This window comes from Dicentrarchus labrax, unplaced genomic scaffold (genome assembly GCF_905237075.1).
Source record: "Dicentrarchus labrax unplaced genomic scaffold, dlabrax2021, whole genome shotgun sequence".
In the NCBI taxonomy this organism is placed as follows: Eukaryota; Metazoa; Chordata; class Actinopteri; family Moronidae; genus Dicentrarchus; species Dicentrarchus labrax.
Window position 1 is genome coordinate 15,102,138 of NW_026136721.1, and position 144,179 is coordinate 15,246,316.

Genomic DNA, 144,179 nt, shown 5'->3' on the forward strand with positions numbered 1-144,179 from the left:
CTGTACACTGACTACTTCACATTGTATCAAAGTGTCATTTCTTCAGTGTTGTCCCATGAAAAGATATAATGAAATTATGCAGAAATGTGAGGGGTGTATTCACTTTTGTAAGATACTGTACTATATGTGCATATATATACAGCTTACATATCACAATCAAAAATACTTTGTTGATCCCTGAGGAGGAACTTTGTTTGTTACGGTTGTTCTACTCACACGTTTAATAGTAGTTGTTATGGTTATTAATTTAATTATTAATCAAAATTTAAAATAGGCTATTTTATGAGACCAAATCAAAAAAGAACGTGTTTTTAAAAAAAAATAGTTTCAATGTCGCAATGTAATGTGTTTTTTTTTTTTTATTCCTTTTTGCTTTGATACAAAGGCGAACATTCTGTCTGAAAATATAGATATAGGATCCCAATCAACCTGGTTCAATTCACATTCTTCAGGACACTTTCACAAGGACACAAACACGTTAAGCACAGATTCTTCAAGACTTCGGATCCAAGGATACTAATACTAAGACTAAGACATACTAAGACAACATGGATCAAGCTGCAACGGAGAGTCTTCGCGTACTTATCCAACAGAGCCTGAAAAAGCTGACAACCATACAGTTGTCGAAGCAGCAAGGCGGGTCTCTAGACAGCACCCCAGAGGATGTAATTACTGTATTGTGTGTGGATATTGTAAATACAAATTCATTAGGTGTTTAAACTGAGCGAACTCAAGGGGAGATCACTCTCTAAAAGCTCTTCTGGGTCTGCCAGATCACAGAAGAGCAGCATATCTGAAGCTGACATCCACAGATTTCTGGGAGACGCAATTTCACAGGCCTTCACGGAAGCAACCGGGGACAGAGTCAGTTTCCAAAGCGTGGAGAAGGTGACCGACGCTGTGGTTAAAGTCTCACCTTCATTCAAGCACAGACTAAAGACCATGGTTCGACATGTGGCGAGAATGTTGAAAAACTGCACAGGTGAGGAGGGCACCACGCCAATTGCAACCAGGGAGTCATCACAGACCCCCGTAGTTCCCTTTTTGGATGAGACGGACATTCTGCCAATTACGAGCTTCATCATTGAAACAAGAGAAGCTGTGAAAAATATCCTGCAAGAACAGGCAAAAAGCATTACCCCGATTAGTTATAACGCCAATATTTCCGATGAAGAATGCCAAGTGCCAAGTCCGGCTCCTCCCAGGACACAAACGAGATGGCTTTTTTGATAGTCAAACAACTAATTGAAGGCCTTAAAATCGAATCAGATGGTTCACTGCGGGAATCAGTGGCTGAATCTGTAAAGTTATCCTATTGGAAAGCAGTGGGAGATAAACTTAAGGCCTTTTTTGCAGTAAAATTTGCCATGGGTCGCTACTCGGCCTTGTGACAAAACTGAGGCGTAAGTATAATTGCGTCTCAGAAGTAAAGAGTTCTCTGAGCCACCTAATGGAGGAGGCTGATCTGGTGGTGAAGACCATCATCTCATTAAATGCGGAGGACATAAATAAGAGCACGGACGATGAGTGCCCATACGAGAGAATCTCAGAGGTAATATCAAGCGGACAACAAAACATGGCAGTCATTGAACTCGGTGATATTGTCTCACAGCATCTTAAGCAGGACCCCTCTCTGGAGTTCAGGTTTGAGGTACAGGGAGAAGTTGACACCTTTATGAGGCAGATACGCAACTGGCTCAACCGGCAGCTAAAGCTCCACAAGAAGAAGGGGGACCACGCAAGTCTGGTTGTGAAGGAAATCAGGGGAGTAGTCAGCCAGCGATCACTCACAGAGGTCCCCTCAGTCATAGAAAGTGGCTGTGTGACACCTGGGTCAGGATCAGCTTCTATTGCTCTGGAGGTCACTGTAAGTGTTGAGGCTGGTGACACGTTGGTGGTTGAATCAGAACCACCTTCCACCCCCATTCAGTCCGTCAAGTCACTAAGCCGAGATGAGTCTGGTGACACTTTGGTTTATGTAGTAAAATCACCTTCCATCCCTGTTCAGTCTGTCGTGTCAGCTATCAGAGATGAGGCTGGTGAAGCTGTAGGTGAGACCGCAGCACCAGCAGCCCATCAGTGGAACGAAATGAGCTGCAAGGTTATGGCGATTGCACTGTTTAAAAAAATCATGGACAGTCAGATACATTTGGACGTTAGTCTAACTTGCATAGACATTGAAACCATCAGCGGGACACTGGGGAAGTTGCTTTGGGAACAGATGGCAGGATCTAACGTTGCTGTCAAGCCAAGCGGCCATCAAATCAAAAGGGTGGCCAAGGTGGTGCGCAAGGAGTTGTGCAAGAAGACAGGTGACGCAGAGATCTTGCAGATGTGCCTGCTGTCCCGGGATGTATCTATTTACAGATACATTACTGAGACACTGAAAAAGCATCTGGTGATGCCAGAGAAGAAGACTACAGTGAACACATTCTTCTCACGTCTATTAAAGACCGTGGCCAAGCCATTCACCACCTGCTTTGGACGCAAAGAGTAATCTTTGGCGGGTTCGAGGTGGTGGTTAGGACACGCGTAGTAACTGAAATGACATAGGGTTTACTCCGAGAGGCTTCGGTTCGCCCACATTTAAACCTTAATGAAAAAAAACCTAAGTACGCTTTGGACGCAAAAAGTAATCTTTGGCGGTTTCAAGGCGTTGGAACAAACACACCCAAAAATACACGCAGATGTCGTCTGGTTGCACAGAGGAACCAGAGTTTTTGTGCTTTCTTGTCTGGTTATCATGGATCCTGGTTGACCCCCACACTGCCTGCTTTGGACGCAAAGAGTAATCTGACCCCATTTGCTGTGAGGAGTACAGAGTGCTCACTGTGTTGCTGTGGGTTTTCTTCGAGAAGCTTCGGTTTCCCACGTAATCCAACCAAATCCGACCTCTCTCTCTCTCTCTCTCTCTTCAGCTATAATTATCCATTAAAGGCAAAAAAAAATATTAATAAACAAAATAAAAATACTAGAAGAATAAACAGTTGGTCTGATGAGAATCCATTCCTGAACACAATGACAAGCCTTATATGGCAATAATCAAGTAATTTTGTGATGTGCTGGAGCACGACATGGCCGCAGCACGCCCTGACAGATCTGAAACACAAAGGAGAGACCTATGGTGATACCTAGCAGGGAGTTAATGCAGTGAACGCTTGAGATACAAGTCATTATGGTATAATTTACTATAATATTAAAATTTAAATCATCAGTTTAAAGTAGAATGTGTTTTGTTGTGTGACTGAAAAGTAATTGTCTTATCTAAAAATTTGAAAATGAATTAGGAAGGTCATATCGCTGTAGCTGTTAAGGATAAAAGTGTTACATATTAAAATAAATGAGAAATATCATCATCTCAAAGGGTTTCTTAAACAGCCATCTTCTTCTAGACTTGATTCTATTCATAATAATGGAAACATTACTTCATTACTCCTTTCAAAAGGAATATTATTACTTTACTTATTACTCCCTGCCTACGAATTTGTTAAAATTACACTAATGGACACAGACATTAGCAGCATGCAGAATGTATCCATTCAAACTTAAACAGATTCTGTTTTCCATCATCAGAACAGGTCTACACCTTTCTCGGTACAAATTCAAATCACAGCACATGTACAATTCAATGGGTTTATTAGGTTTTATTTTTGGGTAATTATCATCATGTCAATTGGCTTGCTAGCTAATGTTAGCTGCCATGTGCTCAGACACTGCCCGTATTTCTGTGAGTGATGTGCACACCCTTCATGGGTCAAGAAAGCATATATGGTAACTTCCACAGACTACAAGAATGGCGCCCCCACATCTCCAGACAATCAGCGAAGGTCAGGCTATGTCACAGGTAGCATTGCTATGGCCTCTGACAAAGTGCGTTTGACTCATCTGCAAGTCTACCATTCCGAAGAAAGGAAATGTGGAGCGGCATTTTCGGACTGTTCATAAAAGCTACGACACTGACTTCCCTCCAAAAAGCGAACTGAGAAGGAGAAAGGTGAAAGAACTAAAATCCCAGTTGTCCGCACAGCAGGGCTTTTTCTCACAGTTTACCACAAAAGTAAAGACCGCCACCAAAGCATCGTTGCGGGTGAGTCACGTCATTGTTAAACACAAGAAATCCTTCCAAGACGGAGAGATGTATGGCGTGTGGGGGATTTGTTATTTTGAACAGCTTGAGATCTATTTTACTCTTTTGATATGTGTATTGAGTTCTTTCTACTGTTGACCTATTTTTTGTTATTTTCATGACACCTATGATTAATGCAGTATTTTTTTCCCTAAAAATATCCTCAGATAACTTAAAAGAAGATTTGTATTGTTGAGGAATTTTGCTGTGAATTGTAAATTTTTTGTAATATTCATTCATGATTATTGCTTTCATCCTTCTCACTTTCTTCAACCCCTCCTGCAAAGTTTTACATCTACTCTTGAGTGATATAACTTGGCCGAAATGTTGCTAATAAATGTTTTGCAAGTTAGACAGTGTGCAGGAATTTATCATTTCTACTTTTTGATTCTCATCCCACTCCTGTGCACCTGCCTCACGAAGTAGATGTGCAGAATTTATGTGTTTATTTTATACAGTAATAATTGCAGTATAAGTAATTATAGGTACAACCGTATAATTACACTCCAACTAATGACAGCTTATTATCTACTGTAAATTAACACATCCTCTTACTCGCTGTACTTGGTCAACCATAAACCAGTAACTTGCCTGTAGCTGACGTTGACATGGTCTGTCTCTCAGTTTAACGTTAGCCAGCGGGTGGCCGTGGAAGGTGGATGATCACAACCAGACCACTTTTATAGTCATGGCTCCCTTAGCTACAAAGCTAGCAGCAAGCTAATATTAGAGCACCTATCCGGGTGCATTTTCAGGTCCCTAAGGCTGTCATGTTGAACAACCATGTTTCTACAGTAGCCCGAAAGGGACAAACCAAACATTAGCTCTAGAGTTGGTCAGTGCTTGGAATGGTAGAGTGAGGTGAGGGGGCTGTAATCTGTAACTACATCACTGCATTTCATTAAATCCTACACACTGGTCTTTTAAAATGTTGAATGGTTTGTGGTAAGTGCTGAATTTGAAGTAAATCCATACGCCAGCACGCAATTAAGAAAAGTCTACCATGAATTAGTTGAGTTTAACCAAATTATGTCTTCTAAAGTTTTCGAAAATCTGAGGCATAAAAAGGCAGACACATCAGATACAGATAGAAGATACAGTTAAAGCAAAAGTTAAAAGTTAGAAAGTAAAATAAGACTGCCTGAGAGATAAGGTTACAGCGACACTTGAGGAAGAAAATAGTTGATTTGTGCATTGATGAGAAAATGAAGCAGTAAAAAAAAAAAAGAAAGGTCTTTTGTTTCATCTTTCTACATTTCTGTCTCCTTGCTTCATTGATTAAATCATCTTTTTTTTCACTAAAGCAAATGAAATGACCAGATAGACCAAAAAATACTATAATAAAGAAATAATTACTGTTCCTGTGCAGACTGTCCTTCCTTTCATTAACCAGCACACATCTGAAGTGGACCAAAGTCGAGTGCGAAATGATTTGAACATGATGACATTCACTGACTTTCATCAATCTCCTCACTTACCAATTTTTCCTCCCACTTTCTGTCTCATCAATTCCACAAGTCTTTCTCTCAATAGCCCATAAAAGGCTGATAATGTTAATGCTTGAGTTAGTAGAGCATATAAAATGTAGAGTGAGTTGAAGACAGGATGACAAAGCAAAAGGTGAACTTAAAGCCTGGTGTTCTGTTACATATGAATGAAGTAAAGTTGGCGCCGCGGACGGTCACCTCGATACTGCGCTCTCTGACACAGGAACAGTTTCTACCCACCGGCCATCACTCTGGCCAACAGTTAACTGCCCTGTACAATAACCCTAGGACTCTAATATCCACTGAACCTGGAAACCATTTATTACTTATTTTCCCATTTTTGAAAATTCAGTTTTTTTTAAAAACATAAAACATAAATACGATTCTTATACATCTACCTATGCTGTGTATAATGTGTATCTTGAGTCATATCCACCTACCCCATGTACATAAAGATACCTGCATGTAAAATATTTATTTTTGCGTCCTTTGCACTCTGCACCATTGCACTATTGTCTACTGTCTACAAATGTTTGTTTTTTGTTTTTTTTTAACTTGTTCTGTTTATTTATACTGTTAGTCTGTGTTTAAACATTGAGAGCAATGTATAACCAGAGTCAAATTCCTTGTATGTGTGCACATACCTGGCCAATAAAAGTGATTCTGATTTTGACTCTGAACATAAGACGGTCTGCTGTTAACTAGATTAAGTGTACACCTTGAATAAAATTTGAAAAGCAGACATTGAACTTGTTGTGCATACAGTTGCACTTCAGATGTCTATACTATGGCCGACAAGGGCAAACGCGCCGCAAACGACAAAACGCTGCAAACACGGGAATGATGCAAAACACACAAACACATTAAACAAATGCAACAGAAAAACGCAGCAAAAAAAATGCTGCAATCACAGAAACGAAGCAGAAGCAAAAACTTTCAAACCCACAAAACAAATACCAAAGAAAAATGCTGCAAATACCAAAAACACACAAAACCCAAAAACAACTGCGAGAGAGAAACAGTGCAAATTCACTCCACAAAACGGAAGTGCGCCAGGCCACTAGAGGGGCCCGACCTGTGGGACCAGACCTGAAAGACATCAAGAAGAAGAAGAAGAAGAAAGTTAGCTAAGTTTTGGAGAGGAGAGTAAAAAGGTACGTTTTCCTTAATGCCTTTTTTAAACACTTGGCAATATAATTATAATATTATAGAAGTTTACGAATTTGCACTGTTTCTCTCTCTCAGTTGTTTTGGGGTTTTGTGTGTTTTTGGCATTTGCAGCATTTTTCTTTGGCATTTGTTTTGTGGGTTTGTAAGTTGTTGCTTCTGCTTCGTTTCTGTGATTGCCGCATCTTTCTGTTGCTGCGTTCAGAGCTGCTCTAACTGGCTGTGCAGTTTCAACCGTAACAGGAAACAATGGCAGCTCACCTGGTCACACACAATCTCGTATTACATCTCAACAGTACGCTAAGATATGTTTCTGAAACTATTTTAAGTGAGAAATAGTTTGACCAGAGTTGTGTGCAGTGCGAATGACTTGTCAATCACAAGGTAGACACGTCCAGGAACATCCGCTGCTTTATCGTTTATTTACTAAATAAACATTATGCTGTATGGATATTAAATAAAGTGAAAGTGCCAAGTCGGGTCATTACTCCATAAGAGTGCATGCTATCATTGTGTTATTGTAGCCAATGGAGCTGCCCCCTGCTGGCCATAATGTAGAATGCAGGTTTAAGACACTTCCACATTGGATTCACTTCACAGACTCAGAAGTTCTGTCTGTCATACAAACTGTCAAAAACACACTATTAACTGTGTATGGTAAACCTCACAGTGTTGCTCACATGTTCGGGCACATAATTCCTTTAAAAACTACATGTGAGCTTTAGTGGTGCTTATAGGCTGTTTTCTTTGGATAGAACCACGCTAGCTGTTAACCCCTGCTAAGCTAAACACAGGCAGTAGCAATGTGACCCAGGTGGTTCAAGTTCTTTCCTTTTTAGTGCTTTAGCTGTGCTGGGAGAAGTAAAGAGCCACAAATAAATAACCCCTGTTTAAAGGCATGAAAAAACTGCTATTGATTTATTATTTGGTCAACATTCAGCTTATTGCAATATACTCACAAGCATGTTGAGTGTTGTTTTCCTTTTATGGTTACCCTTTTATTTTATTCATATTTCCTCTCCATCCATCCATTCCTCTGTCTGTTCATCTGTCCATAATGGAAAGCTCAATATCTGCTGGAGAGATTGAGGGTACCATGGGGATCCAGTGGTTTGATTAAAACAGGCAAAACAAATAAGAGTGGAGGGGGGGGTAGTTGACAGGAGAAGTGAGAAAAAAATAGAAGGAAAGAGACCAGGCCTTTTCTGTTCTTTAAAGAAAACTTTGAACTCGAAACAGGAGAAAAGAGTTAAAAGTCAACTTGCCGAATAAAGAACTCATTGAGTTCTTGTGGAGCAGCTATTCAACGGCAAAGTTCAAATATTGCCCAGTAACCAAGAACAGATCGAAATTATTTACCAAACACAAATTTTTTAAATGAAACTCTTCACATGATCTTTTTTAAAACCACCACCTTTTTTAAAACGACCCTCATTATTTTGAAGGCTGTGAGCTTTTTGTGAGTCACCAGGTTTAAAGCTGCAGGCTATTGATCACCCACTGAATTATTAAACTGTTGTGTGAATAAATAATAGAGAAATGTCATTTCAAAGTCTGAGCTTTGGAAATCTGAAATCTGTTGGTGCTTGTGTGCATGTGTGTGTGTGTGGCTAAATGGGTTTCCTGCCATTATCTGTGCACACACCACACATTTTCACACCCCTTCACAGTGACTGAAGTTACACATTTTTCTCAGTGATAAGCCCTGAGATGATTTGAAAGCTGTCATTTGTAATCTTTGTGAAAGAAGTGGAAGGAAGGAAGCAGAGACGTCTTCTATATAACTATATAAACGTGACTGATCCCTTAAGACATATTTCATGATATAATTACTTCCATTTAGTTGCTTTGGGCTTGTTTATTTGGATGTTAATTGTTTGTTGATATTAACTTTCTAATGGCGGCAATTATGATAATGGGCTAATATAAGTGATTTTGGCAGTGTGTTATGAATGTGCGTGACTCTATATGGGTGTGTGTCTGTGGGCCATTCCTTAATATGCATACGAGTTATTACAACATATGACTCAATAAAGTCTTTTCTTTTTTTCTCATTTCTTTCCGAGTGAAGCTCTGCTCAAAGCAATTCTCTATAGCTCCAGGAAATAAAAGCTTTGTGTCTTAAAGCAGAGAAACGCCACAGATTGTTTCACGTGTCACTTGTGTGCGCACGTCTATGTAAGGCTACAGCGAGAGAGATGTGGGCATTGTGAGATGACTCAGAGTAGCAGTCAGTGAGGAAGAAAGATAATGAGTTTAATGATATCAGTAAACAACAAATTATATCAGTAAACATACCATGACATTAAACCAAGCAAATTACAAAAGGATTTTTGCACTAATTACTAGTGGCTTCCATGGCTCAAATAATTTCCAGAATATAAAAACAGGTGGGGAATAGATAAAGCAAACCAATTGAGGTAATAAAGGCAGCACAGGGGCTGAGTGATTTGTTTATTGGCCTGTAAGCTGTGGGGTGGATTCTATAACTGGGTTTCTCTGAGATGCTCCATTTTCCTCCCATAATCTAAAGACACAGGGATTTTAAATTGTCTTAAGAAAGGAACAAGCATGAAGGAATCACAGCAACAGGAACTGAAACCCTGTGTTCCACTCACAAATTTCTTCTCACTTAACAACTCGACCCTCCATGTCTGACAGAGTCCTGCTTTTAGGTCTACGAGCCAAACAGATGAAGATCACGTGGTGGTGATGATGTTGGAATTTGTTGTGTTTAACCGTGTTGGAGTTTCATATATACAGTGGATTTGTGTCATTTTTCGCTGGTTTGGATTTAAACTGACAGCTGCTGGATGAAAAAATCACTGGTAAATTGTTTGATTATTTGTGATGACAGGCAGTCCACACATTACTTGCAGACTTGTAGCCCAATTTGTTGTCATGTGTGGGATGATTATGTGGCTGTATTGTGTAGGCTATATGGCTGTATACACATGCTGAATGCTTGTGTCACAAAGCCACCAGGAAAGACCTTTTTTTCCCCTTCATTTTTTAAAAAAATGTTTCAGGGTTACCTGGGATCCTGTATCCAGGAGGCAAGGGATAGTCTCTCCTCCACCTGTTACCTCCACAGTTAGACATTCTCCGACAAAAAAGGGCTTGGACGGCGTCTCATTCTTTTGCTCTCCGTCCACTCGCCCTACAGTGGCCGGACTTGAGGGTTTAAAGGCAGCTGGGTCTGCTGGCGCTGAGGGCCGTCCCGGCGGAGGTGCCCTGGTTGTCCACAATGCAAGCAAATGAGGCGCCCTTGTTCATCCCAACGAGGGCGTGCCATTGGGCGCCGAGGGCGTGCCTGTTCAAAGACTCTTCCTGGTTGAACAGGAGCTTGCTTACTGCTCCTCAGTTCCTCCTTCAAACTATTTCCCAGCTCTGTGACCAGCTTTACCAGTTCTGCTCTGGTCTTTCCACTGAGTGAAGGCATCAGCCTGGGGCACTGTGGTGACTTGGTTGGACTGGCGCCTATGGGCTGATTTTGTGTCAGTAGAAACTGAATTTGAATCATTCAGAACTGAATCTGAATTGCTGCAGGGGTAGGTCCTTCAGCCACACAGGAGAGAGAGACACTTCAAAACAGTAATTCACACACACACACACACACACACACACACACACACACACACACACACAATTGAGAATAAATTAATACAATGCAAAACACAAAAAAAGTCTTTCCTGGTGACTTTGTGACACTTGCTGGTTAAATCTGTCTTTTTTTTTTTTTAAATCCCTTATCTGAACATGGCTCTGAAGTAGCCTATTAGAAGTTGTAATTCTTAAATATCAGCAGGTTGCTGTTTAATGATAAATCCATGGCATTGTCTGGTGAAATAGTACACCTCATTGTAATCCATGTTTCTCTCCATTCCGCCCTCCCAGCCTACAGGTTGTCTATACAGCTTTTCCATTAACACGTTTAAGGGCCAACTACAGGTGCTCGCTGACCCCCCTGCAGCACCAACGTGTCTGTAGACGATGCAGTAAGCACCTGGACTCCTCAGCAACAGCTCAGCTCACAGTTCAGCTCTTCCTCCAATACCATCATGCCGGCTCTGCTACAGGACTCCACCTGCAGGTGGAGCACAGACTTCCTAGGTGACAGGAGGCAGCACCTGTTGCTGGGGAAACATGCCAACCTCCTGAAGTTTGCTGACACCCCTCATTGTTCATCTGTTCATCCTCATCTGTGGATATTGACCAGCTGGGGACCCGGTGCAGCCAGAACGACCTGAAGCTCGACACAACCCAGTGGAGTTTGCTGTGGACTTCAGAAAGAACCCACCCACACCAGCCCCCATCACCCTGTGGGAGTCCCCAGACGATGCTGTGGAGTCCTGGGCACCATCATCACCCAGGACCTCAAGTGGGAGCTGTACATCAGCTTCCTCACTGTAAAAGCCCCACAGAATATGTACTTCCTGCTGCAGCTGAAGAAGTTCAACCTGCCAAACATAACAATGGTGCACTTCTACACTACCATCCCTGAGTCCATCCTCACCACTGAATATGTAGACATCCATATGCCACATGCAGATGCAAACACACTGCACACCACAAGGTATCCCTCTTTCTCCCCAATCCCTCAGTACACCGTTGTCTTTGCCTGGATTGCCATATTGATTAGCAATTATGGCAAACAGCCAAAATTACTTCCTCCATTCTTATCTAATGCTTCACAGTCATATAGATAAACAAGCAATTCACTGTTTCTGCAGACTTCTACCCCCTGTAATTCATGCATCACTTAACTTTTATTCACCTTGAACAGCAGCACTGATTTACTGGGTGTGAATATGTAGCTAAGCTAAACACACAATAAAACAGATTTGCACAAAGTTTTGATCTTTGTAATACTGTGTGAGTAACATAGCATTAAAAAGAGGATCAAGTTGCCCTTTAGTTTTGTCCTTCTCGGATCCCCTTTTTACTGGAAAAGTGTTTTTCCCTATTTTTTTCCTCAGTGTGTGTGCATGCACTTTCACTTGTGTGTGTGTCCTTTTAAAGTGCTGATATATCTTCTTCAGTGATCTAGGTGTTTCCGACAGGCAAGGTGGTTTTATTACTCTCATTAATGAGAGGGAATGTATCTGCCAGCTCTTGCATAAAATGACAAACCGCTGGTCAAATGTTCACCGCAGTAGAGCATATTTAAATAACCATGAGATTTATGAGCAGTGAGAAGGCTAAAGTGTGTGTGTGTGTGTGTGTGTGTGTGTGTGTGTGTGTGTGTGTGTGTTTTACAACTGTGGCATTTAACTAAGCATACTGGGAGGAAATGGTAGGTTGGACAGATATGGGGCAGGAGATGCAGTGATGATGGTCGCAGCGGCGAGGTGGCAGGCTGATCCTGAGAGATTAAGATGACGTGACACTATAGGGGAATGTGACCTGATGCGTTATCCATTTGATGGTGCGTTTTGACTATATATATATATATATATAACATCATTTCAGAACATTGTGTCTTTCTTTAGGAACATTGTTTTTTTGAAAAATATAATGCTCTGCACATTTCATATCCTCCTGAGGAAAGGAAGAGGCGATCTCAGCAACAGAAGTGTGCGTATTTGTGTGTGTCTTAGTCTTTTATTGCTCCACTATCCTCTTCAGGCATTCAAAAACTGTAGACATTAATGTGTTTCTGAAAAAAATTTAATATTGATAAATTAATGTATATATTAATGTAAAATGAGAGAACAGGTGAGAGTGAGTTCACCAGAGGCTACAGTTGATTAGTAAATCAGCCTAAGAGTTTTTTTTCCCTCAAGTGATCCGGATTATTTCTCCTAATTGAGAGTAATCCCCAGGGCAAGCTGAAAGAATGCTCCAAAAAACGAGCTCAGCTGTTTTATGTTCAGGGGCATTTCATCAGCTAGATTTAAAAAAAATATTTTATCAAAATTACTAGTTACTATTTTATGAATTTGTGGTTTTAAAAAGTAGTGCACTCAGGTTTAGGATTATACTTTACTCGGCTGTGTGACTACTGGTACTTGTCATCAACATTTTTTTTTAAAAAGGCAGGAGAGACAGTAAAGAGACAGAAAAAAAGTGTGTGATGAGCACAACAACAGATCTCTAATGCCTCTGTGTGGATGTCAGGTGTTACTACAGCAAAGATGACTGGATTAAGCCTACTACTGACCACTGCCCAACAAACACACACAAGGTACTCTTTGTTCATTTTGTATCATGTCGCCTTCAAATACCCACAAAGTGCAGCATGCACAGCAAACTACACGATGTATTTTGATTCTATTTTTCATGAAGACCAAGAAACAAACTACTTCCTTGCTACTGCTGTGCATCCATTTGTGGCAGTAACAAATTAAAAAACAACCTTTTAAGGAATAATGGCAGATAAGCATTAGCAATACTTCACTACAGTCATTCAAATATAAAGCAATATTTTTGCCCAATATTTTTCCCTGGGGCCAGGCTGACAGAGAAACCTGTTTTTTCATATCTCATACCTCTATGTTCCATGCAAACACATCATATCCAAACTATGATCAAAACCAGGACTGGATCCATAACCAGGATACAGTGTGTGGATGTAAACACAGCAGCACATGAAACAGTGCAAGAGCAAACAGATAAATAACTATTTAAAATGAATAAATACAACAAAATAAGACATGCCATCTAAAAGTTGTATAATATAAATATCATATATATAATCACACCCGGGCACACCTCCACACACACATAAACCACACATCACTGCTCAATAGCAACATTCTGCTATACATACAAAGCAAAATGCTAAACTGTGAGTCTATCCATGTGAATTACTGAACAACTTGGATATTTGGGAGGTGATTTGGTGGTCTGGAATAAGCCTACTTGGTTAACCACCCATCATTTTTGTGTAAGTTACCATAACCTGATAATAATAGGGTCTTCGGGGTACCTGTATCTGAGACTTTGGGGCATTTACCTGATTTAGCAAGTTGGTAAGCCTGTCCTTGAATCCACTGAATGTTCTTGTAAACTCAAAAATAACCAATAACTCATTAAAAAGATCTCAATAACTATAATTACTACTCTTCACCTTTGAGCAGAGCTGAAAACAGGAAATAAGAAAAGGGGGTTGGCAAAAGAAGAATATATTACTTTCAGGTTTACAAAACAAATTTTAATTCTACGTTAAATATAATAGTAATCAATATTTTCATATTAACAATGGATCAAGTTTGTAAAAGGGTGCACGTGAATGCAAAGATAATTCCCCTCAGCTCTGTTTGAGTGACTTATAGCTCATTGGTTTGGTTTTTACGGCATGCAACTATACCGTTATACTAAACTATAACTTAGTTAAGCCTCGCTGCTCTCACCGACCTTGTTTCCAGCAACAGCAGGTAGCTCTGACTGTGAACTACCTGCCTGAGCAGCACCAAATGGCAGACATGGCAAAGTTAGCAACTAACTGGTGAACAAGCATTTAGCAACTAAAGAGACAACTTTTTCAGAAGTAGGTGCAGCAAAAAACAGAGCTAAAAAGACTTGAATGATAGTGTTACTCCGTAACTGCTGGACGTGTAAATACTGTTTTCAAACTCATTAGCTTTAACAACTATTTTGTTTAGACTAAAGCCCCCAAGTGGCTAAAAAATCAATCCTAGATATGTTGCTCAAAGAAGAAGGCACTTAAACGCCTCAGCTGCTGGTCAACATATTGCGTCAAGTAGCTATAATGCACTGTGTTACCTCTGTGGGGCTTTAAAACTGTACTTTATTATTCATGAAGGCAAATCATCAACAACCCTTTAGTAGAATAAATGGTGAGTTATAAGAATGAAAAACAGATCAGGCTTGTTAAAACCCTTCCAAACTATTGCCTCAGACTGATGTTATTTGTGAGTGTTGGCTGTGTTTCAATGTATTTCAGGGTCTGGCTGCAATACTGAGTGGTTACTGTGCAGTTAATGACGAGTGGGTGTCATGGATGTAGCTGAGGTCCATCTGAGGCAAGGAAAAGACAATTTTAATGAAAAACAAATCTAACCATGACGTGTCAAGAGCATGATCTACAAAACTGATACTGTACCCAGATTGTGTCCGGATACAGTTGATATAGGACTGCTGCTCAGTAAGTGATCACTTGAAATCAGTTTTTACATCCTTATTCAGCTTTGTATGGCGGCCTAGAGGTAGCATCAAATTGCACAAATGCAAAAAGTCACAACACAACAGAAGTGAGCAACAAGGGATGTTGACAATGAAAAAAGGACAAACTATTATTACCGACTGACTTATTGCTAACACATGTGGAGGAAGCAGTTATTGCCCTCAAATGGGCTAGAACTGCTTCCAAGTGATGCTGTGTAACATGCGACACCGTTCTTTTGATATTTCCTTTGGAAAGCTTCGACGCCTGCAAGAAAAGGTTGGGGGAATGCCATCACATTTGCTGACAATCAACATTCTTCTTCCTTCCTCGCTCTCTTCCAGTCTCTGTTTTCATACTTCCTGTCTCTACGGCCAACAGCACAAACACAATAACAAGCTGCTTCCTAATGATGGACAACATCTAATTGGGTGGTACTGTACATGCAAACTTCATTTGAAGAATACTGGATGTGTGCAATTCACAGAGGACAGCAGGAGGGGATGGACATGGGCTCTGCAGCCTGATGTAGCTATGACAGAGGTAGCCTATGTTTATATGTTCTATGCAAACCCACCATATCCCAAATATGATCAAAACCAGGACTGGACTCATAAACCAGAACACAATGTGTGCAATCAAACATCGGATACATATAAGATAAGATGAGACTTCATTGATCCTTAGTGGACATCTGCATGTGTCATCATCAAACACTCTAAAGAGGTAGGAAATACAATTTACATTAAATATATACAGTAAAATAAGAAATGCTGACGCTGACACTGATGCAGATGTTTTGAGAGTTAGGCAAATAAACCAGGTTCACATGAGGCTGCAAGTCCCTGCTTGTCACAAGGGCATCCATCTCTTGGCAGAATGACTAAACTACACCCAGACACAAGCATAAACCACACACTCATATCATTGCCCGTTTATTAAGGATTCAACCTCCATCCATACATGTAGCCATGACACTGAGCTGACATGTGTAGGCCTATTCTTTCATTCATTCATTCATTCACACAACATGCTGAGGCCAGCAGACAGTTATAGCTTTGAAAGACGTGAATCAAGCTTTAAGAAGAAAGCTAATCTCGGTCTTTTAATCTCTCCAGAGTTATCTCACAGGCATGTCAATCCCACAACAACCAACAAGCCAGCCCAGGCAGGCAGGGAGGCAGGCAGGCATGCAGGCCAATTTTCCGGCCGTGCCCGGTTCCCGTTTCCATGGTGATGACGTCATGCTGCAGCACCGAGATGAACGGCGCAGCCGCGGACTGAGGGAAGGGCGAGACAGAGGAGAGCTTACAACGCAGCCACAGCTCCTCCGCCATTCAGACAGACTGTCAACTGAACCGGGAGGGCCAGGACCGAACAGCCGCAGAACCGGAGCCCGTCCTCGTCATCATCTTCCACTGTCTCTCCAGCAGCTCTCTGTGACACCCCTCCTCACACACACCGCAACGACAACATGCGTGAGATAGTGCACCTGCAGGCCGGACAGTGCGGGAACCAGATTGGAGCAAAGGTATGAAAACACACACACACACACACACACACACACACACACACACACACAGAGACCCGTTACCTACGCAGTCAGTTAAATGTGACCGAATTTAGGTTTAATCGTGTGCGTGCCCGCTGTCTGCTTTAAGAGGACATGCTGTCCGCAGGAAACACTAAATAGGTCAACGTTGTGGAGTGGAAAGTGTTGTGGTTAAACGCTGTGTACAATAGCATCGTTTAGGATGGGCGGTGGCAAGCCGAGACATCCCCGCTATTGTCGCTGATGCCCTTTAATGAACACAAATGTGTGTGTGTGTGAGTGGGCATAGGGAGAGAGAGGGGTGTGGCTCAGACACCGAATGCACTGGAACGCCGGCAGGCACGCATGTAATATTCAACATAATAATAATAATAATAATCAACATAATAATAATAATAATAATCAAATAATAATAATAATAATAATAATAATAATGCTTAATAGGCTGGTATTTATTGCAATCTGTGCTTCAAATAATGAGTGGATTTAGATCAAGCCATGTTTTGAAGGTATCTGTGAAGCAGAGATGTATTTGAGGTTTATGAAGTCAAATATTTAAACGTTTTCTAGGGCTGCAACTAACAAGTGTTTTTATTATTGATTAATCTAACAAGTTTTCTTTTAATACAACTAACAGTGATTTGGTCTGTGAAACACGCAGTCTTCGCATTGCTTGTTTCGTCCTGTCTGAACAGTCCAAAATCCAAACATGGAGCAGAGAAAAGTGGCGAATCCTCACAAACTGCAAAGAGCAAATTAGCATAGTTAGCATTCTTGCTTTGAAGGTGACTTAAATAATGTTTCGATCATCAAATTGGTTGTCAATCAACTAATTGATTAATCAATTGTTCCAGCACAGTAATAGTCATGCCAAATAGTAGGAGCGGGGTTGTAAAGTGCAATATGAAAGCAGGCATATTACATTACTCTGGGTTGTAAAATGTCTAACTGGTTTTTGTCTAATCTAACCCATGGACCTGTCTGTAGTTCTGGGAGGTGATCAGCGATGAGCACGGCATAGACCCAACTGGAACCTACCATGGAGACAGCGATCTGCAGCTGGACAGAATCAATGTCTACTATAATGAGGCTTCAGGTCAGGACTGTTCAACACAACCACGCACACACATATTACTGCAAGCTTGGTGTTCTTATGGTCTGTCCTCTCTTTGCTAATAAAAAAATGCGTGCTCCAGGTGGAAAGTACGTGCCTAGGGCCATCTTGGTGGATCTGGAGCCAGGCACTATGGACTCTGTCCGCTCCGGCCCCTTCGGACAGATCTTCAGACCTGACAACTTTGTCTTTGGTATGTGATCAGCCACACGCACATATGTTGTCATTACATAGAGAAAGGAAAGGTCCTGTTAATGATCAGTTTATTAGAGATAATAGTTGCATTTCACATAGATAAGTTAAAACAATTTTCCAGTTGAAATGGTAATCTAAGACCTTTTGGAAAGATAAATGAGGCTGAATGTTCAAAGAGCAAATTAAAAATAACCCTCTACTTCCAGGCCAGAGCGGAGCCGGTAACAACTGGGCAAAGGGCCACTATACAGAGGGAGCCGAGCTGGTGGACTCGGTCCTGGATGTGGTGAGGAAGGAGGCTGAGAGCTGCGACTGCCTCCAGGGATTCCAGCTTACACACTCCCTGGGCGGTGGTACCGGCTCTGGTATGGGGACTCTGCTCATCAGCAAGATCCGTGAGGAGTACCCCGATCGTATCATGAACACCTTCAGTGTGGTGCCATCTCCTAAGGTACATCGATTAATTGTAACTGTGCTGTTTATTGGTGTTTTTTTCCTTTTCTGGCTTTTTATTCCCCTGACGTTTGCCCGTTGTGCCTCCAGGTGTCAGACACTGTGGTGGAGCCCTACAATGCTACCCTGTCTGTCCACCAGCTGGTTGAGAACACAGACGAGACTTACTGCATCGACAACGAGGCCCTGTATGACATCTGCTTCCGCACCCTCAAACTCACCACACCCACATATGGAGACCTCAACCACCTGGTCTCTGCCACCATGAGTGGGGTGACAACTTGCCTGCGTTTTCCCGGCCAGCTCAACGCTGACCTCCGCAAACTGGCCGTCAACATGGTGCCATTCCCTCGTCTGCACTTCTTCATGCCCGGCTTCGCCCCGCTCACCAGCAGGGGCAGCCAGCAGTACAGAGCCCTCTCTGTGCCTGAACTTACTCAGCAGATGTTCGATGCCAAGAACATGATGGCCGCCTGTGACCCGCGCCATGGCCGCTACCTGACCGTGGCCGCCGTGTTCCGCGGCCGCATGTCCATGAAGGAGGTGGACGAGCAGATGCTGAACGTGCAGAACAAGAACAGCAGCTACTTCGTGGAGTGGATCCCCAACAACGTCAAGACGGCCGTGTGCGACATCCCTCCCCGCGGGCTCAAAATGGCCGCCACCTTCATCGGCAACAGCACAGCCATCCAGGAGCTCTTCAAGCGCATCTCTGAGCAGTTCACCGCCATGTTCCGCCGTAAGGCCTTCCTCCACTGGTACACTGGCGAGGGCATGGATGAGATGGAGTTCACTGAGGCGGAGAGCAACATGAACGACTTGGTGTCCGAGTACCAGCAGTACCAGGATGCCACTGCTGAGGAGGGAGAGTTTGAGGAGGAAGGAGAAGAGGAGGTGGCCTAAGGCTAAAAAGCACTCCTCATTTCTCACCTGCTCTCGTCATAATTACATCCATCCACCCACTTCTTTCATTCCTACCCTGCTCTTTTTCTCTTTCTCTTTCTTTTCTTGTCATGGTACTCTCCGTTGTCTGCTCTCTTATCCTTGTATTCCCTCAGCCTCTCCCCCTCCCTCCAGCCAGAGTAGGATTTACAACAATATCTCCCATCTCAGTGCTCATGTAGAGGTAGCTAACACAGGTGTGCTCGTGGTCTTTTGTCCGTAGCTTTCTGTTTATGTTCATTTATCATCATCAGTCAAACAGTACCTGGGCAAAGTATTCAATGAAACTGTTCAACCCACGCAATTTTGATCACTTGTCTAATTTGGCATCGGTTGAAATAAATCTGTTCGAAAAATATAATTTTGTGGGTTTCTTGTGTGCGTGATACATTATCAGTATGAATACATTTTAAAATGATCTTGTCTAGTTATGTGTGTGAAAGAATGTATTTTATTTTATTTTAAAAAAGGACCATGTACAGTATTAAACATACATGTTTAAACCATTTGATGTATTCTACCAGAGTTATGTCCAAGCTAATTTTTATCTGCAGTCCCTTGACAGGCCTTGATGAAAACACCGACACACAGTGATAGAACAGCGCTAGACAAGCAAGACAAGATACGTAACAGGAAGTTGACATACCTTTCTAAAAATATACTTGCCTTAAACATATCAGAGTATCATTTTTTGCACAATTCAGCTTCCAGTCTTACTCTTGATGTCAGAGTATGAAGGCAAACCAAAATGGAGACCTGTGTTGTTGACAGATTAGGTAGTTTTGCTTGAACACCACAGGGGGGCAGTATTTCTGAGCAGGATGTGGACACCTGGTTGCCATTACTTCACTCTGAAACCAGTAACACCAAATGACGTGTCACAAATACTTCTTCATAAGAAAAGAAGAGGGTTTTGAAGACCATCCCAGCTATATGACATACAGACATAAGGCATGTCTTCTTCGATATAAATCAACAGATCCTCAACATCAGCTCTACTGTTCTTCATACAGTTCCTCTTTATATAGTGCATGATCAGGCAGTATTAGTATTAGTTATTCTAAATATAGATATGTAAAACTGAAAACAAAGGTGAAGGAAAGAAATGGGATTTTTTTTTTATGCAAATCTCATTGAGGTCACTGAACAGAAATGCTATTTCTATATATCTATAACTATTTCTATAGCAGCTGCTCATGCAGATACGTCAGATTTTGTTAAGTAATTAAAGGCTTCCTCTTGACCTTTATTGTTTTAAAAATGAATGAGAAGTCTTCAACAACGAAGGAGGGGAAAACATAAAAAGACAAGTAATGCAAATTCAAGAGAAGTGAATGTGAATGCTAAGACTTTGGAGAGGTGGTCTCATAACAGACGTCATACGTATATATATATACACAGACACACACATACTGACATAGATCAGGAAGTGTTCTGTCACTCTGGCGGTGATTGTGCAGACTGCCTCTAGTGCTGCTGTCCGCTTTCATTTACGCCGCGGCTACATCAGCAGTATGACTACTATCTAACACACCTGCTGAGGATCTCTGCCCTCCTGGACAAAACACATGGACACAGACACATTAAGACAGCATGGGCTCCAGACTGAAGTAAGTTAATCATGTCCTTTTTGCTCAACTTTCATCATTATCACTCTGCCCGTCACTCTGTTCTTGTGGTTTTTATTACTTCCTCTCACAACTGCACAGGAAGTTTCCTGCAGCAAGTCTGTTGCCCTCACTGTGTTGCCATACACTTCATGGTAGATCTGTTCTTACTGAAAGCAGAGCAAAACGTTAATCTGGATTTGTTGCGAATGACCAGCTTTTAAATATTTTAATGTAATCACACTCTGTTGAACTATCTACCTGTCTCTAATAGATATATCACAGTTTACTGTTGTCCTTAAGACACCTGTTTCATAATTACCTGAGAGCAAAATCTTCTAGGTTTTGTGAAATTAGGATTTGTGTGATATGATAAATGCTGGCCAGATTCCCTGGAAGGTTTCAGCAGTAATGTGGACGTGTTCTGGTGGTTATTACACAGTGTATAATCTCACATCAGTGCTGTAAATTTTCTCTTTCCTGTTAGACAAAACCCTGAGCGAACCTTCTACTGGTTCTTTGAAGCAACTTGCCCCGTAGCCAGAGACAAAGGTGAGTCCTCTGCCTTCTCTCACAGTAGCATACCTGGGTCAGATAGTATTAACTGTGAATCCCAGCTTGTGTTTCAACCTCTATGGAGTACTAGACGTGTGCTGCCTGCTATAGAACTATTCAGATATGCAGAGCGTTTTTTCAGCAACAGAGAAGTTAATTAAAATTGTTCCTCAAATTCTTCCTGTGACTCTATTCACCTTCTTGTCATTTTCCTACTCAACACACTATGCCAGTACCTGAAACTGGCTTCAAACAAAAAACAACACTAGTTAATGCATGTGTTATAAAATGATAAGACATAAGACCTGGTATATATGAAGGTGTTACTGCTAAGCTGAGAGTTGCTCATATTTCCTGTCATGTGATCATAAAAACCACACAGCTTGTCTAGTCACACTTGAACCAGATGGGAACAAATTGTGGCAAAAAAACAGAGTGAGCAGCTGAGTGTGAGATGAGTAAAAGATAAATACTTTTGACTTTCATTGACTTGCCACATATATGGTATCTTATTTCTGTTTCACTCATTGTTGTCTTGTTAAATATTTAAAAGAACTTTCTTTAAGTACTTTGAAAAATGAATTTGCTTAGTATTAGCAATGATGTTCATTCATTCATTTATTCATTCTTTTTAATGTTATAGATCCTGGTGTACAGATTCAGTTTCCAGAAGACTTCAGTGATGAGGTAGCCACTCATATTGTCACGTTAAAATTAGAGTAACTTGTTTTATCCATGCTAGCAGCGTGGCTCTAGGGATTGTAATGTTGGTCAGTCGGTTGGTCAATCCATCATTTGGTGCAGACTGAAATATCTCTACAACCATTGGATGGAATGTCTCAATTTTTTTCCTGCAAAGATTCTTGGTCCTCAGATGGTGGCTCCTTCTGACTTTAGTGATCCCCGGACATTTTTCCTCTTGCCACCATACAGTTCAGAGATGATGGTTTATATATGGTGGTTTTATGTGAAATGTCTCAACAACTACTGGATGGATTGGAAATTTTGTGCAAATATCCAGGTCCCCCTAATGATGAATTGTGATCACTTTGGTAATCCCCTGACTTTTCATCTTGCATACATTTTCCCAGCAAGTTTCAACTTGTCCAATACTTTGGTTTATGACCAAATACCTGTTGAACTCCTCACCTTCCCATCAGCAGCAGCTGTAAATTGTGTTTCATGTTGTAATTTTGAATATGTTATAAAGTACAGCCTTACAGAGACACTATTTTGATGTTATTTTTCACTCTTCATTTTAAACACACAATTCTGTCCCACTCTAGGAGACTTGTCAAACATTACCCAGGTTCTGCTTCCCGTATGACATACAAAGGTGAGTATAAACTGGATTGCCATGACTGTCTTTACTCTGGGTTACCTTTCTAGCCTGCCTGTTCTTCTGTATGTCCACCTCTCACTGCATTTATCTGCACAGAGTGAGGGATGGAGTGGCCGTGCAGCACTTTACTTTTGTTTTGACTGACCTTGAGGGATGCCAGCGGTTTGGCTTCTGTCGTCTCACCAACAGCACACATACTTGCCTTTGCATACTCAGGTACTTTTGTGTGCGAGTGTGTGAATGTGTGAAAAGATGTTACTGAAAGAAGGATTCTCAAGCCAAGCTGAGCTCAAACACCTTGAAGAAAACCCTTTTTATCAATTTGATTACAGTTATCTTCCATGGTTTGAAGTGTTTTACAAACTTCTCAACAACTTGGCTGATTACCTCACAAAAGGACAGGTGAGATTCCATTGCTTGTGTGTGATCTTTCTGCTCCTGTATTATTCTCTAATCCATACATGATAATCCATGAGTATCATGAACATAACACGCGTCATCTTCTCAACAGACCAATGAGATGAAAGCGCTGCTGGCTGCCCTCTACAAGCAGCCCCTGCCACTGGCAGCTGGATCTGTCACTCTGCAGATGGTAAATCTCTATTTAGCCAATGAGAACCAGGAGTCACACACTGACTTTTTGGTTGTTGTTTTCTTTGTCAGTTGTTAGCGTGTTGTGTTTTTTTCTGAGGGAGAGCAGCTATTGGTCAGCACAGAGGTGTCTCATCCAGTTGGACACCAAGAGGGACAAAAGGGGGTGAGTCCCACAGGAGTTCATGTGGTCTGGAATAACGGCTGTAGCAGATACAGACTAACTCCTGCTGGAACCTCCGTTGTATGTGCTTCATCACTAAACCGGATGTGTGTGGACTAAAACCTTGTCACTCAACCCTCAACTTAAATGTTTAAGTCAAACTTAACACAATTTGCACTAACGTCTACCATTCATTCTGACTTTAGGAACAGTTTATGTATATATCCATAACCTATGAATAACACATGATTGTACCGACCCCACAACAAATGTTTTGTCTTATGGGAAATGCCTCCATGTGGCTCAAAGCTGTTGGTTCTATCTTGTGAATTTTCATTCCAAAATAAGAAATCCTTCACTTGCAAAAAACATTTATCATTCTTTCAGCTAGAAAAAACCTATAGTGTGAAAATAGAGAAAGTATGATTAAAGTTTTGACCCACACAATTTCAGTATTTGCCAACACCCATGTTTACCATGGTGACAACAGGTGTTAATACTACAGGTCCAAGCATAGCTCTGATATGGCGTAAAGAGTGAAGGCATTTTGAATCCAGGGCAGAAATTGCGGACGCTGCCAGTAACAATCAAAACTTCTCGATACTGAATATATATACATTAAATTACAGGAAAAAACACAACAATAAATATGATCAAAAATGGGGTTGGATTTCAAGTAAATGTTAAGGATCATAACTTTAAGGGTTTGTTACATTAAGACATCAGATTACACAATACTTTGCATCTCAATGGCATGATTTAATGGACCAGAATTTTGGAATGAAAACCTTAAGTCTGACCCTGTAACTTGTAAAGCATGCCTGTCTGTATGATGCTGAAGCCAGCTGAAAGCAAAACACTTCCTTTAAATTTGCAATATTCTCTTTAGTGTTTTATTTTATTTGTTTTGATCAGGTTCCATATTTCATCGCTCCAGACCCCAGAAGTCTCCCCTCCATACCTGAAAATGTGAGTATGGAAGATTAAACTAAATTCAGGGTTTAAATCTAATATCCTACAAAGCACATTTGCCCTTTCAAACTGTGTGCGCCTGTTTCTGTGGGTTTACCAGAGGAACTTGACAGAGCTGATTGTGGCAGTTGACGTGGGTAACCTGCTCCAACTCTATGCCAGCATGCTGTTTGAGAGACGCATCCTCATCTTTGCCAGCAAACTCAGCACTGTAAGACACACATTTCTATTTACATAGGTACAGAAGCACGTTCATTCTCTGGAAACTCACCCAGACCTATAATCAAATTGACTCTATGTCAAACCCCAACGAAGACAGAAACCGCTTCTGCTGAATGCAGCTATTTGGAAACCAAACTCACTGACGTAATGTCCATGGTGCTGTCTTGAAGTCACACATTAGCCACCATATGTGACCAATGGCAGACCACACAGGCAGACTTATGTGTGTTGTTATTATCTAAACCACTCCTCCATTTTGTGTTGTGTGTAGTTGACATCTTGCGTGCATGCGCTAAGTGCTGTGTTATACCCCATGTACTGGCAACACATCTTCATCCCTGTCCTGCCACCCCACCTACTGGACTACTGCTGGTAAGAAATCTATCTATCTATCTATCTATCTATCTATCTATCTATCTATCTATCTATCTATCTATCTATCTATCTATCTATCTATCTATCTATCTATCTATCTATCTATCTATCTATCTATCACAGTTGATTCACACTTCTTTATTTGGTTTCAGTGCACCTATGCCTTACTTAATAGGGGTCCACACCAGTCTGTCTGAGGTAAACTACTGATTAAAACTATACTTAAATATTAACAAACGTATGAATCTACCAGATTTGTCCCCACAAACTGACCCACCCAACAGATCAAACTGTGTCTCTGTGTTGGACGGACAGAAGGTGAGGAGTCGTGGGTTGGAGGAAGTTGTAATTCTGAATGTGGATACAAATACTCTGGAAACCCCCTTTGATGACCTCAAGAAGATACCTTCAGATGTGGTAATAAATACTCTGTGTGTAGGTTTGTGTTTGTTTGTGTGATTGTCTTTTTAGCATCTCACACTTAACACTCTTTTTATAGTAAGGAAAGAATGACTGGAATGTTATTTAAGTGAAGTCTGTACCACAGAATCAAGTGATGCTTGTTAGCTAAAAGGTACAGGTGTCCTGGCGAAATACACATTGCTGGTGTTTAAGACACAACTTTAGCACACGAGGTAAGAAAACAGTCACCCAGTGCTTGGTTACTGTGTGAATACATTCTACAGTCCACATTGTTGCAGCTTGGACTAGAAAGTAGTAGTCAGAAAGTACAGCACATTGCTGAGCAGCAGCGGTAGCAGCTGCTCTGGGGTTATTTCACAGATATAAATGTATATAAATATGTATATATATCTCCAGATGGCTGGGCTGAAGGTGTGTTTGAAGCGTCAGGCGGTGTCTCCTGGTTGTGGCGTCTCAAGGGCCTTCCTGAAAGCGCAGGCTCTGCTGTTTGGAGGCTATAGGGATGCCCTGCAGGGTCAGAAGGTCAGGTTATTTTTGATAATAAGAATGACAACACTGCAGTAAATAATTACTAGCTTGTTCAAATGTACTTGTACTAATTTACAACGTTCTCTGCATTTGTATTCGGTTGTTTCAATCGGCCTCAGTCTCTCGATCTGTCTTTGCAGGAGGGTGAAATGTGCTTCAGTGAGGAGCTGTTTCTAGATCACAAGTCTTCCAGTATGAGGCACTTCCTACAAAGTGCCATTCATTTACAGTTCTTCAAACAGGTACACATTGTACCTCTTGTTATTTACTGCCATCTGCTGGACAGATTTGCAATTATAAGGACTTGTTGGGCAGATAATTCCAGTTTTTCCCATTGACTGTGGCTAATGGTTTGAAGCAGTCTTAACATTCTCTAAACTATAGGGTAAATTAAATTATCACTGTCAACTGTTTCATGGGACATCACAACCCTATTGGGTGTCTGCAAAAGGTATTACCCAAAACATTTCATTCATGCTTCAAAACCTAGTTATTGTGTCAGTGGATTGGCCAATGCTACCAAAATGAATCTGTGGTGGAATCAGCAGGACTATGTCATCATATTTTGATCAAATAATTTATGTATGTTTTTTTAGTTCATTGATGACCGCCTTGATATTCTGAACAAAGGGAAGGAACCAGATGACCTCTTTGAGGAGGAGATCCTAAATTGTGAAACAACTGCAGGTATGTATGTGTGTGTGTGTGTGTGTGTGCGTGTGCGTGTGCGTGTGCGTGTGTGTGTGTGTGTGTCAAATTTCCTACTCACTTGTGCTCTTTTCTTTGTTTCTGTCTGTTTATAGGGAGAAGCAAATCTTATCAACAGTTAGTTGGCAATTTAAAGGTAACTTACTTTAATCTTTAATGTAACAGTTTCAAATTTGTTCCCATGTTTTTGAAAGAGTGCAACATTGATGCATTCATACTTTTAACAGAAGGGGGGAGGAGCGCTCATCCTTAACATGAAGTCCAAAGCAAACATAAAGGTGTGTATAAATCAAGGTGTTGGGAAAAGTGCAAGTGAATTCAGTCTGCATTACTAAAACGTCTCCCTTCATAATCTTTTTGCTCTCTCTCAGGCAAAAGGTCTTGCCAAGTCTGGGTTGAAAAACCTGCTGATGCACAAGGTGGGTCAGCATTTGTGTGGCTACGTGCTTCGATTGATCCAACTTCTGCGGCAGTTTTACTGTAATACTTTTCTTTTGTGTGTGTATGTGTGTGTGTGTGTGTGTGTGTGTGTGTGTGTGTGTGTGTGTGTGTGTGTGTGTGTGTGTGTAATGCAGACTCACAATGAAGAACACAGCCTTCAGAGAGGAGGCTCAGTGTCACACCGGCGTGCCCAATCTGACTGTTTGCAGAACCGCCTGCCAATCACACAACACTTTGGGAAGGTAAGATCTATTTTAAATATTTAATAAAGTTGTAACAGACATATATCTTCATCATTATCTAATCTGCCTATTTTACCGTCCTATACTGCTTCTTTGTGCTGTTTTGCACCTTTTCTGCTCATTTCTGTCGCTTTATTGTGATTCACCCCAACATCTGTCACTTCTATTGGGGGAATGTTGTTTTGCTTTGCTTTGGTATTCTACGTTGCCTCATGTCAGTCACGTCCACGTCGGCCTGTTTACAAACATAGTGCTCCCAGAGACGAAGAAGACATGAAGGACACTGGAGATACATGGGATGGGTAAGAGTCAAAGAGAGAAAAATGTTGAAAACCCCGGAAAAAGATGAGAATACATAGCATTAATTTTCTGGTTTGTGCCATTCTGTCATCAGAGCTGTGTCTCGGCCTGTGGTCGACACCGACTCTGAGCTCCAGAGGGATGCAGAAGAGGGGGAAGAGTCACCGCTGTGTGACTCGGAGGAGATGGATCTGCTTGGGGAGATCTTTGACACTCTCAGCTCCCGGAGCTCCCATGAGCGCGGCCTGCTGTACGGCACTCGTAGCCTGGATCTGTTTGGACCAGACAGTCATGACTATATCATGAAAGTAAGAGGATGAGAAACTGACACACACATATACTCACACACACAAATGTCATTTCTGATCTAACATCGCATGTTGTATTTACCAGCGAGGTTTTCCAGCCAACCCTAGCCAGGAGAACCTGTCTCTGTCCATCAGCGGCAGTGGCAGCCTGCACAGCTGGAATCTAGAAACCACAGAGGAGCTGTCAGACCTGACAGAAGACACTGATTGGCTGTGCCTGGACAACAGCGTACCAGAAGAGGAAGGGACCGACAGTCTGCTGGCAGCGTGTGACATAGGGGAGCAAGATAGCGGACCAAGGGAGGTCAGAGAGAAACAGGAAGAAGTGAAGGTAGAAACAAATGACAACCAAGAAGAAGAAACAGATGACAGAAATAACTTTAAGGAAGTGAAGGCAGAGGAAGACAGAAAGAAAGATTGTCAAGAAAATAGTGTGAGTTTATTGGAGGACCCTGTGAAAGAAATGGCTGAGAAGCGGGAGGATGAAGAGTTGAAAGAAAAAAGGGAAGATGTGCAAAATCAGAGTGTGGTGGTAATTGGGGCACATGAGAGAGAAGAGGGAACAAATGACATTCTGAAGGGCGTTACAAGAGAAGAAGAGGAAAGAGAGAACCAGGAGGAGGAAGGTAAAGGTGTGACAGGATCTTTAAACAAACTGACAGAACTGAGTCCCCATCATCCCAATGCTGCGGAGCAGCAGCAAGGACAGGAGGACAATCTCACAGGGCCTCAGAGTCCCATTGTTGACCCTGAACCTCCAACAGGTCAGGAAAAAAGAAGTGAAGAAGTAGTGAAGAAAGAGTCGTGGGAGATTAAACAGTCCCCCACTCCTCCTAAAGTGCTGTCTACTGTTGCACGCTTCCAGTCTCAGGTGCATAGCCAGGGCTTTCCGGTGAAGTCCAGGGCCAAGGAATTTGCTGAACCTGGGAGACCGTGCAACATGTTTCGGAGCAAGGAGAATGCACAAACTCACCACTCGCCATGTGACTCGCATATATCAGAAGAGAACAACCACTCGGAGGTGCACGTGGAGGAAGACCTGCCTTCAATCAAAGTGTCTGAACTTAAGAAGAAATTTGAAGCTTAAAGCAGGAATCTGGTGACATTCTAGTATTACTGTTCGATGACTAAAAGGAGCAATGTGTTCACTGTCTTAATATTTTCCTATTTCTCCTGCATTGTCTGTGACTCAGCCTCAAGCCTGTTTGTCTCTGAAGATCTTCAGTATCTAAATTCAGTCAATAATGCATTTATTGGGGACTATTTTCAGCCACAGATTTGGTGTGCTGGAGAATCTTTTTCAGCAAATGTTGTTCAATAGTAATAGTTTCAGTAGTTGGCCTTTCTATGGGATTTATTGACAATAAGAAAAACATGAAACATCACCAGACTTATCCTCAGGGACGGAAACAGGCTGGAAAGTCACCTTGCGAAGATTTATCAAATATTTAAACTGATTTGTGTTTGTTTGAATATTGTATACTTCACTGGTAAATGACTGGAGAATTGCACTTAAAATGAATTGCAACTAGGCAACATGGTTCAAATAAAGAAAAACATTCTCTAACAGTGAGGACAATGAATGTTGATGGCCCATTTGTTATTGATACATGCATATTTTCAGCAAGTGTGAGAGAGACATTATGCACTCCATCAGCTACTTACCAGCCAAAACGTATTACACTTAATGAAAGTCTGGATAACCTATACCGGCATAAACTAAACATTTTGAGCCTTTGCCTTCAATGCTTCAAGACAAGGGACAGAAAGAGAGCCATAGTGTGCACATTCCTGGTTTATTAACAGAAAAGCTTGTGTACCATACATATTGATTTTTATGTTTAAGAAATTGAGAAATTCTCAGAGCTCCACATAAATGTGCATCACAGTCATCATCTGTGTTTTAATCAATACCCTTCATAACCGGAAAACGTGTAAAACACAATGTTTATTATATAAATACACAGTACAGTAAAATACACTGACATCTGTACAAATACAAAACATACTTCACCTCATGTTCCTTATGTGGCAGAATAAAGGGAGTGACTTATTTAGTTAAGGTACATGCATTTCCTCTTTCCATGCAGTGAGACAGGTGATATATAGTTTGATCAGTCTATTTCTTGTCACCAACAGTGTTTAGTGTGTCTGAATATTTCTGGTGCAAAACACAAACATGCATCATCCCAGAGGTCAGCAGCAGAGCAACATCAAGAAACAGGAGGTATAGATCCACAGGTTTATACAGCGGCAGCGTGGTGAAAGTGTGCAACACCACTTTTATATGTTCAATCATATGAGGCGTTCTTCTTTGGGCAACGGTAGAGGCAGGCCAGGTTTTTCAGATCCTGCTGCTCCTGTCTGTTTCCTCTCCTCGGCACTGGGCCTGTACATTCCCTCCATCCGTCTTTTCTTCCTGATGACACACAGCAGCAGCAGCAGAGCCAAGCTGAGCAGGGACAGCACGGTGGACACAAACACTGACACTGTAGGTGGGATTATCACCTGCATCGCCATGGTGACAAACAGCTGGGGAGGGAATAGCACACAGTCTGTCAAAGGGGTCAGTAAATGTATAACTCCAGATAAAACCATTGATGATTACCTGCAGCATGTCAAATAAAGTCTCTGTAATGCTTTGGTTTGTAATAATAAAGTTCCCACTTTTAAATCAAAAGCATAACCTATTAACCACTTCTCTTAATTGAAACTGTCATAATTAAACCCTTCAAGGAGTTACTTGTTACTTTGCACAAATTAACTGTTTGTGCAAAGTTTTTGCCTTAAAAGTGAGCAGTGGAGGTTAATATGTTACTCAGGAATCTTTGTGTGTTTGATAAATGAATTAGATTTTTAAGTCACTTAAAAAGTTGACAAAGACAAAGACTAATTATTCATATATTATTGTAAATTAAATATAAAAGTAACAATATCATGATAAAAACAATAATGGTAACAATGTAAAACCTGTGATATTTTATTGTAAAAAAAATGCAAAGACATACATAAGAACATGAAATGTGTAATAAAAACATTGGTTTCTGATTGTAATGAACAGATAAGGCATGTTAGTCTGATCTGGAATAATAAATCTCCACCGCTGCTTTCATGAAACCAAGTTTCGGCTAAACTCAACCAGGATAACTGGACAGTCCTGGCTTTAATCCGGCCCTCAGCCCACAGGAAACCAAAAGGTTACAAAAATATCCATAATAGCAAACAGCTACACACGGATGAGCTCATGTCATGTCATAGTCATGACATGCCTATTGTGAACTCACCTCCCTGAGGAATTTAAAGTATTGATCAGATCTGTGTGGCCTGTGTTCTCACATATGGACCAACACACCATTCACAGCAATGACAATGGAGCATCTGGGGAAAAAAAAGAAAAAAATTGGGTCTTATCACTGTCCAAGATTTTATGTACACGAGGAAAAGCAAAGATAATTTAGGTTTGTCAGCTTTATCTAAGAGGTGAGGTCTGTGTGAAATCACATTTTATTTGTCCACACAAAAAAAATGGCAGTTCAATATATAGGCGAGCGTGATCCCCGTGGTAATAGGAGCACTCGGGGCAGTGACCCCCAAACTGGGGGAGTGGCTCCAACAGTTCCCAGGAACAACATCATATATATGTATGTATGTATGTATGTATGTATGTATGTATGTATGTGTGTATGTGTGTGTGTGTGTGTGTGTTTATGTTCACTTGTATAAATAAGAAAGACAGTGGAGAAACCACCATCTCTGGTATATGCATAAAGCCATATGAGAGACTAAATAATAATAATTCTACTTGATAAAGAAAATGGCAATTTATCATTTTTTCAAAATAATAATCTTTCTGTCTCTCTTTCTTTTTAAACATTCTTAAATATATAAAAAATTTACACCAGAAAATTTGGACTTGAAGGTGGGTCAACACTTCTCTAACAAACAGCAATGTTTCTGTTGTGTGTGTGTGTATCACACAGGTTTTCCCAGCTGTTTTATGGGATAGCGTTTCATTTTACAAGGGTGTTGAAGTATTATTGCAAAAGGCCCTACACAACGTCATACACTGAACGTAGTGGAGGTAGAAAGAGAAGAAATGTTGATTTATAGAATACTGTGTGAGCATAATCAATCAAGAAAAATCATTAGAGCTGAAACATTGTGACTATTAATCTATCAACATAAATCAATAACAACAGAACAAAACTATTTAACTGTAAGAATGTTCTGCTCTTAAAAAAAAAAAAAATTAGGTTTTAGACATTTGAAGATAACTGAAGATGTGATATTGTGGTCTAGGAAGATGCAATGTCATTGTTCTATGACAATCTATGTTGTACATTTTATTATTGCAATTAATTATAATAATGAGCAAAGTAATGACAACATTTGTTGATTGCAGCTCTGAAATGCTCAACAGTTAAAGAAGGTGGTAAATAATGTTGCTTTATTGATCACTTGTAGGAGAAATTCAAGTCAGACATAGCAGCATAGGGGAATGCAGTGCAAGAAAGTACAGAAGTGTATAAAATATAAGACTATAATGGAAAATATATACACTATATGCAATAAAACGGTGTGCAAAATATCTTGAGAATCTACAATAATAATTCCACCTTTACTGTGCCCGCCATGTAATACGTTTACACGGAAAACAAAACTACAGAATAAGTCCTGGTAGAAAGGAGAAGATACTCTGATGAAGAAATCCACTAAACTCACCCCACATGTGCTTTCACCATACGGGTGCAGGCTGTTTACCTCAATCAGACGCTGAAAAGGCAAAATTTTCTCAACTAAATCCTCGATAAACTAATCACACCGACACCGACACACCCACCGAAGCTTTATATTGCCACAGGCGGATGCTTGTGTGTGTGTGTGTGTGTGTGTGTGTGTGTGTGTGCTTGCGTGCGTGCGTGTGTGTGTGTGTGTGTGTGTGCACTGGCGGAATGCAGCACGTCCTGCTCCACCGGTTCGACCGGCGCCCTCTCAGCTCAGGTGAGCCTGTGAGGGGAAGTGACAGGTGAAACCGCTGATCGGTGAGAGAACAGAAGGAGCTGCTGCAGGCTCTCTGACCGTGAAGACGCTTAGACGAGGGTTCGGTTGAGGCTCGACTTGTAGGGGTTAACTGTTGCTTTCTTTTCAGAGATCAATGTGATAAATTCGGTGGTAGTTTAGTTACCTGGCGGTTGTTGAGGGTCCTGTGGTGACTCCTGGTTCACTGCAAGATCCTAAATTCATAATCCGGCGGTCAGGGATCGGTGTGCTCGCGGCATACCTGAAACTATTTTCTCCCACGCTCACCTGCCGGCCCATATGCAAATAAGCCTGGCCACGTGTCCCATCTGCGCCAATCAGATGCGCCAACAGCTCTCTCTCTCTCTCTCTCTCTCTCTCTCTCTCTCTCTCTTCTCTCTCTCTCTCTTTTACTTTTAGTTATTCGCCTTGGTCCAGACTGGCCACTCGTCATTGCTCCGTTTGCTCTATAAATACAAGAATAATTCTGATCATGGTTATTATTATATTGTATTACAATATTTATTAGTGTATTATCAATTAATATTTTATGACTACATTATTACATGAAATCATTATTACATGTAATCATCATGTAACAACATTTGTTGTTACAACAACAATATTGTTGTTACATGATATATAATATCACTATAACTTTAACACTGTGTTTTACTAACTTTCTTTATGTCCGCCACACATGTAATCCTCCACACACCAACCTGCAAACACACCAACCTTACCTACACTTACCCTACTAATTTCTACTTCTGACTCATTGTAAAAATGTTATGGTTCCCTGATTGTATGTCCATCATGTCTATCTTGCTATGTCTAAAATTAGCACAAAAAGTAAAGAAATTTGTGTTTGGTTGATTATTTCTCTGTGGTAACAATGCATCTTATACCGTTGGAAAGCCTGTTTAGTTCCCTTTCAAATGGTGCCCCATTTGTAAGGAACATGCACTTGTGGGATGAGCAGCAGAGCTGAGTATGTGGGTTGCGCCCATGAAAAATTTGCCAAATCTTCTCTGCCAATGCCAAACAGCTTATTCTGCCATTGACTCGTTTGGTGTTTGGTGGATTGGATGATTGAAGTTTGAAGAAACAAGACATATTGGCAATAACAATTTATTCATTTCACAAACAGGAGCCTCAGTAGCGTGTGGAAGAACCATACACAGCCACAACAGCCTGGCACCTCCTCCTCATGCTGGTCACCAGCCTGGTCACACACTGCTGTGGGATGGCATCCCATTCTCCAACCAGCATTTGTCGCAAGTCAGCCAACGTGGTTGTGTTGGTCACTCTGGCACGAACAGCACGCCCAAGCTCATCTCACAAGTGTTCAGTGGGGTTGAGGTCAGGACTACTGGCAGGCCATTCCATCCTCTCCACTCCCACATTCTGGAAGTAGTCTCTTATAAACCCTGCCCTGTGGGGGCGAGCGCTGTCATCTTGGAGGATAGAGTTCAGTCCCAGACTGTGGAGATATGAGATTGCCACTGGTTGCAGAATCTCATCTCTATAGCTCTCTGCATTGAGATTGCCTAGAATGATGACAAGCCTTGTTTTTCCAGTGAGGGAGATGCCGCCCCACACCATCACACTGCCTCCACCAAAAGATGTTATTCTATCGGTGCAGCAATCAGCATGGCGTTCTCCGCATCTTCTCCACACTTTGACCTCACGATCCAGCTGCCGTAGGCAGAATCTGGACTCATCACTGAACATAACATTCCTCCACATGTTCACGTTCCAGTGCACGTGTTGCCGGTCAAAGGTCAAAGGTCAGTATTGTGTGCATGACAAAACTTCAGCGTTCACGGGCGCAGCAAAGATTGGGAGTTGAATGCGGTTTCTTATCCCAAAAATATGGCAGAAAAAAGAAAGAAAACATGTCATTTTCACAGTGAATGGGAGGAAGAGTTATTTTTTACTTCTGTGAAAGAAACCTGCGTGTGTCTCATTTGCGGGGCGACTGTAGTGACGGCAAAGCGGCACAATGTTGAGAGACACTTCATTACGTGTCACAAAAGCTACCATGCTAACTACCCACCGGGCAGCCTGCTATGGGCAGAAAAAGCCCGTGAGCTAAAGGCAGCTTTGGGTAAGCAGCAGTCTTTTTTCACGAGGCCGGCGAAAGACTCCCAAAAAGCAACCGAAGCCTCATTTAGAGCTACATATTTTCTGATAAAGAAGAAGAAGGCATTTTCAGACGGAGAAGTTGTCAAAGAAGCATTAATGATTATTGCTAACACTGTACTTAAAGACTAGAAAAATGGAACTGATCGAATCGCCACTCTCTCCGATGTCCAACTGGGGGCATCTATGATGGCTAGACGAGTGTCAGTTATGTCCGGTAACTTGGCTCAGCTGGACTGGGATCTGACGAAGTGCAGGTGGTTTAGCATCCAGTGCAACGAGTCCATGGACAGCAGCAGTACAGCGCAGCTCTTGGTCTTTATCTGGATGGTGTTTGATGATATCTCCACAAAAGAAGAACTCCTGACACTACTGCCCCTAAAGACAACTACGAGGGGGGCTGACATTCACAGGCTGTGAAGGAGTTTTTCGTGCAGAAAAAGGTACCATTGGAAAAGCTGGTAGCGGTGACTACAGACGGGGCTCCTGCTATGATGGGCCGACATACAGGTTTCATCACTCACTGTAAAGGTGACCCAGACTTCCCAAAATTTCTGAAGTACCACTGCATCAATCACCAGCAGGCGATTTGTGCAAAAGTGATCGGCTTTGGGCATGTGATGACTCCCGTTGTGAAAATCATAAACAGCACCCGCTCCAAAGCGAAACAGCACCGGATATTGAAGGTGCTATTGGAGGAGATGTCAGCTGAATATGGTGACCTGCTGCTACACACAGCAATCCGACGGCTCAGCAGAGGACGAGTTTTACTTAGTTTTTTGTCACATTTGGGTGAAATCAAAGAGTCCATGCAGTCCAAAGGCGAAGGCGTCTCGCTCTAGAGGACACAGAGTGGACACTTGACCTTGCATGGTTTAAACTAAACCACTTGAACTGCGAGCTGCAAGGTAAAGGTAAGACTGTTGTTGATATGATAGATACAAGATGAACATTTTCTCTGTGCATTTACAGAGAAAAAAGGAGAAGGGGTTGTAGCCGATTCTGTGGTTTGTCCAAGGACCATGGTCTCTGGCACGGACCAGTGGTTACTGCCACTAGGGGCGCTAGAGACACTGGTTGCGACCAGTTGCTCTGTGGCACAGGCCATCTGGTATCTGGCACAGACCAGTGGTCACAACCACTAGGGGCGCAAAAGATACTGGTCCTGACCAACTCCTCAGTGATCTGCCCTGTGGTCCCTGTGGTATGTGAAGGACCTTTAGTATTCCTTTTGGTCATTTTGGCAGCACTGTTAGCTGGATAAATGTCAGAGATCATAATCTTCTGGTCGTGACCAGTGTCTTTAGCGCACCTAGTGGTAGTGACCACTGGTCTGTGCCAGAGACCATGGTCCCGGGACAGACCACGCAATCAGCTACAACCCCTGCTGGAAAAAAGGTGCTGCACTTTCCCCTCTGTGCACTCGGTGCTGAAAGACAATGCTTCTGCATCTGAGATATTTGACAATGTTGCAGAAAAGTACTGTCGAGTCATAAACAGACTTGGGCAAGAGTTTGAGAATAGGTTCTGTGACCTTGATCAGCTTGAGCCATGTGTGTCATTCATCTCCAATCCTTTCATGAACGTGGACATAACATGCATTGCTGAGCAACTAAGTGCAACGTTCAACTTGGATGCTGGACTGGTGCAGATTGAAATCGTAACATTGCAAAATTACCTCCACCTCAAAGCCTACCAGGCTGCACCAAACTTTTGGTGCCTTGTTGACACAGAACCGTACAGTGGTGTATTCACAGCAGCTATGAAGGTTGCCAGCCTGTTTGGTTCAACCTATCTCTGTGAATCAGTGTTTTCTGACATGAACTTCATCAAGAACAAACACAGAACACGCCTCACTGATGCACATCTGCAAGACTCACTCAGAGTTGCAGTGTCAGGTTACACACCAGATTACAATACACTGATGAACAGCATGCAATGCCAGTCTTCCCACTAACAAAGAAGCAGATACCAGATGTTGTCAGTGCCAACATGGCAAAGTTGAATTAAAATACTGAAACATTGTGTTCAATTCAAAAGTGTGTTCATGAAATGTAACAGATATAATTTTGTTGAAAATGACGCAGATTTGGTCATTAGTTCAAAATGTGTTAAGATTTATTTAAAAATATATAAGTTGATTGTTCTTAAACATTACATAATTGATAACTTTTTCAAACATGGTGCAACATAGTTCATGATTTGTTAAAAGTGTTTGTTAGTGGCTAGTGAAAATGGGACATTTTTCCTATGAAATGTTGTAGAAGTGATCATCTGAAAATTTAAACAATTGCTGAGATTAATAGAAATAAAGTATTGAATATTGATATTATCTGTTCCCCACCTTGTTAAGTCATTATTGATAATTATTGTGAGAAATCATTAACATGATCAGTGTCTTCACATAGATGAGTATCATTAATCATAATAATAATATATAACTAAAGGCAAACTGAGCTAATTTGTTATTTCAGAAGAGTGTATCAAACTGGTAGCCCTTTGTATGACTCAGTACCCAGGAAGTAGCTCTCAGTTTCAAAAAGGTTGGTGACCCCTAATCTAGTACTATGTATGTCATCAGTTAAAAAAACAGAAAGCTGTTGTTTATCAGGACAATCTGCTCTCTGGTGTGGCCTAGTTTCATTAATAGGCTACTAATCAAACAAACTTTGTTCACATCCAAATAGCAAATAGGACTCTGGACTTGTAGAATAAAGACAACACTATTGCTGCTCTTGGCTGAACTGGAACTTATCATACGTTTGAAAAAAAAAAGAAAATAATGAATCATCCAGATTAAAAGTTTAGGGAAAAGACACAATGTCTATTTTTTGCAGGAGTTACACAGATGAAGCTTCCTTTTTTTAGTAGGCCTTGATCCTTCTAAAGCATATTTACTACAGCCTGCTGCATGTAAGGTCTAAAAGGGTAATAAATAAATATGAGTAATAAATAAACTAGTCCTAAATAGAAAAATGGAAGATTACCAATTAAAGTACAACATACAAATGTAAAGGCAGACGTTTTGAACTTTGCCAACTGAAGGTTCACTATGGCTATGAATGGTGATAACTGCCCATTTGGTTTCCTATTGATAATCCACAGAAAGTGCACTCTATAATATATGTGAATTAAATGGCACTCTTAAGTAACAACTGGAGTAAAGTTACTAACTTAAAAAAAAAGCTAAATTATATACTATAATATTACCCCATCAGCCAACACCACAAAGCAAGGCCAGACCCCCACCAAGCAATAGATGAGAGCAGCCCATCCGGGTACTTTGGCCTTGCGTCAAGCCCTCACCTCCTTTTGGGTGAAAGAAGCCCCTCTAAATGTTATTGTAATGTAAATTCTGAGATCTTTGCCAATTTTATACCATAAAATAAGAATACTGTATTGCTTTTTGGCTATTAGGAGCCAAAATCCCGTGGCCAGCAAGGCAAACAATTGTTGTGTCATTGTTGTTGTTATATAGAAATAAATGCCAAAAAAGGGGTTCATGAGTGTCCTTTCAGTTTTAATAACCCGGAAATCAATTTTTACGTAGTTTTTAAAAGTAGCATAAAGGGAACTATATCCAAATTTAAATGACAATGAAATAACCTTGAATCCATGAAAAAGTATAATGCCAAAATAACGTACACCCAATCAAAGGACATTTCATGTAGAAATGTAAATCTAAATATTTGGCTATATATAATACAACTTCAGAATTTGATGATGTTCAGTATGTTTGATTATGTGTAATTATACTGATTCAGCAGGCTCAGAAAAGACAGAATTTAAAAACATGATCTGTACTTTTGCAGTTAGCTGCTGCGAGGTTAGTCAAACATTTAAACCCTCATTGATTTTCTACTGTTTATCTTTTTCCTCAGATCAGATAGCAGTTTCTCAACTGCTGCTGGGAAATCATGTGTTAGTGTGTTTGTATTGGCACACAACGTAACAAAAATTGGATTAACATGAAAAATATACATCGGTTGCACGTATTAAAATCATGTTTACTGATATGTCAACTTAAAGGTCTTCTGTATATTCAGTTACTATCTGATGAACTAACATTAAATTTTTCTGTATTGTACCATTATAATAACCTTCCTAAATGTCAATAAGACTAAAGATATCTTTGTTGATCAGAGGAAATCACACTCCTCCCATCAGTAGGTCATCTGTTGAAAGTGTCAACAGTTTCTCATTTCTTGGTTTAAACATCACAGACATCTTCACATACACTTTAAAAAGCCCTTCACTGGGGGAGTTTATACTACCTATATTTAAATTGTAGTTTTGTGCAATTAAATTAATTAAATTCATTCATTTATTTGTGTTTTTTTAAGTCACACCTAATTAAAACATTTCAAGATACTGGCAAATCTTTATTTCCTAAAAATAAATTGAATTTCATAAAACTGCTTGAATTAAAAGTTAAGAAGCAGGAAAAAATGGGCAGCATGAGGATTTGAGCGACTTTGACAAGGGCCAAATTGTGATGGCTAGACAACTGGGTCAGAGCATCTTCAAAACTGCACCTCTTGTGGGGTGTTCCCGGTCTGCAGTGGTCGGTACCTATCAACAGTGGTCCAAGGAAGGAAAAGAACGGAATACATGGTCATGGGTGGCCAAGGTTCATTGATGCACGTGGGGAGTGAAGGTTGGCCTGTGTGGTCCGATCCTACAGACGAGCTAGCTCAAACTGCTGAAACAGTTAATGCTGGTTCTGATAGAAAGGTGTCAGAACCAAGTGTGAACCTACCGTGACGTCACCCATTGGTTTATGGAGTTTTACAGTTGGTACTCAATTGGTATGAGTACCAAAACCTTTGTGAACTGTTATTACAGTACCATTGAGAGTGTCATGACAGGCTGCTTCACAGTGTGGTTTGGCAACATGACAGCTCAGAAAAAGACTGCTTGAAAAGACCAGATAGGCAAATGATCAACTCACCACTTTGTAAACTCTCTGCTAACTTTGCAACTTTGCTAGGTTGCTTGAGGTTTTCAAATGTTGGAGGGGATAAACACTAGCTACAATCTGCACCACATCAGCCATAACATTATGACCACCAGAATGCCCAGGTGGTCACCAGCGAACTCCATGCGGGGCGTTAGTGCAAATACCCTGAAACGAACTGACATACACAAAGAAAGAGGTTCTTTTTTGCTGCAGAAGGACAATCTATTTTGAGTCACAGACAGTTCCACTTATGTTAAAAGAAGGGTTCATTTTACTGCATGTTACTGTTCAGTGGAGGAACTGATGGAAATAGATAGGGTGGCATGTTTCTATGGTAATCCTCATAGAAGTAGGAGAGTTTTTTTTCAGCACTGATGGTGCATTGAACTCACCATCGCTGTTGGGGGTATAGAGGGTCTTGTCTGTCTGGATGAAGATGTACACAAACTGGAAGGACACTAAGACGACTTTCTCCAGCAGTCGGTCAGGGAACCGAGCTTGCAGGTACACATACTGTTTAATGCTGGGATCTTTGTTGAAGTCACCAGCTGGGATCTGAAACCAGCATGTAGAGACACAAGCAGTGCATGTAGAGCGGAACGGGGTCTGACAGGTTATAACATGTACATTTATGGTTTTTGACCTCTTGTTGGTGGTCATGATAGAAAATGAAGCTAGTAACACATACTGTACATATTTTAAATTAAAAAATATATATTTTCCCCCTTCTGCCTTTACTTATTGTGTGACCCCTTAGGTTTATCTTGGTATCCTTTGGTGGGTCTTGGGTCCCCAGGTTGAGAGGGTCTGTCCGTTAAAGTTTCAGTTCCCCCAAATTATCAAACCGGTATTTGCTCAGAAGAGGACCATGAACAGCTTGGACAGACAATCAGTGACCTATTATCTTGATTAAGATCCAGCACTGGATCAATACAACATTTCATCATGACTCTAGACTCTGTTTGCTGTGTCTGTTGTAATGTATCACTGTGCAAACTCTGAACTAAATTCAACCAATTTACTGGCATTCTGTATAAAACTACATTATCTTAACTTATCTGACACACACTGTAAACCGGACTGCAGTTCCTCAGTTTGTAAGACACAGGTGATTACATGGGAGTTAAATTAATGTAGCCACACACTTGATGTAGACATGTAGAGAACCCCTGATATTGTTGCTCCTCCTGTTACAGTTTAACTAATAACAATTCGAAAAACAGGTAGCACAAACAAACAATATATATTATTATACTCACAATGGAGCTCCATCAGCCAGAGAAGTGAGTGAGGCAAAGGCCAGAGAGGCCACCAGCCACAACAGAGTCCTACTCATCCTTCTGCCTGATCTGCTGTCAATGTAGACTGTCACTCTGCAGCACCCTCCTTATATCCACTCTCCTCCCTCCTGCATCTCCACTTCACCTGGCTACTGCCTCACCCATCCTCCTCCCAAAGTGTCTATGCACTAAAAAAAAGGGGGAGATGGTGGATTGTCCAATGTACAAATATGCAGTTTATACTACACAATTCATTGTTTCTTTTTCATACATATTGTGATTAAGAATGTGCCTGTACACTAGCTAGTAGAATGCTGGGCAGAGAAGCTCCATGTGGCTGGGATGGCAGCCGGTGTTTGACATGTTTAAAATTATGACCACCAGAATGCCCAGGTGGTCATAATGTTATGGCTGATCGGTGTAGACAAAAGACCATCTCTGCATCCATCTCAACAACAGTAGAAACATTGAGTTAAATGTGGAGGGATCAAACACCAGCTGCCATCCCAGCCACATGGAGCTTCTCTGCCAAGCATTCTACTAGCTAGTGTACAGGCATTGGATAAAAAACTGGGCGACCTACATTCCTGCAATGCTTTCCAATGGGATACTTTTTCCCTCCTTCTTAATCACAATATGTATGAAAAAGAAACAATGAATTGTGTAGTATAAACTGCATATTTGTACATTGGACAATCCACCATCTCCCCCTTTTTTTTAGTGCATAGACACTTTGGGAGGAGGATGGGTGAGGCAGTAGCCAGGTGAAGTGGAGATGCAGGAGGGAGGAGAGTGGATATAAGGAGGGTGCTGCAGAGTGACAGTCTACATTGACAGCAGATCAGGCAGAAGGATGAGTAGGACTCTGTTGTGGCTTGTGGCCTCTCTGGCCTTTGCCTCGCTCACTTCTCTGGCTGATGGAGCTCCATTGTGAGTATAATAATATATATTGTTTGTTTGTGCTACCTGTTTTTCGAATTGTTATTAGTTAAACTGTAACAGGAGGGGCAACAATATCAGGGGTTCTCTACATGTCTACATCAAGTGTGTGGCTACATTAATTTAACTCCCATGTAATCACCTGTGTCTTACAAACTGAGGAACTGCAGTCCGGTTTACAGTGTGTGTCAGATAAGTTAAGATAATGTAGTTTTATACAGAATGCCAGTAAATTGGTTGAATTTAGTTCAGAGTTTGCACAGTGATACATTACAACAGACACAGCAAACAGAGTCTAGAGTCATGATGAAATGTTGTATTGATCCAGTGCTGGATCTTAATCAAGATAATAGGTCACTGATTGTCTGTCCAAGCTGTTCATGGTCCTCTTCTGAGCAAATACCGGTTTGATAATTTGGGGGAACTGAAACTTTAACGGACAGACCCTCTCAACCTGGGGACCCAAGACCCACCAAAGGATACCAAGATAAACCTAAGGGGTCACACAATAAGTAAAGGCAGAAGGGGGAAAATATATATATTTTTCATTTAAAAGGAGTCACACACAAAGCAGGGAACTACTTCTTAAGAGATCCACTCTTAAGACCCTCTATTATTATGTATGTGTTTATAGTGCCTAAAATAAATACATTAAGAACATATCATCAGTGCATCCTAAACAGCATGTTTCTGCTCAATGTAGACTGATTTTCCATTATCTCTCTTCTTTCTCGTCTTGCTGCTCTGCAGGCAGGTGATGTCTGCCCCCAACTTGTTGCGGGTAGGAACACCAGAAAACATCTTTGTGGAGTGTCAAGACTGCACAGGAGGAGACATCAGGGTCGATATCAAAGTGATGAATCATCCAACCAAAACCAAAGAACTGGCAACCACATCTGTGACCCTCACTACAGCAAACAACTTCCAGGAGTTTGGAAAATTAACGGTAAATGAAATACTGTATGATATGTACAGTATGTGTTACTGGCTTCATTTTCTATCATGACGACCAACAAGAGGTCAAAAACCATAAATGTACATGTTATAACCTGTCAGACCACGTTCTGCTCTACATGCACTGACTGTGTCTCTACATGCTGGTTTCAGATCCCAGCTGGTGACTTCAACAAAGATCCCAGCATTAAACAGTATGTGTACCTGCAAGCTCGGTTCCCTGACCGACTGCTGGAGAAAGTCGTCTTAGTGTCCTTCCAGTCTGGGTACATCTTCATCCAGACAGACAAGACCCTCTATACCCCCAACAGCGATGGTGAGTTCAATGCTCCATCAGTGCTGAAAAAAACTCTCCTACTTCTATGAGGATTACCATAGAAACATGCCACCCTATCTATTTCCATCAGTTCCTCAACTGAACAGTAAAATGCAGTAAAATGAACCCTTCTTTTAACATAAGTGGAATTGTCAATGACTCAATATAGATTGTCCTTCTGCAGCAAAAAAGAACCTCTTTCTTTGTGTATGTCAGTTCGTTTCAGGGTATTTGCACTGACGCCCCGCATGGAGTCCACAGAGATCGGACTCCAAACTATTGACATTGAGATTGTGGTATTGTATTTTATATTTGATAACTTTATTATCCCCAATGGGGAAATTCTTTTTTGTTTTTTTAATTGAATTGAATTGAATGTTATATTATATAATCAGCTGTAACTGGGTCTTGTGATGGGTGATAACACAAATTCTAAACAGTAAATTAAAGCTGCAAGCAGCGCTGGGCGGGACCTCACCATCTCCCCACGTCGGGGCTAGCACGGTGGTTGCCTGCCGCAGCCGCGCCACACCAAGTCACCCCACGCCCAAGCCCTCATTGCTGGAAGCCAAGGGAAACCGCTCTACGTCGTCATGCGTTTCAGACACCGTGCAAAAGACTTCTGCGTTCATAGTGAGACTCTCCACTGCGAAACTGGGAAATTCAGTGCCACGCCATGGACACGCCGTTTGACGCACAGTAAATATTTGATTAACTTTTGATCACCAATGTGTCTAGATTGCATTGATCGAATCTGAAGTCAATCCGAAAAAAATCTGTAGGAGGATTTAGTTAAAATAGAAGCCGGAAATGGCATCACAGTTTGACATTCGATTCAATCTGGCCAACTCTGACGACACGCCATGGACACGCCCTTCAATGTACAGTCACAAATAGCACAACTTTTAATCAACAACATATGTTGACTGTACTGACTAATTTTGAAGCAGATCCGATAAATTCTCTAGGAGGAATTCGTTCAAATACAAGGCGAAAAGTTTGACGAAAGTGAAAATGAAAATGAAAATGGCCAACTTCCTGTGGGGTTTAGGGTATGGGTCCAAGAGGCTTTTTTGTACGTCTTGGGACGTTACACATGCCTACCGAGTTTCGTACATATTGGTAAAACGTGGTGCCGGGGCTGCTTTGTTGAAATACTGTAAGGGGCACAACAAACACGACAAACACGATTTTTGGTATGTGAACTACAGGCGCACGTGCCCTGTGAATTTCCCATTCACAACTATTACGGTCTCTGCAGAGTGATTTACCCTGCCACCAGAGTGCCACCTTGTGGCGGATTGTTGGCACATTTTTTAGCGAGCCTCAGGAAGCCATGGGGAATCATTGTACCAAGTTTCGTTTTAATCACACTTGCCGATGCGGAGATATAAACGTTTTCCTTTTAAAGAGCGCCACCCTGTGGCGATGGCCTGAAATTGTGCATGATGTCTAAGGAAGACAGGTGGAACTATGGACCCAAGCTTGGTGTCAATCGGACATACCAGTGTGGAGAAATGGTCCACTTCGTTTTTTGACAAAAAATCTACAGGAAGTGCTAATTTTATAGTGTGCGTATTATTTTAAATATCAAAATTCTTCAAATTACTTTTTTTGCCATGATGGTGTCCAGATGCTTCGTTAAAAAGTTTGTGCGAATCGGACAAAGCACATAGGAGGAACACCAAACAGTAGTTTATGGACATTTTGCGCTCTAGCAAAAACAAAAATAGGCAGAAGTGGGCGTGGCCTATATGGGGAGATTCAGCTCCATTCACCGAACGTGTGGATATAATGTTTTTGTATGTGCGACAAACTATGCAGAAGTTATTAGCCTAAACGCATTTTTTATGATAGTAGCGCCACCTAGTGGCCAACCCGAAAGCGACGCATAGAATATCCCATTTTCACCAGGCCTGACCACTTTGCTAATTAAAATTGAGTTTTAGTATATGTTCAGGGGGCAAAAATGCAGTCGAAGGGGGCTAAAAATAATAGGTAAGAAAAACAATTCTAGCAAATACAATAGGGACCTCCAGCGGTCGCTGGCTCGGTCCCTAATAATTTCCCTACAAATGATCAAAATATCGGTTTTGTGTTTCCCCAGTAACACCTGTACCATTACTTACTGTAAGAAATAAATGCATGTCTCCCTCTAGTGGTTGAGTTGCACATTGAACGTTGACCAGGCTCATGGATTGTAGTGTAGATTGTAGACATAGCATGGATTTACTGAATTAATTTGTTCAATATTGTCTATTTCTAGACCCCTGAAGGCATAATTCTACTACCATTTCGTACTGCAGTCTCTCTGAAATCAGGGATCTTCTCTGGAAAGTACACACTTCCTGAAATTGTTAGGTGAGTATTTGATCTTATTTGAATCTGATTTTATCAATTATATTTCTATACCTTTTGTTGTTGAGCAGTGAATTTACAGTTTATGCATAACTATGGCAGCATATGGCCATTGCAGGTTAAAAGATAAAATTAGAAAGCTGGGAGATGGGGTAAATATTCTGGGACAGACCCAAAACTATTTCACATTTTCATGATTTTACATATTTTGTCAGTGAAAATTGAAGGGCTGCACGATATGGTAAAAATACCACATTGCAATTATATTGACAGATATTGTGATTGAGATATGATCCCCCAATAGTGTAGGAATAATCATTTTTGCAACACAATTTTGATTTTGACTAGAACATTTGAAGCAGTAGGCTACTGTATGTCAGTGCAAAGTTCGGGGTGCTGAGAGAAAGCAACATCACCACTTCCTGGAGGGACTGTGTTATGCCAGATTTTAAAGGGTGCTGCAGCCACCTCTGCTTGTTAATATGTCCCAGTTTCCTTTAATCATATATCATAAAGTAGACTTGATCTGAACACTGTTCTTGCTCTGTTTCTGGATCAGTAACTGTTCTCTAGTGAGACATTATTTTAACCCTTACATACTGTTCGGGTCAAAATTGACCCTTTTTGACACAACAGTAAAAATACCCTGCATGTCATTCTTTTAATCTGAAATTGATGAATTTTCCTAAAGAGACCCAAAATACACAAAAATGGAAATATTTAAAAATGTTACACTTTTGCACAGGTGCTACAAGATTTCTGTTCCGTGTCAAATTTGACCCAGATCTAGTGAGATGGATTTTAGACCCACTAGAGTGGGTCAAATCAAGGAAAATGGTTGTTCTAGGGAATCTTGAAAATGTGAAACTGTATCTGTGTGTATTTTTATGCGACAGTGGCAACAGACCTTGACACTGTCACAATAACTATTCGCCCAGGTGGTCATGTTGGTCTTGGGGGGCCATGGGGGGGACCTCGAAACAGGGAAATAGTACAACAGCATCAGTGGTCATATATGGTGCACATAAGAAGGTCATACAGAGGTCAGAAGGTGCCTTGACACAGAGACATGCATCTGCACCTGCAATGTAACAATATAATCTAAAAATAGACTAATTGGAATCAAATCAATGTGTGTGTGTGTGTGTGTGTGTGTGTGTGTGTGTGTGTGTGTGTGTGTGTGTGTGTTTGGAGGAGGGGGGCTGGGGTTAATAAGATTATAAAAGGTACCAGAGCTGCCCTTTCAGTGGCAGAGGTACAGAGGTCATGGCAGCAAGACTCACTCTTCAAGAGGTCCTTGATCAGATCTTCCACGATGAAGAAGCTGAGAGTGCAAAGTTTCCTACTACTGCATTGAATGCACTGACTAGTTTGCAACAAACATGTTTTATGTGTTGTGTTTTGGATGTTAATTTTAAAGTAATATTAATAATTGTTGTTAATATAATGATATTGCAGTAAGGACAGAGTCCAATGGTTGCGGTGTGGTTATATTATAACAGTTCCAGAATGTTCTTGCCATTTTCACTAGTAATAAAATATATTTAAATCATTATGGCTTTTATGTTTTCATGTCTTAGGTAAAATACGACATGATATAGTGTGATATAGGTGTTTTTTTCTCCAAAAATGAGAGGTCTAGAACCTAAAATACACTCTCATGCTATCTAAAATCATAAATTAAGGATTAATAATTAATTTATTAATGTAAGATAGGCTATTTACATATTCTAAATAGATCTGTAGTTCAAAATATGGTATAGACACTTTTTATGAGGACTTTCTTGGACCGGATCAAATTTGACCCGGACCATACTGGGAAGGCATTGGATATGAACAGTTTGTAAAGGTTAAGCAGTGATATAATCTTGTGTTTACAATTTTCACCTACGATGGCCGTACTACTTGAATTTAAAACAATAATACCTTAAAAGTCCAGTGTGTAACATTTAGGAGCATCTAATGGTAGAAATGGAATATAGCATTTAACATAATTTTTAAAAAACACACAAAAATATAAAATAATGATCTTATTTCTTTTTCTTTGGCAAGTGAGCATGGTTATAAGCAGGATAATTCCCCTCGAGGTTTCCATAATCAGGAACTAATGGCCTCTATGTTGTCCAAAGATTCCTGATAATGGACACCTCGTCGGACATTATCCCTTCCATAATTTTCCCTCCTTTAAGGGTGGTTCCACAAGGTGAATTTAATGCAGTGTGGCAAAATGGCTCCATAGTTCCCCTCTAAAATTTCAATGTAGTAGCCTTGGCACCACGTTCCACCAGGATATACAAAAATTGGTAGGCACATGTATCATGACCTTCTGAAGCCATACCCAAAACCCCAGAGGAAGTCTGCCATTTTGAATTTTATAATAATTTTTGCATTTACAGGCTTTATATCTTTACAGCATCCTCCTTGACAATTGATCAGATTGACTTCAAATTTGGTCAATGCAGTCTTAAGACCTTCATGATGGAAAGTTGTACAATTCGTGACCTTTGGTTGAATGGGCATGTCCGTGGTGTGGTGTTGAATATTGATGTTTTGCTATTAACTAGGAAGTTGTCATAACTTCAGTGTACATAATCCAATCCGCTCCAAACTTCACAGTGGGAGTCCTACCCTGAACACATCTAAATAGCTAAAGTCATAGCATCACCTACTGGAAACAGGAAGTAAGCCTTCTATGGAAATCATCATCTGATTTAAATGATATTTTCACAGCGTGGTTTATACATTATGTGCTGGTGTATAACGTGTTGCTTTATTTTTGAAAGGTGTGTTCTTGTGTGTGCCTGTGTGTAGTTTTGGACTATGGAAGGTGGTGGCGAGGTTTACAGACAGCCCACAGCAGAGCTACACTGCAGAGTTTGAGGTCAAAGAATATGGTAAGTCCCTCCCAAATATCCCTTAAATGTATCTGGAATGTTTTTGAGCTGGGACTTATCTTCCAGATATAAGGAAGGAATCCAGATTTTTTGAAGTGATCACCGTAGACCTGATGATTGCTTTTTAACTGGGCACAATTTATTTAATACTATTACTATTATTACACAAAATTCAGAGGAAGCTAAAATTTACGTGGCAACATGGCTTGACCATGCCCCCTCAATGCAGCCCCCAAGGCACGTTTCACAGACCATCACAATTAAAAGTTGTGCTCTTGGTGACTGGTTAAATGGCTTGGCGTTGAATTTCATGTTTGGCCATGAAACAGGAAGTTGTTATAACTTGAGTGTACATGGTTCAATCTCCACCAAACCTCACATCTGATAAGTCCCACCCTGAACACATCTACATGCCAGTGTAAACAGTGTGTAAACACTGGTATAATCATTAAATTCATTACAATAAAACACATTACCATTAATCTGTCTCTGCCCAGACAAAAGTATTTTACTTTTACTAATTTTATCTATCTATCTATCTATCTATCTATCTATCTATCTATCTATCTATCTATCTATCTATCTATCTATCTATCTATCTATCTATCTATCTATCTATCTACAAACACACAAATAACTTTATCTTTCAGTGCTGCCCAGTTTTGAGGTGAAACTGATACCACAGAGCCCTTTCTTCTATGTGGACAGTGAAGAGCTCTCAGTGGACATCAAAGCTACGTATGTGAAGGTTTTTGTTTTGTGGCTCAGGAGGCCAGTTTTACAGTAATTGGTAAATTAATTGGAGGAGATAATAAAAAGTGATGGTCAGAGGTTGTGTTGGTGGTTAATTTAATTGTGGGCTTAAACATGTCCTTCTCTTATGGTTTTAGATATCTATTTGGTGAAGAGGTGAATGGTATGGCCTACGTGTTGTTTGGGGTTATACAAGAGGGCCAAAAGAATAGCTTTCCAAGTTCTCTACAGAATGTGCAGGTGAGCAATGTGCACATACTTACAATTTTACTGTATTTCTGGCCATCTCTATGCCCGCTGATTGGTCAAACTCTGGCGGACAAGAATTTAGATTTATAAAAGTCCCTCAAACTGTTCACTGACAGTATTTTAACAGGTTTTTTTGTATTATGTGACATTAGGTCTTAAGAGGTGAAGGAAAGGTCACACTGAAGAGAGAACACATCACAGACACTTTCAGAAACATCCAAGACCTGGTGAGGAGTTCCATATTTGTAGCTGTCAGAGTGCTGACGGAGAGCGGTAAGAAAAAGAGACTTTGTGTTTGTCGCTGTTCAGTATGTGTTTATGTGTGATTCACACTAATTCAGTAGCCCAAATAATCATATATTTATAAATAAATATAAATAAAGATGTATTATTTGTGTCCAAAATTTCCCAAACATAAATGAAATGTAAAAAAAAGAAAATGAAGCGATCTGTTTCAGTTAATCAAGTAGAAAGTGGTCAAAAAATAGTCTTGTAACCAGTTTGTATGTGAATGTGTTTTTGTTTCTGCACCAACTCACAGGTAGTGAAATGGTGGAGGCAGAGTTGAAAGATATCCAGATTGTAAATTCACCATACAGCATCCACTTCACGAAAACACCCAAATATTACAAACCAAGAATGTCCTTTGATGTTACGGTAAACACCTATTTAAGGAAAAAAATCCTTTACAGAATACATTTCAATACTGAAATACACTCATTTGAAACACTGAATTTCACACTCTTGAAAACACAGATTACAGTATAACATCAAAAATATATAATAATACTAACTTTTAATACTCCTTTAATAACTATAATTGATTAGTGCAATGCTTTTATAGAGTTTCATTATAATGCCAAGGCAAATTTTCACAAACGGACATGATATTGCAGAGAAAAAGAGAAATTATTTTAACAATTTGGCTCACTAGATCCTGTAATAAAAACATTAATTTGACAATTATTCATTTTAAAATGTGTTTCAATAAAACATCAGTGATGATAGTTTTGACAGCTGTTTGTGTCAATGATGGCAGGTTGAAGTTCTTAATCCTGATGGCTCTCCAGCAGAAGGTATTACAGTGGTAGTCAATCGTAGTCCGGAGGAGGGCCGCACTGGAGCCAATGGCATTGCAAGACTTACCATCAATACAGACGGAACAACTGGCAGACTGATAATCACCGTAAGTTCCTGAAATGTTTCAGCCTTTTTGCATTACTGTTTGCATTAATCACCTTTTTTGATATTCACTTGTTGAACTCAAATAGAGCTCACCCAGCTCAACAGGTCTGTGCAGATTTTTTGCTTAAGCTCACAGGTTCTGCTGCTCACACATTTATTGTACAGTATTAATGATAAAAATACTGTAGTCCTGCATGTTCAAACTAAATAGATACATTTTTCCAGACTTGGTGGATACCAAAACACAGCTTAAAGGAGCTAAAATTGGCCTTGAATTTGACAGGTGGCAATAAACAGGTCTCTAAATGAATGCTAATGTTGTTCTTTGATATCAAAGTAGACATTTCTTTTCCATTACTAACTAGTTTATTTGTAGTTTGAGTTGATGAATTGTGGATGTTAATTTCAAGTGCCTTAAAAAAAGAAACCACACTGACTTTTTACCTTAATTAAAGGGGAATTTGGCAACTATTTCAACTTAATAAACCTGTTTAGAAATCATTTGGATGGTTAAATGGTCTGTTCCGGTGTTAATGGTGACTTTCCCCGCTCCCCCTAGCGTCCCCAGGTGGAAAACCAACCTTGCAACTGCAACTGACTACCGTCCTGTTAAGTTGGAAATAGGAAGTATCGTGAGAAGCGAGAACGAGCAAGAAACACGAACTGCTGTACGGCAATTCCACATAAACGCAATGTTCTATGATACTGCGTATAATGTATTACCCACCTCGGTAGACATTGCTCCACACAAAAAAGTTGCCCAGCAACAAATGCACATCAGCAGCGGTAGAAAGGGGGAGGAGGGTGCCGCAAGTGAGGTTTTTACGACAGTGTTTTGAAATATACGTCCCAGAGCTGTAGGGGGAGCTCGTTGAGAAAACATGCGACGACAAAAGTGAAAACCAGCGAAGAAATGGCTAGAGTTGCCAAGTTCCCCTTTAAATGTCAACATTTCATGTAGCACTGAAATGAAATAATACTAGATTCAAAAACTTTGCATTTGGCAGTGATGGCCAGATTTGTGTTGTACTATTGAAAAACATTGTCAGTTCTTCTACAGTATTTGTCTTTTGTTATTATATTTATATTGATAGGCCAAGCTATACCAGGCAAGGCCCAAATAGAATAGGATAGACTTACTCTGTATTTAATTGTTTGTGTATGTTTACCTGTGTGTGTGTGTGTGTGTGTGTGTGTGTGTGTGTGTGTGTGTGTGTGTGTGTATGTGTGTGTGTGTGTCTTTAATTGCAGGCAAATACCGCTGATGATCGTATTACACCTGAAAGACAAGCATCAGCCACCATGGTAGCTCTCCCATATATCACCAAAAACAACAAGTACATCCACATAGGTGAGGAACATCCTGAAATAATAATTTAAAAAAGGGGGTTCATGGTGGTGGAAGTGTCAAAGTATGTGCCATTCACTAGATCTTTGCAGTGTCTGGTACTTAGCACAACGTGTCATTTTCGCAGGTGTGGATGGAGCAGAGGTGAAATTAGGACAAAGACGGAAAGTCAACTTCTACATACCCCCGATGGAAATTACACCATCTGACATGACATACCTGGTGAGGATCCCCGTACATGTGTGCTTTTTTGCACATGCATGGGTGTTTGCAATGCTTTCAACATTCGGTGTAGTACTCATGCTGGATAAGTGCTGATGTGTAAATCTGTGTCCCTAGATCTTGAGTAGAGGTCAGCTGGTGTCATATGGCCGTTACAAGACAGAACAACTGATTTCCATGATGGTTCCCATTACCAAAGAAATGCTGCCATCATTCCGCATCTTAGCCTACTACCATACAAATGACAATGAAGTGGTATCAGATTCTGTGTGGGTGGATGTCGAGGACTCCTGCATGGGCTCGGTGAGACACACAACACTGACAGAGTTTAAGTGGGCAAACAATACACACACACACACACACACACACACACACACACACACACACACACACACACACACACACACACAAAGGGATAAAGTTATCTGTATAATTCTAGGACATATTTTTATATATTTAACTACTTAACTACTTACAAAACTGCATAGCTCATTCATTGACCTCCCCCTCACATTTAGCTGAAGCTGGAACAATCGAGACCTGTTACATCGTATGAACCTCGTAAGAGGTTTCTTCTGAAGGTCACTGGAGACCCAGAAGCCACAGTGGGTCTGGTGGCAGTTGACAAAGGCGTCTACATTCTAAACAACAAGCACCGCCTCACACAGAAAAAGGTTATTTCTTTATTTCATATTTATCTTAAAACATATTTGAAAGAAGTTCATGTGAAAAAGTAGACTCATCTCTCTCCTTTGTCGCTTATTTATTTAGGTATTTACTTGTTAGGTTACCTGTTTAATTTGTACACCTTTTGGTTATTCATTTACATTAACCATGAATTCATTTCAGCCGGTAACGACTGTGCGCACTACTATCCCGGGTCTGTTTTGTGTTCAGCCTTATTTCTTTATAATCTTCAACATCCATCAATCAAGGTTACAGCAATAATGACAGGCAAAGGTTGTTTTTTTCAGTAATTTTTATTGTTCGTTTCATCATATATTTCGTTCGAATTTAGCACATATAAAGTGTAATTATTTCAGTATGTATCTTACCTGACGCCGAAAGCCAATGTGCCGGTTAAATGAATAAGATGTCCCAAGTTAACGGGGGAATAAGTTGTATATATAATTCTGTTTCGTTCTCATTTTATGAATGCTGGGGAATATTGAGTTGATGTTACATTCAAGCACCATAGGAAACTTGATTGATATAATGGGTAATGACGTTTATTGAAGCTTGTGTCTTGGTAAAAGATATCTCTAAATAATACCACCTGAAGTGAGGATGGTTTAATCCACGTGTAGTCTTCAGACAGGTAAGAAATGCATAAGGATCAGTTCTCTTGGGGGAAGCGAGAGGAAGGGGGAGAGATAGATTGCGGCTTAGACAAGTGCTGTTAATTTCAATCTAGTATGAGTTGATTTTTCCTCAGTTTTTTGTAAATATGTTTAGTTGTTTTTTTTTTGTTGCTTTTCACCTTTTGGGAAGCACTTGAATAAATGCCCACACAAAGGGACTTACACCACAACGTCCTGAGTCTGCCTCCTACTTTTGATCTACTCTGGTAACACCTATCTTACAGTTAAATTTATAAAAAATATTTCTAATTATTATTTGTTAGCCTGTTGCTTCAAGTAATATCTAATATACATTTGTCCTACAGCAAATACACTGCATGAGTCAATATTTGTAATGTCATATCAAAACTGTGAGTTTACTTGTTTAACTTATATCCTTGTTTGTTTGTATATCTGTGTGTTAATGACTTCCACTTTGCTCAGGTGTGGGACATTGTAGAGAAGTATGACACAGGCTGCACACCAGGTGGAGGAAAGGACAGCATGAGTGTGTTCTATGATGCTGGGCTGTTGTTCGAGTCCAGCACGGCCTCTGGGACTCCCTATAGACTAGGTGACACTACTTTACTCTTCCCTCCCCTGAACATACCCCTCTTTTGGCTATTGTCTCAAAGTGGGTGTAGAAGTTTGGGGTTTTCTTATTCATTATCACCAAACTTGTTTGGCTCTGTTAAAAACTAGTCTGTGTTGCATTTCCAGAATTGAAATGTCCAGCGCCCAGCAGGAGAAGAAGAAACACTATAATGGAGGTCACCACCAGTTTAGGTAAGAACCACGACTCTACCCAATAACCACATATTAAGTCATCTTCTGCCACATAGTTCAGGTTTTTTAAAATGTTTGAAGCTGGCCATCGTGTGTCTTTGACTTTCACAATACTCATGGAATATGAGAATATTTATGAATCTACCATATACTAAAAGTATATAAATTAAATAAATTATCATATAATAATCAAAATAGCAAGAATTATATCTGTGGATGATAAACTATGCAATTAATTGGGTAATGGTGATAGCAAGGAAATTATACTAACATTACTATATGACCTTACTAACAACTAATTAGGATATCTACATATATAGACATAAATTGTCTAGTGTTTTACCATTATTTCCTATTTAATCAGAACCAGTATTTTTTATATGAAATACTAGGTGTATCAGTGGCGAACCGTGAGCACTACAGCTGGGCCTTCACCTCAGCCATCACCGCCGAGAAAATAAATCATCGCGGAAAAAAGCAACAGTAGGATGAATTGAAAGGGTTTAACAAGTGCAATCCTTTAATTAACGATGACAGGGATGTAAACAAATAGACCATAACGTCAATAACATTCCCGCAACAAGAAACATTCTCAACATTAACTTCACAAAACTGCAGACCATTTAGGCTACATAGTTTAAATTAAGTAAACGTACTCTAAAGCCAAAATCTGGAAATATAAAATTAGGTCACCCAGAATGTCACCCCGTGACGCTGCTGACACAGACACCGAGGCTCATTTCATTACCATGGACAGCGCTATGAAATCACTGCGCATTACAAATCATTCACACATTGACAAATAAATTCATGAGCATCATCAATCTACAATACAATTTCAAAAGCACAATATGCCAAAAGTTACACAAAGCTGGTAATACGAAGACTATTTTTTTAAGTTGCAATGAAGTGCAAATGCCTCTCCATGCGCAATTACGCATGGCGCAATGAATACCTATGTCAAATAAATTGAAGTCACAATTTTTATTTATAGGTTCTACTATACCTCCTTAATTCTCCACAGGGAAAGGGACAGACAAGTGAGCATGGGGGGAACAAAAATCCTCTGAAAACAAAAATCCAACCACACACTTCTGATACGTTTGATACATTGATTGATTGATTACATATTGAATTAAAGACACAGGCGTACCTTACATGAAAACAAAGTCCATTCGTCGGGCTTTCTTTGTGAAGTGGGCGATGGCGGCGTCATGAAGTTTATCCTTTGATTTGAGCTCCAAAAGAAGTCCTTTCTCTATGGACATCAGTGCCAAAGCTCCCAGGCGATCCTGTCCAGTACTGTTTCTAGCGTGCGTCTTGATGCACTTCAGAGCCGAGAAAGACCACTCCACGGAGGAGGTTGACACGGGGATGGTCAGCACCAGGCAGGTGAGGTGATAAATTGAATAAATATAGGAAAAAAACCCATACAAAATAGGGTACTATGAACTCTTCAAGATATGATGGTGCCTGACCATGAAGAGCTTTGTAGGTGATGATTTTATATTCTATTCTGAATTTCAAAGGGAGCAAGTGCAGAGACGTTTTTGGGGCCAAGTCCAAGAAGTTTGGTTTTTAGTTTTTTGTGTTTAACATAAGAAAATTACAGGTACTCCTGGTTTCTAAGTTCTTTAGGCAGTTATTATAATTTAGCTAATTGATTAATTTCATCTGGCTAGAAGATATAACTAAGTATCCTCTGCATAACAAATAAAGTTGTTTGACTCCTAATAATGTTGCCTGAAGGAAGCATATATAAGGTGAATAGAATTGGTCTAAGCACAAAACCTTGTGGAACTCCATGACTAACTTTAACTGCATTTAAAAAGAGATAGTTGAGTGGCTTTGACTGGTGTTCCTTTGGTTCCTTTTTGTACTGTAGGTTTTGTACTGCTAAGACATAAAGTCCAGTTGTGGCTGTAAATGTAATACTTGGTAAGGTACAGCTTCCTTGACCCTTTCTAAGTTTGTTTGTGACAGATTGTTGCATGAGTGGTGGCTAGACACTCGCCATACATTGTGGTCTAAGTTGTTGATAGTCATACTGTTTTAACCTTTATTTAGCATCTTTAGAACTGTGCAGTGCAAAAAGAGCTGCCCATAAGTGTGCTGCCCGGTGCATTCTTTACTTGGAATAAAGACTGGTGCCTTTCCTGCACTGAGGGTTCAGCAGTCTGTTGCTGAAGGAGGTGCTCAGAGACCCCACAGTCTCATGCAGGGGGTGGGAGGTGTTGTCCATGTTTGATGTCACCGTGGCTAATATCCTACTCTATGGAGTCTAGAGGGCAGGTCAAAAATAGCCCTCCTAACCAGTTTGTTCAGTCTCTTTCAGTCTCTCTCTGTGCTTCCAGCTCCTCAACAGACTACTGCATTCAGGATGGCAGATGCCACCACAGTGTTGTAGAAAGATTTTAACAGTGTCCTGCACACACTGAAGGACCTCAGTCTCTTTAGCAGGTAGAGACGACTTTGGCCCTTCTTGTACAGGACATCTGTCGTTAGACCAGTCCACTTTATTGTTGGGATGAACTCCATAAATCACTGAAGCCAGAGGACATCAGAGGGAAAACCAGAAAATATCTTCTCCATAAATTGTGATCCAGTTTCACCAAAATCAGTGAATAAAGTTATAAACATTGGGTACTTTTGTACAGTAACCAGTGAGGCTGTGGCTCAGGAGGAAGAGCGGGTCGTCCACTAATCAGAAGGTTGGCAGTTCAATCCCTGGCTCCTCCTGCTGCATGTCAAAGTGTCCTTGAGCAATATACTGAACCCCAAATTGCTTCTGATCCTATGCATCAGTGTATGAATGTGAATGACAGGATTAGTTTCTGCTTGTGATGGCCTTTGCCATCGAATGTGTGTGAATGGGTGAATGTGACATGTAATGTAAAAGCGCTTTGAGTGGTTGGAAGACTAGAAAGGCGCTCTATAAGTACAGTGTATCCTGCTTTGGCACTGTCTATCAAGAAGCTGTGAATATTTTCGCCACTTCGCCATGCTGTCAGAAAGTCCTTTCCGACAGTGAACTGAAGCCATTATATCCATCTATGCTCTCTTCAAAGGCACCAGACTGTCATTGGGGTTTTACCATGTCAGTTTCGTCACCAAAGTCACACAATAACACAAACTAATGAACCAAATGTAGACTAACAACTCCCATTTTTTCCTTTTAGGTAAGATTACTCTTTTTATTGGAGTCTGGTGGGTTTGAAAAGAGCCATGTTCTGTTTCCCATCAAAAAGTCTTTCAGTTCAGTTGAAAAATCTTTCCTCTTCTTTTCGTAAGAATAATGTCCAACGTATGCTTTGATTTTCTGTGTGTATCTTCTTCTCTAATAATGTTCAAACTTGCGCACCACAGACTTTCTATCTCATCCATTCTGCTTTTTAGTTTCATGCGTCAGCAGAATCACGTGACTGAAAACAAGCTATTACTTGGGTCACTGAATGAGCCCAAGCTGACCTCCTAATTACATGAGTGATGCTGTCCTGGGCCTATTACACTTTATACTTTACTTCCTTAATATGTCAGTCTGTTTCTCCATACTGCTACTTTTATTGCAAGTCTTGTGCAGGTTTCTCAGTTTCTTTCAAGGGTCGAAGGATAGAGGGCAAAATAACAACAATTTCTCTTTCAATTTTTTCTTATTTTAGAATGCTTAATTTACAACTTACCCTTCTTCTTGTACTTTATACCATCTTACCTCTGTCTCTCCTCCTCAACTGTCTTTCTTTCCAGTGAGTCAATATAAAGACCAACTGCAACGTGACTGTTGTTTGGATGGCATAAAGGACATTCCTGTTTCATACACCTGTGAGAGGCGCAGTGAGTACATCACAGACGGTGCAGCTTGTGTCGAGGCCTTCCTGCATTGTTGTAAGGAGATGGAAAGCCAGCGAGCTGAGAGGAAGGAGGACAACCTCCAACTGGCTCGCAGTAAGAGACAGAGACATGGGATGGAGGGAAGGCTGGGTGGTAACTATCCATGGTTATGCTGGTATAGAAAACAGTAAAAATGGTAACCATTTTATTACACTTTAGGTGACAGCAGTTACATGAACATCCGTGAAATTGTTCTTCGCACAAAATTCCCTGAAAGTTGGCTGTGGAAAGATATCAAACTGCCTGCTTGCCAAACACCAAACTGGTGAGTCAACTAAAACCTATACACACAAATAAATACACTGACAACTGCATTAATAACACCACCAGAATTTAAAGTTACACTTAACCTCTCAGATTGTAACACTTTTCTTTGTTTCAGTGACACCACATCAGTTGTGGAAAATGTTGCTTTGCAAGATTCAATCACAACCTGGCAGTTCACTGGCATTAGTCTGTCAAGAACTCACGGTGAGGATTCAATGAATAAAGTCTTCAGTTTTAGTTGTATGTCTATAAAGTCTCCATCCACTCCTTACACATTTTTTCTATCTCTGTTTCATCACATGTATTTTGTATCCATCACATCCTTAAGGAATCTGTGTCGGCAATCCATTAGAGATCATTGTCCGCAAGGACTTCTTCATTGATCTCAGACTTCCCTATTCTGCTGTCCGGGGAGAGCAGATAGAAATTAAGGCAATCCTCCACAACTACAGCCCTGATCTTATCACTGTAAGTCTGTGGCACTCTGCTCTGGTGTTTCAGGCCAGAGCCATGAATGAATGAAATCCTTTTTTCACTGTTTGATAAGTCTAATAGCTCCTCATATGGTAGAGGAGAAGTGGGGCAAACTTTTTGTAATATTTACAATTCGCTTTTCCATTCAAATTAATCCTCTAGACAAGATGTAAAGCATTACATTTCTTCAAATTCGGAATGCACTGTTGTTAGGTGACCTAAAATAGAATTGATGTTCAAGATCCTTACTATCCACTCCATGGGGGTGATCAAGTACGCATACTTCAATCTATTTCTCCATCTTTGTCTTGTTGTCAAGGTGCGTGTGGATCTGATTGAGGAGGAACATGTGTGCAGTGCAGCTCATAGGCGTGGGAAGTATCGTCAGGAGGTTAAAGTTGGGGACCTAACTACACGATCTGTATCCTTCATCATTATTCCCATGAAGGAAGGAAAATATCCTATTACGGTCAAAGCAGCTGTTAAAGACTCATCGCTCAATGATGGAATCATGAAGATGCTGCGGGTGGTGGTAAGAGAAACACAGTAGTAAACTTGACATTTATTTTCCAGCCGCAATGATGTTCTACGTGTAGCCACTTGCTTAAGAATAAAATTAAGTCATATTCAACAAGTCCTCCAAATTAAACACGTAGACACACGTAGCTACTTTGCAACAAGGTACTTATGTTGATAAATCATCCAAAGGCCATTGCAGTGCCTATATATACAGAAGGGTGAGAAATTAAAGAAAAACCTGAATGAATGAGTAGAGAAACATGACAAATGCAGATGCATTCATACAGGAAAAGGACAAGATTGATGGGAATGAAAATGTTGTGAATCAGTTGAAGAGGTTTGTGTTGGTTTTTCTTTTAAATTGTCACCCATCTTTGTGTCTATGATACTGAAGGGCAGGAGGGAGTGGCTGAATGTAAATTGCAAATTTATAATTTATGTTTTCTATATAAGATAAACAGAATATTTTACCAATGTTTGTCCTTACTGTTGTTTTTCCAGTCTGAAGGTGTTATGACGAAATCATCTAAGATTATAATTATGGACCCAACTAATAAAGGTGTAGGTGAGTTCACCCATTAAATAGCTACATTATGTGGTAATTTAATAATATGAATTTATCACTTGTCCCCAACCTTCCCACTGTTTCTCCCTTTAGGTGGTACACAGAAAGAAATAATCAGCAGTAACATTCTGAAGAAAGATATGGTTCTAAATTCACCTACTAACACAGAAATCTCTGTGACAGGTGAGATATAATGAATATAGACATCTTATGCAGTGCTGTAGTACTCGAGTCTGAGTCTGATTTTGGACACTGTCTTGGAGTCCAGTAATATATCTATATCTATATCTATATCTATATATACATATATATCTATATGTATATATATATATATAGATATATATATAGTGACTTGGACTTAAACCTCTTTGGACTTGACCAGTTGTGGTCTTGGACTCAACAAAGGTGGTCAAAATCAATTCTGCAGTATTGTTCTTATTGGGAAATGACTACCTCACCGGTTGTGGGGGACCTTTACATGATTTTTTTGTTGTTTCTTCTGGTTGGTTTATAATGTCTTGTTTGTGTGTGTGCATATAGGAAGAGAACAAGTATCTCCACTGGAAAACGCCATTAGTGGTAACTCAATGGGTAGTTTGATCTTCCAGCCTTGGGGCTGTGGAGAGCAGAATCTGGCCCGCATGACCCTGCCTGTCATTGCAACCATATATTTGGACCAAACCAACCAGTGGGAAGCTGTGGGTTTTGACAAACGCAAGGAAGCCCTCCAACACATAAAAACTGGTAGGCCGGATGTATCATCCTCTGTTTGGAATTGGTAAATTTTCTGACTTGGCAGGAGTTTCATATAAAAAGACAGTATGATAGACAGCAATGCACGGTACCCCTGCCTCAATCCATGTGAGTGACACTGAGAATAAATAAGTTCAATACAAGACAGACACATAGACTACAGCCATTTTCAACATAATTATATTATTAAAAACAAAAACCTATGCCAGCAGGAAAGATGCTATAATCACAGACAAAATATGTAAAAGGTCTCCCCAAACTTGCATCAAATGGATAAGATTCAGTAGAGTGATGAATGGCAGTCAATTAAGAGGTTGTGTGTTTTGTTTGTGTCCAGGCTATGAGAACGAGCTTGCTTACCGTAAAAATGATGGGTCTTTTACTGTGTTTCAAGGCGATCAAAGTAGCACCTGGTGAGACACCCTAACATCCATGAACTCCTCTAACTTAGATCTAAAGGATGTATTTCACTTAGAAATTAAACTATATGATTACACTTTTCTCCTATCTAAGGTTGACAGCGTATGTTGCCAAGGTGTTTGCCATGGCCAAAGATCTGGTGGCAGTGCAAAACCACATCATCTGTGACGCTGTCAAGTTTCTGATTCTCAATGCACAGCAACCTGACGGCATGTTTAGAGAAGATGGATATGTGTTCAGTAGTGCAATGCGAGTGTGTGCACTGTTTTCATTTACAAAAATAGCAAATAAAGATGAAAACAATTACATGTCACTCATTATCATCTTATATGAATAAAAACACGTTTGTGTGTGTGTGCATGTTTAGGCTGGTACAGATTCAGATGCCTCCATGACGGCCTTCTGCCTTATTGCTATGCAGGAGTCACGCACAATATGCGATCAATCTGTAAATGTGAGTATATCAACTTTGTACATTGTTTTTTCTTTTTCTTTACTGGCTGACTGACACTGACACTGTACCAATGAAGCAACTAACCATTTTCTAAGCCCCACCACCGCAACACATAATGCAGTTTCCATGGTTGTAGGTAAGGGTTCATATTTGTGTAAGTGTGAAATGATACGGCCTTGTTTGTGATGGTCACAGGATTGTGTAGCGAGGCACCAAAAGAGAGAGAGAGAGACAGACATACAGACCAATAGAGGTAAGGTTGAATTGTAGATTAAACCTGAAGCAGCGTAAGGTTTGAAATATTTACAGTGTAAATAATGGACAGAGCATCCAGGTCATTCAGTACATCCGTACAGTGCACCGCACAAAACTGTAACTGGGCAGTGCTGATCAAATGTGAATTAAGATTATGTTACTGCATTGCCTATTTTTACCCTAAAATTGTTTCAGAAACATATTTAACATTTTGTGTTGCTGCTTAGCTGACAAACCACACAAAACACTTCTCCACACTTACAGTCATGTGAAAAAATTAGGACACCCTATGAAAACATGTGTTTTTTAACATATTTAGACATATGGATATTTAATATCAATTTTAACAATACTGAGATTCAAGTAATATTACTAAACAAGTAAAACTGAAGAAAATACTTTTTAAAACTCTCTGTAAAATATAATAAAATAAACATGCAATTTCTGGTGAGGAATAAATTAGGACACCCCCACATTTTGTCCCACTTAAAATGACTGAAATCACACACAGGTGTATCACATCAGGTGCACATGATTAGAACATTGTTACTCAGCATTTTGAAGGAGCCTTGCTCTATTTAAACCTCAGACATTCAGTTTGCTGTTGACGTGAGAGTGAACACCATGGTGAGACCGAAAGACCTGTCTGAGGCCTTCAGAAAGAAGATTGTTGCAGCTTAGTGTGGTAAGGGATTTAAAGAGATCTCAAAAGAGTTTGAAATCAACCATTCCACTGTCCGGAAAATAGTGTACAAGTGGAGGATATTCAAAACAACTGCCAACATGCCCAGGTCTGGCCGTCCAAGCAAGTTCACCCCGAGAGCAGACCGCAAGATGCTAAAAGAAGTCTCCAAAATCCCTAAAATGTCATCACGGGACCTACAGCACGTTCTGGCGACTGTTGATGTGAAAGTGCATGCCTCTACAATCCGACTGCACAAGTTTAATTTTCACAGGAGGTGTGCAAGGAGGAAACCTTTACTCTCCAAGAGAAACATTAAGGCCAGACTGAAGTTTACCAGAGAGAACGTAGACAAAGAACAGGACTTCTGGAATAATGTTCTTTGGACAGATGAGTCTAACATTGAATTATTTGGACACCAGAACAGAGGACATGTTTGGCGCACACCAAATACAGCATTCCAGGAAAATAACCTCATATCAACTGTGAAGCATGGAGGTGGCAGTAAACACCACTGTATGGTGTCAGAGAACAAAGCCATGAAAGGACAAACATTTTTTTACAGTAATTTAAAAGACTTATGCACCCAAAAGCTGAAGTATTCACACTAACTAATGCATGCGGCTCACTATAGATAATAAGATACAAGAGAGCACAATCCATTAGCCATCGTCTGACAGTAATTTAGCCACATGGAGAAATGCCAGTGTGATAAAGCCAGGATATACAGATAACCAATTTCTGAAACAAGACTTTCTCTGAGTTTCAGTAAGCAATTTGATACGTGATAATAACACATTTCACCTTATTACAACGGAAACCACGATGTTTCCAATACCAAAATCTTGGTCCTTTGCCTACTGATATGTAATTATAGATTAGAAAGGAGACAATCCACTGTCGGCTATTGTCCCAAGATCAAATGTTAAAACATTCTTGATCATAATTTAAAATATATGCATTACAGTTATGTGACTGTTCCCTCTTTATTTTCCTTTCTCCTTCCTCTCTTTTCCTTCCCTCCAGAGTCTGCAAGGCAGTATAGACAAAGCAGTGGGCTACCTGGAGACGCGTCTGCCCAACCTCATCTACTCATATGCTGTTGCCATTACATCATATGCCCTGGCCAATGAAAACAAACTCAACCAGAAGATCCTCTACAAGTTTGCTTCCTCAGGTGTTGCTCACAGCAATATTCTTCAACTAATATTCAGAAACATATAGGTGTAGAAATTCAAAAACATTACACATCCATTAATAATTCCTATAATAGGTTTACCAGAGCCGAGCAACACATTGGTATGGTCCATATAATAGGGTGATTTTCGCTCAGTACAGAAATGCAAAAATGTGTTGTTGTTTTTTTTTCTTATTATTCTTTAACACACGTGGATAAGGAGTATTTACAAAAAAAATTATATAGGTTGACATGTCCGACAATCTTGAGACCACCTCAACTAATACTAACATGGAAACCTATTCACATTCTGATGGGGACCCACAGCTCATCACATGACACACAAATAAATGAGAAAAAAATTATAAATGCATGATAAGGGACCTTCTTTTATCAGAAAGGAATATAGCACAATCATGACAATATTCCTATCTGCACTTTCTTTTGGGGAAATCTCCTTGTGATACTCCTTGTGTTTTTTTCATCATTATTTTTTATTACAAGTAGAAAAATGGGAACAACAATTGCATAAATGTGTTCCTCAGACTTGTCCCACTGGCCAGTACTGGGGAATAAAGGATATACACTGGAGGCCACAGCTTACGCTCTTCTTGCTCTGGTCAAAGCAGAGGTGAGCATGTCCCACTTGTCATGTAACAGAAAACATACAACAGTCATCATTCATGTTGCTCCACTAATATGCTAGTGGGTTTGGAAACAAAAGTAAGTGAAATGTGTGCCACTGCCTCAAAATGTGTCTTATAAAAAAGTTTTAAACTTTAAATAACCATATTTCTCTATTTGATTGGCATCACTTTCTGGGGAAATTTCTGATTATACATAGACATACATATGTAATTGAAGCCTTTAGTAACAAGAGTTGAAATTACTTAAAAGCTGAGTTATAAAAACAAGGGACAGATTTGAACATCCTTCAGCACTTCATAATCACACAGTAATGACACAAATTTGACAAAAACAAAAACAGACTTGATGTTCCTTGTGATTGATTGCTTGTATCAGGCAACTTTCGAGTAGTCTGCAGTCTGATTGTGCCATCCTTCAAAATTACTTTAGCAGTTCTATGGTAGGCTTTGGAAACTGGTAGTTTGTATAACTGCAACAGAATCAGGACTTTCAAGTTATTTTAAAAATTAAAGTCAACCACAGACAATTTCAAAAGTTTACTTTCCTTCTGTTGATAAAGGCCTTTGAAGAAGCCACACCTGTGGTCAGATGGTTCAACCAACAGCAGAACGTGGGCGGAGGCTTTGGATCAACTCAGGTAACACAGACTGCTCTCTACATCTTGATACAGTTTTTTACCACTACCAGTTTTCAGTGCAGTTCCACATATTTTTGGTTTATAACCTATTTATATAATAACCTATTTTTTCTCTTCTTCTCTCCAGGCTACTATAATCGTGTACCAGGCTGTATCTGAGTACTGGGCCAATGCTAAAGAACCAGAGTATGATCTTAAAGTGGACATCTTGTTGCCAGGCAGGTCAAAGCCTGACAAATTTGTTGTCAATAGTGAAAACCACTTTACCACAAGGACATCTAGAGTGAGAACACACACAAACACACAGTGGCTCATTAATGTCATCACTGCTGTTCCTCTCTGCATCTTTCCTCTGCTGATAAGTGCATCTGTGTACATATCTGTGTATATATTCACTTTCCCACAGATGAAAGTTATAAACCAGAATGTGACAGTGACTGCTAGTGGCACAGGAGAAGCAACAGTCAAAGTAAGTAAAATATGCACACATCTTAGGGTTGGAGAGAGAGAGAGAGAGAGAGAGAGAGAGAGAGAGAGAGAGATGCTTTGAGCCAGCCCTTACTCTTAAATGTGGAGAGGGAGTCTGCCTTGCGAACCCAAACTGGAAGCTGATTCCCCAGGAGAGTTTAAAGGGAGCCAGTGCAGAGAAGCTAATACAGGAGAAATATGATTTTTCTAGTTCCTGTCAGTACTCGAGCTGCAGTGTTCTGAATTAATTGTAGCATCTTAATGGACTTATTGGGGCAACCTGATAATAAGGAGTTGTAGTAATCCAGCCTAGAAGTAACAAATTCATGGATTAGTCTTTCTGCATCTGCCTGTGACAGGATGTGTCTAATTTTTGTAATGTTATGTAAGTGAAAAAAGGCAGCCCTAGAGGTTTGCTTTATGTGGGAATTAAAGGACATATCTTGAATAAGAGAACTCCAAGATTCCTGACAGTGGTGCTGGAGGCCAAGGTTTGGGGCAAGAACTTCAGTTTTGTCTGAGTTTAACATCAGAAAATTGCCGGACATCCAGATTTTTATGTCCTTAAGACATGCTTGTAATTTATATAGTTGATTATTTTCATCAGGCTTGATTGATATAGCTGGGTATCATCTCCATAACAACAAGAGTTAATGGACTGATCCCTAATAATGTTGCCTAAGGGAAACATATATATATATATATATATATATATATAAGGTGAATAGAATTGGTCCAAGTACAGAACCTTGTGGAACTCCATGACTAACTTTAGGGTTTATGGAGGATTCATCGTTAACATGTACAAACTGAGAACAGTCTGATAAATAGGACTTAAACCAGCTTAGTGCGATTCCTTTAATGCCAATTAGATGCTCATGTCTCTGTAATAGAATATGATGGTCAATGGTGTCAAATGCAGCACTAAGATCTAAATAATACAAGTACAGAGACAAGTCCATTGTTGGAAGCAATTAAAAGATCATTATTAACTTTCACCAATGCTGTGTCTGTGCTGTGATGAACTCTAAATCCTGACTAAAAATCCTCAAATGAGATGTTGCTATGTAGAAAGTCACAAAACTGCGACTACTTTCTCAAGACTTTTAGAGAGAAAGGGGAGGTTAGAAATGGGTCTATAGTTGGCTAAAACCCCTGGGTCAAGAGTGGGCTTTTTAAGAAGGGATTTAATTACAGCTACTTTAAAGGACTGTGGTACATAGCCTGATAATAAAGAAACATTGATCATGTCTAGTAAAGAAGTGCCAACTTGATAGCAGAAAAGTAGAAGAAATAACTTCACAAAAACGAATACTTAGAAATATGTATATCGTTACTTACCTCGCTACAAACACGCTCCTCTTGCTTCATGCCTCTCCTATCTGCCAGAACCCACTGTGTCTTTGTCTTCCCGGAGTCATAGTCCAGGTTGAAGCAGTTGTAAATCTGTCAGTGTCAAAGGCTGTGTTCGGTCCCAGCCGTAGTCACAGGGAGGCTGCTGAGCCCGGCTTTGTTGACTGCTTGCTTTGATGCTGTGGTGCCCCTGGCCCCGAGCCTGAAAACCTCCTCTTCTCAGCAGTCCAAAACTCCTATACTAGCGGTATAAACAAACCTCCCCTTTGAGCTCGCAGTCCGGGTACAGTCAGCTAACAGGACTGCTAACTAGCTAGTGGCGGGCGCTAGTACAGTTAGCACATGTAGCAGTGCAATGGTAACTTCCTGTATTACAGAGTTATTACAAGAGTGTTGCAACAATCCCTTGATGCTGTTGTCCTGGTGACAAGGCATCGTATATATTTTATTTAAGATGCACTTTTCTGTTTGACAGATGGTGTCGCTGTATTACGCTCTGCCTAAAGAAAAGGAAAACTACTGTCAGGAGTTTAACTTGTCTGTGGAGCTCAGACCAGGTAATTTGTCTTTGTTCGTTGTCATTTTATCTGTTTGTCTGCTTGTTTGTTGTTTGCTTATCTGTTTTTTTCCTGCTCTCTATCCATCTTCCTGCCAAGTATTTTTCTTTCATAATAAAATGGAAATAACAATTGTTTTTGATTTTTTTTTATCCTGCAGAAAGTGATGGGAAAACATACAAGCTGACACTAAAAGTTTTGTAAGTATAATCAAAAAGTCATACTAACAAGTATTAGTGTGACACCATTTTTCCTCCTGGGCCCACCGTACACCCTCCCACCCCCAAGAGAGATACAATTACAAATGTAAAAGGAATAACTACCGTCACACTAATGGCACCAGTTATAACAAGACTTTAAGGCACCAGAGGGGAAAAACAAACAAGCAACAACAACAAGACTTAGTTGCCACTACCAGGCAAGGTAACTCAGCCCAGAAGGCACAAACCAAACACTGGCTGCAGATAGGGGCATTCTGTTTTTTCGTGTTTTTTGACAGAGTTGTGATCTGCAATTACATTGCTAGATGCCACTCAATCCTAACCATATTTTATATTTTTAGGTAAATTGACGAAATTGTAAATTCACTAAGTGAATATATTTTATGGATATTTCATATTTATTTCATAACAACAATTGCTTTTGATCAGACTATTTCCTTTGAATATTGTATCACAGATGAGTGTTCCTTATATATTTTTTTGCTATGCTATTCTCTTTCTGTGGTATGAATTTTTTTAAATTTCTAACTATCATACATATTTTGGCTTCTTTTTGACCAACTCAGTGTTTTCTTCTCCCTGATGTTGTTTGATTAGTTCTTAACTGCATTCTTTTCAGTTCAGGACAAGGCTGTTTGTCAAAGAGTAAAGGTTGTGAATATTGTTATGTTTGATAGAGGTGTGGACCCAAATGCAAGACAGATTCAGAGTGAAGTTAAGTTGGTTTTATTCCAGAAAAATATGATGGAGAAGATGATGAGAGGGTTGAGGAGATGGCTTACTGAAGATGGCAGGCAGGCAGGCAGGCAGGTGAGGACCAGTCTGAGGATAGATGGATGTCGAGGTGTAAACTCCCATTGTAGACTGAATGATCTGGTAAAGAGTAGATTGAGAACCAGAGTAGACATACTGTTTTGTAGATGAGTTAGTTGAAGGCAGGTAAGCAGACTGATAGAGTTGGTGAATTGAATGCAGATAGATGTGGAGCAGAGCTGCAATCAGGAAGGAAAACAATGCCCACAAAACACAGACACAGACAGGAGACACAGGGGAAAGGGAAACACAAGAAATTTTGTTTTGAGGCTGAGCTCCTATATACAGAGCAGACAGCCAGCCGCAGTGGAGACACTGAACCCGATAAAGTGAATGAAGTTGACGACAACACGAGTAAAATGTAGAAAAAGTAGTACAGCAATATTTTCAACTGCTTTGTCTGCAATTTGCTTTACAGAACCACAACATGTTTGGTAAACTAATAGCAAATCGTTTTGCTGTATTGTTGTCAGAGAAACAAAATGAACATGCAGTATTTTTTGCTTCATACCAACACTCCCCAGTGCTCTGCCAGTGTTTTTCTGCCAGAAAAAAATCCCTCTTTCTCTCTTTGACAGTGCAGACTTTCTTCTTCTTTGTCAAAACAAGTCAGTTTTTAATTGTCCTGCCCTCCTTGTCCATAAGTTCTTTGTTATTCACTCCTATTTCACACTTTCATCAGAAAAATATGATGGTGCAAACTTCTTCAGCGTTCTTTTGAATGAGCTTTCACACCCATTTAAGCTAATAGGAGCTGCCCATTCCCACTACTTTGAATTGCTTTTGAAACCATCTTAGAGGACATTTGATTTGACATTTGATAAAAAAGCTTAACTTTCTTTCTTTACATCTTCTTTATACTGTTATTTGAATTATTGAGGTATTATTATCTGTCAATGTTTTGTACAGGTTTAAGGACACACGGCGTATTGCAACCATGTCAATTTTGGATATTGGCTTGTTAACTGGCTTCACCGCTAACACAAATGACCTTAACTTAGTAAGAACCTTTAATGATACCCACATACCCACATACTGTACAGTTCAAAAGCCATGTGTTTTATGGTTTAGAAAATTATATGACTGTGTGTGTGTATAGTTATCCAAAGGACCTGCCCGCATCATTGCAAGATATGAGTTAGACTCAGCCCTGTCAGAAGGAAGTTCAGTCACCATCTACCTGAACAAGGTAAGACAGCACTTTCTTCCTCTTCCCTTTTCTCTCTCCCTTGTTCTTTATTTTGTTATCTCTATCTCACATTTGTTTTACATCTCTCCACAGGTTTCTAACGTACAACCAGAGGAGATCACATTTAGGATCCATCAGCAGATGAGTGTGGGCGTCTTACAACCAGCTGCTGTGTCTGTCTATGAATACAATAACCGTGAGTCTGAGAGAAGCTTAGCAACATACAGTAATTCCAGATTTTTTTCTTTGCTGCCAATAGATGTCAAAGTAGATAACACAATTCATCAAAAGCTTTTCAAAGTATTTAATGTACATTATCTGATGGACTGGAATCATTTCAAAACATTTTTTTGAATTTCTTTCTTGTTGCAGCAACACCTTGTGTGAAGTTCTACCATCCAGAGAGGAGAGCTGGACAGCTACTGCAGCTCTGTAGAAATGATGTATGCAGAGAATGTGCTGAAGGTAAACAGGATGATTTCTAACTGACACCCTCATCTGTCTATTTTAAACACACATTTGTTACATCTGAAACAACATTGTGCTTAATAGAGGTCATCGACCTGCTGGTTGTGCTAGAGGAAAATTCAGGACATCAAAGTAATTAAAATTCATGTTAACTCTAGCATATATCATGAAAATCAATCAAATTGTTTTTTCAGCTTTTTCAGTTGGTTCAAATAGCATGGCTAAAAATGATGGTAAAACCATGCATCACCAGAATTACTCTCTCTGGCTTTATAAATCTCCCTTCAGAGCTACTGAGAAAAATATACCACCATAGTCTCAGGGTAATTAGTAGTCTATTCCTTGTTACAGGTAAACTAATCTTACCACCGGTAAAGTGTCTATTTAAAATCTGGTGAAGGAGATGGTCGGGGAATTAGTTCTACAGTAAATCAGCGGATTGTAACATAAACATCAGAACTTTCTGTCAGCGGCAACAAGCCCGGCAGGATCCTGTACAATCAGAGCAACAATCAGAGTCACTAACATACTTACATTGTGACTTAGATACACCTGCTCTCATCCATCAACTAATCCATGCACACTGATGCATCCACATGAGCTTATTTTTAATCATGTCATCAGTTGTATATTACTGTTCCTATTGTGTACTTCCAGAGAACTGCAGTATGCAGAAGAAGGGCAACATCGACAACGATGATCGCACAGCTAAGGCCTGTGAGAGTACTGAGACCAACAAAATAGATTTTGGTAAGAGACTGCAACTTGACTGCATTTATGTTGTGCTTTTATCCAGAACAATTACTGTGTATGTTTGTGAGAGTAAGAGATCGAAAGAATAAGTAGGTTATGGAGCAAGTAAGCTAACAATCTGCAAATTGACTGTCCTCAGTGTACAAAGTGGAGCTGCAGAAGTTTGAAGATGGTTTGTCCACTGACGTTTACACAATGCGAGTACTGAAAGTCATCAAAGAAGGTTGGTATTTTTTGCCTCTTTCTGACATTTTATGGGCACTTTGTATCTAAATGGCGTTTCCAGTTAGACATTAAAATGATTGCCCATTTAAAGGGGAAGTCTGACATTTTGGGAAACACCACTTACCCCCTTTCTTGCAGATAGTTAGATGAGAAGATTAAAAAACCACTCACATAATTATATACTAAATATGAAGCTATGACTAGCAGCTAGCTAACTTAGCTTGCATCGTCAGGCAACCAGTGGATACTCTGGGAATTTACTGGCCAAGAAATAGTCCAGTATGTAACCCTGCATAAAAAGGGGAAATGTTTTTACATTTAGTTTTTTCGTATGCATTAAATAAACAAGATTAGAGGTGATGGTAAGTGAATTTTATTACCTTTGGAGAGAGTCAGTCTTAAAGCTAAACTAAGTTGTCTGGCTGTAGCTCCATATTTACTGACTTGTTGAACTATTCCTTTAAAGGGACATTGTGTAGGAATTTCTCCCATCTAGCTGTGAAATTGTATTTTGCATTCAAACGAATTGTGCTCTCTAGTGCCTCGCGGTTTCAAATGCGTATTGCAACTACGGTAGCTGTTATGTACCAAGTAGCCTACCTGTCGAGGAGAAAGCAGGCAACTTCAGCGTCCCTTTGAAAGTCTTTCTCCTTCATTAGCTCTTTCCACCTGGGAAAAGCTACCCTGATGTTTTCCCTCGTTTTTTGAATTCGCCGGTCACGTTGCCTTTTTAATTCCCTTTTTTGGCGCCGAGGATTCATTCTCCTGTGGCTCGGCATAAGTATGATCCTCCATTATGAACTAAAGTGCAGTGCAGACTTTCAAATGTGCTGGGGCAGTGACAAGCGCCTCTCACTGATCTCATTCTCCGTTATAGCTGGTTTCAGTCACGTGACGCTGGCTCTGAACGAAAACGTGTTGTGGATTAGCTAGACAGGTAGGCTAGTGCTTTATGTCCCTCTCGGCGATTATAGTTTTTCAAAATGGCGGAACGACATGGAAGCCTCCATGGACTTGCCCTTCCAATGTATATACAGATAAGAAATTCTTTGCTTACGAGGATAAGTCAGATCATTGGCAGAGGTAATTTTACACCAATGAGGACACATTTATGAATGAAGACATTGATTTTAGCTAATAAAATAGTTAAAACACTACACAATGTCCCTTTAAGCAACTCCACTGGGAATATACGATAATACAACAGTAATGTTTTGTCTAGCACCTTTAACTATGCATTTAAAATACCTTCTCTCTCTCCTACCATATATTTTATTTACAGGAACTACTGATGTGGGTCCTCGGGGTAAACAGCGCACATTCCTCAGTCCTATGCACTGCAGGCAGGCTTTAGATCTGAGAGAAGGCAAAACCTACCTTATAATGGGAACGTCCAAAGATATTAAGCACGATGATCAAGATCAGTTGTAAGTTTGTTTTTTGAGTGAATGTGAATGTGCATGTGTGTGGTGTGTGTAGCCCTCATAATATTGTCTCCATCTAAACATTTTAACTGCTTTCTGAATCAAGTTCACCTTTCTTGTACTCTAGTTTATGCGTTACTTTTGCTATTGATAGAGCAATTAAATGTACAGTTTTTTGTAGGAAGGAGGGGATTAGGCTTTTTCTGTTCCGGCGTGTTACAGATAGCTGGCCACATGAAGACTCAATGTATTTCATACTTTGCTCTCCTCAGATATCTGTATGTGCTCGGTGAGAGAACCTGGATCGAGTACTGGCCCTCAGAAGCAGAGTGTCAAACTGAGGAATATGGAAATACCTGTAGGGGCCTAGAGGCGCTGGAACAGGGGTATGGACTCTTTGGATGTCAGCAGTAGTAAATTTAAGGAAATCAAATGTTTCTTTTCGAATAATCTTTACTATGCATTGTTCTTATGATATAAAACTTCTACTGTTTTAAGATATAGGGGCTGCAAAAGTTACAATATTACACTGCATTGATTAAAATGTAATGGTCTTAATCTCATTGTCTTTGTTTTATGTACAAATTAACTTTTGGTTAATGTAGAAACTTCCAAATAGTTCAATAGTATCACTGTTATATTGATTACTGTATTCTAAGCTTTGATGAGTTCAACTCAAAGTTGAAGTTAATATGTAATAAACTTTGACAATGTTGAAGTCAGTGGACTGATGTATGGGAAGTTCAGCAGTATAAAATGAAATAACTTTCAAAACTCAAAAGCTCTGAATTTTGTCAGCAGTTCCTGTGATGGAAACGCAGCTACATGAGTCTCAAGTTTTGCCTACCTCACGTTCTAATACCTTTCTTTGTCATCTGTGATGTGAAAACATAGTTCCATAGCTCATATAAAATATAAAAACCCAGCGCACCACAGAGCATCTCTCCTGCCGTGCTGCTGATAGCACTGTCAGTCGAAGAGTCAATCACAGTGCATGACAGCAGAGTTGTATCACTGTCTGGTGCTGTCTGTCACTGACAGTCAGTACCGGAGCAGAGAGCGTCAAATGCTGGTGGTTATATTGGCTAAATTTGTTTAGCAAGAAAATCACAAAAACTTTATTTATATGTGAAATATGCAGGAGCATGATGCAATATGTGCAGTATAGCCTCAAACAAAATTTAAATGAACAAATTCAAATTGAACTTGTTTTAATTCTCTCGGCATATCGCAAAAACGTATGTTCTGATTAGAATTAGATCTCCACCAAGTGTGTCTGGGGAAAAAAAAAACTGCAGCTCTTATGTTGGTGTTCCCGGTCTGCAGTGGTCAGTATCTATCAAAAGTGCTCCAAGGAAGGAAAAGCGGTGAACCAGAGACATGGTCCTGGGGGGTCAAGGCTAACTGATGCACATGGCGAGTGAAGTCTGTGTGGTCTGATCCAACAGATGAGCTGTACTGTACTGTACTACTGTTAAGCCCCTCTCCAGTGGCTCCATGTGGCTTTGACAAAAAATTATATGGAATTGACTAAGGTAATTTTTTATTATATTACATTTTAATTTATCGTTGTTGTGGGCCTAAAGTGATTCTTGCTTTGTCCAGTATTTTGATATTTAGATTTTTATAGATCTTTATTTTAGTGTATTAATATTATTTTTATTATATGTAGTTAATTAATTTAATTAATGTTATATTATTATTCAAATGTATTCTTCCAAGTATGATAATACTTAAAAAAGTCACACATCCCCTTTACATATGGTATTGTTTTTTTCCAAAAGTTGCAGGATGTACACACAGGCACACAGCACTGCGAATGTGAAGAGATGTAGGCTACGGCTTGGAATGAAATTAAAATTTGTTATAAACAATTGGTTAATTTGAGAAATGTCCTGTACTATAGAGTGCTTTTCAGGGTAGTTGGCTTCCACCTAAAGTGAGTAGGCATCCCTCAGTTTGCCTGGTGCACAAAAGGTCTCTTAACTTCAGGATTGTGTTCGCTGTACATTACTCTGTGTTTTGTTTTAAGGAGAAACAATTAGGACAAACAAGGAGAAACAATTAACATAAACATCTTTAACAATGCTGTGTGCATTCATATGCTAATTTATTGAGGTACAACTCTGAGATTGGCTTTCATTGCTCTTCAATAGATCCTGAGGCTCAGTGGCTCATTGAGATCTGAAGAGACAACTTCAGTTACACTCAAAAAACTCTCTCCTCTGTAGTACAGAGCACAGAGTGTAGAACAGTGTTTCTGGACAGCTGCTTTTGACATAATAACTGGGGGAGTTAGGAGCTGGACCTTCTATGTGGATAGGTCTGGTTTGATGGTTCTCAGCTTTAAAAAACTGAAAGATAATGACACAGGAAGAGCATATATCCATGCCATGGTAGTGATGGTGGTGAGGGTGTTAGGCATGGTAGTGATTAAAAATAGTTTTTATTTAATTTATAAATAATTTTAAATTTCATTTCAGCACATTTTTCTTGCTAACGTCTGAGTATAATGTGAAATACTCTAACCTGTGTGGGCTTGTTAAATACATATTGTAGTGATAATGTAGTGAGTGAAATTATGTGAAAATGCATAGTTTTTAGTCAAATTACATTAAATGTGTGTGTGTGTGTATGTATGTATAAATGAATGAAAAAACTGAGGATCCAGCTCCAGAGGAACTATAGTGTGAACAGAGAGAGGATTGAGCCCCCATCAGTGCTGAAGTGGAACAGAAAAACTACTGAGTTCTCCTAAAGTGACAATATGAACACAAGTCCCTTTTCTGCTGGTCCACTTATTGGTCCAAGAGGACTGAGTTTGGTTCATTTAAAAAGGACTATATGTGAAAACACTCTTTAAGGATGTTGAAAGACAATATATGTATAACAGGTTATAACATAAGACATATTTACCTTACACCATTAGCAACAGTCCTCTGCTATGGCTTGGTGGACATCACAACCATATCACAGACCCAGCCTGGCATCATACCCTGTTATTAATAGAAATAACTGAAATGGTCATGGGGCATACTGTAAAAACAAATAGCAAATCTTTTTTTAAATATCATTTTATAGTGCACACATGTTGCACTCCTTTCCTGTCTATCTTTGGCTATCCGATCTAATAAAGGCAAAAAGCCCCCAAAAATATATTGAAACAATAAAAATAAAAAAATACTGGCACCAGGAAATTGACCCCAGACTGGTGGCGTGGAGTTTGCTTGACAAACAGTCTTTCCAACAGTCTAGTTACACCTAAGAAAACAAGGTCACAGCGACAGGTGTCTGAAGCTCTTACTATAATGTCTTCTTCCCCCTCAAAAAACAAGGCCAGTCAGCACCAGTTTCTAATGTAGCATTTCTCAAGAAGCTGAAACATCCCTGAACCTCCTCACATGCTTGGTAAAGCAGGTAAAAAGCCAGGGTTAGGTTTAATTATTAGAGAGAAAAGGCCTTGTTTAAAAGGCTGTTATTTATCAGGACAATCTGCTTGCTAGTGTGGCCTACTTTCATTATTACTAATCAAACAAACGTTGTTTATATCAAATAGTAGGACTCTAAAACTAAGATACACTATGTCTGATCTGGCTGAACTAGGGCTTATCAAAAGCGGAAAAAAAAAAAAAAAAAGAATGACTTATCCAGAATAAAGATTTAGAGTACACATCTATTTTTTCCATTAGTTACACATTTTAATGGCACATGTGGAAAGAATTAACAAGCAGATACAGTAGTGTTTGATGTGAACTCTAAAATGGTAAGAAATCTGAGGTCAAACTAGATAGAATAAATTGTGCAATTGTGCAAAAACCTGGCAAGATATAGCCAGGTTACTGATTTGAAGGTTTACTGTCCAGTCTCTGTTTCTTATTGATAGTCCACAAAATGTGCACTCTCACAATGACTGTGAATTAAAATGCTGATATTAAATAGCCTATCAACAGGAGTGAAATTACTAAATTAAAGAGGGCGTCTATCAACACCTCTAAAGCTCACAAATTAGCACATATTTTGTTTGTCCGTATCAATACAATAACTGAAGTGTACATCGAGCTGCAAGCAGCATGGAACAGGGTCCAGGCAGGTTGTGACAAAAAGCTCTCGAAAACACATTGGCTACCTAAGGATTTGAACTCTTGATGTTTGTAGTTCAGTAAATGCTGAAATGTAATTTTAAACACACACTTGATTAACAAAATAATTTATATTTTTATTGTTTCTGTATTTACATTCTTAATATTAATTCTAAAACAACCTTTTTATGTTTGAAGTCTAAATTCAATCACTTAAATTGTTCTTTACCAATGATTCATTATTATCTTTAGTAAATAACTGCTGGGAAAAGTCACACCATGCCACTGTGTTCCATCAAACATTTGGTGAAAAAGAAAATGTCAATTCAGTTTCAGGCCGATTGGCCCAGTGGTTTCAGAGGAGATGACAAAAATATTTTTTTGAGAAAATTGAGAAGTCAAAAAAATATTTTTGATATGTTTTCTTGCTTATCGGCGAATGGAAGAAGACGACGAGGAAGAAGAAGACGACGAGGAAGAAGAAGAAGAAGAAGAAGAAGAAGAAGAAAAAACAAATACTACTGGGTTCCAGCAGCGTTGCTGCTTTGACCCCTACCATCTGGTTTTATGGGGGCTAAGCTAAGGGGTCTCTTGGCTTTTGTCCTATATTAAGGGTAAACATAATAATGATATTAAACTTATCATCTTACCCTCAGCAAGAAATATACGTACTTCCCAAACAAACTATTCTTGTAAGTATTAAAAAAAAAAAAAGTACAGTATTGAAACAAACTGTAGTCACAGTAGATGTAATTGTCATAATCTGCCTCTCTGTCCATCTCTTCAGTGACTATACCCTTTCCACAGACTCCTGCAATGTAGTTCTCCATCCATCCACCAGATGCCCTCAGATATTCCTGCCCGTCCCAGTCAACTGACTCACATTTACCTGCTCACTAGTGATGGGAATTCCGGCTCTTTTTAGAGAACCGGCTCCTTTGGCTCGGCTCACTAAAAAGAGCCGGCTCTTTCGGCTCCCAAGTGGCTCCTCATATTTTATTTTGCTTAAATTAATTTATTACCAAATTATGTGTAAAATGAATATCTAATGTAAATACATGCATTATATCAAATGTTTAGTATTTATATGGATTATTAATACACTCAACATGGAACAGTGCTACAAAAAAAATTATAAAACACAAGAACAAAGACTCAATTTAATTCTTAATTAGACAAAAAGCTGCTTGATATGAAATGTTTAACTTTGCACAGTGTACACTCTGCCTTTGAACTATCACATTAAAATGTGTCCAAACTTTACTAGGTTTCTCATTTTCCTCACCCTTTCCAGTGTGTAGTCTCTGTCTATGTAGCGCCAAGGTCTCTCGCTCTCACGTCTCCCTCCCACCTGTTCACGTGCTGACTGTGCCATGTGTGTCTGTAACCCCTCCCTCCCCCTCCTGCTCAGTGTAGATACACAGATGCCGCCACACATCTTGACCAATCACGCGGCTTTAAGAGGAAAAAACGGGAAAATCTGGAAAAAAAATTCGGATCTGGCTCCCAATCAGGAGCCGGCTCCCGTCGTTCACTTCAAAGAGCCGGCTCTTAGAGCCGGATCGTTCGCGACCGACCCATCACTACTGCTCACCTGCTTCTAGTTCACCCCATCAGGCCTGCAGTGTGTATCTGACCCATTTCCTTTTATTCCCTGCCAGGTTGTTAATTGCTTCTTGCCTTGCTTTCCAGTCATATGAACCTGTACCTGAGCCCTAATCTGTACCTGCCTGCCTGTACCTCTTACCTGCCCCATTCCTTAAAAGCTATGGCAAAATCTGTTGACATGTTGACCCACTTTTACTGGCTAATATCTGTTTGCCTTTATCACCATTCATCCATTTATCCACCATTTTGTAATTGAAGTTATCTACCTAAAAAATGTAAGGCTTACTTAATACATTTTTATCATTTAAAAACAACTTTATTTATGATTTTGTGTGTTTATTGTATGTTTAGTATGAAAATGTTCAAATATGTAATATTGTATTTTTTACCTGAAGGATTCAGCATATTGTAAATGGATAATTACTCATTCTACAAATAATATTTCAGTATATCTGGGATACCGTGGTTATGTAGGGGTTAATGAGGTGGCCATGAACGCAACATCCTTGGTTTGCATTTGGGCCAAGAAATAAAAAAATACTTTTAATCTGATCCATCTTTTAGTAAATCCAGTCACTCCATTGACAGTCAAAAGATGAACAACGTACATTACAACACACAGAAATTACTCAACACGATTTTCCCCCCACTAGTTGTCTGTGTTTGCGCATGTTCAGTACAATACATTTGATTGTAAATACACTGACTCAACAGGCTCACAATAGGAATTGTGAAATTTCAAATTTCCTAAACAAGACAAAGACAGAAAAAAACAAAGTTGTCATTTTGAAACACATCATAAAGGTGTAATGGCTGTTTTTCTGTTCTGCAGTTAGCTGTATGCTTAGAAGTTAGGTAAACAATAATTGATTTTCTGCTGTTTATCTATTTCCTCAGAGCAGAGATAATGGACAGTTTCTCAATTGCTGCTGGGAAATCATGTGTTAGTATGTTTGTGTTTCCAAATGTGTAACACTATGGGAGGAGGATGTGTGAGGCAGTAGCGAGGTGAAGTGGAGATGCAGGAGGGAGGAGAGTGGATATAAGGAGGGTGCTGCAGAGTGACAGTCTACATTGACAGCAGATCAGGCAGAAGGATGAGTAGGACTCTGTTGTGGCTTGTGGCCTCTCTGGCCTTTGCCTCGCTCACTTCTCTGGCTGATGGAGCTCCATTGTGAGTATAATAATATATATTGTTTGTTTGTGCTACCTGTTTTTCAAATTGTTATTAGTTAAACTGTAACAGGAGGAGCAACAATATCAGGGGTTCTCTACATGTTTACATCAAGTGTGTGGCTACATTAATTTAACTCCCATGTAATCACCTGTGTCTTACAAACTGAGGAACTGCAGTCCGGTTTACAGTGTGTGTCAGATAAGTTAAGATAATGTAGTTTTATACAGAATGCCAGTAAATTGGTTGAATTTAGTTCAGAGTTTGCACAGTGATACATTACAACAGACACAGCAAACAGAGTCTAGAGTCATGATGAAATGTTGTATTGATCCAGTGCTGGATCTTAATCAAGATAATAGGTCACTGATTGTCTGTCCAAGCTGTTCATGGTCCTCTTCTGAGCAAATTCCGGTTTGATAATTTGGGGGAATTGAAACTTTAACGGACAGACCCTCTCAACCTGGGGACCCAAGACCCACCAAAGGATACCAAGATAAACCTAAGGGGTCACACAATAAGCCAGGAATTCAAATGAACACCATTGGCCAATGCTCACTATGGCCAATACCTGTGAAAAAACTTTTTTTCATTTAAAAGGAGTCACACACAAACCAGGGAACTACTTCTCAAGAGATCCACTCTTAAAACCCTCTATTATTATGTATGTGTTTATAGTGCCTAAAATAAATACATTAAGAACATATCATCAGTGCATCCTAAACAGCATGTTTCTGCTCAGTGAAGACTGATTTTCCATTATTTCTCTTTCTCTCTGTTTCTCTCGTCTTGCTGCTCTGCAGGCAGGTGATGTCTGCCCCCAACTTGTTGCGGGTAGGAACACCAGAAAACATCTTTGTGGAGTGTCAAGACTGCACAGGAGTAGACATCAGGGTCGATATCAAAGTGATGAATCATCCAACCAAAACCAAAGAACTGGCAACCACATCTGTGACCCTCACTACAGCAAACAACTTCCAGGAGTTTGGACAATTAATGGTAAATGAAATACTGTATAATATGTACAGTATGTGTTACTGGCTTCATTTTCTATCATGACCACCAACAAGAGGTCTAGAATCCATAAATGTACATGTTATAACCTGTCAGACCCCGTTCTGCTCTACATGCACTGCCTGTGTCTCTACATGCTGGTTTCAGATCCCTGCTGGTGACTTCAGCAAAGATCCCAACATTAAACAGTATGTGTACCTGCAAGCTCGGTTCCCTGACCGACTGCTGGAGAAAGTCGTCTTAGTGTCCTTCCAGTCTGGGTATATCTTCATCCAGACTGACAAGACCCTCTATACCCCCAACAGCAAAGGTGAGTTCAATGCTTCATCACTGCTGAAAAAACTCTCCTACTTCTCTGAGAAGGTGTCTCAATATGTAAGAAAAGATATTACAATAGGAATTGTACACCACTATCTATTTGACATGGACATTTTCCATTTTTTAAAATGAATGATTGACAGTAAAATGCAGTAAAATTCACCCTTATTTTGACATAAGTTGTTTAACAGTCACATACCTCAAAATAGATCTTCCTTCACCAGCAAAATGAACCTCTTTCTCTGTGTCAGTTTATTACAGGATGTTTGCACTGTCACCCCGTATGGAGCCTGTAGAGAGGGACCCTGAGACCCAAGCTGACGCTTCTATTGCCATTGATATTGTGGTATTGTATTTTATCTTTGATAAACACAAAATAAATGTCATTTTATATAATCAGCTGTAACTCGGTACATCAAACCTTCCGTTAGTAGACAGTAGACAGGGCTTACACAAAATGACCCATATATTGTGAGACTGGGGAATTTCAAACACTTAATGAATACTGTTTATTTTTAGACCCCTGAAGACATAATTTTACCACTTGATCCGGTCTCTCTGAAATCAGGGATCCACTCTGGACATTACCAACTTGGTGAAATTGTGAGGTAAGTATTTTATAATGTTAATAAAATGTTCCACTTTGTATTTACGTTTTGTTATTTATAGAGAATTTAAAGTGAATTGAATCCAAAACATACCTCAATATTTTAAAATGCAAAGTACATTTTAACATGTTTATGTTGAATTTAATTTTCAGATTGTTAGTTTAGTGTTTTGACTACAATTAAAAAAACAATTCATACAGTGTATAAAGTGTGAAGACACTGAATCCTTCGAGACTTTTCAGTTGATTCATTCCGGCCAACAGATGAATTAATGAATAAATATTGATTGAGGCTCATTTATTTAATGAGATGGTTTTCCACTGTTTTCCTGTATGCATGAGCATCGTTATCTCTGACGAGAGTTAACAACGGTCACACTCAGTTACAAGTTAGCACATTCATTCACAACATGTTAAATATTGGTTAAGCAGAACTCAATGGGAAAGGACACATTCACTTGAAGGAGTTGTGAACAGTTTGTCTGACTGTATTAGTGATATAATCAAAAACAGTAGTAATATATCTTCAATTTGATTGCTGTAATTCAAAAATATCAATTTTGATAAAATTACATCTTGGTATTTCAGTTTATCACGTAACTATGAGACAGCGATAGTATAGTAAACTATACCAGCTTAATTCCCAACTTCAGTGTTTCTCTAGATAATGCTCTGTGTAGGACAGTATTAACTTCAAGTTCTCTGCATCAGCTCATTTGTATATATCATTATTATTAAGATAAATTACTTCATGCAGTTGGAAGTGTGATTCCTGAGCTACCTTCAGTCTCTGAATGTTATGAATATTTAAATGTTTTGCTTGATTATTGAAACATTCGTTCTTGTTTGTGTAGTCCCGGACTGTGGAAGGTGGTGGCGAAGTTTCAGAGCAACCCGCAGCAGAGCTACTATGCAGAATTTGAGGTCAAAGAATATGGTAAGTTCCTCATTAACTGCACTGTTAAAATCTATATAAATATTATATTCACTTACTGCTGAACTCATAGAACACACCAAAACATTTATTTAATTTTTCAGTGCTGCCCAGTTTTGAGGTGAAACTGATACCTGTGAGCTCCTTCTTCTATGTGGACAGTGAAGAGCTCACAGTCAACATCAAAGCTACGTATGTGAAGGTTTTTGTTTTGTGGTTTAAGAGATTAGGATTGATTGCTACATTGATTGGAGGAAAAATGAAGGATGTTGTCAAGAGGTTGTGTTGAGGTTCTTCCTATTTAAGTCATTCCTTGTTGTTGTTACATCCTGTTTTTATTTGTCGCGACTTACTTAATTGTGGGCTTAAACATTAAACCTTTTCTTGTGGTTTCAGGTATCTGTTTGGTGAAGAGGTGAATGGTATGGCCTACGTGGTATTTGGGGTTATACAAGAGGGCAAAAAGAAGAGCTTTCCAAGCTCTCTTCAGAGAGTGCAGGTGAGCACTATGTCTGTCAGTTGATTGGTCATTCTGTCTTAAACAGTATGTGTTGTACAGCTTGGCCTTTAGCAGTGCTACAAAAACACATCTCTGGAAGACTCTAAAACATGAAAAATGTCTAAGATTTCCTGGTATTATTATATCTGCAATTGTTTGAGTTAAATTGTTACATTCAAATCCACAGATATTAATTTATTAATTATTATTTAGGATGTTCAGAATAAAGCCAAGCGGACATAAGAATTTATACATTGAGTGTCTATGGTCACATTAGGTCGAGAGAGGTGAAGGAGTGGTCACACTGAAGAGAGAGCACATCACAAAGTCTGTCACAAACATCCAAGACCTGGTGGGGAGTTCCATATTTGTATCTGTCAGTGTGCTGACGGAGAGCGGTAAGGAAGAGAGACTTTGTGTTTGAACCTGTTCAGTACGTGTTTATGTGTGTGTGTGTGTGTGTGTGAATGTGTTTTTGTTTCTGCATCAACTCACAGGTGGTGAAATGGTGGAGGCAGAGTTGAAAGGTATCCAGATTGTAACATCACCGTACAGAATCCATTTCACGAAAACACCCAAATACTTTAAACCAGGAATGTCCTTCGATGTTGCGGTAAAGCACTTATTTACATTTACATAAATTGACAGAAAAAGTATATTTCTACTACAATAAAAGTTCCTTTATAGAAAACATTTTTACAGTCACAAATGACAGAAAAGCCTCCAAAATATAAGTCTCCGCTGTTTAATGCTTCTTTTAATAACTTTAACTGATTAGTGAAATGTTTTGATGGATTTTCATTTTGATAGGCAGATATTTATCCTCCATTCAGGAGTATAAATATAGACAGTACAGTACAGTAAGCGGGCCCTCCAACAATGTGTCGGGCAGAGAACAGGCCCTTACAAGAGATTCGGACTGCCACCTCGTTAATGCGCCTGTGTTCAAAGAAGAGCTGGCATTAAAATAAAACCTGTGCCATTTTCTATATATGTCCCCAGAAAGGTAAACCCATCTCTGTCATGGTTTTCTTATTATTTTTCTTTTTTTTGGGGTGGGGGGATAAAACAGTAACTTGTATGTTGATGTTATTTGATGTATTTGATGTCCCATGTCAAGTCTCTGTTGGTATACAGTAGGTTGTTTACGTGCAAAATCTGTCAAGACTGACAAGATGAGCACATCTGCAAGCAGTTAGGGCCCGTCATAATAGCATGCACTGGGGCCCATCGCAAGTGACTTGGTCCATCTAAGTCATAATACTTAGATATACTACTACTATACTAGAATACTACAGCTTGTGCAATTTACGGCAATAGCATTAGTTAAAATGTAAAAAATATGTGTTTTAATGGAACATATGTTTTCTGATAGTTCTGCTGTTTGTGTCTCTGATGGCAGGTTGAAGTTCTAAATCCTGATGACACTCCTGCACAAGGTATTACAGTGGTAGTTGACCCTGGCCAAGTGATGGGCTTGACTGCTCCCAATGGCATGGCAAGGCTTACCATCAACACAGACACACAGACTACAAAACTGACAGTCACCGTAAGTCTTTTTTTAACCTTTTTTCTATGCATTGGAGCTCATTTTGCCAGTGGACGCTATCACCCAACGCTGCAGGTCTATGCAGATTTTTCGCTTCCTTACCTCTTTGTTATGGTTCAGCTGCTCAAACATTTACAGTGCAGCATGTGAGCATTTTCAAGTCAAAGAGCAATATCTTTCTAAACAGTCGATTGATATCCTGAACAGAGGAGAGTGAATACTGGACTTGAATCTGTCAGGTGGCTATAAACAGGACTCTAAATTAATGCTAATGCTGTTACTTTTGACAACCTGTTAGCCATACCAACTTCATAAGCGAATGATACAATAACAGTACAGGACAGTGACTTTAGGGGGTATGGCCTGTCGGTTTTAACACCAGCATATAATTCACTTTAAAACACATTTTAGGGTGAAGTTCCTCTTTAAGAAACTAACCTAGGTTTATCTTTAGTCAGTGCCATTAGTTACTTGAAAGTGCTTTAACTTTTTAACATACTCAATTTAATGGAAACATTTAATACGGCACTGAAATGAACAATGTAGCGTACCATAGTCTACAGACAAGTTGAATTTGGCAACAAAGCTTTTTGTTATTCTATGTTTGGTTATTATGTGAAAATCAATGTCAGTTTCTCAGTGTTTTATGACTATTATGAGATTTTATATTGCTAGGTCAAGCTATACCAGGCAAGGTGATTTTTTGGTATTTAACTGTTCGAGTATGTTTGTCTGTTTCTTTAATTGTAGGCAAAGACCAGAGATCCTCGTATTACTATACCTGAAAGACAAGCATCAGCCTCCATGGATGCTGTCCCATATGAATCCAGAAACAAAAACTACATCCACATAGGTGAGAAACATCCTAAAATAACATCAGATGGTCAAAAAAAAAAAGGTGGCAGTGGCAAAGTGTGTGCCATGTACTACATCTTTTCAGTGTCTAGCATTCATCACAACATCTCCTTTTTGCAGGTGTGGATGCAGCTGAGCTCAATTTAGGAGAAAACCTGAAAATCAACCTCAACCTCAAGCAGCAAGGCCAAAACAATGACATCACATACCTGGTGAGAGAGGTTTTACACCTGCATATATATAACTATTTTTGTTGTGACCCACAGGTTGGGTGGTATATTTTCATTATAAGTGCTGATGTGTACATTTGTGTGCCCAGATCTTGAGCAGAGGTCAGCTGGTGAAATATAACCGTTACAGGACAAGACCAGGCCAAGTACTGATTTCTCTGTCAGTTCTCATTACCAAAGAAATGCTGCCATCGTTCCGCATCTTAGCCTACTACCATACAAATGACAATGAAGTGGTATCAGACTCTGTGTGGGTGGATGTCAAGGACTCCTGCATGGGCTCGGTGAGACACACAACACTGATGTAGCAGAAAGAGAGCAAATAATAATAATAACAACAATAATAATAATAATATAAAATGTTTTGTATATTTCAACTACTTTAACCAGTACAAAACTGCATGGCTCATTTATTGACCTCCCCCTCACATTTAGCTGAAGCTGGAACCATCGAGACCCGCTGCATCGTATGAACCTCGCAAAATGTTTGGTCTGAAGGTCACTGGAGACCGAGAGGCTACAGTGGGTCTGGTGGCAGTAGACAAAGGGGTCTACGTCCTAAACAACAAGCACCGCCTCACACAGAAAAAGGTCAGCTTTTTTTAAAAGTTAATTTTTAGTTAGCCTGTTGCTTCAAATAATATCTTTAATAAATTTGTCCTACAGCAAATACACTGTATGAGTAAATATTTGTAATGTCATGTCACAACTTTTCAAACTGTTATTTGAGTTTAGTTGTTTAACCTATATCCTTGTTTGTTTGTATATCTGTGTCTGAATGACTTCTACTTTGCTCAGGTGTGGGACATTGTAGAGAAGTATGACACAGGCTGCACACCAGGTGGAGGAAGGAATGGTATGGGTGTGTTCTACGATGCTGGGCTGATGTTCGAGTCCAGCACGGCCTCTGGGACTCCCTACAGACAAGGTGACACTGCTTTACTCTTCCCTAGTTAGGAGTGGATGGGTGTAGAAGTTTGGCGTTCTCTTTTTTATTACCATCATTTGAGTGCTTTTTAAGGTGTAAGCATCTAGTGTACAGTAGACGAAATGCTTTTTAAAGGGTAATTTCACCAAAATTACTTCATGCCATGCAGAGTTTCTGAGACATTGTTTCTGAAATTACTTTTTGCTGTACAGTTCTTACATGTAATGTGTTTCTTTGAGGTGTAAGCACCACAATTAAAGTTCCATTCACCACCTTTGTTGTCTCAGGAACAGATCATCTTAAAGTTTGAGCAACAAAACACAAAATTATCTGCCAAATACCACTGCGGGTATGTTTTTGGTTCAGTTAGATCTATTAAAGCGATCTATTATACTTTCAGTATAAATTTCAGTGAGATGTGAGTGTAGATCAATTGTCTCACCCCCACACCATGTCCATGCATCAAACCAGCCCATTTTTTTTTTACTTTAAGAGTATCACATCAATTATACCATGCAGAAATTAAGTCTAAGTACAACCTTGTAGGATTCTGTTAAACATCTTGTCTGTTTTGCATTTACAGAAATGAAATGTCCTCAGGCCCCAAGCAGGAGGAAACGAACCACTACTATAATGGATGTCACCACCAGTTTAAGTAAGAACATGATGCAAACTACAGGGGAGCCAGGTGGAGCTGGGCTCCCCTTAATAAGACATGAGCTCACCTAAGAACATGATTTGTTCCTCCCGGAACAGTAGAAAAAGTTAGTTCCACCAAAAGCCATGGTATAGTTTCAGTAACTCTAAAACTACCCAATAACCACATATTAAGTAATCTTCTGCCACACAGTTCAGGCTCTCCAAAATGTTTGTTATTGACTTTAACAATTCTCACCATACTATGTATTAATAAACAGATAAAGCTGGAACTCTTTACTTTGTAGTTTATTTACATAATATGTCAATTTCTTTACTTCATACTGATATTTTTATATACTGGAGGGAGATGGATCCCTCCTTTCTTGCCCTTCAGGAGGTTTCATTGTTTCTTTCTTCCATTTAAGAGTCTTTCCCTATTCAAATCAACTGGGTAAGAATAAAGGGCATTTAAATAAAAAATAACAAATTGAGTTAACTTTTAGAATTTCTAATTCTAATTTGCCTGTTTTTTATAATGCTTTATTTACAACTTTCGAGTTCATCCTTTGTCTTGTATTCTATGCCTTCTTACCTCTGTATCTCTTCCTCAACTGTCTTTCTTTTCAGTCAATCATTATGAAGACCAACTGCAACGTGACTGTTGTTTGGATGGCATAAAGGACACTACTGTTTCATACACTTGTGAGAGGCGCAGCGAGTACATAGTGGACGGGGCAGCTTGTGTCGAGGCCTTCCTGTACTGCTGCAAGCAGATGGAAAACCAGCGAGCTGACAGGAAAGAGGACAACCTCCAACTGGCTCGCAGTAAGAGACATGGTCATACTGGTAGTACAGTCACTGCCTCCCAATGAAAAATAATAACTTATTTAATGACACCTTAGGTGAGGATGACAACAGTTACATGGACAGCAATGAAATTGTTTCTCGCACAAACTTCCCTGAAAGTTGGCTGTGGACAGATATCAAACTGCCTGCTTGCCCTCGACAAACACCAAACTGGTGAGTCAACTAAAACATATACACACAAAAAAAAATACACTGATAACTTCATTAATAACATCACAAAAATGTAAAGCTACCCTTTACCTCTCGGAGTCTAACACTTTTCTATGTTTCAGTGACACCACATCATTTGTGAAAAATGTTCCTTTGCAAGACTCAATCACAACCTGGCAGTTTACTGGCATTAGTCTGTCAAGAACTCACGGTGAGGATTCAATGATTAAAGTCTGTCTTCAGTTTTAGTTTTATGTCTAAAAGTTGACATCCATTCCTTACACATTGTTTCTATCTGTTTCATCACTTGTTTTTTGTATCCATCACATCCTTAAGGAATCTGTGTCGGTAATCCGTTAGAGGTCATTGTCCGCAAGGACTTCTTCATTGATCTCAGACTTCCCTACTCTGCTGTCCGAGGAGAGCAGCTAGAAATTAAGGCAATCCTCCACAACTACAGCCCAGATCCTATCACCGTAAGTCTGAAGGAACTGTGAAACTGGGGCAAACTTTCTGCAATATCTGCAATATTTAAATTCGCTTTTCCATTCACATTGATCTTCTAGAAGATTGTAAAGCATCACATTTCTTGTAATGTTACAACTTGGGATACATCATTGTTAGGCAACCTAAAATAAAACTGATGTTAAAGATCCTTTCTATTCACTCCGTGTGAGGTCATCATCTTTGATCAAGTACACATACCTCAGTCTCTTTCTCCATCTTTGTCTTGTTGTCAAGGTGCGTGTGGATCTGATTGAGGAGGAACATGTGTGCAGCTCAGCTCATAAGCGTGGAAAGTATCGTCAGGAGGTTAAAGTTGGGGCCCTAACTACACGATCTGTACCCTTCATCATTATTCCCATGAAGGAAGGACAATATCGCATTGAGGTCAAAGCAGCTGTTAAAGACTCATCGCTCAATGACGGAATCATGAAGATGCTGCGGGTGGTGGTAAGAGAAACACAGTAGTGGGTTTATAGCTTTTTCTACCATATCAGAACTCAAGAAAGACATAGAAGCACGTTCTGATCTGATCTCCCTGTCGGCAGGACGATGCCATTTGTCTGTGCTGTACAAAATCTTGCCAAATATGATTATTAAAATTATCAATTTTATGGTGTGACAATGCTATGATTAAGTGTAAGTTAGGTTAAAGTACAAAACAATATTGGTTAGGTTAAGGGAAAGTTCCAAGTTCTATGTTTTAATGTACATTAAAATACTATGCTATGATGAACATGTTTTTCCATACAAAAAATGACAAGGGGCTGGAAACTCTTTCTTTGACAAATTCTGGATATATGAATACCCTGCCCACCACTACTTGCTAGGTTGACGGATGAAAGAGCAGGTAGCATCAAGATGGCTAGCATTAGAGAAAACATGAAATTCATCCATAGCCTATATGTTTGAGCCTCAGTCAGACTCAGATGAGGAGACTGTTGGTGAGTAGTGTAATTAGCATCTTTTATAAGATTTTTGTTAGCTTGTAACTGGCAGTAGCTGACACAAGGTCAATGGTTGTGAGCCATGTAAAATCTGCTATGATGTTACAGTGTGTGCACATTGTCATATTGTTATTACACAGTGGATGGTTGAAGGAAGATCCAACCTTTTCTATGCCAGACCTGTCATTTTTAGAGCAAAGCCACTTTGGCCTTTGACAAATGCAAATTATTGCAGCATTATGGCCAAGATGTAGGGCACCAATGCTAAAACCACCCAACAGTGTATGTATGCATGCATGCATACACAAACATACATATATTAAAAAAAAAAAAAACAACTTTCCTCTCACCCTCTTGGGGTGGTATCTGTGTCATCCTCAATCTCGGGTCCTCTACCAGAGGCCTGGGAGTTTGAGGGTTCTGTGCTGTTCCTAGCTGTTTCTTCTGGACTGAGGCTTCTGTTGTTGTTCCTGGGATCTGTTGGAGCCACTCCCCCCAGTTTGGGGGTCACTGCCCCGAGTGCTCCTACTACCACAGGGACCACAGTCGCCTTGACCTTCCACATCTCCTCCAGCTGTTCTTTCAACCCTTGGTACTTTTCAACCTTTTCGTGTTCCTTCTTTCTGATGTTGGTGTCTGCTTGTATGGTCTCATCTATCACCACCGCCTTCATCTGCTCCTTGTCTACCACCACTATGTCTGGTTGGTTAGCCAGGACCTGTTTGTCAGTCTGGAAGCTGAAGTCCCACAGCACCTTGGCCCTGTTGTTCTCAGCCATCTTCTGTGGTGCGGCCCATTGGGATTTGGGTACTTCTATTCCATACTGGGAAAAGATGTTCCTGTACACTATTCCAGCCACTTGGTTGTGTCTCTCCATGTACGCTGACCCGGCTAGCATCTTACACTCTGCTACTATGTGCTGGACTGTCTCAGGGGCATCTTTGCATAGTCTGCACCTTGGGTCAGATCTACTCTTGTAGATCTTGGCCTCTATGGCTCTTGTACCTAGGGCCTGTTCTTGTGCTGCCATGATCAGTGCCTCTGTGCTGTCTCTGAGTCCAGCCTTTTCCAGCCATTGGTAGGTCTTCTCGATATCAGCCACTTCTTCAATTTGGTGGTGGTACTTGCCATGTAGGGGCTTGTCCCTCCAGGTTGTCTGCTCCTCTTCCTCTGCACTCTTATCAGGTTTCTGTTGCCTGAGACATTCACTTAGCAGTTCATCCTTTGTGGCCATTTTTCTGATGTACTCTTGGATTTTTTATGTTTCATCCTGGATAGTGGCCTTGATGCCCACTAGTCTTCGGCCTCCCTCTTTCCGCTTAGCGTACAGTCTCAGGGTGCTGTATTTGGGGTACAGCAGGTTATCTGATAACTGGTAGTGCGTACATGTTGATGGCTTGGATCTTGTTCCTGCCATTCAGCTGACTTTTCAGGACCTGCCTTACTCTTTGGAGGTATTTGGTTGTGGTCAACTTCCTTGCGGCTTCCTCATGGTTTCCATTAGCCTGTGGGATACCAAGGTACTTGTAGCTGTCTTGGATATCACCTATGTTGCCCTCTGGTAGGTCAACCCCTTCAGTTCTGATCATCTTGCCTCTCTTTTAGACCATCCGGCCACACTTGTCCAATCCGAATGACATCCGTATGTCGTTGCTGTAGATCCTGGTGGTGTGGATCAGTGAGTCGATTTCTCGCTTATTCCTGGCGTACAGCTTGATGTCATCCATGTAGAGCAGGTGGCTAATTGTTGCTCCACTTCGGAATTGGTACCCGTAACCACTCTTTGTGATGATCTGACTGAGGGGGTTCAGGCCTATGGAGAACAGCAGTGGTGATAGCGCATCTCCTTGGTATATGCCGGTTACATATGAATAGAATATTAACAGAATAAAACTGTTTAAAAGTCTTGAAAATGGAGCAGTCCAGACGGCAGTGGCCTCTCTCGTGGTCCGTGGAACAATGCGGCCGAGGGATGGTGGATGGGAGCCTAAGTATAAAAAGGCAGCGTTAGCAAGGAAGATAGCCCTCTGGCTGGCACACTGACTCCTACCTTATATACACCCTTCTCAGTCCCCGGCACAGCCTGATTATGTCCCCACAAACGCCCAAAGTCAATTCCCAAAACTAGATGTTTGCATGCAACAAAACAAATCAAAGAAATAAACCACACACTTATAATCCAAACCAAACTCAAGAAACTCAAACAAAACTTGACGAAGGCATAGGGTGGCTACAATCAGCTAGCTAACTCTTCCTGTTGAATAAAGAGAGGTAATAATCTGGATGGAGAGGCTAAGCATGCTTCACCCCTGCCCGAAACCAACAGCGACTTCCTCTCTCATTTTCATCCTCGGCCCGACACTCCCCCCGTTCTGCCGTGCCGTTGGCTCCGTCCTGTCACTTCCGCACCGTCTGCTCCTCGCGACGTCTGCTCTGCACCTTCTCTCTTCCCGCTGTCCGTCCGCGGTCCCCTTCCTCTGGCACCCATGCTCTCGTTCCTCTTTCCCCGTCTCACTGCGTCTGTCGACCTGCGGAGGGAATCAAGAAACCCGCCTGCCCGCAGCACCCAATCACCGCCGTCCCTCCTGAGTGGACAGGTGTTCCTAATTCCCCCTCTAATGATCAATCTTCCTGCGCACTCACACAAGGAGGGAGGAGACCAGCACATACACACTAACACTCACACCCTGTGACAATGTTAAAACCAACATTGACTTGGTTCGTTGGAAATTGGAAATGAACAGCTTTACAAATGTACACGTGAAAGACCAAGAAAGAATTGTTTACCAAACCCGCCATATTGTATTTTCTTACACATGAGCATGTAAAGATTATTCAAAAATAATTGTGATTTCTAATGTTTTTTCCAACTGTTGTTTTTCCAGCCTCATGGTGTACTGGTTAAAACTCCTAAGAATGTAACTCTAGACCCAACTAATAAAGGTGAAGGTGAGTTCACCCATTAAATAGCTACATTATACAGTACATTTAGTAATATTATGTATTTATATTTGCTAACTAATCCCCCAACTTGTCCACTGTTTCTCCCTTCAGGTGGTATACAGGAAGTAATTATGAACAATGAAATTCCGAGGAAAGATGTGGCTCCAAACACACCTACTAGCACACAGATCTCTTTAACAGGTGAGATATAATGTGTTTGGGCATGTTATGTGATACAGCATCAGCACAATCAATTCTACATTGAATTAAATTTGTATTGTTCTTATTGGGAAATAACCACTGGTCATGGGGGACCTTTGCATGTTTAGTTGTTTCTTCCAGTTGATTTATAACACCAGTTTTTCTGTTTGTTCATACAGGAAGAGAACAAGTATCTGCACTTGTGGAGAATGCCATTAAGGGTAACTCAATGGGTAGTCTGATCTACCAGCCGTCAGGCTGTGGAGAGCAGACCATGATCCACATGACCCTGCCTGTCATTGCAACCATATATTTGGACAAAACCAACCAGTGGGAAGCTGTGGGTTTTGACAAACGCAAGGAAGCCCTCCAACACATCAAAACTGGTAGGCTCACCCAGATGTGTAATCTTCCATCTGGAATTGGTAAAGTTTCTGACTTGGCAGGAGTGTCATATAAAAAGACAATATGATAGACAGCAATGTACCACTGCACCAATCCAAGTGAGTGACACTGAGAATAAATGGGGTCAATACAACTCAGACACATAGACTACAGCCATTTTCAAACAAATTTCCTTATACAAACAAAAACCTATGCTATGCCTGGAAATATGCTATAATCACAGACAAAATATGTGCGCTTCAGTAGAGCAATGAATGGTAGTCAGTGAAGAGGTTGTGTGTTTTTGTTTGTGTCCAGGCTATGAGCTTGAGCTTACCTACCGTAAAAAGGATGGATCTTTTGCTGTGTGGAAAAATCGCCCAAGTAGCACCTGGTGAGGCATCTCAACATTTATGAACTCATATGTACTTATTTACACACTTTACCTAAATTTAAATTCTGAGTATGTATTTCATGTGCAAATAAAAAACAAAACTATCACACAACCTCTCCTCTGCTCTCTAAGGCTGACAGCCTATGTTGCCAAGGTGTTTGCCATGGCCAAAGATCTGGTGACAGTGCAAAACCACATCATCTGTGATGCTGTCAAGTTTCTGATTCTAAATGCACAGCAACCTGACGGCATGTTTAGAGAAGTTGGACGTGTGTACCACGGAGAGATGATTGTGCGTTCACTGCTTTCATTCACATCAATTCCTCATCTCGATGATACAAAAATAGCTAATCAATATGAAAACAATTACATGACTATCATCTTAAAAACATGTGTGTGTGTGTGTGCATGTGCAGGGTGATGTTCGTGGCACAGATTCGGATGCCTCCATGACAGCCTTCTGCCTCATAACCATGCAGGAGTCACGGACAATATGTGATGCCACAGTAAATGTGAGTACCTCAACTTAATATATGGGTAGTGTGTATGTGCACATGCCACACTGGTGACTTGCGAAACAAAGCACTGAACCACTATGATGTAACTGACCATTTGCTTAGCCCCAACCCCCTTAGTTACTGTTGCTACTACCTTCAAGCTGTCTGTTCTCACATGGTACATAATGCAGTGTATCATGGTAACAAGTGCATATTTAAAGGTCAAGTGTGTAAGATTTGATGGAATATAATATTCATAGGTGTGTTTTGTTTTATACCTTTGACTCTTAGACGAATAGGAAGCAGAGCCCAGTTAAGCTAAAAGGGAACCTAATAAAAATCGAAATAAATTAAATAATTAGTGGATAATCACTTGAATGAGACGTTCATATCTACAGAGAGCTCTTTTCAAAAGCTAGTTAAACAGATATTTTAAAGACTGACGCTTAGATCATTCAGAATGATCAAACCCTCTTTGGATGAAAAGGAATAAAATTGTAAAACTAAATTGAAAAAATCTAGTTGCATTATGCCTAAAAACTGCTGCGTTGCATTTTGCATGTCAAGCATTGCTTTACTTCCCCAAAGAGCAAAGGTCAGTCAAAGAAGAGACCTGTGACTTCAGCCAATCAGCAGACAGGATGAAAATGGTAAACTCTGGGACACACTGGCCAGTCAATAAGTGTACTCTCGCACGTTGTTAAACAAAAAATATTTAGGAGTGGTAATGTTGCCTTGTGAAAAGAGTACACTTACAGGGCGCAGACAAAGACCCTAAAGGGGGCTTGCACCCCTGCCCTTTTGCCCCAGACTCGACAAGTGCCCTCTTGGCTGATGTTAATTGTATTAGATTTATTTATTTTATTTCAATTGATTAAGCAGATATTTAAAATAGTTGAATTACAGCCTTTTGTGTTCACACTGAAATCACTGCTATATATTAACTCATTGTTCACTTTTTTCCTTCCTTTCTGTTCCTTCTGTCCAGAGTCTGCAAGGCAGTATAGACAAAGCAGTGGCCTACCTGGAGAAGCGTCTACCCCACCTCACCAACCCATACGCTGTTGCCATGACATCATATGCCCTGGCCAATGAAAACAAACTGAACCGGGAGATCCTCTACAAGTTTGCTTCCCCAGGTGTCCTCACACAGCAATATTCCTCAACTAATATTCAGAAAGAAGAGTCTATATGACTGTATAGATTCAAAAACAATACACATACATAAATATTAATAATTGGTAACATTTTTGATTTAAATTGTAATTCCAATAAAGCCAATTAAATTGAAATAAATAACTACATTTATTAATAGGTAAAACTAGATTTATTAGAGCCAACCAACACACTGGTATGGTCCCTGTTATAGGATGATTTCCGCTCAGTACAGAAATGCAAAAGCTATGTTTGAGGTAATTTAGAAACAGTGACATATATATATTGTCTACCAGAACTGACATTATAGTCATGCTCATACTTAAACATCAATATATAGATTTGCCCTAAATCCATTATTCCATCAGGCTCTCATGTGTAGTATAAGTGAATCTCAAATAAGCAAATTTTACTTATTTTATATATTTCAGACTAGGGATTTAGGAATTAATAGTGAATTAAGTTTGTTCCAGGTACAGCATGGTAATAAAACGGTATTTGTATTTGTCCTCAGAGTTGTCCCACTGGCCAGTACCTAAGGGACATGTTTACACACTGGAGGCCACAGCTTATGCCCTTCTTGCTCTGGTCAAAGTAGAGGTGAGCATGTCCCACTTGTGAGTTTCATCAGAATGCCAAGTTACAGAAAGCAACAACAGAGTCCTCATTCATGCTGCCCGACTAAAAGGGTAGTGGGTTTGAAAACAAAAGTCAGTGAAATGGGTTTTTAAGTAATGTCCCGGCCACAAAATGTATGATTAAACATAGACATTATACATATTTGCTGAAGTTATAAAAACAGGGACAGATTTGAACATCCTCCAGCACTTTATAATCACACAGTAATAACAATTACAAACAAAAACAGACTTGATGGTTCTTGGGATTGATTGCTTGTATCAGGCAACTTTTGAGTAGTCTGCAGTCTGATTGTGCCATCATTCAAAATTACTTAGTTCTATGGTAGGCTTTGGAAACTGGCAGTTTGTATAACTGTAACAGAATCAGGACTTTCAAGTTATTTTAAGACAAAGTCAACCACAGACAATTTCAACAGTTTACTTTCCTTCTGTTAATAAAGGCCTTTGAAGAAGCCAGACCTGTGGTCAGATGGTTCAACCAACAGCGGAAGGTGGGCGGAGGCTATGGATCAACTCAGGTAACACAGACTGCTCTCTACATCTTGATATAGTTTTGTACCGCTACCAGTTTTCAGTGCAGTTCCACATCTTTTTGGTTTATAACATATTTATATAATAACCTATTTTTTCTCTTCTTTTCTCCAGGCCACTATAATGGTGTACCAGGCTGTATCTGAGTACTGGGCCAATGCTAAAGAACCAGAGTATGATCTGAATGTGGACATCTTGTTGCCAGGAAGGTCAAAGCCTGACAAGTACAATTTTAACAGGGAAAACCACTTTACCACGAGAACATCTAGAGTGAGAACACACACACAAACACACAAACACACAGTAGCTCATTAATGCCATCATTGCTTGTCTGCATCTTTCCTCTGCTGATAAGTGTGTGTTTGTGCATATTTAAATTCCCACAGATCAAAGACATAAACCAGAATGTGACAGTGACTGCCACAGGCACAGGAGAAGCAACAGTGACTGTAATTAAATGTTTTTTACCTGACTTTTATATGATGTTGTTTACTGATGTGTCCTCTTTGAATCTATGAAAACCTTTTCTTTCTTTTTTTACCTTCTGTGGACTATTATTAAGACGGATTGCCTATTACCTTGTCACATATTACATGCACTTTTATCTGTGTGACAGATGGTGTCGCTGTATTATGCTCTGCCTAAGGAAAAGGAAAGCGACTGTCAGAGGTTTAACTTGTCAGTGGAGCTCATTCCAGGTAATTTCTTTGTTTTGTCTTAGTTTGTTGTCATTTTATCTGTTTGTGTGCTTGTTTTTGTCGATTCTGTTTGCTTACTGTATCTGCTTGTCCCATTACCCTGCTGTACATTCAAAAACAATACATTAAATGCTAATCTAATGTTTTGCTACTGCAGAGAAAATGGATGAAGATAAGAAGATATACAAGCTGAAAATAGAGGTCATGTAAGTACAATCAAGAAGTTACACAGCAAAGTCACACTTTCTTTGCTTCAGAAAACAATGATGGTCTTCTTCAGTACTCTTTACAATAAGCTTTTACACCCATTGGAGCTCATTTGAACTGCCCATTATTTGTTTAAATTATTTTGTCCATTTTCTGTACAGGTCGAAGGACAAGAAGCACGATGCAACCATGTCAGTTTTGGATATTGGCTTGTTAACTGGCTTTACCGTTGACACCAATGACCTGAACTTAGTAAGAACCTTCAAAGATACGCACTAGTGCTGTCAAACGATTAAAATATTTAATCGCGATTAATCGCATTAATGTCATAGTTAACTCGCACTTAATCGCACATTTTTATCTATTCTAAATGTCCCTTGATTTCTTTTTGTCCCATTATTTTTTCTCATTTTAATTCTCTTATCAACATGGAAAAGTGGATCGGCTTGCTTTGTGCAAATGTTTTTTTTTTTTATTGAAAACGACATTGGCATATACTGTAGTGTTCAATTTCACACTAACATTCTCACTTGGAGCAAATAATCTTTCACACAATGTAATCAAGTGGTATTTTATACTAAACGTGCTGCGATGATAGCTCAGTTCACAACGACAAAACACAGATCACTTTGGTCTTGTCAATGGAACCATTTGGCAACTTTTTAAAAGTAAACTTTCCATTCAGAATATTATTGGCATCCATTTCGGCGTCTCGCGTTCGCCATCCACTCAAAACGTAACGTCTGCTACTCTTAAACAAGTGTGTGCAGCGTGCCTGTTGTTTTGTTTCCCGTCTAGCTATATCCGGTGTGGTGTTGTAGTTTTTCTAACATTACTAGTTGTTGCAACAGCATGTGAAAAAAACTACAAAGTGTGCTAGGCCAAAAAGAATGTCTCGCGATAAAAAAACGCCATTAAAATGGGTTTGCCTTAACGCCGTTAACAACGCGTTTAACTGACAGCACTAATACACACAGATACCCACATACTGTACAGTTCAAAAACAACTGTTTATGCTTAGGAGACAAGACAAGATGTGTTTTATGGTTTATAAAAGTTGACTATGACAATGTGTGTGTGTGTGTGTAGTTGTCCAAAGGACGTGCCCGCACCATTGCAAAATATGAGATGGACACAGTCCTGTCAGAAAGAGGCTCACTCATCATCTACCTGGACAAGGTAAGACAATGCTCTTTCTTCCTATCCCCTTTTCCCTCTGCCTTGTTCTTAATTTCTTTATCTCTACCTCACCTTGTTTTACATCTCTCCACAGATTTCTCACACTCAACCAGAAGAGATCACTTTTAGGATCCATCAGCAGATGAAAGTGGGCGTCTTACAACCAGCTGCTGTGTCTGTCTATGAATACTATGACCGTGAGTCTCAGAGACATATGCTGTCTCCGTTTGTGGCCAATAGATAGTAGGAGTAGGTAACATGAGGTGTCATTACATTTTCAAATTATTTAATCTGTATTTTTGAATGTACAGCAATTGGCACAAAATATATTTGAAATATCTTTCTTTCTTGTTGCAGAGACACCTTGTGTGAAGTTCTACCATCCTGAGAGGAGAGCTGGAGAGCTTCTGCAGCTCTGTAGAAATGATGTATGCACAGTATGTGCTGAAGGTAAACAGGATGTTGTCTAACTGACGACCTAATCTGTCTACTTTAAACTTAGCTAATTTAAAGGCAGACTATGCAAGATTTTTACCTTAATATAACAGCTTTGAAGTCATTTCGATGGTAAACGAACTCATAGTATAGCGAATCATCCCGATAGCAAAGCAGGAGAGGGACGCCGTTGGCAGAACCAGCAATGCAAGTCTGCAAGGTGGCGCCCCGCCAAATCTTGCGAGAATCACAAATTGCTTTACGGCGCGACGTCACATACATCGGCGACATAAGAAGTAGCCTCAATGGAAGACACTAGCAGGCATTTACTCAGACGTTACCTGGTCAGTAGACATTTTCTATCTTTGCCTGCTCGATGTCCGAGCTTCCATCCTACTGAACATATATCGGTATACAGGGGGGAGGGGATCAGGCAGTGAGTGCAGAGACGCAGAGCCGTATATAGAGACGGCTCTGGTGAGTGGTATTTACGACAGTTACGACAGTTAACGTTAAATACAAGTACTCTGCAGCGACTCTAGGGGTAGCTGTTTGACAAAACTGGAAAACTGCATAGTATGCCTTTAACCACCTTACACCTAAACACAATAACATTGTGGATCATAGAGCACTGATCAGTTGCTTAACATTGGCTTATCATTCTGCATTGTCTATAAACTGCAGCAGTTTTTATTGTACTTCAGTACACTTGGTACTGAAGGAAGATTAAACATGAGTCTACAGCCATGCCATGGGCTCTCAAAGGCTGCCTAAGCACAGCAGCTTTGAGCTAAATGCTATTGTCAGCATGTTAACATTCTCAAATGTCATTAATAATCATACTAACCTTCCATCCCCAAATCACAAGACATGAATGTTAGAACCAAATTTCGTGGCGATCCATCAAATAGTTGTCGAGACATGTCACTAAAAGCCAAGAATGTCAACCTACTGGTTCAGGAGATTACATTTAACATTATGACTATTAATAATTGTTTTATTATTTATGTGATGTGACAATAAAGCCACAGTCACTGAATAAGTGGTTGGTTCCAACTGACTTACAAAATGTTTCGTCACTTCAGAAATCAAATTAATTTATTTAACACACTTAAAAATGTTCCAAACATTAACTTAATCCAAAATCCAAAAGTATTTTGAACAGACACACTATTTTAACCACAGCTTTAGTCCCTGACGTTTACTGACTATCCACCCCATGTGGATTAGTGGTTGTAATTAATCTCCATGGTAGATTAGTAACATATTAACTTCCACTGCACAATTTTAAGGCAAAGTGTACAACTGTTAATTTGTGCCAATGACAAGTAACTCCTTGAATGGTATAATTAGGAGGGTTTAAGTGGTTAAGAGCAGTGGGTAGTAGCCCACCTGTTTATTTTTAGGCTAGTTACGCATTCACTTTATCTGCTATTGTCTGCCGTTTTGTTCCGCTGTTTTATTACAGAGAGTTCAATTTTTTACACAATATATGCTTTACATCAGCTTCCAGTATGTAGTATGTAATCATCAGTAAATCTGTGATCAAGACTAGGTCAAGCTTACTTTTTTTTCATGCTTTTTCTGTTATTCTGGATTTTATGAATTCTGCTCTTGTGAAATAGTCCCCTGATTATCCTCTCAGACTTTGTAAAATTCCTCTGCAGACAACAGTACAACTGTATCCTGTAAACGTTACCACCAGTAAAGTGTCTGTTTAAAATCTGGTGAAGGAGATGGTCCGGGAATTAGTTCTACAGTAAATCAGCTGATTGTAACATAAACATCAGAACTTTCTGTCAGCGGCAACAAGCACCAGCAGGATCCTGTACAATCAGAGCAACAATCAGAGTCACTAACATACTTACATTGTGACTTAGATACACCTGCTCTCATCCATCAACTAATCCACGCACCAACTTATGTCATCAGTTGTATATTACTGTTTCTATCGTGTACTTCCAGAGAACTGCAGTATGCAGAAGAAGGGCAACATCGACAACGATCAGCGCACAGCTAAGGCCTGTGAGAGTACTGAGACCACCAAAATAGATTTTGGTGAGAGACTGCAACTTGACTGCATTTATGTTGTGTTTTTATCCAGAACAATTACTGTGTATGTTTGTGAGAGTAAGAGGTCGAGAGAACAAGGGAGCAAGCAAACTAACAATCTGCAACTTGACTATCCTCAGTGTACAAAGCGGAGCTGCGGAAGTTTGAAGATGGTTTGTCCACTGACGTTTACACAATGCGAGTACTGAAAGTCATCAAAGAAGGTTGGTATTTTTTGCCTCTTTCTGACATTTTATGGGCACTTTGTATCTTAATGGTGTTTCCAGTTAGACATTAAAATGACTGCCCATTTAAAGGGGAAGTCTGACATTTTGGGAAACACCACTTACCCCCTTTCTTGCAGATAGTTAGATGAGAAGATTAAAAAACCACTCACATAATTATATACTAAATATGAAGCTATGACTAGCAGCGAGCTAACTTAGCTTGCATCGTCAGGCAACCAGTGGATACTCTGGGAAGTTACTGGCCAAGAAATAGTTCAGTATGTAACCCTGCATAAAAAGGGGAAATGTTTTTACATTTTGTTTTTTCGTATGCATTAAATAAACAAGATTAGAGGTGATGGTAGGTGAATTGTATTACCTTTGGAGAGAGTCAGTCTTAAAGCTAAACTAAGTTGTCTGGCTGTAGCTCCATATTTACTGACTTGTTGAACTATTCCTTTAAGCATGACTCCACTGGGAATATGTGAGAATACAACAGTAATCTCTTATCTAGCACCTTTAACTATGCATTTAAAATACCTTCTCTCTCTCCTCCCTTACATTTTAATTACAGGAACTACTGATGTGGGTCCTCAGGGTAAACTGCGCACATTCCTCAGTTACCCTCACTGCAGGCAGGCTTTAGATCTGAGAACAGGCAAAACCTACCTTGTCATGGGAACATCCAAAGATATTTACAAAGACGAGGAAAATCAGTCAGTCACTCAGTAAGTGTGTTCTTTGAGTGAATGTGCATGTGTGTTGTGTTTGTAACCCTTCATAACATTGTCTCTATTATCTATTATTGTTTATTATCTAAACAGTTTCAAGGCTTTTTAAATCAAGTTCACTTTTCTCGTACTCTAGTTTATGCCTTACATTTGCTTTTTTGATAGAGCCATTAAATCTTCAGTTTTTTGTAGGAAGGAGGGGGTTATGATTTTTCATGTTCTGTTCCAGTTACAGATAGCTGGCCACATCAAGTATCATTGTATTTCATACTTTGCTCTCCTCAGGTATCAGTATGTGCTCGGTGAGAGAACCTGGATCGAGTACTGGCCCTCAGAAGCAGAGTGTCAAACTGAGGAACATGGAAGTACCTGTAGGGGCATGGAGGAGCTGGAACAGCAGTATGAGCTCTTTGGATGTCAGCAGTAGTGAAACAAGTCAAATGTTCTTTTCAAAACCTCCACTGCTATGAAATATGAGGGCTGCAAAAGTTACAATATTACACTGCATTAATTAAAATGTTATGGTCTCATTGTCTTTGTCTCATATACATATTTACTTTGGATTATCGAAGAAAGTTAGACAAAAGGTGATCACTGTTATATTGATTACTGTATACTAAGCTTTGACAAGTTCAACTTGAAGTTGAAGTTTCAACATTTGATAATGTTGAGGTTAGTGGAGTAATGCATGTTAAGTTCAGCAATGTAAAATGAAACATATTTTTAAATCGGCTGTGATTCAGAATATGACTCAGATCATACAGCAGTAATATAGGGTGCATTTTAAGCTGTTGTAAAACCACTGGCAAGTTATGCAAGTGAAATGATGTGGTTTCACTGGCTAAATTGGTTTAGCAAGAACATTAAATTAGTTAGATTAGAAAGTAGATTGGAAATCATGCAGAAAGATATGTAATGTCGAAGATGACTTTCAGAAATACTGTGATTATTTTAAAGGATGAGTTGGGTGAATTTATTTCAGAAAATATAGGTTCTGTTGAAGACCCTTGCATGTTTTGGGGTGTATTAAAGGGATTCATAAGTTTCATAACTTTTTACAATACACTCTCTTTCCCTATTTGCAGACGATATATTAGTGTATTTCAATATTGTCCCCTTTTCATTCCTCATATTTTGGATGTCTTTGCCCAGTTTAGTTTTAGTCTATGTGGTTACAAGATCAATTGGTCAAAGTCCCAACTATTGCCTCTTAATTACTCTTTAAATCCATCTCTACTCACTCCTAATATTCCAGTGGTTAATAAAGTACCTAGGCGTTGATATCCATCCCTCCTTTTTTTTTTTTTTACCTCTGGCTCAGGTTAGCAATGCATACCTATGGGGTCTCGTTGGGTGAAGCTTTATTAACTCATTCACTCCATTCTCTATTAGATGTGTGAGGTCATACTAGAAGCTTAGTATCCAGGATATACTTACTAACTTCTAGCAGTCCATCAAATGTGGACTAGGGATCTTGGCTGTTCTGTCAATGAAATTTGCTGGTCAACAGTTTAGGTCAGTTTAGATGGTACTTCCAAAAACCCGAACCACAAACTTTACAATACACTTTACATTTTTGCAAAGAATGTCTCACTCCTAGAAATCTCCACTTGATAAAGTTCAAATCCTCTCCTAATTGTGAATTATGCCCTAATGGGGACATGGGGTCTTTTCTGCCCATGTACTGGAATTGCCCAGAAGTAGTGTATTTTTTGGAAAATGGTATCTATAACATTATTCAACTTAATACTAAAGTGCCATATTGTCCTAAGCTGCTCCGACTGAATGATACCTCCACTGTAAGCCTCTCATTTCATCAGACACAAACACTTTCAGTTGGTTTGACAGCGGCAAAAAAAAGGTTAGCCCTCTACTGACAACCTCCTCATTTTCAGACTTGTTCAGATACACTGGCTACAGTCTTTATTGGATATAGAATATATGGAGCTGCCAGAAGCAAGAATGCACAATGCCAAACAATCAACAATCAGTGCCTGGGCTTTATTTACTGATAAAGTAAAAGATATTCTAGGGACACGCTAGGTCATAGACTTTATACAACTACTCTCTTCATGTATGTATAAGAAGCCTATTTTTATTCATTTATTTTTAATCTTTCCCTTATAAATCTTTTACTTTCTCTATCTTGTTCTGTTAAGGCCAATTACAATGTGATTTGACATTGATATGTCTAGTGGTTCCATCACACTGGAGAATAATAATGAAAGGAGAACCCTTGTCTAGTGCCATGCTGAAAAATACAGTTAAATTGCATCATGTATACGTACTACGTAGTCATTTCTTTCATTTTAGGTCCAAATTCCCTGAATGTACCCTGAATAAGTACTCCATTTGGTCAAATGCCCCCTCAAGACAAAATTAAATAGCTACAAATTATCTGTATTTATTATTATTATGTAGCCTACCTTGTTTGAATGGGTGACACTTCAAATTGTAAACTTGTGTTAAGTAGTAAGAAAGTTTCGTAAAGCCATAACATATAAATACAATACTGTATTATAGAGAAAATCCTGCGTTATTAAATGATATATTGATGAGACACAATATGTAAATGAGTGTAATGGTGTAATGTTCACGGAAAAAAGCCACTAAACCCTACTAGATTTGTTTTATGTCCCCATGGATATTTCAGAATGATTATACACAGCTTGAAATTACAAACTGGTTCAAGTAGTGCTCTGGATATTTTCCACTGTAATGGTTTGCTATTGATAGCATTTCCCACTGGCATACTGCCAAGATATTTTATTCAAGTCTGCCTTATAAAATCTACAGTAGTTGTTCTATGCAAAAATGCATTCCCAAGTTAATGTGAAACTAGCATATATGAGTTGGACAAATTAAGTGGATGTCTTCCAAAGACTCCGTGCAAAATGAGGACTGTAGACTTTAGTGATATCTCAGTGGCCTTCCAATGTACATATGGGCATGTGACTATTGTTTTAAAACAGACTTAAAACCTTAGAAGGTATGTGGATAAAAGGAGGGTGTTGGAGAGCGAGAGTCTACAATGACAGGAGACGTGGAACCGTTTATACTAAGGAGGGGTGTCCAATGGAGAGGATCAAAAAATGTTTTTCTATTCTAGATTGCTAAATTTACTTGAATTTATGTGTTTTTTAAAATTAGTATTAATTATTATTCTAATTATTATATTATATGTTATTATTATACTATGTGCTTTCTGTCAAATTTTAATAACTAATATCAAATGCATTGTCCTCATGGACTTTAGGGGTCCAGATTAACAAAGCTTTCTGAACCCAGAATTCTTGAATTTTCTTAATAAAATTGTAATTCCATATGATTTTTTCTAATATTTTGAGAAATGTAATAGTTTTTCAGAAAATATATTAAGATGATGCAGAAAAATTGTAATGAGATCAATAACAAGGGACTTTCTGCATTTGTAATCATTTACAGTAATTCATAGTATTGACAGATATTGGAAGTAAGAGCTTAACTCTGCTCCATTTCACCTGTGTTTGTGTAGCATAAGTCAAGGTGCTGTGGTCCTTTAAATGGTGCCAGTAAATTGAATTTGCACAGTGATGAAATACATCAGACACAACAAACAAACAACCAGTCTGAAATATTTAATTGATCCAGTGCTGGTCCTTAGCCAAGATAATCAATAGATCACTCATTACATATGAAGTCCATGCTAGGGCAGAAGATCCTTATCTGAGCAAATATGTTATTTTTTAAATTCGGTGACCTCGTATAACTGTTGAGAAATACAAAATAACATAAAAACATTAAGTATATTTGTCAGTATTCCTCAGTTTCTCAGTAAGTCAGTAAATCCTAAACAGCATGTGGTTCAGTAACTATATTTTTAAAGGAGACCCATGATGCTCTTTCTTAGTTTTCTGTCATATATATGTATATATATTTATATATGTTTCGATTGATTGGCCACCGATCATTATGAGCCAATATTCACTCTAAATAGATTGATCGGAGGTCTCTACAAAGGGGAACAGAACAGCCATTCAGATGATACATTCATTTTATTCCACAGGAAGTTATACAGTCTTTGAACCACATAGATTTTCTTAGGCAGGTCACCCGCTATAACCAGCATCTCATTTTAGTTTTTTGCAGAGAAACAAAGAGAGAGAGAGAGAGAGAGAGAGAGAGAGAGAGAGAGAGAGAGAGAGAGAGAGAGAGAGAGAGAGACGTTATATGGTGGACACGATGGATAATTTTTTTCAAGCACTGACCAAGAAAAACACATTTAAGTTTTTAATAGACGTCATAGAAGACGTCACTTGTGTTTGTGGGTGACTAAAATATATTACTGACAACAAAGTCAACAGAGCAGACACATGATACCTTGAGAGAGAAGCAGAAAGCTGGTGTGTGTTAGACAGACGTGTCTAACCCTAACCCAACAATTTGAAATACAAATATACCACTCCCCCCTCACCACAGTCGCACTGCCATTCTGTGGGAAACTGTATATTTGTAATGCTCCAATAATGAGCGTAGGCTGAAATGGTTTAAGTCGTGTCCCTAAGAAGCACACTGGAATATGTTGCACATGTTGTCTGCCAATAAATAAACAGTTGTCATTTCATATTATTTTAATTTCCAGGTTAATTTTCAATTCTACTATAATACTGTCAATGGTTTACATGATTTAATGTTAAAAAAACACATTATTTTTACGATACTGGCAATTCCTGCAAAGGTCAACTGATCATGAAGTCACCCAATCAGTTTGTGGAGTACCGTTTAGAAGCCTTGAGTTGGGCATTATGGTCATCACCATGCTGCTTTGTTGAAGCCAGTGGAGTTGACGTACTGTTGGGTTGAGCTGCACTCTTTGGCTGTACAGTTTCGACTCGCCTGTAGAATCGGCACATATATATATGGTCCGTAGCATAAAACAATGACAGCTTGTTTGAAAAAATATGTTTGTGAAACGATTTTCGGCAAGAAATGTGTAATGCAGTAACAAAATCGATCACAAGGTAGCCACACCAAAAAGCTTTATTGTCTATTTTCCTCTGATAATCTAGCAACAGAACCAAACAAAATGATCTTTGGTATAGTTTTTTCCAACTGGTGCTCAGCAACATAACATTGGTTCTTTATGTTTCTCTCTTGCAACTGGACTTGCTGGGAATGAATAGCATTAAGTTTAATTGTTGTAGGGACATGAAGGGAAATTAGTTCATCTGTGGAACACTTTTTTAAAGCTTTTTAAAAAAGAATCGTAGAATGTTCATGCAGTTCACTGAAAACCCTGGCAGTATTTGAAACTGCCTACTATACCAGCAGCACGGACACAGACACACACACTGATGCGCAACTTAACAAAGAATGGAAGACGTGGCAGTGATCCTGGTGACATCGCAGTGGTATCGGGGAAAGGCATATGCATTCCAGAGCAAAACTGGAGCAGGATGGAGTGCTAGATAACTTTTGAAAAAATCAGCTCCACGCTCCATCCAAAATCCTTTATGTCAATCTGAATGGGACTATGATCTGAGTTAACTATTACATCTATTAAACTTCTTACAGTGTCTTAGGATTTTTTCGGTTGAGTTACTGTCAACCAAATAAAAAAAAAAATTTAACTTCCCGTCCTAAAATAATAATTGAGCTGCAAAATTCATGTATATTATGGAATTGACAATGGCCAGTCATTTTCATTTTAATTTGATACCAAACGTGTGGCATGTGTAGCTTGGTTTAGTCTGAAAGTAAAGAATTTCAAGCAATAACCAAGAGGCATAAACCAAGAGGCAACAACTAGGCCTATTAAAGACGCTAACAAACTGTACTTAAACAGTTACTAAACAAAGTGTTAACAGATCAAACATATACAGATATATATGTAGTGTCTTGGCCAAACCAAATAACACACAAAGGGTAAACAAAATGGACGCCAGATATAACTAAACACAAAGCAAACTAACTAGACCCAAATCCCCCCTCCATCACATATGAGCTAGTGGTCTGGTCCAATGAGCTGGCTCTAAGATTTAAGAGTCCTGCACCCACAGACATGGCTTTTGCTCCAGCAGGAAGGAACCACCCCAACAATGAAGCTAACTCAAAAGACAAAGAAACAAAGGATTAATATAACAGAAAATGCTTGTGTAACCACAAAACAACATAAGGTTAGTAAGAAAATAAACAAACCAATTTCAACTCAAATAAAGTTTGCAATGTTAATTGTTTGGTCACAAGAGTGAGACTCTTGAACAGACTTCTCCATTGAAAACAACATCCGCCTCTTGCAGTGTCTTTGTCACTTTCCACGTGGGTGTTGTAGTGTCTTTGCCAACTCCATAAGGTTTGCAGTATTTAGCTTCTGTGTGGAAAAGTCACCAGCGACCAGGTCCCTACCAACTCCTCTGCACACTGCCCCCCCAGGAAACAATGCCCATCCCCACCGTTTGCTCATGGTGATTATGTGATCTGATTTCAAGCAAAACAAAATCCAAAAAAAAGGTCTACCCAACTTTCCACAATGCACTGTGGGTCAGGATCTCTCTCACAAAACAATATTACAACATCCATGAGATTCTAGAGAAAGAACTGGGTGGAAAACAGCAGAAAACTATAAAATCTCAACATTAAGATGCATATTCATTGATGACAAAGTATCTACAATACAATGTTTAGGACTTTATGTTGTGTGATGTTTATGTTGTTTTGATACACTGGGAATGACATTAAAATGACGAGCGCTCCCGGGTGCTATAGGGCAACTAATTGTCAATGTGTATAACATACTTTTAAAACTTTGGACTTGGGGGAAGGTATCAAGTCTTCAAATCAGAAGGCTAAGTAGAGTTGCAAGTCAAATATTTTCGGTGTTCTGGGTAGAAACTCCTTTGTGGAGTGTCAAGACTGTACTGATATCAGGGTCAAAATCCGTTTGAAGAATGGTCCAACAAAAACCAAAAGGCTGGCTTCTGCATCTGTGACCCTCAGCAGTGCAAAAGAAATTCATCCAAACTGAGAAGACCCTCTACGGCCCCAACAGGTGAGTTCAGTTCAGTTCACCAGTGCTGAAAATACTCACCTACCTCTGTGAGAATGTCTCTACACAGGTACACTTAGGCTTATTACCACAGAAATTAGACCACACTATTTCCTTCGGTTTGAAGACATTTTAATTCTTTTGATTGACTGAACTGTAAATGAAGAGGTCGAGAGGGGGTATGACCCCCAGCAAAGGGCCACAAGTCGGATTTGAACCCTGGGCCACTGCAGCTGTATATTAGAAGAATTTAGCAAGAGATTATTTATCATGGCACAAGTTTCATGAATCAATGGGCCTCCTTTATTCATTTAAGACTCATTGAGATTAATATTACCATAAAAAAAGCATAAGATCATTTCATTGACACCATTAGTATTAATCAGTTTAATCATTTTCATATCAGCCTGACCAGATTCACACTTGGGGACGACGTGGTAGATTTGAGTACCCTTTCAGCAATTTGAATGATGCCAGAATTTCAGTAAAATTGTCATTTATCTTTCAATTTACAACTGCATGTCATCTAACTAAAAAATAACAACTAAAAAACATGCATGCATACATACATACTGTACTGAGGTGTGACCATTTGTTTTTATACCTGCAGTAGCAGGTTAATTGTAGTTATTCTGGGCTCTACGCAGCTTAAAAAAAAAAAAAAGTACAACACTGCCATCTAGTGGACAGAGATTTAAACAGAATAATAAAGGTATGCTTTGTCTATCATGTTTATTTTTTGTACACCACCATGCTGGACAAATCTCTCAACTAATCAGTACAAGAACAAGTATTATATTACTCAAATTCATCAGTATTTTTTAAAAAACCATGGTAACCTGTGGTCATGCAGAACACAAGGGAGCAAACACGCATCAGACTTAGACTTAGAGACTTAGTCTTCACTTTATTGATCCCTTTGGGGTGACTCCCCAGGGAAATTGAATTTCCAGCAGCTTACAAAACACTTGTATAGAAAATAAAAGAGGTATAAAAAATACAGCATAAGATAAACAATAAACTCTTAGCTAAATATAGAAAGTAGAGATAAGAATAAAAGTAAAATGAAATAAATGTAGAGAACTGTATAGAGGATAAATATAGCTAAATATATAGGACTGTATATGGCATTGTGTTATTATACAGTGGATAAATGACATAAGCAGAAATTAGCAGTTAAATTAAATTATTGCACTTAAGTGGTGGATTAAGTTATTGCACAAAAAAGAAGAAGAGTGTCCAAGTCCTTGCTACAGCGATGGCAATTGTTCGACTCCAACCTGTGGCCCTTTGGTTGCATGTCATCCTCTCTCTCTCTCTGTGTCTCTCTGTGTGTGTCTCTCTCTGTGTTTTCTCTCTGTGTGTGTCTCTCTGTGTGTCTCTCTGTGTGTCTCTGTGTGTCTCTCTCTCTCTCTCTTGTGTCTCTCTCTCTCTCTCTGTGTGTCTCTCTCTCTCTCTCTGTGTGTCTCTCTCTCTCTCTGTGTGTCTCTCTGTGTCTCTCTCTCTGTGTCTCTCTCTCTCTCTCTCTGTGTGTCTCTCTCTCTCTCTCTCTGTGTCTCTCTCTGTCTCTCTCTCTCTCTCTCTCTCTCTGTCACATCAATGCCCCCCAAAAAAGAAAGAAATATAATGAAATTCTTGGGCTTTTACTAGGTCACAATATTCAGTTCATGATAACACAACAATGTGAGGTGCATATGGGTATGTCTGTATCAGCTGTGATTTGATGCTCCATTAACATCTCTTAGATGGAATGAGCCACTTGCGCAAACTTGAGTTTTAGTTAGTGGAAACTCTATGGGTTCTCTGATCTATCAACTGTCAAAGCAACTAGTACAAAGCAACATCCAGTTAAGTTTCTGATTTTCAACACAACAACCTGGTGGCCTTTTTAGTGAAGATGGAAAGGTTGTACCATGGAGAGATGATGGTGTGTTCACTGATTCAGTAGCAACAGTTCTTAAACATTCTGCTACAAAAAAAGCTGTTTCCATATGTTTGTGTCCATGTGCAGGGACTCAGATGCCTCCATCATGGCCTTCTGCCTCATTCCCATGCAGGAGTCACACATGCTATGTGCTGTCACTATTAATGTGAGTACCTCCCATAATACATTGTTTTCATTTTTGCCCTCTTTATTTCATTTTGTGGTTATTACTGCCTCTTGCTTTAGAAAAATGTATGAAAGAGAACATCAGGACTCAGGCCAGCTACAAAGTAATCATCTGCTGGGGAATGGATGAAAAGTTAGTCCACCATTTCGGTTTAACGCACATTTTGATAATATAGACTTGCTATTTTTTTTACATTTTAGTTATACCAAGGCAAAATCTTCCCAATCAAAAATATGATCGTAAAACTTTAATTTTGTTAGTGCTTTTTCTTTTTCTTCATTTGACGATCTGCTAAAAACATGTTAACTATTTTTGGAAGGTAGGCACACTTTCTCCAGTACCAAACAGAAAACAAAGCAGTTAGTTACTTTATAGGCTGTGAATTAACACTGTTATAAGTTGTTTAATTCGGCATTAATCTTATTCTCTAACCTGTTCTTATATTGGGGGTTGGTCCAGAAGTCACCTAAGCCATCTCTAACTCTCAGCTTTATGAAAAAGGAACGTCTTAAGCCTAACTCTTAAATGTGGAGAGGGTGTCTGCCTCTCGAACCACAACTGGAAGCTGGTTCCACAGGAGAGGAACTTGGTAGCTGAAGGCTCTGACTCCTGTTCTACTTTTAGAGACTATAGGAACCACAAGTAGCCCAGCATTCAGAGAACATAGTGTTCTAGTGAGATAATAGGGTACCATGAGCTCTAAGTTATCATGGTGCTTGACAGTGAAGAGATTTACAGTATTTTAAATTATAATAAAAGGTTTACAGGGAGCCAGAGCAGAGAAGCTAATACAGGAGAAATAATATAATTTTTGTAGTTCCTTTCTGTAGATATGCTGCAGCATTGTCAATCAACTGGAGAGACTTAAGGGACTCGTTGAGGCCACCTGATAATAAGGAATTGCAGTAATCCAGCCTAGAAGTACCAAATGCATGGACAAATTTTTCTGCATCTATTTGTGACAAGATGTGCCTGGTTTTGCAATGTAACTAAATATTGTTTCTACAGCAGCAATAGTAAAGTTTACAACAGCAAAGTCACTATACACTATCACAACCTCTGGTGGTGTAGGTCTATGGGAGGAAAGCAGTAAGTATATATCAGGTTTTATAGCTGTTCCTGTGTTTGAAAATAAATTGGTACCTTTAGAGGGCAGGAGGTGATTTTGTGTATTTTGTCTCAATAAATAATAGGCTCCTTTAGTATTACAGGCGGCCTTCCTATATTTTTAAGACTATGTTGCCATTTCCTTTTAAATTCTGGAGTTATACCAGACTGAGACTGAGAAAGAACCTTAAATGAACTATTTATATATAGAGTTGTATGCAAAAGTTTTACCACCTCTGTTTTTTTTTTTAAAAGATGTAAACACAGCATCTTGAGGGTATAGAACATAAAACACAGTATTTGCAGAAAATATTGGTGCATTGTTTTGTTTGACTTCATAAATTGAACATTGACCAAATGGAATGCATTCAACTGTACACCTACATGCAAGCTATAGGAACATCTAGACATTTGGAGAGAGTGAAAGAGAAGCATCTCTGCTCAAACCTGCACGGTGCAATAGACCAGGGAAAAAAACCCAGACACTGTCAGCAGAGGAGCTGTGCAGCATGCATGCATGGGAATTAATAACATTTTTAGAAACAAAGTCGTGAAGAGTGTCTGAAAAGTCCAGAAGAAGTCGCCAAGTGAGTAACACTGATGTGCGGCAGTGAAGAAACCCTGCCATCTGCCTGTATTTTCTCCCTCCCTACCTTCTTCTCCCCTCCCAGTCAGTTAAGAGTTGAATCCTACTATCTTGTCTTTCCCTGCTCACATACAGTCCCTTTATACACCATGAAAAAGACAGTGTCAGATAAATGTGAGACTTGTAACTACAAGGAGTCTGTTGAACATGAGCTGATATATTATAGGAAGTTCGGTATAGAAAGAAAAAGATACACACGGTGGTAGATATGGGAAAGGAGTAGAACATTAAAGGTCTGAGACCAAGCAAACAATTCAAAGGGCTTTATTTAAATACTTAAAGTAAAAAAAGATAGACAGATCATTCTTTCTTATTTTATACACACACAGGCTGAAATGCACACTTATGCACATGCAGGGCTTGTGGACATGCACACATGGAGAGAGATGGTCTAGTGCCCCTGTGACAAAGTAGACTCATCTCCGTCATTTGTCACTTATATATATTTAGGTATTTACTTGTTAGGTTACTTGTTGTTTCATTTGTACACGTTTTTGTTTATTCATTTACATTAACTATAAATTAATTTCAGCTGGTAACGCACGTGCACATTACTATCCCGGGTCTGTTTTGTGTGCAACGTTATTTCGTTATAATCTTCAACATCCATCAATCAAGGTTACAACAATAATGGCAGGCAAGGGTTGTTTTTTCCAGTCATTTTATTGTTCGTTGCATTATATATGTCATGTGATTTAGCACATATAAAGGGTAATTATTTTAGTAGGTATCTTACCTGACGCCGAAAGCCGCTGTGTGGAAGGGGGCTGCCCGCAATGTGCTGGTTAAATGAATATGATGACGTCACCAATTACGTCAGGGGCATACCATGTTAACGGGGGGAATAAGTTGTAGATTTAATTCTGTTTCGTTTTCATTTTATGAATGGTGGGGTATATTGAGTGGGTGTTACATTCAAACGCCATAGGAAATGTGAGTGATATTATGGGTAATGTTTATTGAAGTGTGTGTCTTGCTAAAAGATATCTGTAAATAAATGCCACCTGAAGTGAGGATGGTTTAATCCATGTCTAGTCTTCAGGCAGGTAAGGAGTGTATAAGAGTCAGTTCTCTTGGGGAAAGCGAGAGAGGTGGCGAGAGATAAATTGCGGTTGAGACAAGTGCTGTTAATTTCAAATCTAGAATGAGTTGATTTTTCCTCAGTTTTTTGTAAATATGTTTAGTTGTTTTTTTTTGTTGCTTTTCACATTTTTGGGAATCACTTGAATAAATGCCCACACAAAGGGAATTCTACCACAACGTCCTGAGTCTGCCTCCTACTTTTGACCTACTCTGGCAACACCTATCTTACAAGTGGAGGCAGTGGTGGTTCCAGGCCAGTAGGGGGCGGTAAAAGATTATGACCAGAGGAAAAAAAGTGCTATGGACAAACAGCAAGAAGATGATGAGGATGATCCTGATGACCTGCGGGGGGCTACAGGGGGTCAATCCCAAGACCCACAAAACATATCAGAGCTCACCAGCATTTTGCGTTGCCTGATGGAGCAGCAGTCTGACCGGGAGGCCAGATGGGAGCAGGACCAGAAACGTCAAGAGGGTCGCTGGAAAAGAGTCCAGCATGAGTTTTCTCTGCTCCAGCAAGAGGTTCGGCAGGAGCAACGTGGCCATCATAATCCAGCAGAGGGGGTAGCGACTGACCCTGTTCCACTTTCTGCAGCATCATCAGTGCATTCTGAGGCTCAAATTGTGCAGAGGCCTGTTCCTGATCCCATCGACACCTCCAGTGGACAGCCATTAAATCCAGGGCAGAGATTTCCTGGGTGGAGAGGTCCAAAATGCAACCATACCGTGAGGACGAAGACATTGAACATTATTTAACGACATTTGAAAGAATTGCTCATGCATGTCAGTGGCCTAGAGAGGATTGGGTGTTGCATCTTGCCCCTCTTCTCACAGGCAAGGCCAGAGCAGCATATGTTGCAATGGACATTGAGGAAACAATGGACTATGTAAAGGTCAAGAATGCAGTCCTTCAAAATACGAGATCAATGCAGAATCATATCGGGTGAGGTTTCGGTTCAGTAAGGTGGAGGATGAGGAGACACCAAAGAGCTGCAGGCCCGCCTCAGAGACTTGTATGACAAGTGGATGGATCCTAAAGAAAAAGCAAGGAACAGATTGGAGATGCCATCATTATGGAGCAGTTCCTGAGGATCCTGAACCCTGAGCTTCGCACATGGGTTAAGGAGCGCAATCCTGCAACTTCCAAAGAAGCAGCAGAAATGGCAGAAACCTTCCTGGCAGCAAGATGCACATCCAAAGCCTTTCCCAATCCCAATCTCAGACCCCATACAGCAGCTTCGGTATGTGGTAAGCCAGCAGGGGGTAATGGGCAGAGAGAGAGAAATTTCAGGTACAGTCAGAACAGCAGTAATAGCAAATAATTCAAAAATAGGGGCCCCTTTGCATGTCACTCTTGTGGTCAAATAGGGCACTTTAAGGCAGATTGTCCAAGGCAGCATGTGAGTAAGACCTACATGTGTTTTGCACCTAAATCAACAGGCAGTCTTCAGGGTGATAGGGAGCAGCCAGAAGGTTGGAGTGAGGAACGCACTGCTTGTGTATTTATTGAGGATAGGCCATATGTAGCTCTACTGGACTCAGGTAGTAACCGCACTTTGGTTAGGCCAGACTGTCTTCCCAGGGATGTTATTTTCATTGAGGGAAAGATTAGTGTCTGGTGTGTGCATGGCGACAAAGTAGAATATCCTATAGCTGAGGTACCTATCCAGGTTGAGGGTCAGCAATATATGCTTGCAGTTGGTGTAATGGAGAGACTTCCATACCAGGTAGTGCTAGGGAGTGACCTTCCAGTGCTTTTTGAACTCATTGCTAGACATGGGGTAGAGCAAAGCACAAACAGAATTAGCGAGGGTATGGTAGCAGTCACAAGGTCCAGGCAGAGGGAAGCACAGTCAGTGTCAAATTGGGATGAATTGCCGTTTGTAAATGGTGAGGTGCCAGGACTTGAGGTAGCTAGTCAGCCAAGAGTGAGGAAAAGCCGGAGACAGCGAAGGCAGGACAGAGTGAGGGGAACAGAGATTTTAGAGCCAGTACCAGAGCCTGATGGTTTTGAGGTGCAGTTCATTCCTCCAATGTTACTGAGCTCCAGAGACAGGACCCTTCCTACAGCTTTTTTTTTGATAAGTGTGTTCCTGAGTCGACCCAAGTGACAGAGAAAGGTAGTGAGGTCTTCATTCTAAAGGGAGAGCAGTTGTTTCGCCGCAGTAAGTTAGGTGATCAGCTAGTTGTTCCCCAAAGTTTGAGGCCCACAGTTTTACAGCTAAGCCATTCCATTCCTTGGGCAGGCCATTTAGGACAGCTAAAGACCTTTTCAAGAATGGTGTCTCGCTTTTATTGGCCACAGCAGTTTTCGGATACAGTGCAGTATTGTAAAGCATGCCCACAGTGCCAGTTGACAGCGCCAGGCAAAAAGGGAGATAGAGCCCCTCTAGTGTCTATGCCCATCATTGACACCCCATTTTCCCGTATTGCCATGGACATCGTTGGCCCACTAGAGAGAAGTAGGACAGGTCACAGGTACATATTAGTAGTTTGCGACTATGCTACAAGGTACCCAGAGGCATTTCCACTCAAGAAGATAAAGGCCCGGCAGATAGCAAACTGTTTGATCCAGTTGTTTTCAAGAGTTGGGATCCCGAGAGAGATAATCACAGACCAGGGCACTAATTTCACCTCCAAGACGCTGAAAGACATGTACAGCCTGCTGGGGATTCGAGGAGTGAAGACAACCCCATATCACCCACAGACTGATGGCCTTGTTGAAAGGTTTAATAAGACTCTGAAATCCATGCTGAGGAAGTTTGTATCGGACACAGGTGCAGATTGGGACCAGTGGCTTCCCTTCCTTTTGTTTGCCTACAGGGAAGTTCCACAAGCATCCACTGGCTTTTCTCCATTTCAGCTCCTATATGGTCATCCAGTACGGGGTCCATTGGATGTTCTTAAGGAGGCATGGGAGGAGTCACAGCCACAGCAGCAGCAGTGCAATACCATGTCATATGTCCTCAAGATGAGAGATAAGCTCAGTGAGTACCAAGAGCTGGCCAATAGCAACCTAGCCAGTGCTCAGCAGCGTCAGAAGGTGGGCTATGACAAGAGTTCACAAAGGAGGTCTTTGCAGCAGGGTCAAAAAGTCCTTCTCCTACTCCCAACCTCAGACTCTGGTCTTTTAGCTAAGTGGCAGGGTCCCTATGAGGTCACAAAAAAGGTGGGACCGGTGACCTATGAACTGTTTATACCAGAGTGCCGGAAAAAGCATCAGGTGTTTCATGTCAACTTACTCAGAGAATGGGTGGAACAGCCAAAGGTTTCACCACAGTTATGGGCTCGAGCTGTGGTTGATGAGGAAGAACTGCAGGAGCAGTATTTTCCTTCTGCAGCGGGGGCCGAGGTATTGCCGGATCTGACTCACCTCACAGCTGATCGTCAGGAAGAGGTGGAGGAGATTATGCCTAATGAACTGTTCAGCTTACAACCTGGTCGTACAGATCTCATTCAACATGAGATTCGTCTTCTGTCACCCACACAGCAGCCAATCAGAGAAACATCCTACAGAGTACCAGCAAAGCTCATCCCAGCGCTGAAGCAAGAGGTGGAGGATATGTTGGCTATGGGGGTCATTGAACCGTCTCGCAGTGAGTGGTGTAGCCCTGTTGTGCTTGTCCCAAAAAAGATGACGAAATTGAGGTTTTGTATCAATTTTTCACGCCTAAATGCTGTCTCAGCTTTTGACCCATACCCAATGCCGCGAGTGGATGAACTGATTGATCGGTTGGGGAATGCAACCTTCTTGGCGACCCTTGACCTCTGTAAGGGTTATTGGCAAGTACCATTGACAGAGGCCTCTAAGGACTTGACCACTTTCAGAGTGCCAAGCGGACCTTATCGGTTCCGGACGATGCCCTTTGGACTGCATGGAGCCCCAGCTACGTTCCAGAGGTTGGTGGACGAGGTGCTGAGAGGCGCAGATGACTACGCTGCAGCCTACATCGATGACATCGTGGTGTACAGTAAGACATGGGAGGAGCATCTAGAACACCTTGCCGATGTCTTTCGTCGCATCCAGAGTTCCGGATTGGTCATCAATGCTAGGAAGTGTCACATCGCCAAAGCTGAGGTCCAGTATCTGGGGTATGTGATTGGTGGAGGTGTGATCCGTCCCCAGATCGGAAAGGTGGAGGCTATTGAGGCTTGTCCATTACCATCGACCAAGAGACAGGTAAAATCATTCCTGGGGTTAAGTGGCTGGTATCGCAGATTCATCCCCGAGTTCTCTTCACGCTCTGCAGTTCTCAGTGACATGACTCGAAAATCCAGCCCTGTTAAAGTTAAATGGACACCAGAGGGTGTTGCAGCATTTGCTGATTTGAAGTGTTTGTGCAGTGAACCTCTTTTGCAATGCCCAGATTTTGATCTTCCTCTTACTGTGCAGACAGATGCCTCTGGGAGGGGTCTTGGGGCTGTGCTGTTGCAGGGAGAAGGTGACGACCAGATGCCAGTACAGTATATCAGCCGCAAGCTCTTTCCGAGAGAAGTAAGGTATTCGACTGTTGAGAAGGAAGCCTTAGCAGTAAAGTGGGCTCTGGACACATTAAAATATTACCTTATTGGGAAGGAGTTTGTGCTAGAGACTGACCACAGAGCCTTGCAATGGATCCATAGAATGAAAGACACTAACGCAAGAATAACCCGATGGTATCTTTCCCTTCAGCCTTTCTGGTTCCAGATCAGATACAAAGCAGGTTACAAGAATGTCATTGCAGATTTCCTGTCCCGTCCCTCTGAAGAGTAACGGTCTTAAGGGGGGGGGGGCGAGTGTGACAAAGTAGACTCATCTCCATCATTTGTCACATATATATTTAGGTATTTACTTGTTAGGTTACTTGTTGTTTCATTTGTACACGTTTTTGTTTATTCATTTACATTAACTATGAATTAATTTCAGCTGGTAACGCACGTGCACATTACTATCCCGGGTCTGTTTTGTGTGCAACGTTATTTCGTTATAATCTTCAACATCCATCAATCAAGTTTACAACAATAATGGCAGGCAAGGGTTGTTTTTCCAGTCATTTTATTGTTCGTTGCATTATATATGTCATGTGATTTAGCACATATAAAGGGTAATTATTTTAGTAGGTATCTTACCTGACGCCGAAAGCCGCTGTGTGGGAGGGGGCCGCCCCGCAATGTGCTGGTTAAATGAATATGATGACGTCACCAATTACGTCAGGGGCATACCATGTTAACGGGGGGAATAAGTTGTAGATTTAATTCTGTTTCGTTTTCATTTTATGAATGGTGGGGTATATTGAGTGGGTGTTACATTCAAACGCCATAGGAAATGTGAGTGATATTATGGGTAATGTTTATTGAAGTGTGTGTCTTGCTAAAGATATCTGTAAATAAATGCCACCTGAAGTGAGGATGGTTTAATCCATGTCTAGTCTTCAGGCAGGTAAGGAGTGTATAAGAGTCAGTTCTCTTGGGGAAAGCGAGAGAGGTGGCGAGAGATAAATTGCGGTTGAGACAAGTGCTGTTAATTTCAAATCTAGAATGAGTTGATTTTTCCTCAGTTTTTTGTAAATATGTTTAGTTGGTTTTTTTTGTTGCTTTTCACATTTTTGGGAATCACTTGAATAAATGCCCACACAAAGGGAATTCTACCACAACGTCCTGAGTCTGCCTCCTACTTTTGACCTACTCTGGCAACACCTATCTTACAGCCCCATGAGCAGTTTCTTGGGGTTAAGTTGCCTTGCTCAAGGGCACCTCGGCAGTGCACAGGAGGTGAAACTTGCACCTCTCCAGCTACCAGTCCACACTCCATTCTGTGGTCTGTGCGACTTGAACCAGCGACCCTTCGGTTCCCAACCTACACACTGAGCTACTGCCGCCCCACACACAACGGGGCATACACCTTTATCGTTGGTTTGTAGTTTGCCAGTAAAACCAAAGACAAGGATGGCTCCCTTACAGTCAAGATGGCTGCAACAAAAAAAATTCTGTCATACTTTGATCGTAATATATCGGCTAGTTTTGTTTGTGTGTGTGTGTGTGTGTGTGTGAAGGAGAGGGGGGGGGAGAGTGTGTGAATCTGTAATCACACACTGATCATTTCAGGGGTGAAAAAAAAATGGCTCCTGGCCTCCTGCCTTTGCTGCACTCAAAAACACCCACCGGCATCATGCCAGGGCCCACAAGATATGCAAAATATTGATGTATGATGATTTAATAGCAGTTTTTTGTGCGTGTATGTAACCGGGTTGAAATTATATCTTTACTTTTACGGTTGAAATGTCACCAAATCCTGATAAATATTGTTTTCTATATGTTTAAGATGTGTTTTTATTGCCTATATTCATGCTTGAATCTTGTATTCAGACCAAGGTGTTAATACCTGTACTGTCACTTTAAGAGGTCGCAGGCCTTTTGCCTCATTCAGGTGCTTCTCTCAGTCCGCGCCAGACTAGCTGAGAGGAGGAGCTTAAGACCTGTGTGCTGTGTGGAGGAGACTGCATGTTACAGAGCCTTATGTGTTTTTCTGTTAATTTGTACAGACAAATCTACCATCCTGTCTTCATTAAAAGAGCAACCAGCAGCTGGTCGTGGTCCGGGTCCTTTCTTCATTCAGCACAACATAGAACACAATGCAGAATATACAAGGGTTAATGGACGTGCATCCAATCTGATATGAACTGTTAAAGACAATGCACGCCCGTTACATGTACATTATTGCCACAAAGGTGTCCAGAGGTCCAATACATTTGATGAGGGCAAGTTTCTATGAGTTTAACTGGATGAATATTAAAAGTTATATCATATATTCAAGAACCAGTGGATTAATGTGGTTTTCTGGTGCCAGCCTGCTGTAGTTTAATTATTTCCATAAAGCAGGCAACCATTCACCATTATGAAAGATGACTATGGAGTTCAACTTCAAGTTCAAGTTTCTATGAGTTTAACTGGATGAGACAGGAGTGGGTGGATGTAAAGGTGCAGGAGGAGGGAGGTGAGTGTATAAAAGGAGAGTGTGCAGAGCTGGACTCTCCGATAACAGCAGATATGGGATCAGGAAGGTTGTTCAGGACTCAGCTGGGGCTGTTGGCCTTTCTGGTCTTTTCCTCTCTGACTTCTCTGGCTGATGGATCACCATTGTAAGTTGACCTGGCTTAGCTTTTCACACAATTCCTTGAATGTATGTTCAAAGAGAAAGAGGAGATTGAAGGAAAAAGACAGGAAAGAGTCAGTTGGAGGAAGATGTGTATGTGCTGCATGCATGCATGCAAAGGGTAGCTGCAACATGCAAAATCTCCTCCCAGATGTCAGCAGGGTGAACAGGCTGTGGCTGGGTCGGGTACTACTGTCTTTTAATATCCTTTGGGCTCTGCTTAGGCACCTCACCTTACCAATATCACTGATGCTGGGTAGCTGAATGCTAATGATCTTCTAGGTGGTTTTATACATTGATGTCACTGATGATGTATATCCTTCCTGATTGAACCTGTGCCATTCTGTACAGTTTTTACTGATGGTTTGATCCTTTTTTTAGCTGGGTATAAGTTGGCAGGAGAATCATGGAAATATAGTTTGATAAACCAAAGTGGGGGTGTGGGAGGGCTGTATAGCTGCCAGGGATATTCGTGTAGGCACAGTCCAGTGTATTAGGTCCTCTGGTGGGGATGTTGACATGCTGATGAAATCTTGGTAATTAATAAAACAAAAGTATCAAGGTTTTATGGAGCTACTTGCTGCCGCATCTACACACACAGTCATTACCATGACAATCATGACTATCATGACCAAATCTCAAGAACATCAGGCAAAGAAAACCTAAGGAACAAAAATGTCTCAGGGGAGGCACAAATTGGCAAAGTGTACATTGATGGTAAAAAAGTAGTTTAACTCTAGTTTGAAGGTTTTCGTCACATAAATCAAGGTTAAATTATGCCAGTAAACTGGCCTAAATCTTGAGTTTGCAGAGTGATGCATTACATCAGACACAGCAAACAGAGATGATGAAATATTTTATTGAACCAGTACAGAATCTTAGTCAAGATAATCAATAGATCACTTATTATGTATGAAGTCCATGCTAGAGCAGAAGCAAATATGTTGTTTAAACACAAACAACTGTAGAGGAAAAACTAAATAAAAAGAGTAATCTCATTCTTAATCTCTCTCTCGTCTCGCTGCTCTGCAGGGAGGTGATGTCTGCCCCCAACTTGTTGCGGGTAGGAACACCAGAAAACATCTTTGTGGAGTGTCAAGACTGCACAGGAGGAGACATCAGGGTCGATATCAAAGTGATGAATCATCCAACCAAAACCAAAGAACTGGCAACCACATCTGTGACCCTCACTACAGCAAACAACTTCCAGGAGTTTGGACAATTAAGGGTAAATGAAATACTGTATAATATGTACAGTATGTGTTACTGGCTTCATTTTCTATCATGACCACCAACAAGAGGTCTAGAATCCATAAATGTACAGTTATAACCTGTCAGACCCCGTTCTGCTCTACATTCACTGACTGTGTCTCTACATGCTGGTTTCAGATCCCTGCTGGTGACTTCAGCAAAGATCCCAGCATTAAACAGTATGTGTACCTGCAAGCTCGGTTCCCTGACCGACTGCTAGAGAAAGTCGTCTTAGTGTCCTTCCAGTCTGGGTACATCTTCATCCAGACTGACAAGACCCTCTATACCCCCAACAGCAAAGGTGAGTTCAATGCTTCATCACTGCTGAAAAAAACTCACCTACTTCTCTGAGAAGGTGTCTCACTATGTAAGAAAAGATATTACCATAGGAAATATACCACACTATCTATTTGACATGGACATTTTCCATTTTTTTAAATTAATGATTGACAGTAAAATGCAGGAAAATTCACCCTTATTTTGACATAAGTTGTTTAACAGTCACATACCTCAAAATAGATCCTCCTTCACCAGCAAAATAAACCTCTTTCTCTGTGTCAGTTTATTACAGGATGTTTGCACTGTCACCCCGTATGGAGCCTGTAGAGAGGGACCCTGAGACCCAAGCTGACGCTTATATTGCCATTGATATTGTGGTATTGTATTTTATCTTTGATAAACACAAAATAAATGTTATTTTATATAATCAGCTGTAACTCGGAACACCAAACCTTCCGTTAGTAGACAGTAGACAGGGCTTACACAAAATGACCCATATATTGTGAGACTGGGGAATTTCAAACACTTAATAAATACTGTTTATTTTTAGACCCCTGAAGACATAATTTTACCACTTGATCCGGTCTCTCTGAAATCAGGGATCCACTCTGGACGTTACCAACTTGGTGAAATTGTCAGGTAAGTATTTTATAATGTTAATAAAATGTTCCACTTTGTATTTACGTTTTGTTATTTATAGAGAATTTACATTTTAACAAGAATAACCGGTGAATTGAATTCAAAACCTCAATATTTTAAAATGCAAAGTACATTCTAACATGTTTACGTTGAGTTTTATACAATTTAATTTTCATATTGTTAGTTTAGTTTTTAGACTACAATTAAAGAACAATTCATACAGTGTATAAAGTGTGAAGACACTGAATCCTTCGAGACTTTTCAGTTGATTCATTCTGGCCAACAGATGAATTACTGAATAAATATTGATTGAGGCTCATTTATTTAATGAGATGGTTTTCCACTGTTTTCCTGTATGAGCATCGTTATCTCTGACGAGAGTTAACCACGGTCACACTCAGTTGCAAGTTAGCACATTCATTCACAACAGGGTAAATATTAGTTAAGCAGAACTCAATGGGAAAGGACACATTCACTTGGAGGAGTTGTGAACAGTTTGTCTGACTGTATTAGTGATATAATCAAAAACAGTAGTAATATATCTTCAATTTGATTGCTGTTTTCAAAAATATCACTTTTGATAAAATTGTATCTTGGTATTTCAGTTTATCACGTAACTATGAGACAGCAATAGTTGAATAAAAACAGTTAAATGACAGAAAAGCCTCCAAAATATAAGTCTCCGCTGTTTAATGCTTCTTTTAATAACTTTAATTGATTAGTGAAATGTTTTGATGGATTTTCATTTTGATAGGCAGATATTTATCCTCCATTCAGGAGTATAAATATAGACAGTACAGTACAGTAAGCGGGCCCTCCAACAATGTGTCGGGCAGAGAACAGGCCCTTACAAGAGATTCGGACTGCCACCTCGTTAATGCGCCTGTGTTCAAAGAAGAGCTGGCATTAAAATAAAACCTGTGCCATTTTCTATATATGTCCCCAGAAAGGTAAACCCATCTCTGTCATGGTTTTCTTATTATTTTTCCTTTTTCTTGGGGGGAATAAAACAGTCAACTATAAAAACTAAAAAATAAATAAAATTGATTGCTAGGTAACATGTATGTTGATGTTATCCCATGTCAAGTCTCTGTTGGTATACAGTAGGTAGTTTACGTGCAAAATCTGTCAAGACTGACAAGATTTATCCTGAAATATGAGACAGCGATAGTTGAATAAAAACAGTTAAACTATACCAGTTTAATTCCCAACTTCAGTGTTTCTCTAGATAATGCTCTGTGTAGGACAGTATTAACATCAAGTTCTCTGCATCAGCTCATTATTATTATTCTGAAGATAAATTACTTCATGCTGTCTGAAGCCTGATTCCTGAGCTACCTTTAGTCTCTAAATGTTATGAATATTTAAATGTTTTAGTTCGTTCTTGTTTGTGTAGTCCCGGACTGTGGAAGGTGGTGGCGAAGTTTCAGAGCAACCCGCAGCAGAGCTACTATGCAGAATTTGAGGTCAAAGAATATGGTAAGTTCCTCATTAACTGCACTGTTAAAATCTATATAAATATTATATTCACTTACTGCTGAACTCATAGGACACACCAAAACATTTATTTAATTTTTCAGTGCTGCCCAGTTTTGAGGTGAAACTGATACCTGCGAGCTCCTTCTTCTATGTGGACAGTGAAGAGCTCACAGTCAACATCAAAGCTACGTATGTGAAGGTTTTTGTTTTGTGGTTTAAGAGATTAGGATTGATTGCTACATTGATTGGAGGAAAAATGAAGGATGTTGTCAAGAGGTTGTGTTGAGGTTCTTCCCATTTTAGTCATTCTTTGTTGTTGTTACATCCTGTTTTTATTTGTACTTAATTGTGGGCTTAAACATTTCTTGTGGTTTCAGGTATCTGTTTGGTGAAGAGGTGAATGGTATGGCCTACATGGTATTTGGGGTTATACAAGAGGGCCAAAAGAAGAGCTTTCCAAGCTCTCTTCAGAGAGTGCAGGTGAGCTCTATGTCTGTCAGTTGATTGGTCATTCTGTCTTAAACAGTATGTGTTGTACAGCTTGGCCTTTAGCAGTGCTACAAAAACACATCTCTGGAAGACTCTAAAACATGAAAAATGTCTAAGATTTCCTGGTATTATTATATCTGCAATTGTTTGAGTTAAATTGTTACATTCAAATCCACAGATATTAATTTATTAATTATTATTTATGATGTTCAGAATAAAGCCAAGCGGACATTAGAATTTATACATTGAGTGTCTATGGTCACATTAGGTCGAGAGAGGTGAAGGAGTGGTCACACTGAAGAGAGAGCACATCACAAAGTCTGTCACAAACATCCAAGACCTGGTGGGGAGTTCCATATTTGTATCTGTCAGTGTGCTGACGGAGAGCGGTAAGGAAGAGAGACTTTGTGTTTGAACCTGTTTAGTACGTGTTTATGTGTGTGTGTGTGTGTGAATGTGTTTTTGTTTCTGCATCAACTCACAGGTGGTGAAATGGTGGAGGCAGAGTTGAAAGGTATCCAGATTGTAACATCACCGTACAGAATCCATTTCACGAAAACACCCAGATACTTTAAACCAGGAATGTCCTTCGATGTTGCGGTAAAGCACTTATTTACATTTACATAAATTGACAGAAAAAGTATATTTCTACTACAATAAAAGTTCCTTAATAGAAAACATTTTTACAGTTACAAATGACAGAAAAGCCTCCAAAATATAAGTCTCAACATGCTTCTTTTAATAACTTTAACTGATTAGTGAAATGTTTTGATGGATTTTCATTTTGATAGGCAGATATTTATCCTCCATTCAGGAGTATAAATATAGACAGTACAGTACAGTAAGCGGGCCCTCCAACAATGTGTCGGGCAGAGAACAGGCCCTTACAAGAGATTCGGACTGCCACCTCGTTAATGCGCCTGTGTTCAAAGAAGAGCTGGCATTAAAATAAAACCTGTGCCATTTTCTATATTTGTCCCCAGAAAGGTAAACCCATCTCTGTCATGTTTTTCTTATTATTTTTCTTTTTTTTTGGGTGGGGGGATAAAACAGTAAAAACTAAAAAATAAAAAAATAAATAAAATTGATTGCTAGTTAACATGTATGTTGATGTTATCCCATGTCAAGTCTCTGTTGGTATACAGTAGGTTGTTTACGTGCAAAATCTGTCAAGACTGACAAGATGAGCACATCTGCAAGCAGTTAGGGCCCGTCATAATAGCATGCACTGGGGCCCATCGCAAGTGACTTGGTCCATCTAAGTCATAATACTTAGATATACTACTACTATACTAGAATACTACAGCTTGTGCAATTTACGGCAATAGCATTAGTTAAAATGTAAAGAATATGTGTTTTAATGGAACATATGTTTTCTGATAGTTCTGCTGTTTGTGTCTCTGATGGCAGGTTGAAGTTCTAAATCCTGATGACACTCCTGCACAAGGTATTACAGTGGTAGTTGACCCTGGCCAAGTGATGGGCTTGACTGCTCCCAATGGCATGGCAAGGCTTACCATCAACACAGACACACAGACTACAAAACTGACAGTCACCGTAAGTCTTTTTTTAACCTTTTTTCTATGCATTGGAGCTCATTTTGCCAGTGGACGCTATCACCCAACGCTGCAGGTCTATGCAGATTTTTCGCTTCCTTACCTCTTTGTTATTGTTCAGCTGCTCAAACATTTACAGTGCAGCATGTGAGCATTTTCAAGTCAAAGAGCAATATCTTTCTAAACAGTCGATTGATATCCTGTACAGAGGAGAGTGAATACTGGACTTGAATCTGTCAGGTGGCTATAAACAGGACTCTAAATTAATGCTAATGCTGTTATTTTTGACAACTTGTTAGCCATACCAACTTCATAAGCGAATGATACAATAACAGTACAGGAGAGTGAATTTAGGGGGCATGGCCTGTTTTAACACAGCATATAATTCACTTTAAAACACATTTTCGGGTGAAGTACCTCTTTAAGAGACTAACCTAGGTTTATCTTTAGTCAGTGCCATTAGTTACATGAAAGTGCTTTAACTTTTTAATATACTCAATTTAATGGAAACATTTAATACGGCACTGAAATGAACAATGTAGCGTACCATAGTCTACAGACATGTTGAATTTGGCAACAAAGCTTTTTGTTATTCTATGTTTGGTTATTATGTGAAAATCAATGTCAGTTTCTCAGTGTTTTATGACTATTATGAGATTTAATATTGCTAGGTCAAGCTATACCAGGCAAGGTGATTGTTTTGTATTTAACTGTTCGAGTATGCTTGTCTGTTTCTTTAATTTCAGGCAAAGACCAGAGATCCTCGTATTACTATACCTGAAAGACAAGCATCAGCCTCCATGGATGCTGTCCCATATGAATCCAGAAACAAAAACTACATCCACATAGGTGAGAAACATCCTAAAATAACATCAGATGGTCAAAAAAAAAAAAAGGTGCTAGTGGCAAAGTGTGTGCCATGTACTACATCTTTTCAGTGTCTAGCATTCATCACAACATCTCCTTTTTGCAGGTGTGGATGCAGCTGAGCTCAATTTAGGAGAAAACCTGAAAATCAACCTCAACCTCAAGCAGCAAGGCCAAAACAATGACATCACATACCTGGTGAGAGAGGTTTTACACCTGCATATATATAACTATTTTTGTTTTGACCCACAGGTTGGGTGGTATATTTTCATTATAAGTGCTGATGTGTACATTTGTGTGCCCAGATCTTGAGCAGAGGTCAGCTGGTGAAATATAACCGTTACAGGACAAGACCAGGCCAAGTACTGATTTTCCTGTCAGTTCTCATTACCAAAGAAATGCTGCCATCGTTCCGCATCTTAGCCTACTACCATACAAATGACAATGAAGTGGTATCAGACTCTGTGTGGGTGGATGTCAAGGACTCCTGCATGGGCTCGGTGAGACACACAACACTGATGTAGCAGAGTCAGAAGTTACAAATATGCTTTATTTTATTTTAATTTGAACTACTTTAGAAAATACAAATCTGCTTTTCCTTCCTCTTTTAGTTGAAGCTGGAACCATCGAGACCCGCTCCATCGTATGAACCTCGCAGGATTTTTGGTCTGAAGGTCACTGGAGACTCAGAAGCCACAGTGGGTCTGGTGGTAGTTGACAAAGGGGTCTACGTCCTAAACAACAAGCACCGCCTCACACAGAAAAAGGTCATTTCTTTATACCTTCTTTCAGTTAAAATATTTTGAAAGAATATAATTTTAAGAACGACCTATGCTAATTTCCAGCTCTATATAATTTTTCTGGCACTCTAGAAGAGTAGTTTTGCATGATTCACAATTCCGAAAAATTTTTTTACCTTACTGGCTTTATATACAGCCCCTCAGTTCATCCTCTGTCTGAAACAAGTCGTTTTAGTTCCTGTCTCTTTAATACAACACTCCCTAAAAGGCCACTTTATTCTCATTGACCAACTTCCCTGAAAGCCTCTCGAGGGTCAACAGCAAATGATTGTGAGCACCGCTTCATTCCGTTGTCGGTGTGATTCACAAAGTCTAACAGCAATAACTTACCTGGACAATAGCCATGTGGCACACTTGAAACATTTGAGACAAATTCGAAAAAATTATATGTTAATGTGTAATGTGAACATCCAACCTTGTAACATTATGCGTTACAGAAAATAGCGGAAAGTGTAATCTGTCCCCTTTTTGTGTTGATTCAGGTGACAATGTTGTTTTGTTCATTTTTGTATTTCTGTGTGTGAATGACTTCCACTTTGCTCAGGTGTGGGACATTGTAGAGAAGTACGACACAGGCTGCACACCAGGTGGAGGGAAGGACAGCATGAGTGTGTTCTATGATGCTGGGCTGTTGTTCGAGTCCAGTGCTTCTGGGACTCCCATCAGACAAGGTGATACTACTTCACTCTCCAGTTTACTGCTCATCATTATCTAGAGTATCTCTAAGGGATGTAAGGGCCAGCAAGTGGCAGCCACACAACTAAATGTCTTCTGGTCACATGTCAAATAAGCAAACACTCCACCAACAGTACTCCTCTTAGGCTTGTAATGAAAAGTATTGCAATCAGAATGTGTAATTATGGTTAAACTAATTACTAGCAGAAACATTTTCTTTATTTTTACAGAATAACATGCTGCTGAAATGATAAAGAAAAGTAATTTTAATGAGTATTATTGCAACATTGCCTGTGTCCTCTCCATGTTTGCCACCAGCGAGGATTTATTAGTCACTCTGTATCTCTCAGTGTGGACCTCAGGCCAAATACTGGCCCTAACAAAATGTTGTACAGCTCCCAAATATGACAGAAATGCATGCATTGTATTACATTTACATTTAAAACACTATGTCAACAAGCGTGTCAGGTTAGGATTGACAACTTGTAGAAAGTTACTGGTTTCATTGCAACTACTGGCACATTGCAAATGCAAGGAATTATGTTCTGTCATTAAAAATGAAATAAATGATAATAACAATAAAATAGAAATAAAAACATAAATAGATAGACAAATAGATAAATAAATGAGAATCAATTAAATACTAAAAAAGTATGTCTTAAAAATATCAACACACTCTGCTGCCCTCCTCAGGAAGGCTGTTCCAGAGACGTGGACATAGTGATAAAAGGACTCACTGTGGGTCTTTGTTCTGACTTTAGGGATAATTACAAGGCCACTATCTAAAGGTAGGGTCATAGAGGCTGATGAATAAGTAGGACTAAGACCATAAAAACTTTTCAAACCAATGAAAGGATCTTAAAATTGATTCTGAAACAAACAGGTTGCCAATGCAGGGACTTTAAAATTGGTGGAATGACAACAGTGTTGTCACATCTCTACACACAACACTTTGGACCATGCCTGACTAGTGTCATGACATTACTGTGTCTACTGTGTCAGATGACTTCTCCATTATTTTAAGTATCACAGAAACCATTCGGTTTAGGAACTAGTCTTTTGTTTTTGTTTTCATTCCAGAATTGAAGTGTCCATCCCCGAGCAGGAGAAAACGAGCCGGCACTATAAGGAATGTCAGAAGTAAGAATCATAGCTCAAATGACCTGATAATGACATGTTCACTGAACCTCTGCATTACAGTACAGGACATAAAAAATGTTTCGAGGATATCTGACATTTAAAATATGCATCTATGAAATGATATGTGGCAGCAGGTAGTAGATGATTCATGCTGAATTTTAAGAAGCACAAGTGATTTTAATTTCTAAGTGCAAACACAAAATATGAATATTTCTAAATAAGTATATATACAGGTTATAGCAGCTCTTAACTTTTGTGACACAGACTGCTTCCATGCTGAAACCATTTTCTGTAAGTAAAGCGATGCCATCAGCTCATACAAATCATCAATCAAGTTTTTTTTTTTTACATCATTTCTTTAGCCATTTTCTAAATTTCTGGATCAATAAAAAGAATGGGGAGAACCCTGGGTGGTCATGCTGGTGGTAAGAAATAAATCAAAATTGTAACCTTTTGTAATGACACTTTAGGTGAGGAGGATGACAACAGTTACATGGACAGCGATGAAATTGTTTCTCGCACCAACTTCCCTGAAAGTTGGCTGTGGACAGATATCAAACTGCCTGCTTGCCCTCGACAAACACCGAACTGGTGAGTCAACAGAAATATACAAACAAAAAATCATGGCACCTCTAAAATTTCTCACAAGTTCTTCTATCACTGAAAGTGATCACACGTTTCTTTGTTTCAGTGACACCACATCATTTGTGAAAAATGTTCCTTTGCAAGACTCAATCACAACCTGGCAGTTTACTGGTATTAGTCTGTCAAGAACTCACGGTGAGGATTCTGTTTCTCTGCACGACTTGACTTTTTCTTTAATTGTGGTTATAAGGGATTTCTTGGAGCAGATAACTGCAATGTTTTTGGTTTGATTCTGTCCCAGTCTTGTGTTGTATATATTATGGTGATGAAATGCAGCTGCAGGCAAACACACACACACAAATACACACAAAGGGAGAGAGGTGCTCCAACAGTGACATCAGGTTTGAAGGGGAACAGAAGATAATGTCCCAGGGGCAGAGATAACATCTCCAATTTGTCAGGTTCTGGAGGAGGATTTTGATATCTGGAGATTTTGTCAGTTAATAAAGATTCAGATTTTAAACTTTTACCTTCCTCTTCCCCTCATTCTTATCCTTTAGTTTCAGTCATGTTTATTTTTCCTCCTGACTTTAAGGTATCTGTGTGGCCGATCCATTAGAGGTCATTGTCCGGAAGGATTTCTTCATTGATCTCAAACTGCCGTACTCTGCTGTTCGTGGAGAGCAGCTGGAAATTAAGGCTATCCTCCACAACTACAGGCCAGATCCTATCACTGTGAGTCTGGGTTATTTAGCTCTTGTGTTTAAGGACAGATGGTTTATAATGAAAATAGTACTTTGCAAATGTGCAGTGCAGTTTTAATTTGAATAATGCCTGGTTAACTGACCAATGCAAACTGTGTGACATTCAAAAATTAAATCAGAATCATCATCAGCCTCATACTCACAATCTTCCCATGAGAGGTATAATTCAATCTTTTGGAAAATATCCTTATTTGTATTGTTTCCAAAAGTATGTGAAGAACAGAAATGTCAGTGTCATATCTGTGTGTGAAGCTAAAGTCAGGAAATAATTAGCCTAGCTTAGCAAAAGAGTTGGAGGACTCAGGGGGAAACGGCTAGCTTTGTTCTGTTCAAATTACCACCAAAACCTGTGCTCATCAACCATATCTGACAACCTTCACTATACAGTAGCTGGAGACACTGTGCAAAGGTGCTGAACAGATGGATTAAATAAACAGATTATTTACAGAAAGAATTTAGCAGCCTAAAGTTTTAAAGTAACTATCGCTCACCTTTAATTTTCAGTGACTGATCTGCAGCAACACATGTGACTGAATAGAAATGTCACCGATTGACAATTAAAAGGTCTTTATTACTGAAAAACAAGAGGCAACAAAGACAACCTAAAACCTCTAAGTAAGTCTAAAAACTCTACTTCTCATATTCTCTTAAACTATTAGCCAAAATTAAGAAAATCTCAATGAATGATGAGACACAAGAACAGAAAGTTGTTTCTTTTGTTAGTACAGTGCGGTTCTCTGCAACTTGTGATGCTGGAACACTGCACCTACATCATCACTGGATGCATTAGTGTGCCACATAGGTTCAGATTTGGCTATTCATTCTCCTCATAGGAGCACCCACTTGGAGGGCAAAACAAGGCTTTCTTCTGCTGCTCACCAGTTAACTTAATGGTAGTGATTTTGATACACACCATGTTTGCGTCCATTCAAAATCTCCATAGTTGTTCAATTGGGTTGACCCCCTATGTACCCTGGAAACATCTGCATTGGATTATTTCCCTCACCCTTATTTATTCATATGTTTACTTTATTTGTCAATATCTAAATGTCAATCTCTTTATTTTTCCCTCTTTACCTGTTGCAAGGTGCGTGTGGATCTGATTGAGGAGGAACATGTGTGCAGCTCAGCATCCAAGCGTGGAAAGTATCGTCAGGAGGTTAAAGTTGGGGCCCTAACTACGCAATCTGTCCCCTTCATCATTATTCCCATAAAGGAAGGACAATATCGCATTGAGGTTAAAGCAGCTGTTAAAGACTCATCGCTCAGTGATGGAACCATGAAGGTGCTGCGGGTGGTGGTAAGAGAAACACAGTAGTGTGTTTAGAGCTTTTTATACCACATTAAAAATGTTTTGTTATTGCAGTAAAATGCAGTAAAATTCATTTTTTCTGTATTTCCAGCCTGAAGGCATACTGACAAGATCCTCAAAGATTATAACACTAAACCCAGCTCAGAATGGTGTAGGTAAGTTTACTAGTGAAGTATCTTAAACGAGCAAAAAAAAAATAATTACTGTTTTTTCTAAAACCCCTAACTTGCCAACGGTCTCTTCCTCTAGATGGTAGACAGGAGGAAATCATAAACAATGAAATTCCTCTGAAAGATTTGTTTCCAAACACACCTGCAAGCACACTGATCTCTGTGACAGGTGAGTTCAAAGAACATACTTTCCTGGAACAGAAACTCTAACCTCATCTTGTAGCTAAATATTGTGGGTTGCAGTTTAAGTTAGAGGGAATTATGAGCAATATGAAATGATGATTCAGCTTTAGTTTAGCTGACAAATATCAGCAATAAACATTACTCATTGGCCCAGATCGGATAGTCTATGTTCACTGTTGGTGTATAATTCAGATCTCCGTAAGATTAGCTCCTGCATATACATATATCATGCCAGCATTTGTTGTCAGTGGTAGACAGGGTGCAAATTACACAGTGGCTTGCGGGGTAGCACTATTTTATGGTGTGCACTGCTAATATACATGTCACATGCAGCGCAGTCAATTCTGCAAAACACATTCTACTGTACTCTACTGTCTATAGACAGTTAATACTGTCATAGTCTCAGTAACAAAATGCAGCTACTGTTTCAAAATTAAAGAATACAATTATTAATAAATCAATGATGAAATCAGCAGGGGTACCAAGGCAACATTTTCTGGTTTTCATGCACACCTTTCCCAGGATTAGACATGTCATGGTAAAACAATAAAGCTAAACATTTTTTAAACATTGATAAGTAAACTTGTGTTATTTAACTAGAGATTTCTTGCACTAAAGCTTTAAGGCTTTTACAGAGCCTGGTATCAGTTATCAACATTTTCATTTGATCTTTGTGAATGTAAACTAATGCATAGAGTTCTTGAATCAAAATTAACTCACTGAGACATTTGTCTTTACATGGGAGGACTTTATGTAAAGTATCATAGGCACATAGAAACAGCTGTTTGCAGCTTGCCACTCTCTCTTTCTCCCTCTCTCTTTGACTGTCCCTTCACTTCCCTGTTTGTTTCCCTTCTGGCTGTGGATTGCTACGAAGTTATATTTCCAACAATAAAAAGAAAGCAGGATGATAAAGAAAGTGGTGTGTTCTGTCTGTCAATCTCTTCCACTGTTTCAGAACCTTAGACAGCGTGACTGCCACAGTGGCACACACCACAAGCAACATTGACATATTTTTACTATTCATTTAAGGAAGCTTAATGTGCATCACATAAAATGCTGGCATGATAATAGGAGCCATTATGTTATATTTGGGCATATAATGTTATTGATTGCCTGTAAATTCTCCTGTTACAGTGTTAATTGTTGTTGTTGTCAAAGATGTCTTTGCCACTTCATTGCAAATGACCACCTTATGGGGACATTTCTGTATCCACACAGGAAGAGAGCAGATAAGTGGACCAGTGGAGAACGCCATTAGTGGGAACTCCATGGGTTCTCTGATCTACCAGCCCTCAGGCGATGGAGAGGCTAACATGATCCACATGACCCTGCCTGTCATTGCAACCATATATTTGGACAAAACCAACCAGTGGGAATCTGTGGGCTTTGAGAAACGTACCGAAGCCCTCCAATACATCAGAACTGGTAGGCTGCATTTGTTAGTACAGGCACCAGAATGTAACAGGTCTCCTAAAACTGGCATCCAATGGACAAGATTAAGTAGAGTTGAGTGCCAGTCCGTAAAAAGGTTGTGTTTTTTTGTTTGTGTCCAGGCTATAGCAACGAGCTTGCCTTCCGTAAAACTGATGGGTCTTTTGCTGTGTTTACCAGTCGCCCAAGCAGCACCTGGTGAGGCAAACGTCTATGAACTTGAACAAAATATGTTTAACGTTATTGGTTGTTTAAATGTTGGATGTTCAAATAAATAAAATACATGTGAAACTGTTCCACCATTTCTCCTCTCTAAGGCTGACAGCTTATGTTGCCAAGGTGTTTGCCATGGCCAAAGATCTGGTGATAGTGCCAAACCACGTCATCTGTGACGCTGTCAAGTTTCTGATTCTCAATGCACAGCAACCTGACGGCATGTTTAGAGAAGTTGGAAATGTGTTACATGGAGAGATGATGGTGCGTGAACTTATTTCAGTAACAGTTCTGCTGCTACACAAAAACAATAAAAAGACACACTTCCATATGTTTTTGTCCGTGTGCAGGGTGATGTGCGCGGCTTAGATTCAGATGCTTCCCTGACGGCCTTCTGCCTCATTGCCATGCAGGAGTCACCCACGATTTGTGCTGCCAGTATTACTGTGAGTAACTGACCTGCATACATTGTTTTCTTTTCTGGCCTCTCTTTATTCCATCCTTTACTCAGTCCTGCCATTTGCTTTTGAAAAAAGCCTACAAGTCCAAATTTTTAATATAATTTTGATTGTTCAAATTTTGAAACACCTCTCAGGTTTTTTTCAATCAGCCAGTGCTTTGGATATAATTGGAAATTCATTTGTTTTTTTACAGCATTGAAAAATGATATTTTAACACCAACATCTCTTCCTGAAACAGAGTCTGTAACTCTGGATAATCCACAGCCTTTTTGTCTTTTAGACAGCTTTTGTTGTTTTTACCTTCAACCATAACATGCACCTGTTGATGGGTCAGCCAAAATCTGTATTCAAATCAGCCCCGGCCCTAACCAATTTGGCGCCCTAGGCAAGATTTTAGGTGGCACCCCCCTTGCATCGCAGTAAATTCCACTGCCAGTTATATACATACATATACTCACGCAAGAAACTGAATGGCTTTGTCTTTGACATTTTATTTTATTTTTAGAGAAACAATTTGCTCAATCAAAACAGTTAACAAGAAAAGAATAAATTATTGCCACCAATCGATGTAGAACATTACGCCATCTTTTTCTCTCAGCCTCATCTCTTGTTTATGTATTGTGAGCCCTTTCACAAAACGGACCTCCAAGTCCTTCCATGTTGCCATGTGAGCATTATGCTCCTGGCTATCCTCATGGACCTTGAGCAAGTGGCTTGCATTTTTTCATTCCTTTAGTCCTTCCCTATTCAGTTTGTAATCTCTCTTTTTAATATTATATTAATAAAGTCATAATGTTAGGTCTAACATTAGGATATTAAAGTCCTAACATTACAAGAATAAAGTCATAACTGTTTAACGACGAAATGATTAATATGTTAGCTTACCTGTTGACTGTATCTTGATAACTCTATCGAAGCTTTTTTCTCATTAAAACGACTTTTTTGAAAATTATTATTACTTTATTCTCGTAATATTACGACTTTATTCTAGTAATTTCCCAAAAAGTAAAATAAATTAATTTCTTAGGCCCTAATACTCCGGCATATTACTGTACCTCTGTCATTGTCGTGTTTTTCCTCCTCTTATTTTCTTTTTTTTCTTCCCTGGGAACCGGAACGTTTTGGTCTTTTTGACATTGTTAATGGTTTCTGGGGTCACGTCAGAAAACTCAACCATCTCTCAGAGAGCAGGTAGAGTCTAATCAGTCAGAGGAGGAGGGGGGGCGGGGGGCTTAATAAAGTCTTACTATTATTTAATAGGCTTTGCTATGCAGTTAAATTAATGTGGGCTTATTTTTTTTTCATACTAAGTAATAATAGCACCAACTAGTTTTAGTATAAAAATATTGAAAGTTGCACCTTTCTTCTTTTTTTCTTCCCCCATTGTGGCGGTCCCTAGATGGACGGCGCCCTTAGCATTTGCCAATATACTGCCTATGCCACGGGCCAGCACTGATTCAAATAGAAGTACTGTTATATTACTGAAATGTAACTCAACTTACAAGTTAAGTCTATATTAGTAAAAGTTCAAAGTATTATTCTCAAACACTACTGTAACTATAACTAGAGTATTACCTTTTAACCATTAATGCATTATCAATTGGAGGCATTCAATAAAAAGGGGAACTCCATGTAGAAAATATACGAGATAAAGTAGTCAGCCAATTAATCAGGCGATTATCGATTGAGATGATCGATGCTGCACTAATGAGGCTGATAAACAAGAAATGTCTAAGACACATCTGCACACAGGCTTGTCAGCGTGGTTGCTTTGGAACGATGTTAGCACTCCTTCTTGTGAGCTTTGGGATGGTGGTGAAAGTCTCAAGCATCCATCTGTAAGCCTAAATTTGTTTTATTTTTACGTCAGTATTGGTTTTTAAGTACAGACAATATCACAATGTGAACCCTATGTAATTGTATTTTTTTTAAATGTTTAAATTAATTAATTCATTAAATTAAAAAATGTTCTCTCTGCCGTCGAAAAACCCATATCAGTCGAGGACATTTCTCTGATTCAGTCATACCTTTTATCAATAATCAAACTAATATACAGACAAATGTTGTCTGTTAAAAACCAAGGGCCTTATCTGTCACTATTTGGTTTCTGTTTATCTCAATCAAGTCCCTAAATTACACCAGTGCTGTTCTGGCCAGTGTGGTCACCTCTCCGAACCTTTTTTTCATGGTTTTCATTGGCCTACAGTGTGTTTTCATGCTGGATTTGCTCTAGATGGGCAAAGAAAACAGAACTGATGGCAAACGATTGCTGCCGATCGCAGCATCTACAAAAATGCAGATGAAAGGTTTGGATACACATCAAACTTCAAGTAGTACCCAAAAACCAACTAAATTACAATAACGTGAGGAGTTGTAATTGTTTTTTTCTAACACTGGTCAGCAGTGATGTTCAGAAGACTGCCTGCCTGCCTGCCTGTACTGATATGGGTACAAAAGACAGCATTTACCTCGGTGATGGGAGACTCAGCTGGATGGACACATCATTCAGGAATGCGAACATCAGAGCTGAATCTTTACTCTGTCTCTCTGCCACTCTTCAAGCCTCTGGATATGGTTCTCCCTCCTCATTAGCTGCCTTTTCCCTCTGTCCAGAGTCTGCAAGGCAGTATAGACAGAGCAGTGGCCTACCTGGAGACGCATCTACCCCGCCTCACCAACCCATATGCTGTTGCCATGACATCATATGCCCTGGCCAATGAAAACAAACTGAACCGGGAGATCTTGAACAACTTCGTATCTCCAGGTGTCCTCACACAATATTCCTAAACATGATCAGATGTGTGTGTGTGTGTGTGTGTGTGTGTGTGTGTGTGTGTGTACTTTTTACAAATCACCTTACAGAGATAGACACACAGGAACATTTAGGGGGATTTGGGGACTTGGGTCTTCAATGAAGAATGTCGTAAATACGGTATAGTAAGAATAAGTTGTGTGTCTGTGTCTTCTTCAGAGTTGTCCCACTGGCCAATACCTAAAGGACGTGTTTACACACTGGAGGCCACAGCTTATGCTCTACTAGCTCTTGTCAAAGCTGAGGTGAGCACATCCCACTTATGTGATTTTGTGTGTTTAACCACGCAAAAAAAAAAACATACTCAATGTTACTGCATTTAAGGTCCAGTGTGTAACATTTAGGAGGTTCGACTTCAACCTGTGGTCCTTTGCTGCGTTCAATGATTTAATGATAATTCACCCAGTAATCTTAAAGCTTATTCACTCTGAAGCACATATGTAAACCTCTGTTTGTTGCTACTGGTAAAGTTCGGAGGTCACCAAAGTCATTGGGGTTCATCGTGTGGTGGCCATGAATGTGTGGCTTAAATTTCATAGAAAGTAACCATGCACTTGAATGGGTAATAAATCAGAACTTCTGTTAATAAAGGCCTTTGAAGAAGCCAGACCTCTTGTCAGATGGTTCAACCAACAGCAGAAAGTGGGCGGAGGCTATGGATCAACTCAGGTAACACAGAACTTTCTCTGTCTGGAAGCATTTATGTGTCTAAATTAACATTCTTTTGTGCTGTTTTCCATGCTATTGTTTATGTCTCTCTCCAGGCTACCATGATGGTGTACCAGGCTGTCGCTGAGTACTGGGTCAATGCCAAAGAACCAGAGTATGATCTGGATGTGCACATCTTGTTGCCAGGAAGGTCAAAACCTGACATTTACAGATTCAACAGGGAAAACCACCACACCACGAGAACATCTAGAGTAAGTACGCACACACACACACACAGACACACACACACAGATCTTCAGTATGGGCTATAAAGTCAGTCTTGCTCAGAAACGCTCCCCACGTTTTTGAAACAAACCTGGTTTCTATATTCAGAGAACATTTTATGTGTCTATGTCTATATGAGTTATTATACATCATATTATTTCTGGTCCAACCGGTATAAGCTACCCTCACAAAGTCATTGCATCTCAGGTTTAAAGTGTAACTACACCCTTATGTTGTGCTAGTTCCCTCCCTCTCAGCAAATGTAAAAATATACATCAGAGACTTAGAAAGGAGAGTGACTTTAGGGGCGTGGCCTCCACATCGACTGGAGTGATTGACAGACTGACCAAAGTAGCGAGAAAGCGAGCTGATGAGCGACTGAAATAAGAAACATGTCGGTTCTCTCTCCACATTCTACATTATTTTATGCTGTTTACAAGGTTCATTAGTAGGTAAGTCAGCTCAGTTTATGTGAATTATTAAACTTTAAAATACCCTCTGCTCCAGACCATCAGACCAAACTCCATTTCAGCAGTGGGTGTTTTATGGTAGGGCCATATTTTCTCACAGTAAAAACTTTATTTACACCATCACTAAGACTCTGTACTGATTCACTTCAATCTACAGTTAAAACACACAAACATACTGCCTTTACTCAGTAACATCATTAACTAACCTGTGATGAACTATTTGCCAAAGATGAACACATATTGACTGTCCAGGTCCCACAGGTTTACATTTTTACAATTTCTGCAGATTGCCTAAAGCCACAGATCATTTCTTTTATTGTCAACTGTTTTTTTTTAATCCTTTGACGTGCAAAATGCAAAATCCATAGTACCACTAGGCACTTTTACAGCACTTGTTTCACTCAAAAGCGGGCGTTGGTGTTCTGAAGACAAGAAAGTAATGGCTGCTGTCATCTATAAGATATTATTTATAACAGTAGAGGGTGTGTTGAGAAATTTTTAACCCACAAAATACAGATTTTAATACATTTGTTAAGGTCAATTTTGAGGTTTTTTTTTTTATCACAGTACAGTCATATAATTCAGTTTATAGTAAAATACACTTTTTAAGGTGTAGTACCTCTTTAAAGTTTCAACATACAAGAGCAGAGAAACAGTTCCGGTTTGGTGTCCAACAACAGAAACAGAAAAATATTTATTTATTTTAAATAAAAATAAAATATATATATATATATATATATATAAAGTACTGTGGTAGGCAGATGTATAGTGATGGACATTAATAAACTAATTTAGACAGCTAAGAACAATATGTTAGACAAGCAGTTCGCTAATGAATACTGTATATATTCTATAAAATATATGTATAAAATCAGCTTTAAAGGCAGAATTTGCCTGGGTTTTGTGTTTTTTTGTTCCTAATGATCTTGTAATCTTATGTATCCCTAATAATTGTTTTGCTTTTGTATATGTATGTATGTGTTTGTGTACATATATTTCAAATCTCAACAGACCAACGTTATAAACAGTGATGTAAATGTGACAGCCACGGGGCATGGAGAAGCAACGTTGACCGTAAGTTTGACATAAAAAAAAATATATACTGTATAACAAAACTATTTTTTTAACCAGTTCAAATTTTTCATTAATGTTGAGTCATGAAAATAACCAAGAATAGAGCAGAGAGAGTAGAATAGGTGTACAATATAATGGGTGGGAGTTAACCATTTGCAGTGTTGTTGGGAAGGTACATTTTTCCTTAGAAATATTGTACAATGAATGTTTTTGGGTATAAATATGGTATGCATTAAGTAAATTATCTTTTAAAATTAGATTTTGAATTTATCTTAGGCCCTCTTTGAGGTCCTGATAGTTGTCACTGTTTTAAGAAGTACTTTCATCTATATGACAGATGGTGTCGATGTATTACGCTCTGCCTAAAGAAAGGGACAGTGACTGTCAGAAGTTTAACTTGTCAGTGCAGCTCATCCCAGGTAATTTGGTGTCCTCTGTCTCTTATGGTTTGTTTGTCTGTTTTTTTTTTTTATTGCCACATTTTTTTCTTGTGTGAGAAAGTGTTCATCAAATGTTTTGCTCCTGCAGAGAAAATGGATGAAGATCAGATGATATATAAGTTGAGAATAGAGGTTATGTAAGTACAATGAATGAGTTTTAACAGCAATATGGATTTATACAGCCAACACTTTCATTATTTAACTTCTCCCCACTCTATTTTCAATTCATACCCTTGTGCCCCAGAATTGTTGCATTTTGCTGCTCTCTCCTTCCATAAAGGGTTTGACTTTGCTTTCTTCTTCTCACCCAAATTCTCTCCGTTTTCTGTACAGGTTTAAGGACAATGAGCGCGATTCAACCATGTCAGTTTTGGACATTGGCTTGTTAACTGGCTTCACCGTTAACACAAATGACCTGGACTTAGTAAGAGCTTATATACACACAAACATACCCAACAAGGTCAGACTGTTACAGCTCAGGGAATACAGGATTGGACTGAAATGAAGACAAAGCAGATTGACTTAAAAGATTTATTTCAGAAATAGCTTACAGTAGGCAGACAAAACTTTGATGGGCAGACAGAGGAATAAAGGCAGTGGATTGGTATATGTAAGGAGTGGCTGATCAGGGAATGAGGTGCAGGTGGGGAAGTGGGCAGGGAAGCTCAGGAAGGAAAATGGAAGTGGCAGGATCTAGAATGGATGGAGAAGAGTCTGGGAGCATCTGGTGGACAGGTAAAGAATGACACTGAGGGGTCCTTGGGAAGTGGAGATAGAGAGGGACAGAAAGGTGGACACTGTGATATAGACAGGCTTCGTCGTGTTTGTACTAATCAGTAACACTGTTTTTGTGTGTGTGTGTGTGTGTGTGTGTGTGTGTGTGTGTGTGTGTGTGTGTAGTTGTCCAGAGGACGTGCCCGCACCATTGCAAAATATGAGATGAACACTGTCCTGTCAGAAAGAGGCTCACTCATCATCTACCTGGACAAGGTAAGGCTTTCTTCGCTCCGTCCCCTTTTTCTCTCAGGTTACCTTATCAACTTTATTCAATTTCAAAATTTTCAAAGTTTTATTGACAAGCACATTCAAAGATTAATTCTTAATGCTGATATTTCAAGGTCTGCTATTGTGTATGTCATAGCAAAAAAACAGCTGAAATGAAATTGTGTTTCTCTCTCACACACACGCAATGTATCCTGGTTGGACATCTCTCCACAGGTTTCTCACATTCAACCAGCGGAGATCACTTTTAGGATCCATCAGCAGTTTAGAGTGGGCGTCTTACAACCAGCTGCTGTGTCTGTCTATGAATACTATGACCGTGAGTCTCAGAGACACTTATAAACAAGTTCAACCTCAGACATACATTTATCATCAACTGATCATGCCTGAACCAAGAAATATTCTTGTCTGTCGCCTTCAAAACAACTCAGAGGACTGTTCCAAAAACATTTGAACATTTTCGGATCTGCCAACACCATGGTTATGTTTTGGTTCACCTATGAATCAAAATAAGGATACTATGGAACGCAGTTTAGGAAATTATTATATATTTAATATGAAACTGAACATATGAAATGAAAGTCTGAATATACTGAATGAAATCTGACGTCATGAAGACACTGGTGCTATCTGATATTTTAGATTAAGTGTAATATTCTGTACAGATTTTACTTCAAGACAGCTGAGTCATGCCCATTCAAGCTGGAAGGGCACATGCCCCACCAGATTTTTGATATCTTTTTGTAATTACTATTTTTTTTAATAATATGTAATTATAGTCGTTCTATATTCAGACCCGGTTCTAAGTTTAATAATTTGCACCCTTAATGTCAAGCACAAGGTGGTCTTATAGGCGCACAGACTGTATGGGCCTCTCCATGTGCACCTTCTAATTTGGTAAAAACTTTATTAGATATAGATCATAGGTGGCGATCATTAAATACTGTATCAAAATAAAACACTGATTTGGTGAAAACGCTTGTATTATTATAACCTATTTGACTGACGCTTCTTTAGTAATAATTATCATGTATCTCACCTTGTACATGGTCATATAGTTCAGTAATTAATGTTACACAACAGCGTTTGCATTGCATTGTGTTTCATGGATAAAACACGAGATGCTATGTTTGCCAAAACAGAAAGTTGGATGAGGCTAATAATAAGCCCTGATAACTGGATATCTCCTTCAGAAAAAAGCAGAACATTGAGTTATATCCAACCATTCTGCTGTGTGTAAAGCTCTGTATGGTTATATAGTAGCAGCCTGCTGTTGTTTTCAGTCGATTGAATGAAGGTACACTCAACGGTCATACGTAAAGACACTGCGCTCTGGCGCGGCACTTAAGACAACTTAACATATCCGCCCATGCCTTCAGATGCTGCAGGGACTTCATGAACTGAAGGAGAAGTTTTTTATACAATATAACGCAGTTGTGGACAGCAGATACTGTAAGAATCTGACTTTCCTGCCTCAACCACATTAAACCTTTTGCTGCTTCCTATGCATTGTGCACAGTGTTTGAATATGCAGCTACAGCACAGTAACAGTGTGAATATTAGTCTGCATTCTCCAGGGTGTTAATTATATCTTCATTAGTTATCACTGCTTCTGATAGATTCTGTGCAGGCTCGCCGTAACATCCTTATGGAATAATATTAGGCTGGTATCGAAAACACAAGATGGCGCAGTGGCTTGATCACATGACATTTCATTACATATATATTTTTTTCATTCATCTTCGTCCGCTTATCCGGGGTCATGTCGCGGGGGTAGCAAGTTCAGCAGAGGACCCCAAACTTCCTTTTCCCTGGCCACATCGGCCAACTCTGACTGGGGGATCCCGAGGCGTTCCCAGGCCAGTGTTGAGATATAATCTCTCCACCTGGTCCTCGGTCTGCCCCATGGCCTCCTCCCATTCCATATATTCAGACTTTCATTCCATATATTCATTCAATAATTTCCTAAAGG

General features: G+C 39.8%; 5 protein-coding genes and 1 long non-coding RNA gene across 10 annotated transcripts in view; 5 read left to right on the top strand and 1 right to left on the bottom strand.

Annotated features, from left to right (window-relative positions):
• The first annotated feature begins 16,182 nt into the window (after window positions 1-16,182).
• LOC127354399 (tubulin beta-4B chain) lies at window positions 16,183-19,525 on the top strand. Its single transcript, XM_051384282.1, has 5 exons — window positions 16,183-16,439; window positions 17,448-17,556; window positions 17,657-17,767; window positions 17,976-18,220; window positions 18,313-19,525. The coding sequence occupies exons 1-5, from the start codon at window positions 16,383-16,385 to the stop codon at window positions 19,123-19,125; spliced, it is 1,335 nt and encodes a 444-aa protein (XP_051240242.1). The 5' UTR covers window positions 16,183-16,382; the 3' UTR covers window positions 19,126-19,525.
• A 1,061-nt stretch (window positions 19,526-20,586) lies between these two features.
• On the top strand, window positions 20,587-29,524 carry dennd1c (DENN domain containing 1C). 3 transcript variants are annotated; one of them, XM_051384274.1, is made up of 23 exons: window positions 20,587-20,774; window positions 21,259-21,323; window positions 21,970-22,013; window positions 22,613-22,662; window positions 22,765-22,884; window positions 23,001-23,070; window positions 23,180-23,260; window positions 23,360-23,425; window positions 24,338-24,391; window positions 24,495-24,605; window positions 24,888-24,988; window positions 25,144-25,189; window positions 25,307-25,408; window positions 25,811-25,936; window positions 26,083-26,184; window positions 26,539-26,629; window positions 26,746-26,786; window positions 26,878-26,928; window positions 27,022-27,069; window positions 27,226-27,333; window positions 27,553-27,635; window positions 27,728-27,941; window positions 28,027-29,524. In XM_051384274.1, the coding sequence occupies exons 1-23, from the start codon at window positions 20,758-20,760 to the stop codon at window positions 29,026-29,028; spliced, it is 2,793 nt and encodes a 930-aa protein (XP_051240234.1). In that variant the 5' UTR covers window positions 20,587-20,757; the 3' UTR covers window positions 29,029-29,524. The 3 variants fall into 3 exon arrangements, with proteins under 3 accessions (XP_051240234.1, XP_051240235.1, XP_051240236.1); XM_051384275.1 differs by having other exon boundaries at window positions 23,369-23,425; XM_051384276.1 differs by lacking the exon at window positions 23,360-23,425.
• Window positions 29,525-29,718: 194 nt separating this feature from the next.
• Window positions 29,719-41,528, bottom strand: LOC127354413 (uncharacterized). The gene is made up of 5 exons (XR_007881539.1): window positions 41,325-41,528; window positions 40,458-40,620; window positions 33,127-39,677; window positions 31,226-31,319; window positions 29,719-30,473 (listed from the first exon to the last, which is right to left on the bottom strand). It is a non-coding gene; the product is annotated as an uncharacterized LOC127354413 (long non-coding RNA).
• Window positions 41,529-42,109: 581 nt separating this feature from the next.
• LOC127354389 (complement C3-like) lies at window positions 42,110-73,617 on the top strand. Of its 2 annotated transcripts, XM_051384269.1 has the most exons (43): window positions 42,110-42,275; window positions 43,035-43,230; window positions 43,392-43,554; window positions 43,771-43,850; window positions 45,821-45,915; window positions 48,724-48,806; window positions 49,457-49,544; window positions 49,697-49,799; window positions 49,961-50,081; window positions 50,350-50,465; window positions 50,848-50,994; window positions 52,245-52,344; window positions 52,469-52,563; window positions 52,681-52,866; window positions 53,082-53,237; window positions 54,348-54,477; window positions 54,624-54,689; window positions 58,434-58,631; window positions 58,737-58,842; window positions 58,960-59,048; window positions 59,173-59,312; window positions 59,638-59,850; window positions 60,339-60,402; window positions 60,496-60,585; window positions 60,943-61,146; window positions 61,493-61,568; window positions 61,669-61,828; window positions 61,943-62,029; window positions 63,993-64,143; window positions 64,689-64,774; window positions 65,351-65,428; window positions 65,556-65,711; window positions 65,835-65,897; window positions 67,725-67,806; window positions 67,967-68,006; window positions 69,750-69,840; window positions 69,940-70,029; window positions 70,123-70,225; window positions 70,402-70,494; window positions 71,155-71,247; window positions 71,390-71,473; window positions 72,758-72,902; window positions 73,172-73,617. In XM_051384269.1, the coding sequence occupies exons 1-43, from the start codon at window positions 42,199-42,201 to the stop codon at window positions 73,311-73,313; spliced, it is 4,926 nt and encodes a 1,641-aa protein (XP_051240229.1). In that variant the 5' UTR covers window positions 42,110-42,198; the 3' UTR covers window positions 73,314-73,617. The 2 variants fall into 2 exon arrangements, with proteins under 2 accessions (XP_051240229.1, XP_051240228.1); XM_051384268.1 differs by having other exon boundaries at window positions 69,940-70,225.
• A 5,977-nt stretch (window positions 73,618-79,594) lies between these two features.
• LOC127354390 (complement C3) lies at window positions 79,595-102,609 on the top strand. Of its 2 annotated transcripts, none has more exons than XM_051384270.1 (43): window positions 79,595-79,760; window positions 80,564-80,759; window positions 80,922-81,084; window positions 81,344-81,438; window positions 81,612-81,700; window positions 82,554-82,636; window positions 82,738-82,825; window positions 83,030-83,132; window positions 83,410-83,530; window positions 83,630-83,745; window positions 84,535-84,681; window positions 85,432-85,534; window positions 85,657-85,748; window positions 85,856-86,050; window positions 86,202-86,357; window positions 86,565-86,694; window positions 87,278-87,349; window positions 87,961-88,158; window positions 88,236-88,353; window positions 88,473-88,561; window positions 88,687-88,826; window positions 89,092-89,304; window positions 92,687-92,750; window positions 92,856-92,945; window positions 93,125-93,331; window positions 93,648-93,723; window positions 93,856-94,015; window positions 94,140-94,235; window positions 95,209-95,359; window positions 95,890-95,975; window positions 96,457-96,534; window positions 96,662-96,817; window positions 96,934-96,996; window positions 97,164-97,245; window positions 97,403-97,451; window positions 97,614-97,704; window positions 98,542-98,631; window positions 98,726-98,828; window positions 98,989-99,081; window positions 101,032-101,124; window positions 101,259-101,342; window positions 101,920-102,073; window positions 102,362-102,609. In XM_051384270.1, exons 1-43 carry the CDS (start codon window positions 79,684-79,686, stop codon window positions 102,501-102,503), a joined length of 4,992 nt encoding a protein of 1,663 aa, XP_051240230.1. In that variant the 5' UTR covers window positions 79,595-79,683; the 3' UTR covers window positions 102,504-102,609. The 2 variants fall into 2 exon arrangements, with proteins under 2 accessions (XP_051240230.1, XP_051240231.1); XM_051384271.1 differs by having other exon boundaries at window positions 92,687-92,744.
• An 18,457-nt stretch (window positions 102,610-121,066) lies between these two features.
• LOC127354392 (complement C3-like) overlaps window positions 121,067-144,179 on the top strand; it is a 27,690-nt gene continuing 4,577 nt past the window's right edge. Inside the window, exons 1-37 of the mRNA XM_051384272.1 lie at window positions 121,067-121,165; window positions 122,212-122,407; window positions 122,569-122,731; window positions 122,992-123,086; window positions 123,260-123,348; window positions 124,745-124,827; window positions 124,929-125,016; window positions 125,205-125,307; window positions 125,585-125,705; window positions 125,801-125,916; window positions 126,727-126,873; window positions 127,619-127,721; window positions 127,846-127,937; window positions 128,045-128,239; window positions 128,351-128,506; window positions 129,084-129,210; window positions 130,295-130,354; window positions 130,825-130,945; window positions 131,046-131,134; window positions 131,535-131,674; window positions 132,791-133,003; window positions 133,107-133,170; window positions 133,265-133,354; window positions 134,590-134,796; window positions 134,925-135,000; window positions 135,120-135,279; window positions 135,366-135,461; window positions 138,090-138,240; window positions 138,448-138,533; window positions 138,880-138,957; window positions 139,053-139,208; window positions 140,703-140,765; window positions 141,103-141,184; window positions 141,294-141,342; window positions 141,539-141,629; window positions 142,106-142,195; window positions 142,424-142,526. Coding sequence (XP_051240232.1) covers window positions 121,074-121,165; window positions 122,212-122,407; window positions 122,569-122,731; window positions 122,992-123,086; window positions 123,260-123,348; window positions 124,745-124,827; window positions 124,929-125,016; window positions 125,205-125,307; window positions 125,585-125,705; window positions 125,801-125,916; window positions 126,727-126,873; window positions 127,619-127,721; window positions 127,846-127,937; window positions 128,045-128,239; window positions 128,351-128,506; window positions 129,084-129,210; window positions 130,295-130,354; window positions 130,825-130,945; window positions 131,046-131,134; window positions 131,535-131,674; window positions 132,791-133,003; window positions 133,107-133,170; window positions 133,265-133,354; window positions 134,590-134,796; window positions 134,925-135,000; window positions 135,120-135,279; window positions 135,366-135,461; window positions 138,090-138,240; window positions 138,448-138,533; window positions 138,880-138,957; window positions 139,053-139,208; window positions 140,703-140,765; window positions 141,103-141,184; window positions 141,294-141,342; window positions 141,539-141,629; window positions 142,106-142,195; window positions 142,424-142,526 — 4,231 coding nt within the window. The 5' untranslated portion in view covers window positions 121,067-121,073. The remainder of the gene's footprint in view (window positions 121,166-122,211; window positions 122,408-122,568; window positions 122,732-122,991; window positions 123,087-123,259; window positions 123,349-124,744; window positions 124,828-124,928; window positions 125,017-125,204; window positions 125,308-125,584; window positions 125,706-125,800; window positions 125,917-126,726; window positions 126,874-127,618; window positions 127,722-127,845; window positions 127,938-128,044; window positions 128,240-128,350; window positions 128,507-129,083; window positions 129,211-130,294; window positions 130,355-130,824; window positions 130,946-131,045; window positions 131,135-131,534; window positions 131,675-132,790; window positions 133,004-133,106; window positions 133,171-133,264; window positions 133,355-134,589; window positions 134,797-134,924; window positions 135,001-135,119; window positions 135,280-135,365; window positions 135,462-138,089; window positions 138,241-138,447; window positions 138,534-138,879; window positions 138,958-139,052; window positions 139,209-140,702; window positions 140,766-141,102; window positions 141,185-141,293; window positions 141,343-141,538; window positions 141,630-142,105; window positions 142,196-142,423; window positions 142,527-144,179) is intronic.

Coding starts and splice junctions, on each gene's coding strand:
- LOC127354390 (XM_051384270.1), top strand. CDS start 79,684: ATGAGTAGGACTCTGTTGTGGCTTGTGGCCTCTCTGGCCTTTGCCTCG. Junction 95,360..95,889: donor CTACAAGTTTGCTTCCCCAG/GTGTCCTCACAC, acceptor ATTTGTCCTCAG/AGTTGTCCCACTGGCCAGTA. Junction 95,976..96,456: donor TTGCTCTGGTCAAAGTAGAG/GTGAGCATGTCC, acceptor CTGTTAATAAAG/GCCTTTGAAGAAGCCAGACC.
- LOC127354389 (XM_051384268.1), top strand. CDS start 42,199: ATGAGTAGGACTCTGTTGTGGCTTGTGGCCTCTCTGGCCTTTGCCTCG. Junction 64,775..65,350: donor TTGCTCTGGTCAAAGCAGAG/GTGAGCATGTCC, acceptor CTGTTGATAAAG/GCCTTTGAAGAAGCCACACC. Junction 65,712..65,834: donor TTACCACAAGGACATCTAGA/GTGAGAACACAC, acceptor ACTTTCCCACAG/ATGAAAGTTATAAACCAGAA.
- LOC127354399 (XM_051384282.1), top strand. CDS start 16,383: ATGCGTGAGATAGTGCACCTGCAGGCCGGACAGTGCGGGAACCAGATT. Junction 17,557..17,656: donor CTACTATAATGAGGCTTCAG/GTCAGGACTGTT, acceptor TGCGTGCTCCAG/GTGGAAAGTACGTGCCTAGG. Junction 18,221..18,312: donor GTGTGGTGCCATCTCCTAAG/GTACATCGATTA, acceptor TTGTGCCTCCAG/GTGTCAGACACTGTGGTGGA.
- dennd1c (XM_051384274.1), top strand. Junction 23,426..24,337: donor ACCAAGAGGGACAAAAGGGG/GTGAGTCCCACA, acceptor TGTTTTGATCAG/GTTCCATATTTCATCGCTCC. Junction 25,190..25,306: donor TCCACACCAGTCTGTCTGAG/GTAAACTACTGA, acceptor TTGGACGGACAG/AAGGTGAGGAGTCGTGGGTT.